Raw genomic sequence first — 121,964 nt, forward strand, 5'->3', positions numbered from 1 at the left:
TTGTAAAGTTTGTTGAAGGATTCATCCATTGCAGGTAAGATCCTGATACACAGAACCCTCTAAAATTGTGTCTCTTGAATGTACATGGTTTTAGTTGATTTACTTAATCTTTTATTTCTGGTTTTCTTTACCATATTCCACATTTTTAGAATATGATAGAAACCAAAGAAATCCTCAAACCTCATGACAGATTGTTTGCTGTCAGTTTGTTTTACAGTCCCCACTGTTGACTTTTAAAATGTGTCTGTCGTCTGCCTGACATCTCCCACTCCTCAGATCTCTATGGCTCTCAGCATAGCTTGAATTCTGTGTTGCCATTTGTGGCTGAATAGTTTGAATTTTATAGAGGAAAATCACTGACTCTCCACTGCTTGTACAATGACTTCTTTCAGTTTCTTGGGGCTGTTTTTTTCTGAGTCACACTCACCAGGAAAACATCATTTTGATGTGTCATTTTTTTCTCTGAGGCCTGTTTTTGCTTCTGAGTTGATAAGAAAAAATTTTCAGATAGAATGCTATTTCACATTTTGAGCTGAGCAGTGGGGGTTTTTGCATGAATGGGACCCCGTGCAAGTCTCTCTTTCTGACAACTCCACACAACACAAGCACACACCAACTACCCCAACAAAGCCCATTTTGCAAAAGAAAAATACTTTTTTTTAAGTAACTCATCAGTGCAAGTTTACCTGGTGACTTTACCCTGCTTCCAAAACAAGTGTTTACATAAGTCAGAGTTTGCATTCACTGGTTATAGTTGGTTTTATAATAGATCAAAATCTTTGCATGGAAAGTGACGTATAACAGTTTGTTCCAGATTTGAATCCGATGATTCAGATCTTGGAATGTGGTGGAACAGAAGATTCACATCATTAATGTGTAGCCATCATTCTGAGTATTTTTGCTTATATATGATCATCTTTTAATGGTTTTTAATTTCATCTTTTGCAAACATGTTTTTGTATTTGCACAAGCTGCTAAATTCTTACTATTGTCATGGCTGTTTTGAGTCATTTATCAACGCTTGATGGTAATTTATTCATTTGGAGTCTGAACCAAAGCCATGTCAGTTTTTAGGAGTCATAGACCTGCTGTCAGTCGACATGCTCTACAATTTATCTTCGATAGATATCTCTAAACAGATAAATACCTAATTTTGTTCCTGGCTGCAGTACAAGCGGGGGTTGATACCGTCTCGACACTTCTGTCTGCTGACAACAGTCTGTCTTTCTGTGACATTTGCGCAATTTCACAAGCATCTATGTATCAGCCTACTGGAACTGGATTTTGCAGCCAAAGCAAAGGCTGCCCCCACCACTGGAGTTCATCCAGATCTGCAGCCGAGCATCATATCGCTGGGAAACTGTTAACCTTTAACAATACAAATGAAATATTTCCTCAACAGACGGAAAGGATAAAAGGGAGAGATCACGTCTCTTGTAGTTTTGCCGATGTTGTTTTATTCTACTAAGGAAAGATTGCAACACGTTCTAAACATAAACTGAACTTGTGGTAACCTTTTAACTCAACCATAAAATCCAGATATGCTGATGCATGAAAGTAAGCAGATTTTATTCTGGAAGAATATATTTTATTTTTCCTTCTCTCTCAGAGATCGTGTTTTCCACATCTCCCGGTTCCAACTTTCTATTCTCCAGCCTTTTTATGAGACAGAAGGTTAGTGTCCCCAGATGGTGAAGGAATGATTGAGAAGAAGAAAAGTAGGAAAGGGAAAAGAAAAATAAAGGTGGGCAGATTTTTATTTTTTTTTTGTCTCTTGTAAAATCAACCCCCACATTATTTTTTTGTCCATTTCTGAGAAGTGATACCTTTGCTGCTTCTTGATGTTCTTTCAGGCTCTCTGAAATAAAAAAAAATACAAACAGATTTTTAAGGTAGCTCTGTCACAAATGTGTAAATGGAAAACAAAAGACAAGCATAAAAATAAACCTGTGCAAGAATAATTATCTGAGGACCTCTTTGTAGTGCAAACTGTGCCACAAAGTGCCTTAAACAAAAACGGACAAAAATAAAAAACAAAGTAGATTTACTTTCCATGAGTAAGCGATGCATTTATATTAACCCTCTCTTTCGGACAAGACTACAATTCCTAAACCAACTTTTTCAGGGGAAAGTTTTTTTTTTTTTTTAATCTGAGGAATATGGAAATTATTGTTAATATTTCATTTCTGCTGCTGGGCTCCTCACAACACCTGTGAAATATTTCCCTAACAGTTTCCAGCTTGAAGAGGTCCAGCAGATGTCCTCTTCCCCGCCTGACGGTTTTGGTTAACACCAGTTCTTCTGGTGAGATGTTTGTTCACTCTTACCGTTGCTTTCTCATGTTTTCCTATGTTGTAGACAGATCTTCCACTGCTTTTCCCTCTGAAGAGCTCAAAAATGAAAAAACAGTGGTGTCAGAGGCACATCATAAACTAAAATGTTGTTGCTTAAAGTGCCAAATTAGATTCTGGTGTTAGAATTTTAGAAGTTTAATTTATTTTGGACGATCTTATTGATTGTATTATCTTGCTGTTGCATTAACAACAAGAGACAACTCAGCAAATATTTGAGAAGTTCTCATTCCTCCATCATAACTCTGCATTAAATCCTGGTGCATTAAAGCTTTCTCTGCCTACTGATTTATAGGAGAGCTCCACATCTGCCCTCTTTGGTTAATATACACTCCCTACTGCTTGACATGGGTTTATGCGGCTCCATCTGCCCGTTTTATGTGTTTTCTTTGGCTTTAAGGTAAGGGGAGCATTCAGGTTGACCGTGTTCCCATTCTTGAGGCCTGGCCGTTATGTGTCAATGGAAACTGTGAGTCAGAGGAAGTAGCCAATGATCAAACTGGCACATGTGCCCATCTTTTACTCAACGTATGTTTGCTTTTGTTATAGTCATGCACTGCACTACTTCTGATATGTTTACACACTCTGACCTAGGAGATTTGTAGTAGTTGAGGTCTGTGTTTGCTTTCAACGTTTCTGAAACTAAACATAATAACTTGTCATTTTTCCACAAAAACCAAAAATGCTCTGGATTTCTTCTGATTTAAGTGGATGTAGTTGTGCTCGAAGAGAATCTGCTTTATTATATTTTCTGACTATAATCTGACTAGAGGTTTTGTGAAGGTTTCATAGTTAAATTTACATGACAAACAGAAATCAGCCTCCATCGGATTTTCTACTGTTATCCCTCGCTGATTGATTTGGGAGAAAACCCAAGATCCTGTTGCACATCATTATCCAAAACAACTTAGTTTAGTTTATGTGTTTTGGTACAATTGTTAATTGGAACAGAATGAGGAATTTATCACAGCTGGTATTGGGATTACATATTTTTGATCCAAATGATTTCTACAGAACAGAGATTAAAACAATAATGTAGTTTAGAGCCGGCAAAGGGCTTGAGTCAAAAGTTCCCTTTCTGTGACTAACTTTTTAAGAATTCAAACTCTTGATAAACTCCAGCTTGTGTTTTTTTGTGTAAAGCTCAGCTTCGTACACGTGTGACTTGTTTATTTGGGGGGAAATGGAAATACTCCGTAATCCAGTAAAGTGACACAAAAGTTCTCACTTTTGGATTAAACATAGGTTTTATATTTGGGCAACAATGACCCGTTACATTGTGAGGAATTATTTTCTGCACTGCAGAGACTTAGGAAAAGCTGAGATGTTCTGAACATAATGTTCAGACAATTAAAGTCTAAAGTTTAAGTCAAAGTTCCAGTTGCAGATTTGCTTCTGGAAACACGGACATATTTATTTTTTGACTGTCTTAGGTACTAGTGACTAGCTTTTTAATTTTGCCCATTAACAAAAAATAAAAGATTAACTGAATTTAAAATGCATGCATTAGTCTTGAAAGTTAAAGACCAAATGATTGAATTTATAAGAAGCTTGTTGGAAAGCTTTCTGTTGTTGAACTTTGGTAATTAATTCATTAATCTGCAGTAACAGGTTGAGGAGGGGTTTGATTAATGCAGCTAAAAAATATGTCTCACAGTAATTCAGAATATAGACTTTAAGATACTTCTGTTTTATAAATCACTGAACAGCTTAGCATCAATATCTGTTGTTGGCGGTCCCCCGGAGGAGCTGGAAGAAGAGGCTGGGGAGAGGGAAGTCTGGGCCTCCCTTCTGAAGCTGCTGCCCCTGTGACCCGACCCCGGATAAGCAGAAGAAAAAATGGATGGATGGATGGATGGATGGATGGATGGATGGATGGATGGATGGATGGATGGATGGATGGATGGATGGATGGATGGATGGATGGATGGATGGATGGATGGATGGATGGATGGATTAACCTTCCAGATCACTCAGATAATCTGGTTCTAGTCTTCTCTGATTCCTAAGTTTTTTATGCTGCACTAATCTGGAGCAAACTTCTAGAAAACTGCAAAACATCCAAAACACAGAGTTCCTTCATTTAAATTTATTAGCAAGTGAGACATTGAGGTTATTTGATGTGTATTTGCTTGATGATTTTGATGATGAGGTTTGACAAAATGTAATATTTATAGCTTGTTTCATTATTGGTGACTTTTTACGATGTAAAGCACTTTCAACTGCCTTGGTGCTGAAATGTGTTGTGTGAATAAACTTGACTTAGCAGCTGTACCTAGTTTATTCCAGGTTTGCACAATGTAAGATTTAGGCTTTATTTGAAGTTGTTTAAAATTCATCAGGTGGAAAGATTAAATTTGTCAAAACGTTTTATGTTTGTATGCATGTAGAACAGATTCTTCCTAAAAGTGAAGTAGATGAGAAGATATGCATGTATGATGCAACAAACTGATTGTAGAGTGGCCCAGGTTAACAAGTCTAAAATCTGCTCTTCTCATTCTTTCCTGCTGTGGTTTGGGTAGAGACACTCATGGTACCATTTAAACCTGAATCGAACTCGCAGCCTCCATTAAACCTTCATTAAGAAAGACAGATCTGGCAGGTACGACAAATGAGTTATAGGTTATTCTTTGTATTGGTCTTACTTCTGTGTTTTTCTTCATGTGCTACATGGTCCTGAAAAGACAGGGGTGCAGCCAGACAGACAAGTCCTGCTGGGCCTGTTGTACACGCTATGAAAATCTGATCCTTACTGATGTAATGCTGAAGTCACTTTGGATTGGAGCGGTGCGGAGAACAGGGAGCGAGCTGGATCCCCTCATCACTAATAGATTCTCATCCCGAAGTCATATTTCACTGCAGCTGGAGAAAGTCAACCTTATGCACAAACATAAAAAATATTGTGGAAGCAATTGTACGTGTTAATGACTGCTTTAGTTGCTTTTCATTTTTTATATATATTAAATCACTGGAAAAGTAAAAGTAACACCTCTGAAATATTTTTCATATTTACTTTAACTCTCATTCACAAAGGATGGTTTGTAAGATTGAAAGTGACGTTCATCAGTCGACTCAGAGATGCCATGTTGTGGGTAAGACGTGAAGCGGTTCATGCAATTTGAGCTTAAAGCCACTGTGGTCTTTGTATCAAGTCTTCCATAGCTGAATCTGTATAATTTATGATTTACTTAATGTAAATGTCATATGGATGAAGCACATCTGGTAATTGGTTTCAATTTTAGTGTAAAATTTGTCTTTGTGTGCAGTGACAGATTTTTTGTCAAAAAAGACTGTGATGAATTTTTAAGTGCTTTATTCTAGTCATTTAAAATGATATTTTGAACTGCAATTTGTATATTTTTTTAATAGTATTTTATGCATTAGATGGACATAAATTGTGTGTACTGTTAGGATACTGGAGTGTTTTAAGCTTAGTCATATATAAAATATGCTGTGGAAAAACAAAATAGAAAGGACTTTGGATGGGAGTGAAAGTTAAGCATGGCCAGATTGGCAGGAGAGATGGTTCTTTTTCACATATGTTCTGTTTTGTTTTTTTAAATGGACAAATAAATTGAACAGGACAACATAAAGTGTAACTGAATATCCTAGAAGGACTTCAGGAAATTTAAAGTACAAGATAAATTCAAAAAGCTGTAAGAGAGGAGGCCTGTAGATTGGACAGCACTGAGCATTTTAGTTTGTCTTAAACAGGCTTTTTTGAAACTGAAACATGTTCTCAATTCTTATAATGAAAAGCTGAAGACAAAAACATAAAAAATGACGCAGGAATGCATATGTTTGACTTAACAAGCCAATTTTCCTTTTTTAATCACTTTCCCCTCTTTGAACCAGATGTTTCTGATGTTTGGTTGTTCTCTTCTGTCACCCTAATGACCCCCTTACTTGGTTCAAACATTTTTGCCATTTCTCTTTCTTAAATTACATATTTTTCCATTCAGTTTCTAAGCATATTGTGTTACCATAATGTTTTTTATAGGTTCACCTGCTTCATCTCAACTAATGTAGGTTGACTCAGTCATGAGAGGAAAAGTAACATGTTTAGATCTGTGCACAGAACAAGCCAACCAGATAAAACACAAGACATTCACATTAAAGAAACTTCAGAGGCAGATATTCTTTTTTGATTCACATAGCCATATGCAAGCGTAGTTGTTTATGATTAATCTCAGTCATAGTTATGTTGTACATGAACCTGATTTCCACAACCATCGTCAGTCATGCAGGATGCAGACAATCCATCATCTAGTCAGCTACATTATAAACACTGTTTGAACCACAACTTAACTGATGTGATAATGAAAACAAAGAAGAAAAAGTTAATGAAAGACTCGATCAGTAAAGAAATCAAAGGAAGATCTTGTGTATTTGTTGGTTTCATTTCTGAATTAACAAGAATGATAAAAACTGTGGATGGAGAGACTAGAGAGGTGGAGGTAGAGATTGAAAAAGACTGAAAATGTCATTTTATATCTACACCAATAGACTCGTTTAAGGAGTAGATCTCACTTCTACTTTAGTGTTGAAATTTGAAATTGCAGAGATTGTAAATGGAACATACAGCTTTAAACACAAAGGATCATATGGGAAACGCTAACATGCTACTGGAAGCTGAATGTAGTGCTTCATCAGACGGCAACATCTCTACAAACATTCTGCAGCCAAAGCTGCCCTTGCACATCTCTCCAAAAATGCTACACCAACGTTTTATGAAATCATCTATATAATCACTAAGTCAGCCACCTTTATTTTCATTGCCACTTCACCATGTAGACACTTTCTAAATCATTTGAACTCGCGGTTTATAGAAAGCATTACTTAACAAATTTATGCATTTCTTTTTGAGCGTGTCATATTTCCCTCTACCCCTAAAAAAATGTTATCCCACTTATGTGACACTTTGTTTAGGAGTATTAAATGTAAATAAATTCAAATGTATTGAATTTTGTAGTTCTAACATGACAAAAGTCTGTGCAAAACCTTCTCAAGGCATGATATGATTGTTTTTAGTCTTCTTTGCAGCCTCCAGACCTGAACAATATTTCCCACTTGTTCTATAACAAATGTATCTCACGCAAGGTATTTCAAGGCTTTTCCTATTATTGACTTACGTTTGCATTTAGCAGTCATTTTTATGCAACAAATATTTATTTTCTACACTTGACATCCATGCATTTTTGGGATTAAATAAAAAAACATCTTTAGGCCTTATATCTCTTTTAGAGTGAATCTACTTGCAGAACATCCAATAGGCCACATGTTCTGCAGCCTTCCATCATGTCTGTTGTTTATATGAGCTCAGACGCAGCACACACTGTGACAAATGTATGTTTATGCAGTGGCTGTGTATACTGTGGCCCACATAACACAAACGACTCTTACTTTGACACCATTTTTGTGCTTACGGAATGTCATCGACTTCATTTCTAATTTTTCACATTGTTCACTTACACTCACGCTTTGGGTAAACAGAAAAGTCTTCAGATCTGGCTCAAACGTAAAACATATTTTCTTCAACTCACAAAAGACTCTTTCATTTTCTTTGTCACCTATTGGAGTACTTCAGGATCTAGAACGAGAGAGCTGAGCAACTTTAAGATACAAGAAGAACAATTGTTCATGAGGATGTGTGTTTATCATTTAACCCCTTTGCATATTTAAAATGTCAACGTGAAGCTTGAAGTTACAACCCAGGACAGAGAGTTTTTATTGTTTTTCCTGTGATGTTTTCTCCCATACTTAATGGTTACCCGACCATAATTGACTGAAAGTTTAATATTTCTAACTTTAATGTTCCTACAAACTAAAATAATATTAGATTATTAAGAAAAAAACAGCTTGGCTTGGCTGGCGATCACAGAAGCAGGATCCAGCTTCTATGCACCACAGACTTACTTACTTTCAAAATGTCTTTCTCTTTCTCACTGTTTCAGTGATTTTAATGTTTTTACCTTTTATTTTTTACATTTTAATTATGTTTTTTTAATCCCTTTCTCTTTCTCACATGCTGTTATGTAAAGCACTTTGAAATGCCTTGTTGCTGAAATGTGCTATACAAATAAAATTTGATTGATTGATTGATTGATTATGGAGGTCACAGTAGACACTTTCAGATCCTGTATTGTTTAGTCTAATCCATTGCTATGGAATCCTTCTTCTCTGTGTAACTGTGAATCTGATGCACAGCCTTGATAGGGGTACCCCATCAGCATAGACTGTAAAGGAAATTTACGTTCATAAATTAAAACTAATCTGCTGGAAGCAGTTGAAGGAATTTGCGTGACGTTACTAGCAGTCAGTGCCTGGTAACACAAAAGGGAAACAAAACAAAAGGCAGAAAAAGGAGGTTTCCAATCTTTAATCGTCTGTAAATTGACCCTTCTTTGGGTAAGTGAGTCACTGTGAACATGAGAGTGGGAAAATGTGCCGCAATTTGAACGTAAGCAATGTCTGTCAGCCAAATCCATTGATAATGGAGCAGGACATGTACCAAGCAGAGCTTTTGTATTTTATTTGACCCCAGAAAAAAAAAGTGAGTTCTTGTGTTGTTTATAACGTCTTTTTGGAATAACAAAAATGAGATCCTTCAGGTAGATCTCATTTCTTATCTCAATTTCAAATGACATTGTGGGGTAACATCACCAACTGGCAACCAGTAAATGACTGTCGTGCAAAACCAACATCCTCAGAACATTGTATTAAACAAAACAGATGGTTAACAAATTGGTGCTGGAGGGCAGCGGGACTCGATCCGCATTTATCATCCCCTTAAATTTTGAAAAAAAAAAATACAAAGGCATGCTGTTCAAAGGAAGCTCACAATTTACTAGTGGTACAATGTGTCCTGTGGAAATATGTTACCTTTTTATTTTGATCGGAAACTGTATTTCTGTTTCAATGTTTAGAATCTGTTGCCAACCCCAGCCATGAATCCCTGAAATGTTTTTTTCTGATTGTTTGGGTTGCTACATCACGTAAGTCATATAATAACCCAATGCTGGAGGGTTACTTCCTGTCAAATTTAGGTAATTGACTCTTTGCCGCTGGCCTACTATCACTGAGCTCTTTCATACAACAAGGCTACTTAAAAACTGGCACAAATAACATCATTGAAAACACTTGATTGGAACAATCATTACATCTGTGCATTAAAGTATGGAACCACTTCGACCCGCCATCATCACTGAAAAATAACCAAAATTACTGTATCCCGCTTCTTAAAGTATCATGACTCAATTTCTGCAATGGCTATGATACTTTTCCTTTGGCACTAGATGTTTTCATGTGAATTAAGAGAAAAAAAATATTCTAAGACATTTACAAACCACTTTATTTGCAAAAGATCACTTGTGGCCACATAAAATCTTCTATGCCAACACCGTCACAAGATTTGTAGATGCAAGCAATACATTTGTGAGTTATTGTAAGAACTCAAGCAATTTGAGCTTAAAGGTTTGTGATAAAGAGATCGTTGCCAGAAGAATGACAGAAAGCAGTGCACTGTGTGCGCTCACGCTCTTTATTTGTCATATAAAGTCAAAAACTGCCAGACAGCTCCGTGGAAGACATACGGAAAAGGCAAAAAGTGGGAAGTGTCTGTTTCCTGGTCATGTATTATCTCACAAACTGTCAGAATCTGTGACAGAATAATCAGCTTTGAGATGTCGGCTTAAATTTGCATTTCCTAGCTTTACAAAATCCACTCTGGTTATTCTGCAGACTCAGAGCGGCTTCGGCAGACCCTGCTGGGCCGGGCCAGCAGCACATGTGGTACAATTAGCTGTGGCCTTATTGTGCACATGTGTGTGGTTTCTGGAGCATTTCGGTTATTTCGGAGCAGAGCCTGCAAAAGCCCCAAACAGGAGTCATAAGGGCAAACTGAAAACTTTAGGAGTTCATGGTTAAAAGATGGAGTTTGAGATGATCCATTCTTGGCATCAGAGGAGTTCTCATTTCCTTTAAATCTAAATCTAAATACATTACATACTCATGTAAACAAAATCTGTTTCCAGATGAGGTGGAGAGAATTATGATCTCATCACAGACTAGGTGGTGGAATCTCCAATCTGATTGTTCTGCAGGATCTGATGTTTCAACTTTTTATAAAAGCTTCAATTAGCAACTCAAAGATGGTTAATACGCCGTTTCGCAAAGGAGGTCCAGACATAACGACATTAATCTCCAGTTTGCTTTTTTATGTTGGTTCTAGTCACTCTTTAAACAAGTCAGATACATGTTTTTCTTCATAAGCCACACATTTACCACAAGAAAGCAGCTACTTGCTTAAATTTGTAATGTCTCCAGCTGGAGCAACAGTTTAAAAGATTCAAACAGCTAGAATAAAAATGGTGGATTGAAACTTATTGTGCAAATGGTGAGGACAGTTTTATGTGATGTTAACCAAATCTCCAAGGCTCACTGAGTCTCCATAACGAAAATGTTTTTACAATGGATGACAATAGTGAAGGGTGTTTTAGTCTTCTGATGTGCAGCCGTTCCTTTTGTTTTCGGTCCTCCATGGTTTTCCTTACTTAGCTTTTCTTGGCTCATGCATGTCATGCTGCAGTGCACTTCACTTTGTGTGGTCTAAGAACCAGCAGTGCTCATTGCTGACTTTTACTTAGAAAAGCAAAGAATCCATTCTAATCACATGGAAAGTGATCCTGTTTTATTTAAAATGGTTGCATGAGACCAAATTGATATGGCTTCAAAGAACCATAAAACTCAGTAAGACACAATAAACAGATGCTCCTCAGAGACTGTGCAGCTTGCAGTCTCAGATTTGAATACAAGTCCTGTCCCCAATGAAGGCAATCTGGTCTGCAGATGAACTGATGGTCCTGATAGATTTCAGATCATTTTAGGCAAAATTGAGTCCAAAGAAATTCTCACACTTGATCCTGATACATTTTCTCACCAAAAAAAAAATCTTGCTTTCATTTCATGCATTAAGAAAAAGTCCCAACCCATCACATGTCATAGTTTAGTTTCACTCCCTTTCTGACCAAAACAACAGTGAATGCAGCCAAATGTCTGTTTGTGATGTCAGATCCTGGAGCTGCTCCACTCACAGAGAGCGGAGGAGCCGGAGCCGCATCCACGGTGGACGGCGATTAGTAAGCAGAGAAAAACAGAGCAGACTGCCTCTTTCTGGGAGTGTCCAGCAGCAGGGGATGGAGACCCCTTAAAAACATTAAGAATTTCAGGCCCTTAAAAACATTTAAAAATTCAGATGTTTTCCATCGGATATCCTCCGCCCAGTGGGGACCTGTGAAGCACATAGAATGACATCAGAAAGGGAAAGAAAGACAGGAGGAGGAGAGGGAGGACAAATTCTTCAAGTATGAGAAAACTTCACTGTTCTCCTCCTTCCCTCCTCTTCATCTTTCTTTCTTTTCTCTCCTTTCTCCTTCTCTCCATCCCCTCCTCCTGCTGGCGAGTCGGAGAGAGAAAGAGGAAACTCTACAGGAACAAGCAGAGAGGCTTCTGGACCACAGGCAGAGGAACTCCTCACATCTCTGAGCAGGCAAGATGCTTATGTTTCCTCTATGACAAAGTCCATTTTTAATATTTATGTGTTCAGTTAAATTAAATAAATAATCTTGGACATTCTCACAAGCATTGTGCATATTATATCAATCTATAGACAGTGTTATTGGTTAATTTGGAAAGAAAAATATTTGAATCAGTTTATTTGATTCTTGCTTATTCCAGTTTTTCTGATTTGTTCTCTTAAGAAGACATGTCAAGTTAACTCAGCATTGACTTCTGCATTTTAAAAATCAGAAACCATCTCTGTTACTAGAAATACTGTCTTACAGTAAGAAAATAGTGATTTATCATAACTGTCAAATTAATCAGTTAAGTCTTATCCAGGGACAGGCTACATACTCTTGAATTATAATCAACTTGTTGTTCATTTTGTTTACAGAAATGACTGAAAATTACTTTTTTATTTTTCACTGAAGCAGTCTGTAGGAAATAAATTAAGTTTCAGTATTGATCCTTTTCATCTCCTGATGACAAAACCTTAATTTAAAAAGATGGTACAAAATAATCCAAGAGTTTGATATGAAATCCTACAAATCCTCTATAAAAACAAGGACTGTTCTCTTTGATTTGGAGGAGATGAGGTGGGAAATACAACTTCATGTTAGGATTTGTGAGTTTTTTATGATTTTATGTGCTGCTCATGAATTTGGTCTGTGGCGGTGTTTTTCCTTCTGCTCTGTGATCGATTTCACAGCGGCTGCCTGTCATGACTTCTGAAACGGTGTTAAATCTCAGTTGTTGAACATGAGAAATGATGGATCAAATCATTGAATTGTACGTTTTTTATCTGATTTCTTTACTATCAGCCTTTTTTTATGTATAGATATGTTTTGAATTTTTTGTGATTTTGTTGTAAAGCTACAATATCATGAGAAGCATGATTTTGTGTTTATGACATCAGTAGGCAATATGAACCTATATGCAGATGGATTGCTAAATATATCTGTTTAACCAATTATTTATGTTTTACCTCAAAATATTTTGCTTTTCCTTTTTAAAAATGAAACAACGACTTTTGGAATGACCTAGTCAAAGTCTAAGACTGATGTTGTGACATGATGGGCTGCTCATGCTTGAAGAATTTTGTTTGTTGCAAAGTAAGAAAAATAGGAAAAAAACAAATCTCCAGAGATTTAAAAGACTGACTTTTACAACTTTTCACACAACCACATTGGTTTGGACAGCTTTTTTTCCTCAAATAAAATCACTATTCTCCCTATTTCTGTTTTGATTTTGAAAGTTTTGAGTCTGAAGAATTTCAGTGTGGAAAGTAAGCCAAAACTTGAAGAAATTAGTAGGGGACAAACATATAAAAAAAAAACTGCAAATAACAAATTCCTATAAATAGGTGGTGTCTCAGTTGCATTGTGGGAACTTGCCTCTCTTAAGTTACAGAAGTCGCTCAAGGTTTATTTATATCAGCTAAAAATAATATTGAGCAAGGTATAAATGAGATGGTGTATTTGCTTCGCAAATTAGAAATAAGTTTGCTTAGCTGACAAAATCTTTATCTCTTATGAATACCTTTGGATTATTAGAATTATATGACAGGTTTATTTTTTTGGCTCCAGATTCCTAAGTGGAGAAAAGAAAAAAAGCATCAACTTACAGAGGGATAAAGTGAAAACAAGGAGCGAGTCAGGAGTTTCGAATGTGTTGCCCTCTTAAACTTAGAGACATAGCAAATGGGACAGCTGCCACACGAGTTCAAGCTAATTGTTCACGCTGGTTTTTGCAGTGCAGGTTCTACGGCTGACTGCGATTCAGACGGATATAAATCAAACCACAGATGTTGAGCCTTTGGGTCGGCTTACAATCAATTAACAGTGGAAGAGAATAAAAATGTTTAAGATGTAGCAAGATGGAAAGTAGTCTCCATAACCTGACATACTGTATATAAATATTCAATCTTAGCAAAATCATTTAGTTTAGTTGTGGTTGTCTGATTGGCTGATTTAAAGGGCTCTCATCCAAGTCATCTTCAGTGTTTCCACTACAGTCAGAGGAATGGTTTTCAAAAACAGAATCCATTCAGTTAACTCCAGCTTTTCAGACTGAAGCGAAAGGTCAGAGGTTAGACAGTTTGGACTCACCTTAAGAATTTTTAAAGGCTAAAGTGAGCGGAAAAGCAGTTTTACACACAGCTCTTCCATTGTTGAGGCCCAGAGGTGAGAACAGCTGCAGGAAATGCCAAGAACAGAAATCTAAGAAGGTGGTGAGCACCAGCTCACCTAAATCTGACCGTCAGAGGCAAATGTAAAGCTTACCTCACTGATTGTGGTAACAGTCCAGCCTGCTGCTGGTTCTGTACTGGTGTGCCTTTGTTTTCTTGGACACTTTAAGTCTCTCGATACCAGGCAGTCATTGTTTGAATTAGAAAACCTGTCCAAAGCCTGCCTCTCTATTTCAAAGCTAAATATCATCATGCAGGGATAAAATTGAAGTGCAGTTGAAACAAAAAAGGCTAAAGCTATAAAGTGAAAATTTGGCTAAAAACTTTGTTCTGAATTCGTGTTAATGTCCCTTAACATACCTTCTGTTATAAAATGTGTAATAACTTTCCATAATACAATACAAAGAAAACCTGCCTTAATAGTTAAGATATTAATAACTATATATATGTTGTCCACTAATTTGACTTTATTGCTCCACCAGCAAGAAGAATGACGTTATATTCCTGTGAACTCTCAGCAGCTGCTTTTGCCATTCAAAGCTGCTGCTGAACGTGGCTTTGAACAGCCAATCTGTCAAATATTAACTAGCTTTGGTTGTTAACCTCACAGGAGATCCAGGCTATTAAAAAATTTAAAGGTCTGACTCATATACGAGAATGTGATCAGCTACTGTTTTTGTGTTGTCGGCCATGTCACAGGAAATTTTATTTGGTGGGATTTACTTGGTTTTCGATTAAAGTAGATCCCTGAGGAGTTTGAGTGAATACGGCTTGCCTGAAGAAAGTGGTTTAAAACTGTCTTAAAGGCTATGTTGCAAAAACTAGAAAATTAACTTCTGAAAGTCTGAAAGATGTCTGAGTGTTTCTGCACTGTCGGCTTGCAGCAAGAAGGTCCAGGGTTTGAATCCAAACCTGGAGTCTTTCTGCATGCAGTTTACATGTTCATGTTTGTTTATCAGTGGTTTCCCTCTGGATATCTCCACATTTATAGTATTTATATGTTACATTTATTTCCCTAAATTGCCCTTATAGTATGAGTACTTTTGTGCATAGTTGTCTGTCCTGTTTGTCTTTTTGTTGCCTGTGATGGGCATGACACGTCAGCAGTCGTATCTCGTCCAATACCTGCAAAAGATGTCCATCCATCATACAAACAGTTTAACCCTAAATAAGAGAAGTGAGCCTAGCTAATTTTGTGAGTGAGAATGACAAAACATCTGCTCAATTTTACGGTTTTGATCAAATTATTCACTTTAACGATCTCTCAACATTAATATAGCCACATTGTATTGCTAAAATTAGCAATTATTATTAAACCATGGCCCTTAGAATGCTGAAATTCTCTAAAACTCACAAAAAGCTGAGATGATATATTCCACAAAGACAGATCATTTTTATGTTAGCTCATTTTGCAACTGAAACGGAAAAGGAAAACATGTTTCTGAACAATAAATGAATGGAGGCACAAATAAAATGTATAAAATATGATCAGTTATAAATGAGAAGCAATGTTACACACCTCTCCAGGATGTTGCACAAAACAAAAACAATGCACAAAGTTACAAAGACGAGTTGAATTTTGAATATATTTTTGAAATTACTTATAATTTTTGATTGCAAGTTTAAATTTGAAGAATTTTCTAATTGAGCTCCTGACATGACTTGTTTTTCTTTCTTTTAATGACTGTAATCGTCATTTTATTTTGATGTGAAAACACAACTTAAGTCAAATGAAACGGCAGATCAGATTTCTTTGGCAGCTTTTCTCAAATATGAACTAATTTTAAATGCCATCTACAATGTCATTAAATTTTTCCTTTGTCAGTTGTGACTAAGGAACAGCAGGTCTATTGTAGAGAAATAAATAGACATTGAATGCATTAAAAAATTTAATAAAATGTTTCCAGTCCACAAATGCATAAACTAATTTTTTTGATGCAACTCAGAAGATGGGAAGATATTATTTGAATCATAAAAGGGGCTAATCTTGTAGCTTGTTTTTCCCCCCACAGGATAGAAAATAACAGTGAGTCAGACCTATATATGCCCAAAAATCTGCTTGGGAAGGAATATATAGGCTCACAAACAAAAGGTGTAAATCTATTCCTAATCCCTTTTCTTTACCTGTTTTCATAAGAGAGAAAAAGTTCAACACAGATTTTTAGTTTTACCCAAAGTTTATTGGCTTAGAGTACAAATGTGTTTCAGCTTGTTAAGGTTTACACATGCAATTCTGTATAATTTTGGTCATTTTAAGGAGAAACATTTCATCCATCTTAAAATGGAAACTTTGTCATCAAATCTTTTAAATAAAATATGTAAATTGACTCAAATAATCAACAGCTGTGGAAAACATCTGCTCATTATGCCAGTCGTCTCCTGCATTCTTCATGTGTGTAAACCAGACATAGGACAACTGAATGGGGTTCATTGGCTGACATGCAACTCTAACAGGCCCATAAACAACTAATGGTCCCCATTTGTGTTAATTAATGTAATGTCTGCTGAGCTAATATGAAATTTAACGTGACCTTTAATCTGTGTTTCTGGTTCTCTTCCAGGTGGAAAGTTCTTGGAGAGAAGAAGACGATAGACGTCATCACCTATGAAGAGCCCGGCTGAGGCAAAGTGACAGCAGCTGAGAGTTCCCTGTCCTGCAGACGATAATAGTCTGAAAGAACCTGAAAAAAGAAGGTCCAGATCAATCAAAGAGCTTGGTTTTCCTGAACTGTCCAACAGCTTTCCTTTCCCTTTTCCTCCCACTAACCATTGGAATGGATTCCAGTCTGTTCCCAGTAATGCTTCCCCTCTTCCCCTCCCTCATCCTGATTCTTCTGGCTGGACCAGCCATCCTGACCCCATCAACCTCCAAGGAGCTACAGGTCAGAGGTGAAAGGACACCGAGGGATGCTGACCAGGACGCCATCAAGGTGATTTAAGTTATTATCGCCAACTCTCAGTGGCCACAGAACAGAAGCACAGAAGTAATTAGATTAAGATTTTAGGATGGATTGAGTTCCTGGACAAACCAGCAGCCCTTACATTTGTGCAGTTGTGTGAAATGCATTTATACAGGGGAAATTCCAACAATAAAATACATCTTCTGATAGTTTAACCAGGTGCTGTTGTTACAGGTGGTGATCTCTGAGGGGTGTTCCTCTCAGGGGGATTCATCTGACGTGAGCCAAGGAGGTAATACTAATTAATTTGGCATCTGCTGTATATCTAACACTATGACAACAGTGCATATAATTGGTTGAAGAACAGATTTTTAATATTCTTCATCACAATATCATGATAAGCTATGTTTTTTTTACCCCTTTATTTTAAGTCATCACAGTTATGTTTGCGTTTCCCAAATGTTTCTCCTCAGGTAAAGAAATTGATCTGGTACCTGGCTCTCCCCTGGTTCTGACCCATAAGATCAAACTGGTTCCATCAGGGTCAGGTTCTGGGTCTTGTGGATGCGATGCAGACTTTACTTCCTTGCGGGAGCGATTAGAAAGTCTGGAGCGGGAAGTGTCTGACCTTCGGGGGAAGTGTGGAGAAACTGGAGGAAACTGCTGCACCTCAGAGAGCAAAGGTCGGCTGGGCTGATTTTTTTCCAAGACTCAAATTTTAATTTTAACATTTTAACAGTCAAATGTTCTGTTTAAGAAAAGTGGGGTTGGATACAAAATAATGTGTTCACAGGTCAAAACTAATTTATTTCTTAATCTTCTCTTGTTATATTGAGCTTATTTTACACAAAACACTAGTTTGTGTTTTTTATCGCTTACCTGTTTGGCTGTAAATTGGCATGACTAAATGTGTTTCTATTGACCTTAAATTTGACATTAGGAAAACAAACTCACTTAATGGGAACAGCTCGTTTTGGCTCTAGGAGAATAGGTGTTTTTTTGGCCTTATTCAAAATTGTCTTGTTTCTCAAAACTGCCATGGAAACACTTGTTTTCCATCATACGAGTCACATGATCAACAAGTGGACAAACTCCTTTTGTTAAACAAACAAGAAAATATGTTTTTATTTCAAAATACTGGCACCCTGCCCAGTGTGTACCCAACCTCACACCTAATGGCTGCTGCAGATGAGATCCAGCATAGATAGAAGGTTATAAACAACGGATAGTTGGAGAGATGTTTCTAATTTTAGATACAGAGTTATAGTTTATTCAGAAACATAACAAGTTATATTGTTGTAGCATCTGAATCTTTGATCCTGGCCTCACATATGAAGTGTATTTTTTATTTGTGAGGCCACCAATGAAGCTAGAACAATTTGGCTTATTGATCCTTCCAGAATACTTTACAGTCTCACGCACAAATGTAAAAAGGCTTAGTAAACCAAGTTGTATTTATTTTATGCAGCTATAAAGTTTAACAATCTCTGAAAAAAAAAGGTCTGGAATGTAAGTGGAGAGCAATGAAATGCTTATGATGAGGTTTCTTTTAATTTTCCTAATCAACCCAACCAGAATTTTTTTCTAACCTAATTAATGCACCAGAATTAGATTTTGTGTTTGACCTTGCAAACTTGGTTGAGCTCTTAACTTAAAAAAATCTGTTAAAATACTTAAGTCAAATGTTAAAGCTACCAAAATAAGTCTTAAAGTAATAACCCTTACTTGGTCATCTATTCTTGTAGATAATTTAGTAATCTAGATTTAAAAACACAGTCATGATTGATCAAAAATGTTTTCTATCCATTTTTTTGTAGAACATTTGTCATCGAAAAGATAAAGTAGACCTCTAAAAACTATAGCTTAATTTATGGCCAAATTCTTGCTGAAGTATTTGACTGAGAACATGATAAACTGCCAGAAATCAAGCGATGAGCTAATACAGTTCAGTTTATTACCCACTTTGCTTGATTTTGGCTTAGAAGCAAACATTTTAATTGGGTTGTAGTTTAGGTTTAAGTTAGTCTTCAGGAAAGGATTTAAGTAAATGTACTGTGAGGTTATGGAAACACAACTTGATCTGCTGCTGCTGTGTGTGAGTGTGTAAGTGTGTTACCCCTCAGTTCGTTGCCCACTGTGATCTCAGTCTCTTCTCACACCAGTGGAGTTCCTCCACCCTCAGCTTCAACAGCAGATACACACACACCCACACACACATCTTCCTTGTACTTCTATACAAACTGAGGACTTTGCATAGACTTCCGTTCATTGTAGTAATTTACCATAAGCATTACTAGTCTATTTCTAAGCCTAACTTTAGCCAAAACTTAATTCACACTGTACCTTTCTAACTAGTAAATTCTAGAAGGCTAGCAAAAAAAAATGAGGAGCAGTGGTCCTCTATATGTAGTATTTATAATTATACACACACAAATGCCTCATCACACAAAACAAGGCGGTTCTATGCAGCTTAATTGCAGAAAATTAGACCTCCACCCCAAGAAAAAAATCCTAATGCACAACATAATGTTTCATGTAACTCATGCAAGACACATTCCAACTCATTTTCATCCGAACTGAATCTAAATAAGTGAAATACGACCACTTACTTTTAATACCCTCCCCAATCGTTGGTAACCTTGATTTAAAAAAGGCTAATGCCTTGACATTTATCAATCATTTCTTGCTTTGTTTTAATCTTTTAAAATGACATTTAAAAGATTAATGCATCCACCTGTTGTCTATAACTGCTTGTCTGGAGAGGTTTAGGAGGGTCAAGAAGTTTAACAGGATGTGTGATTATATGTAACTGTTAAATCAACTGGCATATCAAGTCAGCTAAATCACATTTAATGGTCATCATCGGAGTGGATATCTCCTAGTTTGCTGAATCCCAGTCATGAAGTGCACAGCACACTTGTAGGTTATACAGGACATAAAATTATATATAAATACATTTGTACATATATATTCATATATTTTTGCATTTGTTCAACTTTATTCGACAAATCTAACAGAAACCTTTGCCTGGGTCTATCCATTTTCTTTAGGTGCTGGCTGCTCCATAAAACCAGAAAAGGAGGAATGTCCCAATGAGTGCAGTGATCAGGGTCGCTGTGTGGATGGCAAGTGCGTCTGCTTTCCAGGCTACAGCGGGCCGGACTGCAGTGAGTCCGGCTGTCCCAGGAGCTGTAAAGACCACGGGAGGTGCGTGAATGGAGAGTGTGTGTGTGACCCTGGTTTCTCTGGTCCCGACTGCTCCCAGAAAGCCTGCCCAGACAACTGCAGCAATCGTGGGAAGTGTGTGAACGGCAAGTGTGTATGCAACGCTGGTTCCACAGGTCCGAGTTGTTCTGAAGAATCTTGTCCTAAAAACTGCAACAGAAGAGGACGCTGCGTTAATGGCCAGTGCGTGTGTAACACTGGATTCACAGGTCCAGATTGTTCCAAAAGGGGCTGTCCTGGAAACTGCAACAACAGGGGGCGCTGTGTTAATGGCAAATGCATCTGTGACTCCGGTTCCACTGGACCTGACTGCTCTGAGGTCACTTGTCCTGGAAACTGCAACAACAGGGGGCGCTGTGTCGATGGCAAATGCATTTGTGACTCCGGTTCCACTGGACCTGACTGCTCTGAGGTCACTTGTCCTGGAAACTGCAACAACAGGGGGCGCTGTGTCGATGGCAAATGCATTTGTGACTCCGGTTCCACTGGACCTGACTGCTCTGAGGTCACTTGTCCTGGAAACTGCAACAACAGGGGGCGCTGTGTCGATGGCAAATGCGTTTGTCATGATGGTTTCACTGGCAAGGACTGCCAGGAAAGAGCATGCCCTAATGACTGTAACGACCGTGGGAGATGTGTAGATGGAAAATGTGTCTGTGACAACGGGTTCACTGGTACTGACTGCACTGAGATCGCCTGTCCTGGAAACTGCAACAACAGGGGGCGCTGTGTTAATGGCCAGTGTGTTTGTGACAATGGTTTCACAGGTGCAGACTGCTCTGAAAAAACCTGCCCCGATAACTGCAGCAATCGTGGAACATGTGTTGATGGCCAATGCGTCTGTGAGAGCGGCTTCTCTGGCGATGATTGTTCCGAGTATGCTTGCCCCGAGAACTGCAACAACAGGGGGCGCTGCATCGATGGACAATGTGTTTGTAATGAGGGATTCACTGGTGAAGACTGCTCTGAAAAAGGTTGCCCCAACAACTGCAACAACCGTGGGAGATGTGTGAATGGGAAGTGTATTTGTGATGTCCCGTTCACCGGACCGGACTGTTCTATTAGAGGTTGTCCCAATGACTGCAGCAACAAAGGGCGATGCATCAAAGGACAGTGTGTTTGCCGGCGAGGATTTACTGGACCGGACTGCAGCCAGTGCAAAGAGGGCATGACTGGGCCAAACTGTAACATTGGTAAGTCAGAGTCACTGTAATCTATAAATATAAGTCTTCCTTAATGTCTTTTTAAGAAAGACATTAAAGAGCAGGTTTTGGTGTGGGAAAACAAGGAACAGTACAAGGTTTTTTTTCTCCTTCATGGAAATGACCAGTAAAAAAGAGGGATTCTCCCCAATATTGAGCCAAGTCTTTTTAGATTAGGCATTTAGTGATAAAAGGTCTCATTACTACAATTCTTTAAAATAGTGTGAAGAGGCCTTAGTATGGCTGCACTTTTCTTTGCTACTATATCTGATTCCTCACCCTTCTCATGATCAACCTGATGTCAGGAGACATAGAGCTTTAGCCCAAGGGCAATTAAGGGAAAAGTTAGAACCCCTCACCATTACAATCAATCTTTCATCATGTTCTTTATGCACATGGCAAGTTACACTCAATGGAAAGACTGTTTTACTTGGCACACAACTCATCTATGTGGTTGCACTGAAAGGGATCAAGTCCAAATTAAATCACTGACAGGCAAATGTATATATTTTGTTTCCTGCATTCTTTCTGAAATTGCATGTTAATATTCCTTGTGTAAAGACGAAACTAACCAAAAGGTTTAACGTTTTAATTCTTTTGTATCCAAAGTGAGAAACCTTACCTCTAGGCAAAGGAGCAAACATCAACAAACAGACATTGTTTTCCCTCAAAATTTCTCTACAACAAATTTTGCAATTCCTAATTCCTTCTGCTCCAGAATAAATTTGTATCATCATCAGCCAGGTTACTTTGATCCCGTGCCGTTGCACTTTCTTGCTGTTGTTGTTTTCGAGGGATGTTGCCAGGGTGTGTTAGCACCTAAGCGCTCATGGAGCTGGTTAAAGCTGCAATCATTCCACTGACGGAACTGTTTCATTAACAGTGGAGCAGAACCAAGACCCACTGCCCATAAAAATGCCTCATACTCCTGTGTAATGGGTGTTTGCAATGCTCAAGTCTGACACAAGACATGAGTGTGTTCCAGTGTGTAATGTGCTTCTCCAAATGTGTGCAAGCATTTACAGGACTTAATGGAGGGATCCCCCACAATCTAGAGTCCTCTGGTGGAAAAACTAAGTGGGTAGCATAAACTTTCCATGTAATTTGTTGTTGTAATTTGTGCAAAAGTACTTCGGTCTCAAAGAAAAGAAAATCAGCACTTGGCCAACTGCATAAAACATGGGAAAGAATACTGAAGAAGAAGCTTACATTTTAAGACAAAACTATACACTGGCCTTTGATAGTTGTTCAAGATAAAGTTTCACATTTACACAAAAAATGTCCAGCCTGTCACACTTATTTTTAGGTATTTGAGTGTAATGTAGTGTTTGAATGTAATCCTAACTATATGCAAATACACAAGCATATTTACTAAATAACAAGACAAGCAGACAAAGTTTAGCTAAATATGCAGTAGAGCGTTTTGAAAGATCAGTTACAGGTTTGGTTTAAATCAGTAACCAGGTGGCAAAAACATTTATAAATGGTGTAAAAAAGCAAAAAAGAACAAACGGAAACAAAATACTAAATAAAGAGTTGCTAAGCTACAAAAAACTGCATTTAAATTCAAACATACTGTTCAGTAGATGATGAAACGATTCAGACTATAGGTCTAATAAAAGTCACAACCAGAGAATAAATGGCTGTCATTTTCTAACAGACATTCACATTTGTTTGACCTGATGTAAAAGAAAAAAACAAGTTCCTGCCTTTGAAAGCTTCATGGTTGTTGAGCTGCACAAGCAAAGCCCTTTTACGAAGCTCATTTGGTGCGATGGTTAGATGCATTAAAAATTAAACATTTTTAAAAATGTGTCTCAGATAAATTCAAGTGTGGATCTCAGAGTTTTACTTGTGCTGAGCAGAAGAAGGCTTAAAGTGTATGAAGAGAGTCAGATTTTCAGCCTGAACTTGTTATGCTGATTGCAGCCTAATAACTATGGGATAGTATCTAGAGTTAAAGAGCAAAAAACCCTTTCAAAATCCCAAGCAATGTCCAAGGCTTGGTCCTCCCTTATAAAAACGTTTTATTCTCACAAGAAAGAAAACAACTAGGCTGTCCTGAATGTTTCCAATAAAATTGGCATGACAAAAAGATCTTGCTGGAGATGTTTATTTTATGCAGCATGGTGAATAGGATTCTGGAGATCTTCAACTTAAGTAAACAATAGCGCTCCAGGCTGTGACTACATCGTATTATGTGGAGACGTTGCATCAGGCCTCCCTATTTGTCAGAGGGCCTCATCTGTATGACAGTGACTGGGTCTTTCAATAAGATAACATTGCAGTTAACAACCCCTTCTTTTTGTTCTGGACTATATTGGACATTGGTGGTTCTTGCCTGGATGTTTCCATGGTTGAGCAGCTCTTTCTGCTTTTCACCACCTTCCCTAAAGACATAGAGAGACTTATTAGGTCACATCCACTTTTTTACACAATCCTAACTGTAGACAACAAACTTGTTCACATACACAGCTGATAGATAAATTCTAAATATATTTTTCTTTATTTATTTAGTGCATGTTCAACAGTTCCAAATCAATTTTGTAAATTTTTTGAGGAAGGATTTCAGCTCCAGACATTAGACTCTTTCGTGGAGCCATCTTCATCACATGGAGAGTTTATCCCACCAGCCCTCTGGAAACACATGAAGCATTTCTAACCAAATCTTTGAAAATGGATAATGAGAGCAGTGATGCCACTCACAACCGAATCCTAGTTCACAAGATTTTTTTCATTCGTTTTTGGATTTTTGTTAGGACTTTAAAAAGTTAGAGAAATTCTGGATTTTATTGGTTTATGAAAATGTCACATTTTTTATTGATTCACTCTTGATTGAACCCTTTTAGAACATCGGAATTATTTCATATGTTCACTCAAAAATATTTACATATACATTTCATTCATTCAATATTTACCAAAACGGGAAGAGACAATAAATAGATTGACGTCTCTGTTTTCCCACTTGTTTCCCTGCGGAAACTTGGTGTAAATGTATATCTGGTTGCTTTTTAACCAGAATTTCACATATTTAAAGTAATGAAGACACTGGAGAATGATAAAAAAAAAAACTGCTTCAGATTTCAGTGCAATGCTTTTGTGATCTTCATGTTGGATTTGGATAATTGCTTAGGGGAATATTACATCATACTCTGTTAGTGGTGAGTTTTCAGTTCTTTTTTATGAGGGCCTTGCTGCAGTAAAACAAGTCTGTGAATTATTATCTCAGTAAGCCATCGTTTTGTTCAGTTATTCATCAGTGGGGGGCTCCACCGTTTAGAGATCCTAAACTTTTAGAATGCACTAAAGTTGTGAAAGGAACTAAATTAGTGCAATAAACAGTTGATGGCACTTTGGGTGAAGTTATTCTTCACAGATGTTGAATCTGTCCTCTGTAGGTGTGGAGAGCTGAAGAATTTGTGGAAATATGAGCAAAATAAATAGCCAGCATGAGGGTGCTGCACTCTTGATTTCTAACTAAAGGTTACTGGTATTATGTCTCTGCTGGAATGCCTCTTTACAATCTGAAACGTTTCTCCATATAAGGGAGTATCTGCAGCTCCAAACGTTTCTGACTAGCTGTGGAAGAAGAAGCAGAGTTTGATCAGCAGCTCCACGGCTTCTCAGCTTGATAAATGCATTTTACATTTGATGTGCAGTCTGCAGCTTAAACTTACATGTGCAATTTGGAGGTGTGTGTACTCCTCTCCGTAAAGAAGCCTGGTTGTGGCACTACATTTACAGGTATGGAGATAAAAGATTGTTTATTTCCTCTTCTTGCCAATATTCACACCCAGCAGTGTTGCAATAATTAGTTGGGGTTCTACCAGCTCAGTGTTGACATCAGGAGGTTGCAGCTTTAGCATGAAGTTAGCATTGCTAGTCCATCCATTATTCTGGTAGATCAGTCCAGTGTGATGGGGTACAGTCTATATTTTTTGCCTCAGCCACATGACTGGAGATGTTTATTGCACACCTGATTATTCATTTTTTTACATTCGCTCTATTCTGGGTTTGGATTCAACCAACTCCTGGTAAAAGTATCTCCGTATTTCCAGTTTTATTTAAAATACTAAGACGGAATGTCAGCCACATGATCCAAAACCCGGCCCTGGTGAGTTTTAAATCATAACCCTGGATGTGACTCTTAATGACAAAACCACTCTGTATCATCTGAGCTGTATCCCTTTCAAACAGGTCAGATTTGACTGTTTTGTATTCAATGTGCTGAGAAGCAGATGATTTAGGATTTAGTTGAAGATTAATGCAAATACATACATTTACTGACACATGTGTTCGGTAAAGATAGACATCTAAGTACATTTTTAGAGGGGACTAATTAATGTCTATAGGTCAGTTTGTTCCATGGTGGTGTTTACAGAGGGAATATGTTTCCTGATTCTCATTTATTGCTGTTTAAAACAGTACTCTGCTTTTCACTCAATTACAAAACAAATGTTCATCTAATGCATAAACAGAATTTGTTGATTAAAATACAATTACAATTGCAATATCTGATTTTATAACTTTAATGGTTATAAGAGGGATAATACATACTAAAGAGAAACTGAATCATGGACCCAGAAGTGCTTTCTGTGTTAAAAAAAAGTATAAAGTTAAAGGATGGAGAAGAGGATCATTAAGAAGTAACAGCAAATAATGCAGGCTGGAGAGATACTGAAACTTTAGTGTGTTTCCTTTTTGTTGCAGTTTGGTTTTTCACCAGCAGTGTAGAAAAGAAAGTCTCCATGTTAAACTGATTGTTCACCAGTTTTTAATTTCCATTTTTGCTTCTCCTTCGTTCTTTGTCATTTTGTACCAGTAAAATTATTAATCCTTTGCCAATGCAATCAACTGGTGCCAGTCATTTCACTTGGTTGAAGAATAGTGAAGAAGAATGATGAAAAAATGCTCACATCCAGTATAATTATAATTTTTTTGACTAGTTTGCATTTCTCCCATGGATTGTTGTTCTGATCCCAACTATGGCAGTCAGTCATTACTTTATTTCATTTCCCATATGTCAAAGTAGGAAATGTCCCAAAGACAGGTATTGATTGACCAATAGAGGGTCTGATGGAAAGAGACTTAATAAGGTAAGTACAAAACTACTACAACTGATAAAGTACTAAGTGGCGAATTAGCTAAATGACCAGAACCCTAAATAGGACACATTATGATAAGCAAAGTGGCACAACAAAACAAAATGACGGGATAATTGATTTCTGAACTAAATCAATGCGGATACCTAATTTAGCTAAGTCCTGTTTTTGAATCCCTTTTATTTAGAGCCACAGAGGAATGAATATAAACTGCTCTGAACAAGTTATTGTTGTTTTCTCTTTAAGCCATGGTGGGTGTGTCTCAGCTGGGTGTTCAGGACATCACAGATTCTTCTGCCACTTTGATTTGGACTCAACCTGCTGTTCAGTATGAGACTTATCATATCACGTTTACCAGCCAGGTAAGTTCTCAACCTATTTTTACATTTCTCTCTGTCTGTCTATGATCCAAAAGTGTTTTTTTGTGCATAATTCTTCTATTTTTCTAAGAAATTCACAGAATTACTCCATCAGATCTCATACTGCTCATTCCTTTGACTAAGCATGCCTTAGGAAAAAAAAATTAAAAACAAAAACCTTAAAGCTGTATATCTGAATATCGTTAAAGTTTCTTTCCCTACATTTAACATTCTTATATCATTCTGAGAAATAATTCAGACTTATTAGAGCCAAATCAAGGATTATTATTATTTTTTTTATCTGGTGTCTCTTTAGGGTCCGTCAGGGAAAAGAAAAAAACTGAAATAATCTGAAACTTGAGACAGATGAAAATAATAATGCTAATAATAATAGAAAAACTTTTGGATTCACAATAGAAGTTGCTGGATGTGTTTACTGTGAAGAGTTAGTATGGGAAGAAGAGAACCTGGTCTTGTTTTTTGTCTTTTGTTGCATCAAACTTGTGTCCGCTTTTTGTTTTAGCCAACAACAGACTGGTCTTTCTTCCAGGAGGAATAGCTCAGCAGTCAGATCACCTGTTTCCAAATACTAGCCCCTCATCTATCTTCAGAACACATGTTGCATTTCCTGAGCGATTTTAGGATTTTAGGACATTTCCCGTCACTCAGAGAAGCTGTCTACGATTTAGCATGCTGAAAGGGTGTCTTTACTGATAATGCTGGCAGCTTAAACTGTATCAAACCATCTGCAGCTCTGGTTGTAACGGGAAACATAAAAGTAAACATAGCAATAGAATCTGGACGAAGCAGCTCAGTCTGATGCTGAAGTTCACTGAGGAGAAAGCTCCTCTTTTCCCGTTGTATTGCTCCCATAGCCAAAGCAGTAGCATTTCTATATGCTTTGTTTAGCTGTAATTGATTAAATATGTTATCATTGTAAAAACTGCTGTTTACTGCACATGTGGTAAACAAAATATGTGAATATAACTTACTTAATTTTGACTTTCAACATGTAATGATTGTTTGGAGTATTTCAGAAATGAGCGGTCCACTGAGATTTTATAGCACGACTATCTCTATTTCAGTTTTACAGAAAAAGGTTGAGTCAGAAAAAAGTATCCACGAAGCAGAATTTATGTGGATGAAAATGATAAATTGATGTCAGAGGAAAATGGGAATTGCTATGAAAGAGAGGCAAGAGCAGCTCACTTGTTACAGTCATCAACTCTGAAATGCATCAGATTGAAACTTGAAGCAGAATGGCCAGAATAGGGTCAACATTTTGCAGAAGAAACATGAAAACAATGTTTCACACTGTGAGATGTCTTGCATGTAACTACCAATGCATCATTGTTTTAATATTATAATCTGTCTAGTAGTGTTGGATTATGGTCACTTCTAGGAGGATAATCCATATAATTTAGCTCAAGACATGGAAGTCGTGTTTTCTGACATGAAAATGAATTCACCGTGTTATAACAGTCGCCTAAATCACCACACCACAGTCCACCAGAACACATCTGAGATCTGATGAAAGAGGAGATTACCATTACAGATGCAGCCGAAACCTCTCCAATATTTCAGGCTGATGGTGGCAGGAGTTGATTTTTTTTTCTTTGTGTTTTTGATCATGATCTCTGCACAACAGACTTAGATTCTGTCTCTTTTCAACTTCACGGTCACCAGCAGTAAACCCAAATTAATGCTTTGAAATTTTCCATTCAGCAAGTTTTCAAAGATTCCCACACATGTTCTTCCCTGAACAGCCAGACATTTTTTGTGCTTCATCATCTGGACTCCTAAATTCCCAAGGACAATAAGTGTGGAGGTGAACATTTCTGAAACTGTCACCTCAATTTCTTTTATAGAGTCAGGTTGTCTTTTGTAGAGACAACCTGACAAACATCTTGATAGTACGCCATTTTTTATGCAGCTGTTAAAGATCAGCTTGTGTATTAGGTACATTACAATTAGTTGTTGACCAGCATGATTTGTTCATAAACATGTGTGATGAATCCATTCCAGAGGACATTAAAAAAGTGGAAAATTACTACATAGTGACTGAAACGGAAAAGGCAACTGAACAAAGAAAACGCTTCTTAACCTCACTTTTCTAAATTATTTAAATTAAAAACTGTCACCAAGATGAAAGGGAAGCCACTCACTGTTTTAGATTACTGCACAAGGTCTGGACATTTTACCACCAAACAGCACATGTTATTTCCTTTTGAACATTTTCTTCCCATGCAAACCGTATCATAGTGATTGTCACATATGGTGATTACTTTCAAGAGGTATTCGATCCAGCAGTGACTTTATGGAGGACTTAAGACTCCAAATAGGTTTAGAAAAAAAATACACCAGAAAATGGATGGGTGGATGGCCCAAATACAACCTTTATATAAATAAATAAACTTTAACTAAAGTTAAGCCTAAAATTATTCATACCGCTGGTAGATTTTGATTTAAAATTATTTCCAATCAACAGACATTTTATTCTATATAAATAACATGTAATATAAAAGGAGTATCAACTGTACAAAATATATAATTTTTATTTAACATTTTGATTCCTTAGTATCTTGACAGGAAGGGCAAAGAGGGAGAGGGGATGATATGCAGAAAATGACAGGAAGTTGGGAATCAAACTTTGCTTAACTGTTAAACATAAATCTGTCACGTTTTGTCATTTATGCATAATCTATGGTACAAAAATGTGGTCATTATTAGCCTGGTTCTAGTATCCTGGGACTGTGTCAATGTGTCTAACAGTGTTTAAACTATTAGTCAATGACTGCCCTTTTTTTGCTTTCATCATCTCTAAATTGATCCTAAAATTATCATTCAAGACAGGAGGACAAGAACTCTGAACTCAGAGGTTACGTCCAGCGCAATTTAGTCAAAAACAAGAGTAATGAATGACGTGAACTGCTCCAGAGGGGGAAAAAAAAAAATATGCAGATGTGAGATGCTTGTTGTTATGGAAATATGTAAACACTGTCAAAAACAAGGTGGCTGCCAGAGAGATGACATCACAGCCGAGGCACAGCTGTGACACAGGACAGGACCCACGGATAGAAAGAAGTAGAAAGACAACATTCTTCAACCCGTCGGCGTTTACAGATAAATGTCGAGGAAAAATTCAGCTTCAGTCTGGAAGCTCTCTGCAGACTCATGCAAACAACAGATCAGCTTTTAGCAACATGAGAAGTTGTGTTTACTGCTGTTCTGTGTCCTGGTTACAGCGTTAATCTTCCTTTGTTTTATTTTACCTATCAGACCTTAATGCAAACAGCAACAAAATGACGTCACAGTGTAGTTTTTGTTTTATTTTTAAGGTTTTATTGGCTTTAGAGACCTTTATTTGAGAGGGGTCAGACAGGTCATCAGAAAGGTCATTAGGCCAGAACTTGAACCTGTGGCAGCCGCATCGAGGACTAGGACCTCCACTCATGTTTGTTCTCTACCCCTGTGTCACCACAGCACTCCATAGATTTTTTTTTTTTTTTTTTTTTGATTATTTAAAGGTTTTCTTGGGGACGGGACTGTTATAGAAACACTAATGTTTCTATAACATTAGTCCCAGATGGCTTTGTTTCTCCGAGTAAATAATCTGGGGAACTTAAAGAGCAATGCAATATGCTCCATTTTCTGCAAATATGTTGCACATGTTTCACAGCAGTGGCTGCTTCACACCTGCATATATTTATGTGACAGATTGTGCTAAGTTCATGAATTTACAAGCCAAGAGTAACTGATGCAAGTAGTTTACACCTAATTTTACACCAACCACACATACAACAGGTGGAAAAACAGCTAAAGAGATGAAGAGGTGGTTCTTTTTGCATTTCATAAGCATCTCCTGTCTTTCCGACTGCAGAGTTACATGCTTGTGCTGTGATTTATATGAATACATGGAACGATAGCTTATCTCCCTCCAAATTTATGCACAATACTGGACTGAAATACTAGAGAACTTTTTAGCACAAGAAATTTGCTGATCTAATTTTGAATGCAGTTAAGAATTAGACAAAAATTTGAATTGCAATGATTTCTGATGCACAAACAGCTTTGTTATAGAACATCTTTAGACTAAGCCTCATTGAATCAGTAGTTTTGCAAAAGACCTTGACTTAAACTAAATAAATAACCCCATCACATTACTGAAGAGACTAATCAGTTCAATATTTTTTATGCATCACAACAATATTAAAGTCTTGTACATATACAAAAACATTTATCTTTTTCATTTGTCAACATCTGATCAGTTTTCCACTAAAAACATAGACACTTTACTGTGTTGGTTACAAAGTAAGGCAGCGATGTTGCAGTATCATGACCTTAAAATTAATCAAACCTTTTATATTCTATCAAATGTAATAAGCATAATTACATTTGATTGTTATTTCTGGATCAAATATTATTCACAATAAAACACACTCAAAAGTTAAAGTTGGACTAGAAATCAATATGTTTAGGGTCAAGAAATAAATATTCTTTAAAAGTTTCCAATATGAATGTAGAAAAACCAAGACAACAGTGCAGCATTATATTTAGTGTATTTGATCTAGTGATGTTTTATTCACATATTTTTTTGAAAATCAAGAAATTTGTTAAACTATTATTGCTTCCTGGAAGATATTTTGAAGTTGTTCCTCGATGTAGTGCAACAGCCGGCCTTTAAAAAAGAGAAACGTCTCATCTTCCATGTCTGATCTCATCCCGTTTTTGGGTGTAACCACCACATTCCCCCTTCAAAATCTTCTCGGAGGGTGTTTTTAGATAGGCCTTCTGAGCCTATAATTTGTAACAGCTGTAACTGTTAGCTGTTTTTAAATTTTACTAGTTTGCTCTTTAAAATAACAATGTGTTTTTTGTTGCAAACCCATAGACAGTTCAAGACAGTTCAGTAGTAAGGCACTGCAGAACGATTCAGAAACTCCTGCTCTTTTAGGGTGAAATGTATATATTTTTGCCATTAATTTGGAATAGATGTATGGAATGACCAATGAATAATAACTTCCAAGCCTTTCATGTAATCAAAAAATATCAATGTATATATGTATTCATGTGATGAAGAGTCATCAGCTTCCTCAATGGAACAAGGTAATGCCAAAGGAAAGGAATAGTTACAATTTGGTTTTCTGAATGAAATAAAGTTAATTCGAATCAAATTACAGGCTAAATTTCAAGTTTTATGTGGATGAATCACAAAAAGCTAAATTTAGCAAAAACAGATCATGGGTCTTGCATTAGAAGCGGGTCATTCAGTTTTGTTTAACTATAGTTAACTCGGTGCCAGTTTCCACTGGTGGTCACCAGTGGAAAATTTTATAGGAATCCTTTTTTATTTTCAAAGACCCTAAAACGAAAAGTGGGAAAACTATTGGCAGTTTGAGCAGAAAAAAATTCAAGCATCATCAATAAGTTTAAATAAAAAATATATTTACCACTGAGCAAACTATATCTTACAACCTAGCGTGAACTGCAGTAATGCAAATGCATTCAAACAAAGAAAAAGCCTGACTTGTGGAGTTTCTCTGTGACTGAGCCAACACTTTAACACCACAGGGCTGATTCTGTTTTAATGCATGTCTTGATTTTATTAGAAGCCTCAATTTAAGTGATGTCACCCTCATGATTATGGGCATTAATGGAATTGCTTTGACACGAGGACACTGATCTGGGCAACCAGCATAGTGGCCAACCTAACAACCAGATGGTGTCCATTTAGAGTACAGCTCGGTATCCATTCATTAGAAAGCCATTTGCACTCAGCTTAGCAACTATTTAATATTGCAGCTTCGGATTCATGGAAAGTGTTACGGTTTTGAGATGCAAGAACAGATCATCATCTTTTCATATCACTGCTTAAAGATTTTTGAAAGAGATGTTTGAAAACGTGTAATGTCCAACAGGGAACGCGTGAGTCATGGATGTTTTAAGCTCAACATATCAGACATCGTGGATAAGCTGCCGCTGCTACATACTCCTCTGTCTTACGCAGCATAATAATAAAACACGAGGGTGTCCCGGAGGAGGTTTTCTGCTTAATCTTCATGGATCTCTTACGGATTTTCAGGAAACTCTGATGGTCAGTCATGTTTAATGGGGAGTGGTCTGCTCTCCTCATTTGCACAAGAAGAACTTATCCAGACCCTGCAAATACATCCATATTATGATTAAAAAAAAAAAAAAAACGTTGTAGTGTAATCTTAACTAGATGAAAATAGATTTATTGTCATTGCAAAGCCCTATGCAATTCAGCATAAGGCTTTTTTTTCCCAACAAATAATCAAAACAAAAAAGTGGCTGTTTAAAACATCGTGGAAAGATTAATTGTTTTGCTAATAAAGCAAAACAATCCCCCAAAAATATGAACCGTGTTTCCTGCATAGCCCTGGATGGCCGTGCAACAAAGTGAGTACAATCTGACTTCTTGATAAGCACCTAATTAGTAATAATAATAATAACTGTGAAGTACACAAATAATTTAAGGTCATTAAACTTCTAAGAGGTAGATTCAAACAAGGGGATATCTGTGGTTTTTACTTACTCCATTCTCTTTTTGTCTTGATCGCACAGAAAGAGAAGGATCAGCAGATCACTGTACAGGTGGATGGAAGTCAGACCACCTTCACTCAAACGGGGCTGGCAGCCGGTCAGGAGTACATCGTGACCATTGTTGGAGAGATTAATGGTAGAAGGGGAGTTGAGAGCACAGCTGAATTTATGACCCGTAAGATTCCTGCTGTTTGTTTGCAGTTTTATTGAGGATGTCAGCCACTTTGACTCCCAACTTTAAATGTTTTCTTAGTTCTTTTAAACTCTATTTTGGACATGTTTCAGGTTGATGTCAATGTTTGTTTTATAGTTCCACTCAATGAAAATTGTGTCACAAAGTGGAATTTGAAATAAAATACATTTTACTGTAATTTTTGCAAAGGCAAAATGTCCTATGTTTTGCAAATGTCCCATCTGTAAAACATGAAGCTTTGAGCATACAAGCTGAGAAAGAAACCTCTTTCTAACTTACTGCCTCTTGTGATCAGCTCAAATTGCAAAATTTAGAGAAAAAGTTTGTGCAATTTCCTCCTGCTTCCCCATCTCTGAAGAGGGAGAGTGAGGCTGCAGAAGTTCAGGAATGTATTAAGGTTAAATTATAAAACTCTAAGTGCTGTACTACACTGCAGTTAGACATGCAGCAATATTTTGACAAGTTAGAAACTATAACTTGTGTCTCTATCTTTTCCTTCAACATCTTCAGTTATCTCTGGTCCAACGAATCTCCAAGTTGTTAAGACCACCTCCACTTCAGCAGTAGTCCAATGGGAGGAGTCGCAGGCAGACATTGACAGGTACCGTTTGACCATCACACCCAAAGACGGAGCAGGGAGGTCTCAGGAAATGACCATAGAAGCTGGCCAAAACTCTGCCCATATTCAGCAGCTGGAGGCAGGGCGTTTGTACGACATCTTATTGGTGGCGGAGAAGGGAGTGGTCCGTAGCCAGCCAGCAACTACCCAGGTAGTTCCCGGTGAGTAAAAGAACTTACTGGGTTGAAGACCGCAAAAGGCATCTGGTCAAGGTTTTCTCCTTAATCAATGTATAAACTGCCAATAGCTTCAAATAGCCAAGTAAAATATTTGTTTCCCAGGCAAGTGAAGACAGCTGTGGTGTTGAGAAGTGAACCTATATGTGTTCAGACACCTCATTATTCCAAGCATCACAGCATATAAAACACATTACAGGAAAGTCTGTAAAAGTTAATAGAGCAATGCTCTAACCTCTCCATCTGTTCCTGAGCTCAGTGTGGATATTTTCTTCTCACCAGATGAACAAACGCCAAGTCTGTCCAGGGAAAACATTGTTTATGTCTTAATTTTCTCTTTGCAGGTTCTTCCTCAACATGCCTTCATTTCTTGTTTGTGTAAAACCGGCAAACGTCTTGCATATTTCTTAAATATGTCTTTACAATTTTATAATTTCTACTAAAACATGGTTTTCTTCCTTTATTAGATATGAGATCTTCTGGATTACTGCAACATGTGATGACCTTAACACTTAATCCAAATGATCACTGCTCTCACATCTTTAGGCACCACTTTCCCAAGGGCTACCACTGAGGACTTGACCATGCAGGTTACTCAAGCACCAGGACAAGACCTTGGCAGCAAAAGCAGAGACTCTAAACCTGTGGTCAGCAAAGTGGTAGCAAGGAATGACACCAGACCCAAAACTAGAAGACCTATGGTGACAAAGCCAGGGATGTTCCGTCCCAATGCAACCAGAGTTTTGCCTGGAGGAAGACGTTTCTTACCTGATTCTAAACACAAAAACCCAGTGGTGTTGAAAAAAAGTGAATCAAAAGAAATTGATGAAACTAAAGCAGATGTTCAGATCATCCGGGAGTCTGTGACAGACCAGAGTGAAGAGACATTAAACTCTGAGAGGAGTGGGAACCAAAGTCCAGCTGTTATCCCTGGGAATGACTTTGAATCTCCGTCGCCCCCGTCTGAACCAAATAGTGAAAGTAGCTCAGAGGAACTGCTCTACACTGACTCAAAAAGACAACCAGATGCTGACATGGCTAAGGCTGAAAATAATACTAATTCAGTGTCTTCCGAGCCAGCTGGGAATATCAGAAGCCAGGAGAAGAAATGTATGAATAAAATTAAAGTAACTCACTTCAGATTGCCTTTAAAGAACAGAGGCAATGGGTGTGGAGAGGATGGGATAGGTTTGAGAGAAAATGCACTAAGTTCTAGTAAAGAGGAAATGCCTCCTAATCAAGAGAAGGGCCTTGATTTGCCACAAGACCCCTTGCACAAACTAATAACTGAAACTTTTGATGAGCTTAATATCACAACAATTTCAGTTCACCTAGCAAGACCTCTAAACCTTTCTTCTGATGCAGAAATGGTAAGGAAACAGATTTTAAAGGGGTTTCCGTCACTCTTAACGACTTCATCATTAACTGCAAAATCATCCTACTTATCACCCACCAAGACATCATCACCTGATGCAAAACCAATTTCCTCACCAACAGATTTGACGTCATCATCACACCTGTCAGTACTATCGCCTTCCTCAAAAGAACCATCTGTGTCACTCCCCTCACCATCAGCCCCCTCAACCAACCTGGATGATTTAGGTTTAAATGGAAGGAATGAATTGGATTCCACTTCCGACTCTGCTTCTACTGAGGATAGTGAACTATCAAGTTCAGAAGAAAGTGAAAGTTCCCCTTTCCACCATGGTGATCCAAAACGAGGGTCCATACGTCGCCTTTACCCCAACTTTGACTTGCTTCGAAACAAAAGCCATCAAAACGTGAAAGCTCCCACCCATTCTCCTCCTCATTTCAGCCACAGCTTAATAAAGGAAACAAACAATGTATCATCTTCACCATCTTTGTCTGCTTCAAGAAAAACACCCTTATTGGAAAGAAATCGTCCTGTGAAGGATGGAAACAGAGAGCGAGATGGAATATCCAGAAATGTAACCACTGAGGTGGGAGAAAGCCAGAAAAAGACGCTGGCAGAACGTAGACTTTTTCCTGTCCGTCGTCTCCCTGTGAAGGGTACATACCCACGTCGGATGCTTTCAAATCTTCAGAACAGAACCAGACTAATGTCAAAGATTTTGACTCGACCCTCCCAGTCTATAAATCCTGACACAGATACCTTGAAAAAACAGATGCTTCCCACTGAGCTGTTAAAAAATTCCACATCCCATTCTGGAGAATCTGTACCATCTGATCCTGTGCCTGAAACTGAAGGAAAGGAAGGAGTCGGGATAAGGTTCCCCAAAACCAGCATCTCAAATGAGTTCAATCACACACCAAGGGAAAGGGTTGCACCTTCCTCCCTTCAGCCAAACCTTCGTCACCCACACCAACATGGTGAATCTGTGCAAAATAAAACATTTATGAACTTCAGACGTCGCCAAAATCCTATCCGAGGTCCAATACGCAGACCTTTCTTGGGGAAAAAGCAAAATGGAGGCCCTCTTACTTTTGGGGTCAAAACTAAGGAACTGGGAAAAGACAGTACCAGTGAGAATCCTGAATCACAATCAGAAAACCTAAATACCCAGAGGTTTACCCATGGCCTCCAAACTAATCAACCACATGAACAAGTAAATGGCATATTAAGGCAAAATGTCCTTATGCATGAGCAGAAAACCAGTGAAGACAAACAAACAAAGGAGTCAGATAATGGAGACGATATCCCGATCAAACTGGAAGCGCCAATAGATTCTGACGTTGAAGAGAGACATGATACCGACAGGGATATTGGTGTCACAAATCAAAGTAGCATATCTGTCAAACCTGTCACACTTCCAAAGAGACAACCCACATCCAGAACTGTTGTAGATCAGCATCATGGTTCCCAAAGTATTGATGGAATACAAAAGAAAGAGTTTCCAAAAACAAATCCCAGTGTAAACACTGTTTTTGACACTGAAACTGAAGGGACAAAAGGTCTTGCTTCTGAGGTTTCTTCTTCTGGGGGCGAAAGAGAACCCCTGAACTTTGTTGATGTGACAAACCAGACTTCCGATGGATTCACAGTGATTTGGGATTCGCCTGAAGGGAAGTACAAAAACTTTGTTATAAGTAGAACAGAGGTTGACAAAGATGAAAGCCAAAAGCAGGAGGCAAATAAACAAGAAGAAGATAAAGATCAAGACATCAAAGAATTCTCACCAGAAAATGGAGGTGACGAGGACAATAACAAAGTACCTAAAGATATTCAAGTCCCACTTACCCACAAAGGTGCAGTGGGCAGACCAACAGGGAGGGACAAAACCTTCAGACAAGTGCTGCCTGGTTCTGCTCGCTCCCACCAGTTTGAACATCTACCTCCTCAGACGGAGTACACCATAACCTTGCTTGGAAAAGGTCCCGGCATTCTGTCCAGTCTGCACAAGCTTGTCATCAGTACAGGTACTAATAATGGTGACGGGTAGAAGAACCACATCACTGTTATTATTGTCGAGTCTTGATCCAAAGAGTCACTCTTGCTCTTACAATCTAGAACCTTCCATGAGTTTCAGCCTGTTAAATGTTATTTGTGTCATGTCTTCACAGTGTATCTCGTCAGTTGTCACTTTGCTTCACCACCACTGGATATATCTGCTTGCAGTCAAATGCTCCCTACATTTCTGTTTCATAAGTGTGTTGTACTCTTGTACACTGTGTCTGGTTTGCCTTCCTGTGTCCGTCATGTGAACATATGTTCACTCTTACATAACCAGTTTTTTTTTTTTTGTTCCTGTTGTTTTTTGAACACATTGGTGTTAAATAGTCTGTTTAATGTGTTGTGTAAGTGTTGCTGTTGTACACTAATTTTCCAGCTTCCATGAATATGTGAGATATGCATATTCATGAATGATTACACCATAATAACTACCCATCTTACAATAAAATCTGAGTTATTTGATGTCAACCTTAAGAGGTCATTGCTATAAAGTGTCATTTAACACTCTAAAGTCCAGAAATTGCAAGATTGATTTTTCCCCCTGAAACTACAAATTGTCAAATGTTTACTTTTTGATGATCTATTTGATTATCTTTGAAACATTTAGATCAAATATATCTATTTAATTGACACCAAATCTCTTGCAGCAAACATTTTATTTTGCTTTGAAAGCAAATTCAATTCTTTCAATGTATTTCTAGATTGATCTGTTTTCATAACAGTTTAATAAAAGAGTAACTGTAAACCTTCAAAGATCTAGTACTAAGCTTTGAGGAACACCTGTACACATTCTGTATTTCTGCCTAGATATCCGAATCTTAGTAAATAGTTTCTGTCCTGACTGACACATTTTTCAACCTGACTGATTTTATGCGACCATCAGCTGAGCTGACATCAAAAACAGTCACCCCATTACTCCATTTATTCACTGCTGCTCTGGTCTTCTCTCATTTAGGGTAAACTAACAGCCAGCTTCACTGACACCCCCTCATCTCCCACCCAAACCAGGGTAAGACCACAGCTGGTCGTTGCAAATTTGGTCTATATCTTTAACATTTGTATTTAAATGCAAGAAAACCAAAGGAGTTAAGTTACTCTGAGGTTAAACCATTTTGGGTGTCAAAAGGTAAAAACTGTTCAGGTCCAGGTTATGTCTGTCATAAATGGATGATTTTACTTGGTAGAGTAGTGTTGTTTTAAAATATTTTAAATATGGGCCTCAGTAAGTTTAAAAAAAGTCCAGTCCCAGCATTTAATTGTCTTCTAAATAAAATAGAAATATTACAATGGCTCCAAATTACCTCTAACACTTTTTACATGATCCTTCATTTCAAGCTTGTTATTGTGTTCATCTAATATGCAAATGTTTTTGTTCCCTTTTAAATAACATAAAAATAATTTATTTTTTCCTGTGTGTCTATCATTCATTCCTGCAATGCTTCTGTTTTCAGGAATTGACTGACCTGCTAATTACTGTTTGTAAAGATTCATAAAGTTGTCATTCTCTCCTTTTCTGCTGCCCAGGAGCCATGATCTGCCTGAATTTGTTACTGTCTCTGTGTGTATAACTTGTATACTGTATATATGTTTGTGCTGTACATATATACACACAAACTTACTGGAGCACCAAAAGAAAATGTGTGAATGGATAAATATGATTGAGAAAAGAGTTTTGCACATGATCCATTTATCCGTTTTCCCCTTTTTCTTTGTTAAATCCTCTTTTTCTTTGCATTCCTTTATTGATGTCTTTAAATGATCTTATATGTGTTTCTCAATTCGTCTTACTGCGTCATATTTTCTACTGTTTGTCCCAACTTCCTTGCTGTAATGTGCCTTTACTCTTGCCGGTTTTTGTCCTCCAGGACCAGAGCCTCCATCCAACATAATGTTCAGCAAGGTGACTGAAAACTCCCTGACAGTGTCTTGGACAAAACCAAAAAGTTCTGTTGATGGTTTCAAAGTCACCTACACCCATGCAGATGAGGGTAAGACACAAAAAACGACTAAAAACAACCTGGAATATGACTTTTCCTCATTTCACCACATGATGTCTTACCTGAAAAAACAAAAAAACATTGCTAATAATTTTGTCTCGTAGGAGAGCCAGTGTCGGTGGGGGTGGGCTCCCGGGACTCCACCCTCGATCTAGCTCAACTGTCTCCAGGATCCTCTTATGAAGTCACCGTCATCTCCACCCTCGGACTGGATGAGAGCGATCCAATTAAAGATACTGTCATGACACGTGAGTTTTACGAGTTAAAAAAAAGGGGGTGGCAATAATTCATTTCAAATATATAAGAACATTGAAATGATGATCTGTGGGACATGATGGTTTCATTAATGCTGTTGCAACATATGTTCCAATTTAACATTTTTGACAATAAATGGACCGTGTAAAACTGTCTGCACGAGTCGGTACTCTTACGAGTTTCATTCCGGATCCATTTCAGTTTTCTGCTGGGCTAGTTTAATGCTTTCTAACAGCTGGTGTGATCGATTAAATCCAGACTGTGTCCTCTGTGTGGAATTTTGTATCTTTAGGAAAATACTGCATTTTCTTGTTTATAATTCTGCTATTATTTCCACTTTTGTCACTCTCAGTGCCTGACCCACCCACTGACCTACAAGCAGTCAATGTGACCGACTCCACAGCATTGTTACTGTGGCGTCCAGCTCTTGCCACTGTTGATAAGTACACCATTGTATATGGCTCAGGTACAGGTAAGTCCTGCTGGTGTCAGGCTGAAACATTTTGATGTTTTCTTCCTTATTTGGCAACTGTAGCTTGAGTTTCAAGTTCTCTTGCATTCATGTTTTGTTTTAAAAGACATTGATCATAATTTCATCTGCTTTTCAACTAATGATTTTATGACTTTGACCCCATTACAAAGTCATCAGTTGTAAGTTGTTGCTGTATGTTCTGGAAAGCTGAGTTCAAATTCATCAGATACACTCAAGCCTGATTAGTAACTTAAACATTAAAAGTACTTAAAAGCAGGCTAAAATTTCTCAAAAACAACTGTAGTCCATCAGAGAATGAGAATGCAGATTTCATGTTGACATCCACAGGTGGCACAAACTTTCTTTTGTGAAGAGAGGCATGGTTGCAAATGGCTTTTTTTTTTTGACAGTTTTGATGTATTTATTTATTGTTTTTTAAATAAAATACATGCTTTAAACTAGTATGGTTGTGCTTTTTTCCCTGTGCAGGGTCAGAAGTGAGGGTTACAATTTCAGGAAATGCAGCTGAGCAGCAGCTGAGCGGCCTTGAAGGATCCACCACCTACACTGTCACTGTAAGAAGTCAGCTGGGCAACCTGGAGAGTTCACCAGCTACAACCAGCTTTACCACCAAAAGCGGTCAGTAGCCAGTCACACCATGCAGACACATGCACAAAATATGTTTCTAAGCCAGAGCTTATATGCTATTTTCTTAATTATAAAATACTTCATTTAGAAGACAATAATCAATCATGACAATGAAAATTACTCGGGCTCTGCAGGCTCAGGGCGAGATCAAAATGAACCTCAAGATCTAAAGGTCAACAGTGTGACCCCTCGGAGTGCTGTTGTGTCATGGATACCTTTGTCAAAGCCTGTGGATAAATACATACTGGTTTATAGGATCAAAGGTGAAAGCCCGCAGGTATGAAAACTGACAGTGTACAAGTGCCTTTTTGTGTTTTATTTTGTTATATTTTAATTTCTGTAGACTGAGATTTACTGTACTTTACTATGTTGTTATATGGCATACCCTTCTATCTCAGTTTTGTACAAAATGTCAAACTTGGCCTGGAGTTTGAATTTGTAGCTTTAAAAACATAATTTCACAGTTTCTTCTTTACGACAGGCCTGTGCATCCTTTTGCTCATAACTCTTGACTTTTTACATTCTGACAGGAAATAATTGTAGGCTCAGATCTAACACAGTACAAGCTGACCAGACTGCATCCAGGGTCTCTGTACACTGTGGAGCTACGGCCTATAAGGGGAGGACAACTGGTAGCCGGCAGCAACACTGAATTCACTACTGGTACCTCCGGTTATTTTAAGAGTCCTGATTAGTAACTGATAAAGAGTTTGTCTCATTACAGAGCCCCCTTTTTCTTTCTCTGAAGGCACACTGAAGTTCCCGTTCCCAGCTGACTGCTCTCAGGAACTGTTGAACGGTGTCGTCACTTCAGACGTGGTGGAGATCTTCCCTCAGGGGAAACTTGGCAAGTCGATGAACGTTTCCTGTGACATGGAGACGGACGGCGGCGGTTGGACGGTACAGTCAGAACTGTAAACTTGTCAATCGGGAAGATGTCCTTACATTCTGTTATGTTTAGTTTCCCCTTCTTTGTGTTTCCGATCCATGTCCAGGTCTTCCAGAGGAGGAAGGACGGCTCGGTGGAATTCTACAATGGTTGGAAGGATTACGTTTCTGGCTTTGGAAATCTGAGTGGAGAGTTCTGGCTTGGTGAGAGAAACTCTTCACAGTAATGAAATGTTTATTAGGTCAGAGTGCATGACGGCTTATTACAGACAATCCTAAAAACTATCTGTCATCTACAGTAATAATTTTTCTTTAACTCAAGCTGGAGATCACTTTTCAGTGACAAATGTACACAATTTTTTAAATATTTGTGGTAGGATGCAATTAGAAATCAATTAAATAGGAGCTTTGATTAATAACATTTTTATTAAGTAGTGATATTTGATGCAAAAAGCTACTTTTTTTCAATTCCAATTTTATTAGTAACTGAATCAATTAAAAGACGTATAATTTGTATCATGATGGTGAATAGTGGTATCTGCCTATGACTTTTTTGCTGTGATTCAACCATGAAGATTCACCTGCAGTTAGATTTAAAATATTTTAACATTTTACCTTTCGTGCTCCTCATAATTATGCATGTTTTATTCAAGGGAAAAAGTTCAATGTTTCCATATTTTATATGGTTTCTCTTAATTAGATCTATGTTCAGAAATGTTCAACCATTCTCCGTGTCACTCTTTGCATCACTGCATTGTGATGTAAATGTAATTTTTATTTTCGCTTAATGAAATGCATTGTTTGAAAAAATCTTGAATGTCTCAAGCAAGCCAAATTTCATTCTTTTAGGCCTTGAAAAAATTCACAACTTGACCAAGATGACGAAGATGAATCTACGGGTCGACCTACGAGACGGAAGTGAGCAGGTGTTCGCCAAGTATTCAACATTTGAGGTGTCCAACAGGAACTACAAACTGAGTGTGGGTGGATACAGCGGCACTGCAGGTGAGATGGAAATTCAAAAGCTTTCCTGGGCGTACTGGCTCCCAAAACCTGACTGAATGATCTGCATGAAAGGAAACCTATTCAATTTCTCATGTTCCCTGGTTTCAGGTGACTCCCTTAGTTACCACAACAACTGCGTCTTCTCCACCAAAGACCGGGATCCGGCCCCGTGGCTCACCCGCTGTGCCATTTCTTATCAAGCTGGCTGGTGGTACAAAAACTGCCATGAAGCAAATCTGAATGGCCGTTATGGAATTGACTACAAACATCAGGTAGCAAGATCAGACAAATTGTACAATAAATAGAATATGGATAACTCTGTAAACGGGACTGGAATATTTATAGGATGTCACATCAAATGTGAATTCACAGGTTAAAATCTAAACAAGACTTCCCATTAATTCAACTCAATACATGAACGGATGTCTGGTACTACATGCTAAAACAAAAGCACTGTATGTTAGATGAGCATACTGTACTTTTGCATCTGTTACATTCTGGAGACTTATTTGTGCAGCTATAGCTACAGACAAGTTTTCCCTTTTTTACATGGAAGATTAATTCTTTGAACCATTTTGCATACAATATGAAATGTAAACAATTAAATAGGAAAGGTAGGATTGTAGGGCGGCATGTGACTATTTCTCTGTTTGTGTCTTAGGGTGTGATCTGGAAGTCATGGAAAGGAGAATACCATTCCATCCAGTTTACAGAGATGAAGATGAGACCAGCATCCTTCAGGCCTCCAGCCAGCAGAACAAAGTGAGAAAGAGGAACTGATAAAGAAACAGTGTCAACATATGTACACACATATTTTAACAAATGCCTTGCTCTCTTTTGGAAATAGAGATATTTTTTCATGTGTACAAAGCAAGTTATCAGTGTGTAACTGTATATTGTGAAGTTTTTATCTTTTCAGAAACAGTTGATCAAAGTTATTAGCTGGTATCTTAATAAGCAGCCATTTGTGACCTCAAAATGCTAAAGGTTTCAGAAATGCAAAACCCAAATTTAGTGTTTTTAATTGATACGATCTAAAGCTAACCCAGGTAAAATATTTCCAAACCCTAAAAACTACAAACGGCTTGGCTGTGCAGTTTCTAAACTTTCCATCTTAATCAAAAACAAGAAAACAAAAAGAAACAGAAAGTTCAATGAATTCCATAACATAAAAGGATGTAAAAAAATCTTTAATTGATGAAACTGATAGCTAGAAAAGGTGCTTATATGCTTAAAAATATAAAGATGCTTCTCATTAAACCCTTACAGTCACACACAAAAACCAGATGAGTCTGACTTTATGAAGTTTAAGGACTTCGTCAATACAAACAATGCGGTATGGTTATCTCTCAGCAGCTTTTAGAATAGAATGCTCTCTTTATTGTCAAAGTAAAGAAACTTTTGAGCAACATTAAAAATGTTTCCACAATTCAATAAAAAAAAAAAATCTAAGTGGATTCTACTACAATGTCAGAAGATTATTATCAGTCGAAATATTTTTGAAAGGGCTTTCTCATGTATAACTTGGCATTTCCTTCAAAATTTTACGTTTTTTGTACTTTTTCCAGTGTATGTAACAGAGTCAATTGAGTATTATAAGCTTTATATAATAAAAAAAACCTAGAAATTATATCATGGACTGTCTGGCTGCACAGAAATTCTGATAAATGTGTAAAATGAATGCAGTAAAAAGTGAGTAAAAAATGGAAAGGTCACAGGCAAATCCAACAAAAAGAATCCACTTAGAGCAAATTGAATGGTTTGCATGCTGCTGCAGGTCTGAAGACCTTACAGTAAATAGCCTAGCTAAAATAGGAATGTAAGACATTACAAATAAACTAAGCTGGAATCAGGAGCATTATTGAACTTATTAGCATAATTGGTATTTGATGTAGAAATATGAAGTGGAAAGCTGGTAATGAGTGGAATATTGTGTGTTATTTCAAATGGCTGCAGTTCTGTGTTGACAGTTCTGTTCATATACTGTTTTGTTTGCAGCATTTTAAGCTAGTTTATGTTCTTTGGCTTCCTCTCCGTCTTCTGTAAATAAACTTACTGGTTGCTCAGAGTTCAGTATGTCTGTGCATGTTTTTTTTTGTGCTTCTGCTTCTGACGGTACTGAAAATATAAATGCATGTATCATTTCTTGTTGACAGCCAATCTGAAAATATATTTTTTCTTTTTTCAAATTGGATATCAAGCCAGAAACAGGATCTGATTGTCTCCTTACTCTACTCTGTAACTTTTATCCTCTGATCATCCCTGCTTTAAAGCTCAGCAGTGCCCCCTACTGTTCAGTTTTCCACTTCAGCTGGGCTCCTCAGTGTGTACAGCGAAAGAAGAGAAAAGCACCTGCTGTGGTTCAGCTGCCATGACAGGTGCATCACTGTCCTCACTGTGTTTGTCTTTTCTGTTTTACTTTGTCTTTTTGTAAACAAATCAATGTTTTATGTTTGTTCTACCTGTGGTGCCTTGTAAGAAAATACAACAATAAAATTATTTGAGTTTGAAACTTTGGAATTTGGACCTAAAGTGTGTTTCAGTTTTTATTGTTTTTTTTTTTTTTATAAATACATATTTATTTCTTATGAAACACTTATGAAATGATACAAATTACTTATGAAAGAAACACTTCAGGTGAGTCCAACAGAAAATGAAGAATTAATTTATAGTACCTGTTGGGTATGTTGGAGGATCTCCGATGTTGTTGATCGGCTTCTGAAAATGTTGCAGAGCATATCGTGAACCAGGATATTTAGGTTAAAGACTGTCCTGAAACATCCCACAGAACAGAACAGCAGTAAGAACCCTGGAACCTGGACAAAAAACTGCAATATCATTGCAGTTTTTTATAGATATTAACACCCACAAAGTAATGGATCGCCAGCAATTTAAACATCCCATCTTTGAGTCAATCAGTGTCGTACACTTCAACTTGACAATATTTGCTCACTCTACCTCCGAAAGATTCTCTAACCCTATCGGTCTGTGAGTAAATCTCTTGTCCACATCCCTCTTTGGATGATGCTGCAGATTTTCTGTTAGATTTAGTTCTGGACTCTGCCTGGGGCAGTCCAGATCTTTCATGAAGTCAGTCTATTGGTGACTTGCCAGTCATGCAAGAAAGAATTTGGAAGCACAAAAGACAGTTTGTTTCTCTTAGTGTTGCATTCTTGGGGAAGTCACACGTGTATTTTATTATATTTCTATTGGTCATCCTCTCACTGTTGACACAATGAGTTTAATTTTCTCAAACAAAAACACCAAAGGAAGAGAAGAGCTGGATGTCAAAGACAAGTGTAAAAAGTGTCTTTTCATCTTTCAGCACATATCCCAGATGTCCTCTTAAGCGCCTTTTGTTTTTTTAATTGGCCCCTTGTGTAAAGCCCTCTACCCCACCCTTTCACCTGCTCACCAGGCAGCCAATCACAGTGCTTCCTTGTTGCCCTCTGAGCCAGCTGGGCTTCTTGTTTACAGGTGCTTGTCACCTGGGACTGCCGACAGATCGGATGCTGGGAAAGAGGTTGGACAACGCTAAGGTGAAGAGGCAGACCTCAGGTGAGGTGGGTTCATCCCAAAACCACAAAACAGGAGGCTACAAGGACACCTGCAACAGGGGAAGCACTGTGGTTTGCAGTTGAAAGGAAAGGGATGAGATTTTTTTTTTATAAAGCAGGAATGTTTTCAACATAAAAGGTGAAGTTTGGAACCGGAAAGCTGGATCTAACACCTTTTGTTATTCCTTGGAGAGAAGTTTTTCATGATTAGAACTGGACACACTCAGCAGGAACCAAATAATAATCAAATCAATAAACAAAACAGGTAAGTTCTCTGTTCTATCTATACGTCCCTCAAGTATTGTTTCAGTTTGTTGATAACATGCTGTTTAGTTCACATAAAAACAGCTACGTCACCTAAACATTTTAGCTGTTTTTCTCTTTGCTCATCAAATAGATTTGTGAAAAATAACACTGTAAACATTTAAAACAGCCGGAAATCGTTGTGTGCTTATCAATAGAAACATAGACCTGTGGTTACAGAGAAGACTGCTAATTACCCCCTGCTTTCTCAGAATTCTTAATCATGATGTCTCCAGACGACCAAGCCCTCGAGGACCTTTTGTATGGCAGCGACCTCGGTGACAAGCCGGAGGTGGTACAGCTGGCCGGTGGCCCAGCAGCAGTGGAGGAGAACACTGCTTCAGAAAATGTAATTATGATTCTCATAATCACTGAATTTTATGAAGCTTTAACAGATTTCAGATGGTTGACAGCAGAAAAACCTCAAGGTTAGTTTCTGCACAGCTTGGCAGATCAATAACATTAACTTGGCCAAAACAGGCAACATGAGCTTCATGCTAACAAGCAGATCTCACAAGATTGATGTCATTCTATAAATTACTAATTTATACTTTAAGTTTTTGAGTCTAAAACATAAAATTTTTACATTAGCAAACACATGCAAGTCATCCTGAAAACTAATCAAAGTTAAATGCTAACTTTTTAGTTTAACTTAGGCACTTGCTATGTAAACATTATTCAAATTCACAAAATAAAATAAAAATGAAAAAACAAATCTTAATTTTAATCTCACGATTCTGACAAAGTCCAATTTTTTTTCGTAATTTTCTGTAAAAATCCCATTGCAAACTCAGATTTTTTGTATTTAGCAAGTAGTTCGATTCTAACATATAATTAGACAGGTATCTTTAAAAAATAAATAAATAAAAAGCAATGTCTGAAGCAGTCTTAATTTGAAAAAAAAAGTGTTTTTTTGTAATTTTTTTTAAAGGTATGCATAGCATTCGCAATAATAAATTGAATTATATTTTACAATTTGGTACTATTTGTTTTTAAGGAATTATTTTTGCTGATGAGCTCCAAATTTTTGAGATTGGATGCCCTCTGTGCCATAAACCTAATGTTTAGTTCCCCTCTTTATCTTTAATTTTGATCATGTCAAACATCTTTCAGGTTCCAACAAGTGTGTCCCTTCCAGAGCCAATCGTATGTGCCGGATGTGGCGAGCAGGTATGTGATCGCTTCTTCCTATTGGCTGCAGGGAGGGTATGGCACAGCATCTGCCTCCGCTGCAGCCAGTGCCACTGTGAGCTACAGACTCACCCTTCCCTCTTCTGGAGAGATGGAAACATTTACTGCCAGCAGGACTACAGCAGGTATAAGTGATTCTGCATGCTGAACCAGTTCACTTCCTAACATCTGCATTGAGTTAACAGGGGACTTCAGCTTCTGACATCTGGTTTCCTTCTCTCATCAGAACTTTTGGAGGCGGCCAATGTGCTCGCTGCCTCCAGCCAATCCCACCCACTGATTTGGTCATGAGGTCTGGTGAGCTGACCTTCCATCCCCACTGTTTTTCCTGCCAGGTTAGTTAACAGACTAGCTACTAGTTTAATTACAAATTAACAAATGAATGCATGCCTTTTACATTTGTATTTTGCAGGAATGTGATGTAAAATTAATGCCAGGGAACCTCTACTGCATGCAGGGCCCAAACCTGTATTGTGAGTCACATTATAATGGTGATGGAGGCAATCTGCCACTGCAAGACCCCTCACAATCACATCTAAAAGAAGGTCAGTGTGTTTGTGAGTATTTTCAAAAATGACTTGGGATGATAAACGTTAAAATCGCTTTGAAACCTTTTCCTGAAATTTAGGTACAGTTTTACAGTTGTGTGTTAGCTAGTTCCAAAACTCCACCTTTATTCGCCTTTGCAGGGCAAATAAAGTTGATTCATCTAGTTGTCTTCTGACCAGAACCCAAGTACTTCAAGGCAGCAAGAATGACTAAACATCACTTTATCCTTCATGCTTCAAGATAAAGGAGTAGTGTCGTAAACAAGTCTCAATAATTCATCGGGTGCCATGTCTAATTTTGCAAATATCTCCAGTAGAGGGCACAAAACAACATTGTGTTGAGAGTAATTTTTGTTGTTCAGTTATGGTTAAAACTTTGAAAATTAAAACACAAACAATGATAAATTTCATCACTAAGTTGCCAGAATTAACAATTATTGCATTACTAGCCTATCATGAGGTATCTATAGGTGTGGTACTGGTGAGGTCACTATCCATGTTCAGCTTCATGTAACCATTACTTATGAAAAATATCTAAAATAATTCTTCTTTTGAGGCTTTGCAACATAAGCCAGTCCAGTGAGATGATGTAGCTACAACATGCAGCTGGATAACAGGCTCAAAGGGGCATGATGTAAAACTCAGCCAAAATGCCATGAGTACATGCACAAAATATTTTTCCATATTTTCCCCTATTCCCAACAACATCTGACTGAGCTCTGAGTTACTGCTCAGTCTCTGGCTTTCCAAATGCAAATAGTGCTTCAAATACAAATGAAGTTGAGTTTTATCCTCAGCATGCAATGGTGTGTAAATTATATGATTGGCTAAATCTGGCACATTTGCAGCAATCTAAACATGTCACATGATGCAATACTGTCCCTAAAAAAACAACAAGTAAATAAAATAAATAAATAAAATTCTGCAAAAAAAAATATTTTAGAGATTAGACAAAGACTAGAGGATCATCTGGTGGTTACACTTGCAAGTTTAATTTGTGCTACAACTATGTGTTTGATTTTTTTTTAATCATATCTCTATATGCAGTATTTCAGGTGTAACAACTTTAACTCTCCCTTCCATGTCGACATCTCTTGGGCGATTGTGAAGCAAGAAGAACAAAAGTAGATTTAAATGGAGTTAGAGGTTTATAAAATAAGACATTTCTCTGGGTTGTTTGGAGCTTTTATTTGACTTGAGCTGAACCTGAAAATATCAAGTCAGAAATGTGGCGTTTAGCTTTTTCAGCTCATTGACTTTGTGTCTAAGGAGGATATCTAACTAACACCATCACTATGATCGTTGTCTGATGTCAGAGTCGGGTCAAAACCAGGTGTCCGGTGAAGGGGAGGAGTCTGTCAGCAGTCCAGAACCACGAGTGGACGACAGAGAGGTGGGAGGGCGGACGCGGAGACGGACCAAGCGAATCAGGACATGTTTCCGCAGTGAGCAGCTCAGAGCACTTGAGTCATACTTTGCCCAGAAGCACAACCCTGACGGCAAAGACTGGACTTGCCTCGCTCATAAGACTGGCCTGCCTAAGAGAGTCCTGCAGGTACGCATCACTCAGTCCTCCACCTAATATTACGTGAAAATAATGCATTTCCCGTACTTATGGTGCAGTAAAGGTCACAGACATTTAATAATAATTTGAAGTGAGCATTTAGGAAAGTACGAGAAAAGTATAGTTAAATCTGGAGTTTGTGTTTGTGGCAGGTGATCAGACAGGTTTTTAAAAAGGTAAATGGATATAGCTCCATAAAAGCTCGAACAATCTTCCATTACTGAATGAAAGAAGAAAGGTCTTCTTCTAGCGTGATCCAAAATTCACATTCAATAGATGTTTGGACTTTCCAGTGATCTCTTTTTTAACCTGTTTCGCAGCTGTTTTCAGTCTCTGTTATCATCCTCCGTACGCTTTCCTTCCTTCCATAATATTCCCTCAGGTGTGGTTTCAGAACGCTCGGGCCAAGCTGAGACGTTCCCTCAACTCTGAAGACTCCCAGGCCAACTCCCCCTCTGCTCCCCCTGGAGCTGTTGCCCAGGCAACCACCCCCTCATCACTTTCCTGCTCTTCGCTAGACCAATCGCAGCCTTTCCCCGCCAGCACCATCGACCAGCTGCAGCTGTCCTTGCTCACTGGTTCAGCCGTTGAATCCTCTGTAAGCCCAATCCTCAATCAGTCATGCCAGATGTTGCAAAGCCCCAACATTTTTCTGGACTACGATCCCCAGAGTGCATTTGGCTGCATCCCTTCTCTCGAGCCCCTTCGTGAGTTTGAGGAGGAAGAAGGAAGAGTGGAGAGAGAAATTGATGCTGAGACTTTTGGACCAAATTACAGTTAACTGATGGTTCTGCAGTGACAGTTTTTTTCCAGTCCTAAATGACAGCTAGAGAAACAACCTCAGCCTTAACTTAATAAGGTTCTAGATACAAGAAGACAAAGTGGAGTTGACATTTAAGAAGTGGTTCAGCTCAAAAATGGTTTTGATTGCTTTGTGATTGCTAGATATTAGTATAGTTTAGTTAACTGTGTGAATAAACTGCTGTTTTATTACATTTTCTTCAGTAACGTTTGGTGTCCTTCTCTTCACTGAATCACCACATGGAGGTGATTCAGTAAAATGCCTTTTCATGCAGAAACTTTGGTCATTTCATGACCAAATAATCGTAAGATTACTTGGTCATGAAATGCAGCAACATGCAATCTGAAGGAACATGAACGTCCCTGACAGTTTTTTTTTTCTTTCAGGACAACTCAATCATTTTGAAAACAATCAAAAGACTAAATTTATTTCAGTAGTTTGATTCAAATAGTGAATCAAAAGAAGGGGGGGTAATTTAGTCCTGCTTTGGAGTCACTTGCATGACCCTTACAATCATTGAGTCAGTGATCTTATTCCAGAGTCAGAAACTATGTGATATGCCAAATGTCAAAGAGTGGGCCGAGATTGGGAGAGGGAAAAAAATGTGTTTAGAAAACAGCTGCTTCAAGTTCCTCTGTGCTAATGATGGTAAAACAAGCTCTGAATTATTGGGTGTACGCAGCTTTTCAGCCACATTTTCATTCTGGTTTTGTTTTTGTTTCATAAATAATGACTCTGTGAAATATGTTTGGCACAAAACTCAGTGCCTTTATTAGCAGCCTGGCTACATCCAACCCTGTTTGTGATTTGTATATTTCAATTACATGCTCAACTTGCTGGTACCACGGAAACATTTCCTCTGTAACAATGTGGTTTTAGATTTTAAAAAAGGCCTTTTTTTCCAATCAGTCTTGAAGCTACCTCCTGATTCACAGTTAAATTAGGCTTGTGGGTCCGTAAATATTTTGGAACATAATTGATGTTATTTTCATTCAAGCAAAGGCCTCATTTGGTTTGCGGTTTGGATTTGTCACGGGATTACTATGACATTTTTTAGGTATGTTTGTGCTGTCCTATCGAAACAATGCTAATTACAAGCACAGCCATAAAAGAAATCCCGGAAACTCTCTCTAATCAGAAACATCTTAATTAATCTTTTGCATCCATTTCACCTCTTGCCAAACAAGCAGTCATAATTGGCCTCAGTGCTAACACAGGCAAATGTTGCTGAGCTAATAAGAATGAAGTTTAAGGTATTTTGTGAAAATGTTAGTGCGTCAGAGGGCGGAGCAACCAATGTGTGATGGCAGAACGGAGGACACAAGTTGGCGGTTTTTAAAAAGGTCCGAAGCAACAAATGTTACAGAAGACACAAGGTGCCTGACAGGAAACAAGGTAAGAAATATCTGATATGAGGAGAGCTTCTTGTATGTTTTGGAAATTATTTTAGTTTTTTGTATTAATAGAAAATGTGTATGTCCAGAGAAGCTACGACGTACAGCCAGAAGGTATGAGAGTTTAAATGACAAAACCTCAAATTAAGATAAAAAAAAAATAATTGGTTTCTACTAAGTTAAGAGTATCTTCTGGAATAAACAGTAAAAACTTAAGTCTGTTTGATGAACTATTTAAACCAAGTCAAACTTTTATTAGCGCTTTCTTAAAGAATCACACTGATCTTTAAAGTTTTATGTGAAGTGTTTTGTTATTTCAAAAGTGTACATGTCAGTTTTAAATTGAAAGACTGACTGAAATTAATGTTTACATTTAGACCAGCATCTGCAACCTTTAAACATTTTTACTCAGTTAAGCAAAATAAAATTTATCAGCCACAAATGCTACCTGACCTTTTGAAAAAATACAATTTATAACTTTTGATAAATATCAAGTACAAGAAATGCCACTTTTGAATAATCACAATTGTGTTTTTACTTTTAGGTTTTAAAATAAAGAACTTTTTACAAAAAGAAGTTAGACACATTTTCTTGTATGGGATGTAAATAGTGGCAGAAAAACTGTTTCCAACCTATTGGCAAAAACGTTTATGTAAAAAAATATGTTACAGATACTTTTAGTGTCATTCTGTTGTGGAAATTCAATGTATTTCCATGAAAGTCAGAAAAGTATCTAGAACTTGCATTTCTTACTTTAATATTTAGAGAGAGGCATTGTTTTACCTGATAGTTTTGTTTATAGTAACAACTATAAATTCATATTAATGATGGTTGAAAACCTTCAACACTGGCTACATACAGCTTTTATTTTTATCCATCTCAAAATTAATTAAGGAATAAAAATAATCCAATTTTGTTTTAAGTTTTCTACAATCTGATCGAACGCTTTCTATTTTTTCCATCTTATGAATGCTCTAAATATCTTATCATAATTGAATATGTTGAAAGCAAATGAAATCTAATAAAGGATTTTAAACTCCCTGTAACATGATCATTGCTGCTCTTTTTGTCCAGATGAGACTGCCTTTCCATATCAGTGCCTCACAGGTAACCCTCCTCTTCCTCAACCTCCTCTGCCCAATCCTACACACAGTTTCCACGCATCCCCCATCATCTGCTGCTTTCTATCCCAGACAAGAGCTGGAGTCCAGCCTGTATGACCTCAGTGCTCCACTGCAGGACCCCAAAGTCCCTAAAATGTGGTCTGACTGGCTTCAAGACTCTCTGCAAACTCTTCTAGAGCCCGAGGAAGTGGGTGGTGTCTGGGAGGAAGAGCAGCTGCTGAGAGACCAGAGAGGGGACGTTATGGATCTGCCACTCTCCCCATTCGCTGCTGATAACTCTCTCGAGGCCGTGAACTATCAGGAGGGAGGAGAAGGCGAAGAAGGCTGGAAAAGAAACGACGCTCTTACATCTATGGCCGGAGGGCTTCAAGCCGTCAGCCGAGAGAAAGGAGGATTTGGTTTCCGCTTTGGGAGGAAGAGACGACTGGAAAAGAGAAGGAAGGATGGAGTGGTAATTGAAGGAGTTGGAAAACAGAGGAGGACAAGAGAAAGCAGGAAGAGAGGTTTCATAACTGAAGTGTGGGGTTAAACAGGATTTCTTTTTTTTATCTTTACTTTATTGTCAACAGAAAGCAACCAGTAGCATCTAATGCATTTACACAGTGAGAAGCTGCAGGAAGCTGCTCTGTGCATTACTGCCTATAGTTGTAAGAAACGAGGCAATAATGGAGATTTTTGTTTAATAAATAAACTTTTAACATTACATAATTTACATGCCTTAAAATTCATATTAACTCTTCATGAAATTGCACAAATGAAAACAAACTGTTAAGTTAACTTCCATCAGTTGTATCTGTCTCTCAAGCCTTTGACCTTTTTTATTTTACACAGGGAGAATGTACAGCAGTTCATCGACCCTTTCAAATGAAATATGAATGGTACCAGGTCAAAGCAAAAATGGCTAATTTCCACCTGTAGTACAAGTACAATTTAACAAAGGTTGTGAACTGATGATAAACAAGAATAAAAATAACTACATATTGTTGCATTCTATACATATACATCATGATTCACATCTCATTAAAACCAGTTAAACTACTGCTTTACTCACTACCATCATTAAAAAGTGTAAATCTGCTTGGATGAACCAATTTAAGACGAGTGCAGCATGCTAAACTTTAGGACGCTGCACTCACCTCTTGATGGCGCCCTAGTGACTAATCATTTTAGATCTCTGTGTGACAAACCTTCCCAGACTTCTTGGATCAGCAATATCTTGAAGAATTTTGTAAAGTAAACATTTACCATTTTGAAGAGCTGACCATTAAACTCCTCAGAGCCATTACTTTGAGAAATAATGAGATTTGGTTAAGAATAAAAATGGGTTTAATGCCGAAAATGATCAAATGTTACGTCATACAAACGGAACAGGGTGACATTCATTACAATTATCTGAAAAAATATTGCAACTGTCTTTCCTGCATTTAAGAATATAATTTTGAAATCATTCACCAACTTCTTCTATTTCCCTGTTGTTCTCATGGCCACTTCTGCAGCATTTTTCCATGAGTGAAGAGGACATTTTTTATGTGCATACATGATAATATTATATCGTAAAAAAGCAATATTTTGACTTTTAGTCTGCTTCAATATGTCCAACAGATATATTAAACATCAGAAGCTTCCAGTAATTCGGCGAAAGAGTGTTAAAAAGGCAATGAATGGATGAGTAAATAAATAGAAATAAATTTGCCTTTGTCGGTTACCGCAATATCTTATTTGCTTTTCGGTTTTACATTTCCAAAACCGTCGTTACTACTTGCTTTCAGTCTTTCAGCCAAACCCATAATACTGTTATCTGCCTAGCGACTGACTACGATTTATCTGATTGGCTGAACATGAAGCCAGACACTGAGGCTGACGCAGGTCGGTTTATGGGTTTAGGTGTGTTTACTGTACCTTAACTAGTCACTGCCAGCCCTAAAAACCGATGAGAGTAGAAAGAGATCCTGAACAAAAGCAGCTCATATCTACAGACTCGAAATTTTAATACTTTACAATTAAAGGAGCAAAACAAAAGCTACCGCACATTACTCTACACGAAGTGCAGATATTTAATTCTGCATATAATAAAAAGCAAAAACATGATGGTTTATTTGCATTGTCAACTTCGTTGTCATTCAAAATGAATTTGAAACTCCACAAAACGTTTGAACAAAAGAGGAAGTGCCTCACATGAAAAAAAAAAAACACACAAAAAAAGCCTGATGACATACAAGAAATCCGGAATGTCGCGTTCACGGATCCTTGTAAATTTACAAGTCTGCTTGTCTCACACGGGTTATTATAGAATAACCAACATTCAATCACAGAAAGCAGGGAGAAACCATGATTACAGCATAGCTCAACAGACATTCATTTCGGAAAGAGCAAAAAACTGTGAAAAAGTCATAAAAAATAATTATCAAATCTGTTTCCTACAATATTTTCACCCATTAAAATGTTAATGCACTACTTTAAAAACAATTAAAAAGTCCAGATTCAACTTTGTAGTGTTTGTTCCTTACAGTGTTGTTTATTTAAAAAAATTATATTTAAGAAAATTTCATGAGCTGGCACCGACTGATGGATAGGAGGTTTATGATGAAGATAAATTTAATCGAAACCGGCACACAAAGAAAAATAATTCTAAAAAGGAAACAAATACCATTTCAAATTTTGTTTGAATTTTTTAATATTGAATTATATTTAAGAAAATTGAATGTGTAACTTTGGTAAAATAAACACATCACACAGATTAAAAACAAAGGTTTGAGTGTGCTGCTGAGAAATCACTGCACCCTTAAGACGGCACTACAAAGAGTAAACACAGCAATAAAAAGAAAATGAAGTAGAGTGAAATCTGATGTCTGTTTCTTCCAGATTATTCCAAATATAACATTACAAAAACATTAAAAACAAATAACTCATTAATTAAATTATTTTAATATTCCAAAATAGTCTACGTATTTGATTAGACTTTCTAAGGATCTTCTAAAGTTTTAACAAGCAAAACAAAAGTAGCTTATCTTAAAATGGTCATGGACTTCAGGAAATCTCTGAAAGACTTCAGTTAAGTTTAGGAAGACCAACAGAACATAAGCTTTATTTAACTATATGGCTTTTCCCCCCCTGCCTTTCTCGCTCTCTTTTATTTATTATTTTTTTTATTTTTAATTTTTTTATTTTTTGCTTGTTTTGAAAATAAGGCATTTGACTACTTTTATTTTATTTTTTGCGATCAATTGCACCACGATTGGAAGTAAAAACTAAAATGTCTAAAGTCCGAGGAACCCTAAAAGCATCTCAACAGAGGAAGAAAGCCTTTCGAAGCTGAGTACAACGAGGCATCCCGGGCAAAAGAAATAACAAAAAAATCCAAAAGAAATACATTTCAGCTGAAGAACTTAACCTGATTCTGGTTCGGAATGCATCTTCTACCGTTTGTTGTCCTTTTGGGGACAGCAGTCACGGTGTACAGCGGTAATATTCTTGTTTTTTTTTTTTTCTGACATGTTGACGCTGTTGTTAAAAGTGAAACTAAAAACAGATGTGACGTCGTAAAAAAATAAAGTATTCTGTCGACAAATTTGTGTTATTTACCGAATAACTAGACCCGTTTGCTAATATTAAGTAAAGTCCAATTGTTCTGTGTCGACCCAGTTTAAAATAAACCGACACCAGAACTTTTAAGGTGAATTTTGTCGCGGTAAGTCTGGCGCATATTCATTAGCACACAAAGCCGCTGCGTTCGCCGTCCTGTCCTTTTATAAGCTCTTCCCAACATATCTCAGGTATTTTTTTTTCTGGTTCAGCACTACTGTTTTCACACTGAGGTCATTTATAACCAGTAAATCAAGTGTTCAAAGATCAATTTGAAGTATGCGGAAGACACAAGGTTAGAAAACACGTATGCGTCACTGGGGTATGTTAGCTGCTTTCAAGTTATAAATATGCCAAAACAATTTAATCTGCAAGTGCATTTAAAGAACCTTGAATAGATTTTAATGTAATATGTAGAATGTGAATAAAACCATAAGTCTGGGGGCAATTTATGTTCTTCAATTCACATTGAAATCAGTGGGAAGCTATTATCCAAAAAGTCGAAAAGTGTGAGTCTCTGAACAAGGAGCCACTATGATCAGTGGTGAAAATAAATATCTACCCATCGGTTTGTAATGGTTCAAAATCCTGAATATTCTGCTTTGGAACAAGAAGACATCAAACAATAATAGAAAAATGCTGTTTTGAGGGGGTTGTGCAGCCAGTTGTGTAATTATAGCACTAGCGGCAAATTAAGTAACTGATAGCACCTTATCTACAACCCCTGGCAAAAAGTATGGAATCACCAGTCTTGGATGAGCACTCATTCAGACATTTCATGCTGTAAAACAAACTCAGATCAAAAACATGATACAATATTAAGGTCGTTCCAAAGTGCAACTTGTTGGCTTTCAGGAACACTCAAAGAAATGAAGAGAAAATATTGTGGAAGTCAGTGAATGATACTTTTATTGACCAAACACAGGGAAATAAATATGGAATCACTCAATTCTGAGGAAAAAAGTATGGAATCATGAAAAACGCATAAACAAAAGACCATTCAAAATACATCACTAGTATTTAGTTGCACCACCTTTGGCTTTTATAACAGCTTTCAGTCTTTGAGGCATGGACTTGATGAGTGACAAACAGTATTCTGCATCAATTTGGTGCCAACTCTCTTTGATAGCAGTTGCCAGATCAGCTTTGCTGGTTGGACCCTTCTTGTGGACCATTTTTTTCAATCTCCACCACAGGTTTTCAATTGGGTTGAGATCTGGACTATTTGCAGGCCATGACATCGACTGAATGTGTCTTTCTTCAAGGAATGCCTTCACTGTTTTTGCCCGATGGCACGATGCATTGTCATCTTGGAAAATTATTTCATCATCACCAAACATCTGTTCAATTGAAGGGATGAGAAAACTGTCCAAAATGTCAATGTAAACTTGTGCATTGATAGAAGAATTAACCACAGTCATCTCCCCAGTGCCTTTGCCTGACATGCAGCCCCATATCATCAAGGACTGTGGAAATTTGGTTGTTTTCTTCAGGCAGGCCTCTTCATAAATCTCACTGGAACGGCACCAAACAAAAGTTCCAGCATCATCACCTTGTCCAATGCAGATTCTTGACTCATCACTGAAGACAACTTTCATCCAGTCATCCACAGTCCATGATTGCCTCTCCTTAGCCCATTAGAGTCTCGTTCTTTTATGTTTAGGTGTCAATGCTGGTTTTCGTTTAGCTTTCCTGTATTGAAATCCCATCTCCTTTAGGCGATTTCTTACGGTTCGGTCACATACATTGACTCCAACTTCCTCCCATTTATGCTTCATCTGTTTAGTTGTACTTTTTCGGTTTTCAAGACAAATGGCCTTAAGTTGTTTGTCTTGACGCTTTGATGTCTTTCTTGGTCTACCAGTACGCTTGGCTTTAACATCCATTCCATGCTGTTTGTATTTGGTCCATATCTTGGATACAGCTGACTGTGAACAGCCCACATCTTTAGCAACCATGCGTGACGGGTTACCTTCTTCAAGAAGTTTCACAATCCTCTCTTTTGTTTCAAGGGACATTTCTCTTGTTGGAGCCATGGTTCTCACCACTCCACTTCGTCCAGCAGCCCTCCAAGGTGTCATGACTGCAGGTGTTTTGAACTGCACACTAACGGGCACATCTAATCTGGGGCAGGTGTCCATTTAGGGAAAGGAAATAGACTGGGTGTGTCCTTTTTTTTCTACCTCCAATTTGAGTGATTCCACACTTTTTTCCTCAGAATTGAGTGATTCCATATTTATTTCCCTGTGCTTGGTCAATAAAAGTATCATTCACTGACTTCCACAATATTTTCTCTTCATTTCTTTGAGTGTTCCTGAAAGCCAACAAGTTGCACTTTGGAACGACCTTAATATTGTATCATGTTTTTGATCTGAGTTTGTTTTACAGCATGAAATGTCTGAATGAGTGCTCATCCAAGACTGGTGATTCCATACTTTTTGCCAGGGGTTGTACTTCAACACACAACAAAAGGGATTTTACTAATTAAATACTTTAGTGATATACTGTTAAAAGTGTTTCACCCTAACTAAATAGCATTCTGTATTTAGGAGATTAATGTCAAAAGGTTAACTTCCAGTCCAAAGGAATCAGTTGTAATTAGCAACTTCATAAAGTTACCAGGGTTTATATCTGGGAAATTTAATATAATTTATCAAAACGCCTTAAAGTTAAGACAGTTGATGCTATGATCCACATTATAGAGTGAGATTAAATTATAAAAGCATGTTCTAGAACTTGGTAAGTAACTAGTTTGTGAAAGGGCCATGTAGACAAACAACATTGCTTAGATAACTTTGACATGAGGTATGACTGTAGAACTTCCTCATTGGAACCGCATACGAAAGCTGAAACAAAGTAAAGAGAAAACTGTAGCATTTCATGTTATAATTAATATTTTTTCACGTTATAATGTGACAAAGTATTTATTTTACGTTCTAGTGAATACTTTTTAACATAGATGCGTTTGCTACTAAGCCTATTGCCATAAGCGATTAATTAATTAATCCATCAATTTTACGATCAATTAAAATGAGCTCAGTAATTCCAACTCTGATTATTTATATTTTATGAAGGGAAATTTTGTTTAGAGCGACATCATAATCCATTTTATTTATGGTTTCAGTTGTATGTTTTTTTTCATTTATTTCCGTTTTATTTATTGTTTTTAGTTTATTTATTTTGAATATATAAAATACCTTCTAGTTTCAGTATGTAGTATTCTTTACAAGGTTAAAGTAACCTGGCCTTTGAGAGGGGGAACTTGCATTATGCTTGGCACTTTAAATTTTAGCACCATAACCGGTAATATTTCCAAATGATTGAATTTTGTCTGTCATTTGAGAGAAAACTGTAGAAGGTTTCTTAAACTCCAGTCACTTTTGCACTTTATTTAATTTGCAGCTCGTTTATGGTGTGCCATAAATACTTAGCAGCTTTGATACCAGTAATCGGTCCATGCCATGTCCTAAGTGACTTTGACCAAAACATCTATACAATAAGACAATTTTCCATTAAATGACTAGTTCAGAGCATAACTACTTTCAGTTTTTCACAAGCCTTTTTTTTAAATTAAAACCTGTTCTTCTATTTATATGTATTTTAGAAAAGCACTCCCTTTCTTACATCTACACGGCCTTCTCCAAACCTGTGGATCTGCCGGGGCTGCATGAGTTCACTGCCATGGGTTTACTGGACAACCGGATGATTGACTACTATGACAGTGACCACCAAGTTAAAGTTCCCAAGGAGGACTGGATGGCAAAGCATCTTGAAAAGGAGTACTGGGATAAAGGCACCCAGTCCAGAAAGAGCAAGCAGCAATGGTTCAAGGTCAACATCGACATATTGATGAAACGAATGAGACAGAATGACACAGGTAGATAGATGCATCCTGTTCTCAGAATATTTATTTGTCTAAAAACCGAAGAAATAAAATCTTTTATTTCTTAGTTTTTAATTTTTTTCTCCTATGTTTTCTTACAGACACCCATATTCTTCAGTGGATGCACGGCTGTGAGGGTGAAACTCAGCCTGATGGCACGATGAAGTTTGTCCGTGGGATGGACATGTACAACTATGACGGAAACGACTTTCTGTCCTTTGACGACAACAGGCAGGTTTGGGTTGCTCCAATTCATGCAGCAGAAGAAACCAAGAGGAAATGGGATGAGGTCCAGGTGCTGAAGGAATACACCAAGGGCTACCTGGAGAAGGAGTGCATGGAATGGATGAGCAAGTTTAGAGGCTTTGGGAAAGAGCAGCTTGAAAAAGCCTGTATGTATAACTTTTAAACATTTTTGGGCTTTGATGCTTTTGTTTTATTTTTCAAAATCTCTGTACCAATGATACACTTCGCTTAACTTTACTAAAAAAAGAAATTACAGAAAAAAATCTAACAAAAATTCAGCTGTTTACAAAGACCTTCATATTCTGCTACAAGAACATTTAAAAGAAATTATCAGGTGAATGCTTTACAGGGACATCTCTGTGTGATTGCTATTAGAAATTTACAAAATGAAACTATTTTGCTTTCAATTAAAACTATTATGTACAAATTAGGGTGCATAAAGGGTATACCTCTGTGTTGTTGAAGAGAAGCTTAAATTGTAAAAGAGACATGTCTGTTTTTATTTAAAATGTCCAAATTATCTCATGGATGAATACTGCTATGAAAAATATAAGTGTTTGAAATTTTTGCCATATGTGTTTTGACATTGTTCCATTATTACCATCTTACCAACACAAGTTTCTAATATCCTCTCCAGCTCCACCTGAAGTGCATGTGTTCGCTCGTAAGGCCAAAATCGAGAAGAACACGATTTTTACCTGTCTGGCTACGGGCTTCTATCCAAAAGAAATCACTCTGCAGATCAAAAGAAATGGCCGGGTCCTTACTAAAGAGGACGGGGTTCACTCCGACGGAGTTCTCCCAAATCATGATGGCACCTTTCAGAGAAGAGATTATGTGGAGATTTTGAAGTCTGATGTTGCCGCCTACAGATGTGAAGTCTTTCATGAAGCCAGTAATGAGTGGCTTGAAAAGGAATGGGGTGAGAAACTTTTTGTTGCACTTTTGATATGTCAGTTTGTTTATTTAAAATCAAAGCAGTGTTGTTGGGTGGTTGACCAAATCATAGTCTCATCCAACAACTCTGTCATACTAAATGCATTTCTACTGCGTTAATTGCTAGCCCATCTATTCATGTTCTGGTTGTTTAAATATATATTATCTGATATATATTTAGTCAGCCACTGAGAGCAGCTGTGAGCTAGGAGATGACAGAAACTTTTATGCTATTGAGAAGCTGTGGTTGACCTCATTGTTAGATGTGATTTTGCTTTTTGGGGGCTGTGATTGGTTGACAGGAGAAACAAAATACGACACAAAAAACAAACATGCCCCCAGTAATCAGTTGGTAGAAATTAACCCATTATTGAATCAAAACTGAGTTAAGTAAAGTGTATCATGATGATGACACGGCTACATTTAGCTAAGCATCAACATGTTTGATTGCTCCTTACTTACATCCTCATTATCATTCTGATTTGTCATGACTTCATGCCAGTCATCTATTTGAAATTACTTGCTGTCAGCAATTCACTCATGACCTGCTCATAAGCTTTTTTGATCTGGTGAAATAACCAACATAAAGGATTCATAAACCAAACAGGAAAGAAACACTGCCTGCTGAACGCTCTATCCTTTTTATCTCTATCTTTTCTCTGTCGGTTTTCCACCATCTTCTCACCTTAAGACACTATTAGGCTCACTAAAAGTCATCTTCACTACTTCTAACATTTTGTCAAGTTAAGAACTCTCAAGGTTCTTTGTGAATAACCTACATAGGTAAGACATATCTCAGAAAAATCTTAGAAATGAAGAAATTCTAGTGTTGAATTTCTTTAGAGTGGGAAATTATGGTTTTATGTTTTCTTTTTTTTTATCTTTTAGCCTACTTCATGTTATCTGGCAGGTTCTGTTTAAGTTATTACTTAATTGTGCAGGTTTGACAGTAAAGTGTATCCAAGGAAACTGAATCCTGTTATCCAGAGCAGAGGATTAAGTCATGACTTTACTAATGAAAATTGCATTTTATATTTACTGTGGCTATCTTTGAAAATGAAATTGGTTTGATCTGAAATACTGACATCTGAGAGAAAACAATGATCAAAATATATCTGTACAGAGGAAAGTAGTTTTTGCAACAATATGAGTTGTTTTTTTCTAATTAATTTGTCTGTAGTTAAAATGGCCGCACATTAAAACTACTGTGACATTTGTTCTATTTTAGATCCAGCTGGTGTTGAAGAGAAAGGAAATACATCCATCCTCATTGCTGCTACTCTCTCTCTGCTGGTTGTGGTTATAGTCACTGGTTTGGTTCTTCTTTTCCTTAAGTTGAAGACAAATCGACTTGGTAAGATTTTTTCCCCCTCTATCTATTGAAATGAGTTCTAACTAAAGAGGATGGATTGGTTTCCTCAGTGGATGATAACTGATTCATTTTTAAGAAAAAAAAATTAAAACATAATTGTTAAATTGTTCTGAAAGTAACATTTACACTATTTTAAAAAACACCTGTATAGTCTTTTAGTTACACAGATAAAAAAAGATACTTTAAATATCTCTTTCAGGAACAGAAGTCTATTAGTTTTATTACTTATTTTACAAGATATCATAAGTCATACTGAGTGGCTAAACAGTCCATCATTACATACCAGACTAGTTTCCATTTCCATTCTTCATGTGACTTTAAGTTCATACTGAGGTTTTTGATCCATTGAAGCTTCACTCCCAACAAAAATTGTGGGGGTGAAGCACTTACACAAAAAGGTTAATGAAGAAATCGAGATTTAATTTCTGGTTTTCACAAGGAAAACTCTGGAAGCCTTCAGATCATATTCATACCCATATTCAAACATTCAATTTCATGAATTATATGCAGAGATAATGTAGTTCTTGATAATTGGTTAAATAACATAAAATATCTGCATAATATATTGATTTCATATTTGTTTTGGTTTTATATCTTCTAACGTCAATATAAAAAATATTCTTTATCATTATTGTGTTTCAAGGAAACACAACATATTATTGTTAATATATATAATATTATTAATTTAAAAAGAATCAATGCTCATAAAGAATTGTTTAATTTTTCTCTAAAATAGCACATATTTATTTTAAAGAATTATTTAAAACCATTAACTTCTTTTCTACTTCCTATCAGGTTATGATTATTAAGTTGTGGATTTAGGATACTAATAATTTCTTAAATGTTTTAATAAATGTTTCTGTATTAATAGATTGCCCTGATGACCAATCCTCTAATTCAAGTAAGTGCTTTATTTCTTTGCGATGCATTTGTCAATCACCTTTGCACTCTGTTTAAATACAAATGTCATGTATGCTAAAATGTTTGTTTAGTCTACTGAGCTGTTTATGAGTAAGGAGATATACTAACGTATATCTTTATTTTTAGGTCTCGAGTCTGTGACCACCCACAGTAAGACACATCCATTAATTTCGTACAGTGAAAAATGTTTTGTATGCAATCTCTTACAAATTCTGTAGTGTAAACCTTAAAGTCTCATACACTTAACTTAAAATAAGTTTAGTCACCATGCCTGTAAATGTGTGCATCTCTGTTTCTGCAGAAACCAATGGTAACCAAAACAAGCCAAGCAATGGTATGTGGGATATTTTTTAATTGCTTGGTTTATTTCTGTATGATTCTGCAATAGTGCATTGTCTGTGGAAATTGTAGCTATGGGAAAGTTTTCCCCATTTGTGTTCAACATAGTATTGACATCAATTTTCTCAATCACAACCAAAATTTCTAATTTGGGTAGAGATATCAATTCACAGCTCTTGCTAGTAAATAAACCATAAATCATTAAATAAATGTCAGCTGACTAGTACATTAAAATTGAAAATCTATTTTTTTTAGTAGTACATAGCAATACATTATTACCTAGCCGGCATGTTTATTTAGTTGGGAAATGTTCCTAGTTTATGCTAATGACCGCTGGAGATAAGCACCAGTAACCCTTAAAGGATAATTGAAAGTAAACAATAGATGGATGGAAATAAAGAAAAGAACTGATTTTCAAGCAGTTTGATCTTCTTACACCTTATATGTACTCCTCTGTGCAGGAACAATTGATGATGGAGCTGGAAAACCCCTCTTGAATGGAAATAAAGGTATATTTTTACTCTTTTTTTCAGGGTTTCCCCCAGAAAACTTGATAAGCCTGATTGTCGGGACACCGAATGAATATCAATTATTTGCACTTCTGTTTAATCCAAATTAAGTCAGCGGCTCCATAAGGCCCCCCTCAGGGCTTCAGAGGCCCCATAAATGAAATAATTATTTTACACACCACAGATACATAAATGTAACATTTGTCTGTTGAGATTATCAATGCTGTTAAATTTGATTTAATGGTTTCAGCATACATAAATTTAAATATTTTTAATTGTTTAACATTTAGATGCAAGATTTTAAGGAACTGGAAAGTTTACTTTGTAAATGTTCAAAGAACAATCTTCATAGATTGTGTTACCACAGCTACAATCTGAAGCTCTGAGTTTGAGCTCTGGTTTTTCACAAATACAAATCAATAAACTGCAATTATAAGTGATTGCTTTTTAGGCTGGTCAATTAAACTACTCCACCTCTCCCAGATTTGACTAAATTTAACACAAGCTGTTAGAAGTCCTGATGTTTTTAGCAGCAAGAGGGGCCCCAAAGTCAAATTCTGCTCAAGGCCTCATAAAGCCTTGGACTGACCCTGCATGATGAGCTAAATCCACTGCACTACATGTAAACATGTGCAACAAACAGGTGATTTAATTTTATACTGGTAATGTGGCTTTAGTAGCTCTTCCATTTTGTGTTTGTTGAGTTGTTAATAAATGGCACAGAAACTGTTTTGGTTGCTTGAGCTTTATGGGACGAGGTTTTTCAGATCTCTGTGCTGCCGTGCGCACTAACTCTGGTGGACAAAGTGGACAAAGCATTTGCTATGATTTGATGGATAGTGTAACCGGAAAAATAATACTAAAATAATATAAATTAGCTTGATGTGTGATTACGTGACGAGCGCGAAAGCTCCTCTCTGGGCTGAACCTGCATGATTAGTGGACAGCGGTGGTTTGTTAACCACTAACGCACCAGCCAACCAGGACCACATAGGTCCACTTTATTGCTGCAGACAGAGAGCCATGCGCTGGGCTGCATGTTGAGATGCAGAAGCAGCACATACTTCTTTTTTTCCACAAGGATAAATCATTCTCACCTCTCCCTCAACCCGCACCTCCACACTGGAGGAAACCCTGTATTTGAAATAATATGTTCATATAACATCAGCTCTTCTCAGTAAAAGTAATTTAAGTGTATATTACAGGTAAAATATCAACACGTCCATTTCAAATGAACTTACTTTGAATTCAGCTCAGCTGAACTAAACTCAGTGCAGTTTTTCTGATCATCATAAAATGGCAATTTGTAAAAGCTAAAAAACACATTAATTGATAAACATTTCCAGAAGCTTTTGATTTAGGTTTTTCTTTGAGGATTATAATAATGCCAACTTCTTAAAATGTTTTTCTTGTTGTTTACCACCCTGTTTTAAAGATCATTAATATTATCTGTCCTACCTATATTGAAATCACTCATGATTGCAAACAATTTCTTTACAGATGCCACTGGTGGAGATGGAGACAACGGCAGCCAAGGTTGAATATTACTTATGTCAATTCAATAAAGATTCATTTTTTGTGACACTCTTTCCTATTTGTTTCAAATATAAAGCTGCTATATCTAAATGAGACACCAAAAACAAATAACATTAAAAAAACCAAAAAATTTTTAGCATCTTTTTACCTTTAAGGTATATGTATTTAGAGAAAAGTGCATCTGCATCTGACTTATAAAGTTATTTTGGTTTTATACTTATTTTGTGGAAAAAAAGTCTAACTTTTCAAGCCTGCCAAACTCCTGCAACAACATTTTAACTGTTATTTTATTTTAATCTGTAATGTAATAATAAATGATAAAATAAAAGGGAAAACTGACTTTTTTGTAAGATCACAAACATTTAAATATGACATTTTCTTTCAACATTTCTCTCTGTGCTTGCAGAAAGTGGGATTTCATCTGGACAATCGGATAAAAAGAGTAAGTACCACTAAGATCCATATTAAGTATTTACAGAAAATAACTGAACCAGCAAACCTTGATGAGAGCAAATTACTTCAAGAGTGCTCTTGCATATATAATGGCTTATGGTGTATCTGTAAGACACAGAGAGATTATGTCAAAGTTTTTATACAAACCAGTAAAACCAGAATTTTATTCTGACTGCTTGTTTTCAGGCTCAGACGGATCTCTTAACACGAATGACTCTGGAGCTGGTTGTAAGTACTGCACAATGCTGACAGGCATAGCATAACTTGTGCTGCATGAACTTTAATTTCTGAAAGAACAGAAAACCTTCCTGTCTTTTTTCATGGTGTAATCCAAAAGTAAAAGGGGAGTCTGTTGGTATTCATGCTTAAATGCAGTTCTGTTAGTTTGGTAGCTGAAAACCTAAAAAATTCAATCCATGTATTTATGTAAATCAGGGAAATTCACATTTACTGAACAAAGATTTATTATTTTGTCCCAACAGCCAAAGAATCCAGCGATTAAAGGCAGACTCCTCAGTCAAGTAATTCAGCGTTCAGTGGAAAGTGATGATCATCTGAACCCTGGTTAGATGACTGCAAACGTCGCTGCAGCCTGAATAACCAGTTTGGCGCATATTTTTAACCCATGACATGGAAACTTGGAGCACTTTTATTCTGCTGGTTTGCCTCTGAGGCTCTTTGTAGTTAGGGAAGCTGCAGTTCGATAGATTTTTCTTACGTGTGTTTAAAAAACATGCTTTTTATTCTTTAAGCTGCTTTGTCATGTAGGCCAATAATCATGCTGTTAATTTGATGCTTGAAATGTTACTTGGATACCTTAGCAGGTGGATTTGTTGTTCAACTTCAGTTTAGCAGAGCGTCATTTCAGCAACTACCAAATTTCGAGTGGGCTGTTGCATTCAAATCTATAAGACTATAGAGCTTTTCCTGTGAAAAACTTTCCTTAAAGCTGTAACAGCATTTTAAAAATGGGAAGCTTACTAAATTCCATATGTGTTACTCATTAGGAGCTGTCTCAAAGTGAAAATGTTACAAAAATCAACTGAAACTTACAAAACACAAACCATTTCTTTTAAAAACTTAATGAATAAGATAAAATTATGAATTTAGATTAAAATGCTCTCTCAAGCTGACCAGCAAATGAAAATAAACGCAAAATATTTGTTCATAATAATTCAAAGTAACTGACTGAAGAGTAGTAGAATGTAGAAAGTAGACAAATCATGCCTAGACTTGAAATGATACCAGAACTTGTTCTAGACAGTAATTTTTCATTTGTTTCTAAGATCAGTAGGAGAACCTCTGAGGTGTTGGTATTTTTCATAGCAGATATTTCTAAACAGCAGGGGAAGCACAAGCTTATAGGGTTACATTTCACTTCTTTATGGGGCTACATTTCACTTTATTGGGCTACATTTCACTTCTTTATGGGGCTACATTTCACTTTATTGGGCTACATTTCACTTCTTTATGGGGCTACATTTCACTTCTTTATTGGGCTACATTTCACTTTATTGGGCTACATTTCACTTCTTTATGGGGCTACATTTCATTTCTACATGTACCGTATTTTCTGCACTACGAGGCGCACTGGATTACAAGGCGCATCTTCAATGAATGGCCTATTTTAAAACTTTTTTCATATATAAGGCGCACCGCATTATAAGCCACATAGAATAGACGCTACAGTAGTGGCTGGAGTTGCGTTATGCATCCACTAGATGGAGCTGCACTAACGGGAATGTCAACAAAACAGTCCGACTCAGGTCGGCGAGGAGACCCTTCCGCAACTGGGCCGGGGAGTGGCCGGACGATGGTCACCCTTCTTCGTTCACCCACAGCATGTTCATGGAGAACGTGGTGCCAAATGACCTGCAGACGACCTGATTATAGACGGTCGGTAGGTAGATAGGTCAGTCAAACTTTATTAATAGATTACAAACCAGCATTCTGACAACTATCCCAGCATGCACCGCGCACTTCTTCTACAGACGAAAATGAAGTCGGCGTCTGCTTACCGTAGTTGTTAGACCTGTTGTGGCTCAATATTGGTCCATATATAAGGCGCACCGGATTATAAGGCGCACTGTTGGCTTTTGAGAAAATTGAAGGTTTTTAGGTGTGCCTTATAGTGCAGAAAATACGGTATATATGCTTCAAACATATTCAAATGCAGAACCACTAACAGGAATGCATCCTTCATTATGGTTGTGGTTTTTCTACTATCGAGTGAAAATTCAGAACATTACTCTGTGATGGTAGCTCAGAAAGGCTTTAGATCACTTTATAATGTACAGTAAATGTGTTACGGATATATAAAGATATTCAAGGTCAATCACATAATTGAATAACCTATGTTTCCATAGGCTGAGGGTTGTTACATTAGATAAGTAACTTGGTCAATACATGCTAATGTAACTGGAATGTATTTACAATTGAGGAAACTAAAACTCAAGGAAAGAAGCAGTTTATGTTGAATACGGTAATGCTAAATATTCAAATGGGCTCCTGGAAACTTTAAAGTACTAAAATTTGAATATGCTTATTAATTATATATTTTTTAACGAGGTCATGCATTTCAGATGTAAAATATGATAAATGTAGCAAACAATGACACAATTTGGCTAACTGAATTGATGACTAATGACTGATATTAGCAGCCAGATTAGGGGAGTAAAATCCGATTTGGTTTAGATGGGTGGAACGTTTCAAATAAACTCTTTAGTTTCTAGGAACATTTAAAGTTCTCCACAAAAACAGAGAAATTAAACGTGCGCCATGAGCTTATTATTGCTACACAATACAAGGAAGTAGGTAACTGTAAAAACAACCCCATCTTCAAAGACATGGTGGAGCGTTCACTGCTCTCTGTAAATCGGAACATTTCTTCTGAGCCTGAACTCTGTCGACTTAAACTGCTTCTGATATAAAAGCAAATGAGCCACATTTTACAATTTTTATGTTTTCATATCCAATCATAATGATATTTAAGTACCAAAGAAAGCTAATTGTAGTTATTGTTATTGGGGCTGGACAATAAATCAATGTGATCAAGTAATCCGATTTTCTATTTTTGGATCTGGATTTTTTTTGTGTGTAATCGATGTACTCTTTGGGTTTCTGTAATTCTGAAAAATCAGCCCACCGAGTGCCAAACATCTTGTTTTACAAGCATGATTTACCGCTTGTATTTTAGTCAGTCCAGGTCCACTCCCAGAAAGGATGATTGAAATAAAAGCAAGTTTTTGAAAATACTTAGCTTAATTTGTAATGCCTTTTTAATAAAAGAAATGAGAAAAATACATTAAAATCGGATGGTGTATGAAAAAAATCTGAGGTCCCATTTTTAAGTCATATTGCCTTAATTATCACAAAACATTTTTGCTTTTTATCCATTTTAATAAGTTTCTCTCTTGTTATTTTTGTACATATCAAGATGAATCTGGTTCCAAAATGGCTATAAAATGAAAGTGCATCAAATATATGTGAACTTGTAAAGAAATAAATACAAACCTGTTTTGGATACACTTTAATAAGACAACAATTAGAAAAGGATTTTGAAAAATAGTTGTCAAACTCAAATGTATCTGTATTTGTTTGGATATATTTGAAAATGTTTTTAATTGACTATAAATTTAATTTTGTGTGTTTTTCAATTACTTGTGTCTTACTGTAGATTACTTGGGTGTTTGGGGTTCTTTGTCTTTTTAATTGTTTTTATGTTAATAAATTAGGAAAAATATCCACAGATTGATAATTGGTTGCAATACAATTTTGGAGAACTGAAATATTGTAGGAGTTAAACCCAAAACATTTTGCAAACTGCCATTTTTTGTTTAATAATTATTTATTGATTCTAATTTTGTTTATAATTTTGCTAAATTAGGCTTAAAATTGAGCTTTGAATCTGAATGTTTTAAGATTTGCAGTTTTATGATTTTTGTCATCCATGAATTATCTTTTTTTGATTGTGGTTTAGTTGACTTCTACGAAAACAGAAGTTTCCATGTTGCTAGAAAAATGTATACAGTTTGGAGTGACTTATGGTTGTATATCTTCAATAAAATATATTTTAATGCAAAATCTTGAAGTCTTTGATCAAAGTGGCATGTGTTGAAAAGCAGCTGCTCTACTGTGTTTAATTTCTATTGCTGTTTATTTTTGTGGTAGATGTGTAAGTGGTTGAACATTATGTTTATTTTAAAGGAAGTAAGAAAGTTCTCTGATTTACGACGGTCCCTAAAGGCACAGAGCTGAAGGAGTAACGCAACATCAAGAAACAGAACCAGTCTAACAGGTGAGCTTTTGGGACAAACACTGAGAGGAGAAACGTCCTACAGCCGGACATAAGTAGTTCACCCCGAGGAGAGGAACCTAATTTGGGTTCAGAATGTCGCTCCTGGCTGTTTTTGTCCTTTTGGGGACGGGAACAATGGTCAACTGCGGTAAGTGTATTTTTTTTTTTTGTTTTTTTTTTTCCTTTTTTTATTTTAACTGACAAATTCAAGTGCATTTGTTAAAAGTGAAAATAAAACTGCTTGTAACATTTGTCTTAGTAACTCATTGTATTCTATTAAACTTAAAATATGTTTGTTGAGATTTAGCTATGTGTTTAGTTCATAATTTAGAAACCTGAATCCTGTGTTTAGAAAGGAATACCAGGTAATCAGACAATTCACCTAAGCTCCTTCTTTTGTTATTGTTAAATACCAAATATTAAGAATGCATGATAGATGGCTAATAAAGTTAATCTAAAATTCTAAAAGGTGAAAACTTAAAAGGAAATTAGTTAATGAACTCTAATCTTTGACTTATCTAAGCTTTTGGAATATGAGGAGAACATTAAGACAAGTAGAATGGTTATGGCAGATTTGTTATGTACAAGACCAAAAATATATACTTAAAACTTAAACCCAACAAACATTGTTCACCATTATATAAAATGTTCCAGGAAGGTATCTGTCCTTTCAAATAGTTTCAGTTAAACAGCTTAAAGGTGGGGCAGTCTGGCTGAATGTGGTCAGACAGCATTACTGGGATGGTTTTGACATGAGTGCCATCAAAACTTTTTTTATTTTTCTTTTGTCCCAGCAATATACATATGTTAGTTTTACTTTTTTTCTCTCTGAAAAAGTCAACAAATGTTTTTTTTTTTTTTTAACAAACATTTCATACAAAATAGTAAGTATGTAGTGGGAAAAAGTAACGGCACTTATTAACTTAATTAGGACTCAAATGTAGCTTTTTATCTTCCAGAAACACATGGGCCAACTTTTATTTGACCTTACTTAATCTTTGTAAAGTTTTGATAATTCTAGTTTGGGAACATTGTTTTTAACCCAGTTAAAGGCTTCCTTTTTCTTTCTCAGCATGACCTTTGTGTAAAGAAAACTTGTCATGTCCTCGGATAAAATGTTTATAGATAACATGTTTCTGCCCTAACATGAAGATAATTTTCAAAAATCCGTACGTGTCATGAAGACAAAACCCAAAATTATGTAATCACATTGAAAATCCCCTTAACCAGTACAACAGGAACTGACCGTAAAAGGGTTACTTAAGTTTATTCAAAGTTGCATGAGTGGACAAGATTTCTGTTAAACTGAGATCTATTGCAGCTAAAAATCTCAATCTTTGTGGCATCACTTGTTTTTGTCTTCTTATAAGATGGCTCTATTGTCTATCTCTCACAAGGGTTCAGGAGGCAGATTATTCTAAACTGCTATTTTAAATTTTAAGGAATAGGTTTCCCTCTCGTGAAATCAGGCAAACAATTCAAGAGCATAGGTTTCCACCAAAGATAGTTTTGGCTCGTGACTTTCCAATTCTACCTACTCCATACCTAAGAATTGCCATTTAATCCCTGCTTACTTCATTTTTGAGTTTTAGGGTTAACTAAGCATTTTTATGAATTATGGACAAAAGCAATAATACAATTCTAAGATCTCAAATATATTTACATTAAGCTATGTATGATTATTTTTTAAGATTCTAAAATAAAACTTATTTCCAGTGATTGATAGCTAATTTCAATGTTTGTACCGGTTGACAATTACAAAATATCACAGGTGCTGATTCTGTATCAAACCAAAAAAACTGTTCATGTATTATTTATTGGAGTCACATAGGGGAGACTGGGGTAAGTTTAGCCACCCCTTGTTGCTATGAAACGGTAAAAAACACTGATCATGTGACCAAATAGTTAGGAGGAAGGCATCATTTAATGAAGTTTGTGAAGGCAAGAACCTATGAGTAAAGTGATTAGACTTCTATTTCCTAAAAAAACATTTTCACTGTTGAAAGTGACTAGTCTATCACAGGTTTAATAAGAATTGTGTTTCGATCAAAGTAGATATTGTAAAACTTGTTTTGTATATCAATTGTGCTATGTATGAGATACAACATGAGGTCATAAACCAACAATAAAAGTGTATATTTTATGTGTGGGGGAAAAATGAAGTCAAAATGGCAGCCACTGATGTTCTTGAAAGAATCACCAGTGAAATTATCGAAGGGAAGTATTGGAACAACAGCAAAGAATGCAAAAGTAGACAGAATAACACTGAAGAGGTACATCGACAAAACAGAAAGTGTACTGTACTTTTCAAAAAGACAAACTACATTTTTAGTAGCACACGTTGAAAGTATTTTCTCAGGTGCCATAGAGCTTCAACTTTCCAAACTTATTGAGAAATAAGCTATTATTCTGCAACAAGGATTCAGTTCTATTGGTTTCTTTCCAGATGTTAATGTTAGCTTCCCATGACCATGTGTGTGAGGGTCTGAATCTGATAGATAAAGTTTATGGGAGTCTTGAGAAAGCATGTGAAAGCATGACCATTCAGAAAAGAATAATTATGCAAAAAATTTCTTGATTGTCCCCAAGTCAAACTAATATCAGTTCAAGTGTGTGTGAGTGATTATTTAACAAACCTTTATAAAATTTGACTGTTTAAACTTGAATTGAAAAAATGGCTAAATACCAAAAGCATTTTGATCCAAAGATCTTGACCCATGTTCTACTTAAATACTAATTTGAGGGTTTGCACAATTTATCTTTCTATTTTTTTGTCTTACAGAAAAGCACTCCCTCACTTACATCTATACAGCTTTCTCCAAGCCAGTGAATCTCCCAGGGCTGCATGAATTCACTGCCATGGGTTTACTGGACAACCGGATGATTGACTACTATGACAGTGAGCACCAAGTTAAAGTTCCCAAAGAGGACTGGATGGAACAGCATCTTGAACCAGAGTACTGGGAGAAAGGCACCCAGTCCAGAAAGAGCAAGCAGCAATGGTTCAAGGTCAACATCGACATATTGATGAAACGAATGAGACAGAATAACACAGGTGAGATCCAAGGAGTTTAGGATACCTAAAGTCAGTAATAAAAACATTAAAGTTGCGACTACTGCAAACACGTCCAATCTAAATGTCAAGATTCTTACAACAGCAACAAGATATAACAGTTTATTAATTTTCTAAATCTTTTTATGACTGTAAAATAATTTTTTATTGATGTATAATTCATTTTTTATCTCGTGTTTTCTTACAGACACTCATATTCTTCAGTGGATGCATGGCTGTGAGGGTGAAACTCAGCCTGATGGCACGATGAAGTTTGTCCGTGGGATGGACATGTACAACTATGACGGAAGCGACTTTCTGTCCTTTGATGATGACAAACAGGTTTGGGTTGCTCCCATTCATGCAGCAGAAGAAACCAAGAGGAAGTGGGATGAGGTCCAGGTGCTGAAGGAATACACCAAGGGCTACCTGGAGAAGGAGTGCATGGAATGGATGAGCAAGTTTAGAGACTTTGGGAAAGAGCAGCTTGAAAAAGCCTGTGTGTATATATTTTTTTTCATAAGCTCTGTGCCAACAGTATGCTTTGCTTAGATTTACTTAAAAAGAATCCTGACCAAAGTCAAGCAAAGACATCAGCTGTTTCAAAACTTAAATAGTTTGCTTCATGATCTTGTAGCAATTGGATTTATTCTGTGTATAATTTGTAAGGACATCTTTGTATTAATTCACCTAAATATATATATTTAAAAAATCATGTCATTTAAACCGATGTACACTGTACACACAAATTAGGTGTACAAAAGTGTGTAACTTTCTGCTATTGAAGAGAAGCTTTAAATAAGAAAAGGCCTTTTATATTTTAGGTGTCTAAATGACAGAATATTACTATGAAAAATATTAGCGATTAATATTTTTGCTATATGTGTTAAATATCGACTACCCTATCAACACACATTTACATTTTTGTCTCACCAGCTAAACCTAAAGTGCATGTGTTCACTCGTAAGGCCAAAGTGGAGACGAACACAATTTTGACGTGTCTGACTACGGGCTTCTATCCAAAAGAAATCATTCTGCGGATCAGAAGAAACAACAGAATCCTTACTAAAGACGACGGGGTTCAGACCGATGGAGTTCGCCCAAATAATGACAACACCTTCCAGAGAAGAGATTATGTAGAGGTTTTGAAGTCTGATGTTGCTGCCTACACCTGTGAAGTCATTCATGAAGCCACTGATGTTCACATTGAGAGGGAATGGGGTGAGAAACTTTTTGTTGCACTTTTGAATGCAATTTTTATTTGTAAAGTCATGACTTTACAAATAAAAATTGCATTTTATATTTACTGTGGTTATTTTTGAGAATACAATTTGTTTGATTTGAAAGAAATAAATCTAAGATAAAACAACTATTGAATATGTAAAGTGGAAAATAGTTTTTAACGCCAATGTAAGTTATTTTTTCCTAATATGTTTTTCTATAGTGGAAATGGTCACACATTTATTTCCACAGATATGCTGAAAGTGAATTAAAACTAATATGAAATTTGTTTTGTTTTAGATCACATCATTGATGAAGACAATGGAAATCCAGGCATTGTCATTGCTGCTGTTGTCTCTATTCTGGTCGTGCTTGCAGCCGTTGGTGGGACACTTATTTACCTGAAGTTGAGGACAAACCGACTTGGTAAGAATTTGCCCTTTCCATTGAAGATATATCCCTTTTGTTTCCTAACTGGATGTTTCATATATATTCTTTAAGATAACTGATTAACTTTTAATGAAAAAGTAAATTGCTAAATTGTACTGAAAGTCACATACAGTAATTTAAACACCACAGTTTAGTTACACAAATAAAAAAAAAGTTAAGTTGCTGTGCCTATGGTAGAGCAGCTAAAACAGAACATGTCACTGGTGCCTCAACGACTCTGAAATACCCAGAGGAGAAAATCACATACGAAAATACAGACCTGACATACAAACGATCTACCACAGGTTCACAATAGTCAACTCAAAATGGATTCACCCAGTTACCACTCGCAAAAGCAAAAACCAGTAATCCAACCAAATCTGAACTGTTAGTAACCAACAAATGGTCACAGCAACTAGTGGTCCACTACCACAAAACGTTACCACATGAGTCAGGTAAGCAATAAGTGACTAACACCAAAAGTGAGCCAACATCGCCACAACACCAAAAGGTCACATCCCTGCTTTGCAATTTCTCCTCATCACATATCGCCAACAAAACAAGGAGAGCCACACCCACAACACAACCCCAGCACCATACTCTTAAAGGGATCCAAACTAATATGGGCTAACTCCTCCACCAGAAAGGTCATTTCACAGGCACAAACAAGCTCAAAGCACACTTTTTCCACTCAACTTGAAGCTTGAACAAGTCTGTTTGCTGCCCACCGGACAAACCAATGACCCTCACCATTAAAGATGGAGACGTGTTCAGACATGAAGTTTAAACACATCAACCAAACACCTGCAACCCACTTAAGGCCCAGACCTTAAGTGGGTTAAGGTATATTGTTGGATATAACGATGTATATATCCAACAATATATTCACTTCACAGTCCTTACTTTATAAAATCACAGGTAGACATAAAGGTGATTGACTCTGATAGAAAACTCTTTTCCACTTAATGATCACTGTTCCCAGCACTTACTCATTTTTAAGAATGAAATGAAATATTTAATTTATTTCATTTCAGAAAATCAGCATGATCAGGCCATTAGTTTATAGGCTTGAGTTCTTCAAAGAAAACATTTATTTAAATCATGTTTAAAGGAATAAACTGTAGATTTTCTTTTGATTATTTAAAACACTGCTAATTTAAAATAAACCATGTCCTTTTGTCGTAAAGGATATCTATTTATATCAAAGCATTATTTAAAACTATTAACTTCTCAGGACACTTCTTATCAGGTTGTGATTATTAAGTTGGGGGATTTATTGTACAAATAGCTGTATGTTGCTGTATGATTTAATAAAAGTTTCTGTATTAATAGATTGCCCTGAAGACAAATCACCTAATTCAAGTAAGTGCTTTATTTCTTTTGCAATTTATATATCAATCACCTTCACACTCTGTTTAAAGTAAAAGTATCAGGTATACTAAAATGTTTTAATTTACTGAGCTGTTGAGGAAGAAGATATACTAACATATGTCTTTATTTTTAGGTCTAGAGTCCGTGAACAACTTCAGTAAGTCAAACCCATAAATTTTTTTAAACTGAAAAAATCATGCAATGTAAATTTGTAGTCTCATATACACTTAGATGTATTAAGACAACTGATTAACTTTTAATAAAAGGGTTTTAAGGAAACATAATTACAAATTTTTATGAGAATGGTTTTAAGATGAGATATTCAATTATCCCCAGTCCCAGTTCTGATTAGTTTTGAGTAATAAACTTAATCTGTTTGGTCTAACTAATGTCTTAAGTTCATTGCAATATAGATATCTACTTGTCATGTCACAGGATATTGCTAGAAAAAGAAGCTCATAGTTAGACGAGATAGAAATGGAAAATGTTGCCCTTTTGTAAAATTGAACAGAATCAAGAGAAAATGTTTCAGTATTTTCAAAATAAAAATGGCTACCTATATAAGTGTGACAAAGAAAGAAAACCTTGTCTTGCTGTCATGTGTATATCTGTGGGTGCAGACAGTAACTCTGACAAACTCTTTCAAGAATGTTGTTTTTATGCAGCTTAGATGTAGAAAACTGTTGGTACTTCAAAAGTCTTGTTTATAATTGATATTTATTTGTAGGTGTACATGTACAACAGGCAGAGCAAGTTAATCTGCTGGCGGACAGTAAGTGGTATTTTCTGTTCAATTAAAAAAAAAAAAAGATTTTATTTATAACAGTATAACTTCACAACCAAATGTTGTAGAGTTAATTCTGTAAAATATTTTCCAAATAATATTGGTTCAGTTGCATTTCTATTCATTTAATCAATTTAGTAATTTTTAAACACCAAGTTGTAACAAAAGATATCAAAAATAGGAAGCCAGCAAACTTAAATAAGCACTTGAGCTGGTACTTGTAGCATGGTGAGCAACTCACTGCTAAGAATTACTTAAGTGGTAAAACATTTCTAGTATGAAGAAAATGAGTAACAAATATTTTTTTGTTGAATGTTTTATTAAATATGTTTTTGTATTAATAGATTCCTTTGAATACGCAAATGCTCATTCAAGTAAGTTCTTCTTGTATGTGCAATGCATTTGTTGATCACAGACACAACAGTACTCTGTGTCAGACATTGTAAGGTTTCTTTGGTTGTTATGATTACCGAAATATTCATTGTTTCAAAAATATACCATTACATGTTTTTATTTGTAGGTTCAAATTCTGTGGCCACCTCTGGATCTAGTAAGTCACACACAATGTTCTGTCTGAAATCTTCTGTAAAGCCTTAAGTGTAAACCATAGAGTGTCATAAACGTTGATGTAAATAAGTGACTCATATAAAATGGTTTTCATGAAGTACAGTGACATTTTTTTTAGATCAGAGTTGTTTTAACATGACAAACATTCATTTATTCCTTCGCTCCATTCTGGATAATCTTAAGTGCTGAAACTGAAGTCTTTGGTCAAACTAATCATTTTGATATATTCCATTATAGGATAGCTAATTAGTTTACTCATCACTACCAAAAGAAGACAGGGTAGAAATAGCAAAATATGTTTTTTTAAAGTATTAAGTTATATAAAGGTCAAAAGTATTTTAAAGCATATCAAAATAGGTCAAGTAGAAATGTTCATCAGTATGTTCAGAATAAAAACAACTCCTTGTAAGAAGTCTGACAAAATGAACTGTTTTATTTTTCATGTGTTGCTTATCTGTGGGTACAGATAATTCTGGCAAACAAATGGCATCTTTCAACATTGTTAATTCTTTGATGCTGTCACAATAAGAATATATGAAACAGATTTTCATAGGTTTTCATTTATATGAAAATCTTAGGTTTTCATATATCCGATTTATGTTGTTTCATAAACAACATGGATCATGTTGTTTATAATCGATATTTGTTATAGATGAAAGTGCCGAAGATCCAAACCCAGCTGAGAAAGATAATCTCCTGAGACAAAGTAAGTGATATTTCTGGTCATTTTCACTAAGTTGTGTTGATTTATACTGTGAAAATTCACAGTAAGTCATTGTAGAGTTAATTCTGTGAAATATTTTCCAATTTAGTGGGGTCTAGTTATATTTCCATTTAATTCAGTAAAGTAGTTTGTAATTCTAATTGCAGAGAAATATCCTAATATTTACAGAATTCAACCAAACCTGTAATGGGAGATGGAGGTGGAAGGCCCGTCTCTTCACCCACCCCACCCTGTTGGGAAATTATTGAACGAAATTGGATCAAATAACTAGAAAAGAGATGGCACAATGGGAATGCACCCAGAATTATAGATTAAAAATAAATGTTTCTGTTTTGAAGATATACAAGTACATATATTCAAAAACATTTAGCAGTAGTGAGTTCTGTATTTACTGTCTGTGCTTGACTCTTTCTGTGTAGATCAGCCAGCCTCTGATGCAAGCACACCTGAGGAGAACCAGCACCTCCTGGACAGAGGTAAGTTTCTGTTTTGTTTGTTTTAATGGAAAGGAATTGCAAACATTTTGTTGCTGAATGTTTGAATAACTGTTTTTTGCATTAATAGATTCCACTGAAAATAAAACCTCCAATGAAAGTAAGTGCTTCTTTTCTCTGCTATTCATTAGGAAATTATTTTAGTACCAGTGCCAGAAATACTAATATTTTTTTTTTCAATTACTGAACTTTTTATAAGTATAAAGACATACCAATGTATGTTTTTATTTGTAGGTCTAGATTCTGGGGTCACCACTGGGTCTGGTAAGTCACACCCCCTGATTTTCTGCAACTTTTTATAACACTTCAAGTGTAAAAAATATTTACAGAGACTTTTCATATAAATTGCGGTTTATAATATAACAGGGATTATTTTTATCAGATCTTTTAAAAGGTAAAGTAAATGTATTTTATAGCATATTTATAGCAAGTGCTTTACATGATCAGAATGAAAATTGACTGAGATTGACATTTTTTTTGTGCTCTGATTAGTCTTGAATGCTGAACCTCTGTTGGGTCTAACTGATTATTCTAATAGAGTCCATAGCAGAATAGATAATTTCTTGACTTGGAACAGAGCATCATGGTAAAACATAGAAGCTCACAGTTAGATGAAGTATAAATTATTATTATTATTTTTTTTTTGGAGCATTGAACAGAATCAATGGAAATGTTTGTCAGTATGCTTAACATAAAAAACAGCACACAATAAGAAGTGGAACAACAATAAAAAAATGACCACTGTTTTATCTTCATGTCTTGTGTATCTGTGGGTGTAACTCTGGCAAACAAACGCTTTGAAAAATGTTGGTTTTCATGCTGGAAACATACAAATATAGAAAACAGATACTAGAACATAAGTCCTGTCTTTTAATTGATGTTTGTTTACAGAGGAAAACGCAAAACCAGCTGAGGAGCAAAGTATGTGGTTTTTTTTTTGTTCAATTTCATTTTATCATGTTTATTTATTCAATAAAATGCTGTGGAGCAAATTATGTAAAAAATTATTTTCAATTCAGCTTGGTCCTCTTATATTTTAATTCAGATCAGTAAATACATTTTAAAATGGCAGTTTGTAAAAGAAGATTTTTAAATTAGAAAGTAAACAAACTGTTTTAAAGGGGCAGTATTATGTAAAATTTACTTTTTTGAGCTTTACATTGTGTTACAATGTTATTCCCTTATCAAAAACATACCTAGAGTATTGCCTTGATTCTTTCACGCATATTTGAGAAATCCTTTATTTTCCATGGGAACCATTCACCTTCTCAGCATTGCATTTTCCAAGCTTCTGAGCTTCCGCCTCACTGAACAGTTGTTTGATATTAGAACACAACATTTTTGTTTTGTAATTTTATTTTATTTTTTCAAGAATCTTTTTTTCCTTCAAATTCAGAAATTTACACAAAGTGCCTTTAGTTTTGACTGCAAATTTTAATATTTTAGACATAGTATTTACACTAAAAATTACATTTAAGTCTGAAGTAAGTCATCTCTTTTCTTTTTTGTTTCAGTATAGTTTTAGTCAACCAAATGTTACTGCATGTTGGTCAATGCTGGGACCCTTTAACAATTATGTATAGGTTGTTTTAAAGTTGCAACTCTTGTTCAAAGCAATTTGTGTAATCCTTTACCAACACTTTGTCAGCTGTCGTAACTTTACTAAACAAATGTAACTAATTAAATCAAATCAAATACAATAATAAAAATAGATTTCACGATGTTAATACACCTAAAATAAGACATTTAAAAAAAATGCTTCTATTGTTTAGTATGGTACATATGTTTAAAAACAGTTAGTAGGTCGATCTGTATTTACTGTTTGTGCTTGAATCTTTATATGTAGGTCAACCAGTCACTGATGCAAGCACTGATGAGAACAAGCCCCTCATTGATGATGGTAAGTTTTCTGTTCATTAACCTTTTTAAATTCAGAACCGTCATACAGTACTATTCCATAACACATTCAAAACCCTTTTCTGTCAGACAGGGGACACTTACGGTTCTTAACACATGTGATTTTCAAACAAATTTACTTTTCCCTTAAATACCTATCGCTAGGTTTCATAACTTTGCTAAAATTTGCAAGATAAATATATAGATCCATATTATGAGGGTAATAATTTCAGTAAGAATGATGTTTATTTGCAAGGTTTGACACATATAACAATGTCAGATTTTTTTGCCACATTCCCTCTGCTTTACAAATATAAGACCTACATTTCCACTAAAAAATGGAAATTATAAATATTTCTGTGTTGAATGTTTTAAATGTTTTTTTATATTTATAGATTCCTCTGCAGACAGAGCTTCTAATCCAAGTAAGTAACTTATTTCTTTGCCAATCCTTTTGTGAATCACCTTAGTTCTCTGTAGAAAATACAAGTGTCAGGCAGATTAAGATGTTTTTTAGGCTACTGAGCTCTTTATTGCTACAAAGATGTACTAACATATATCTTTATTTTTAGGTCTAAATTCTGAGAACTCCTCTGGATCAGGCAAGTCACACCCCATGATTTTCTACACTTTTGAATTTTATTTTTATATGAAATTTCTTTTAAATCCCAAAGTGTAAAGCCCAGATTTTCATTGTGTAAATTACTGTTTCACCTGAGAGGGTTTTCAGGACCCACAGTAAGAATTAGTTTTATTTTTTTATTCAGAGTTGTTTTTATCATGACAGACGTCCACTTTTTTCCCTGCTTGGATTACTTGAGTATTAAAACTATGTGCCACTAAGACGTTCTCATAATAAAGTCCAGTATAGAATAGATAATCACTTTTGTCATCACAGAGCAAGAAAACGAAGCTCATAGTTAGATGAAGTAGACATGGAAAATATGTCTTATTGAGTTGAAGAAGTTGATTTAACATGAACATATTCTGTGTATTCTTTAGAACAAACCACTCCATCCCAAGATTCTGGTGCTGATGGTAAGTAACTTTACACAAATTGAAACTTTTGCTGCGCACATTTTGTAAAAAATAAATAAATAAATAAATAAATAAATAATAATTATTATTATTATTATTATTAATAATAATAATAATAATAATAATAATAATAATAATAATAATAATAATAATAAAACAATCACCTTTTTTTCCTGCAGATTCATCTCCTAGTTCCAACAATCAGAGTGATGAAGAAACGAGTCTGACTAATTAGCCATCTCAGTCGTTTGGAGCCAGATTATAATATGACAAAAATAATGAGAAATAAGTCATGTTCCCAAGCAGATCTATAAAATCTAACATATAAAGTTATCTGAGGAATAAAAAAATAGGTTTTCTCATAAATATATTTACTAAATGTTTGGGAACGTGTAGTAAACACTAGAGACAAAGTAGTCAGTAAAGATGCCAGTAGCTAATTACAAATAAGAAGTTGAGGACGTTACACTGTGATGCATTAATGTAAAAATTATCTTTTTCCTTCTGACAAATCTGCTAAAATCCCCCCAACAAAAGACAACAAATTATTTAAAAAAAAGTTTGAAGTGAAAAAAAGACTGTAAGACTTCAAAATAAGAACAAATACTGCAGTGTGAGGTTTTTTTTTGTAGATCAATAATAAATCAAACTCACAATTTAAAAGTACTTTGAGTTAGCCAAGCAGGTCAAGTTTGTTACAAGATTGCATAAGCTATTTGTACTCTTCTATGAATAAGGGAAGTTTAGTTATTCTCTTTTGGATCTTTACAATGCTTCATGAATGTGTTTAATTACTTTTTGAAGTCTGTATTACATTATTGCTTTAAAAGTTTTTACTCTAGTTTTTAAGGGGTTTTTATTTGTATTTTGGGACTTGGAGGGCTTTTAATGACTAAATATTTTCTACTGTATTTGCACTGGTGGTACAAAGATTGATTTTATTTTCTTTGTCTAATTGTGACATTGTGAACAAAGGATAAGTATTTCCAACTTTTTTCTAATGATTAAATCATCAAGTGATGTATGCAACTAGATGTTTACGTAGAATCTTTGCAGTATCTTTTAGATCACCGTATTGTTACGTTTGCTACTCATTGGTCTGTTGAGATTTTTTTCAAAAAATGTACCTTCATGTAACTGTATTTTCTATCTGAATAAAACAAAGAATTATTGAAGTTGTTTCTCTTTTATGATGCAAATTTATTTTTACCCAATGAACTGTCACTGAGATATATTTCTTTAATAATTTTCTTGATCCCATCCAGATTATTTACAAATGAGAAGGTTTGTAGTTTATGTGAAGATGTTTAGAAATATTTTTTAACAGGGCATAGATATATCAAGAAAAGTTTTACATTGCACAAATATTCCCAGAGTTCTCTCAGAGCGCTCCCATCTCAGAATAAAAATGTCTGCCAATGTGTCCTAGCTTGAGATCGGTTCTGTCAGCTGCTGAGAACGTCTGAATTGAGCTGAAATGGAGAGATGACAGAAATTCTCATCTTAGTGGTTTGACCCTGTTGCTAGGTGTGTTGCTGTCTTTTGGTTCCTCTTCTTCTATTTTTATTTACTGCCACCAACTGGTCAGAAGTATGTATCAAATATCCTCCAAAAAATCTTGTCATCCTGTAGTCGTCTGTTAAAAAAATTAATATGGCCTGGTAACTTTTACTTTTTGAGACTGGAATAAATCAATAAGGTCAACTTTGGCAGTGACTGGTTGATACACAAAACACAGTAGGAGACAAAAAAAAAAAAAACAAAGAAACATACACCCCAGAAATCAGTTGAGAAAAATATAGCAATGAGACTGGATTAAGAAAAGAGTGATGATGGGATATTGAAACTGCAAAAGTGCATTAATTGCACAGATTCAACATTTGATTTTAACTTGATTAAATATAGGCTATAAGCATAGCCTTAAATCTAAATCTGTTTTATTTGAGTTGAATTAGCTTTTGATGTTATTTTGTTTTTGCAGTTTGGCTTTTTTGTGGTCCCATCTAATTATATTTTTATGATTAAGTAATTCAGCTGAGCTTCCTCTCTCTCTCTCTCTCTCTCTCTCTATATATATATATATATATATATATATATATATATATATATATATATATATACTGCTAAAAAAAAAGGGAACATTTCACTTTAATTTTGTGTGTGGCTCCAAATCCAGGCCTCCATTGGTTAATAAATTTGATTTCCATTGATGATTTTTGTGTGATTTTGTTGTCAGCACATTCAACTTTGTACAGAACAAAGTATTGAATGAGAATATTTCATTCATTCAGATCTAGGATGTGTTATTTGAGTGTTCCCTTTATTTTTTTTAGCAGTGTATATCAGTGGCGGGCCGTGCATTTCACACCTAGGCCTTCAGTAGTGCCCGGTCTGAATCAATCCAACCCTCAATAACTATTTTATGGCTAGAAACTTCTACTGCAGGTACAGCTGCGACACACATAAAAAAGCATCAAAAATAACCTGATAAAATTGCAATATTATTTAGGAATATAGCAACATTCTACTCACCAAAAATCCTGATTATTTGTACACAAAATCCATCCTCCTTTCTTTCCTCAAGAAGATTTCAATTACTCTGTTGTGCAGATTATCCGTGCGTTTCAGTTCCATCAAGAAGTCCTTTACAATCGCCATCGAAGCTAATGCTGAAAGTCGAGCCTGCCCTGTCGTATTTCTGGCATAAGTTTTAATTCGTTTGGCGGACAAATCCTTTTCCCGGTTGTGACAGGCTTGCTAGCTTCGGAGTTGCCCGACCTTGCTTAACAATGTCCAACTTTTCTTGAAAAGTCCGTCTAGAAAATGACTTTGACAGTAAATCTCCAACCAAATCCATTTCTTCTCTTCCCTCAGCCATTGTGGGTTGACAAAACAGCTATTAAATCAACACAACAATATCTTTGCTTGTGCAGCTCGCTACAGATGCCGTTTGCTAGCTCTGGCCAATCACAGCGTGTGAATACGCTGACGTTTCCGTACGCCTGCTAGAGTCGCCTTGGTGTCGCCAACTCAAAATCTGATTGGTTGAAGCAACAGTTTGATCGACATTTATTTTATGCTACATGGCCCACAGAACTGATTGTGAAGGCCTCCAGGCAGATTTCTTTGACCCTGGCAACAAATAGTGGCTGAAATGTGATTGGTTCAATGTTTAAATATGAAAATACACGTCTGGAAGCAGCGCAGCCAGGGGGCGACCAATGAAAGGAAGCGGATAGACCATTTGGAATTATTTAATACGTATTTATGGACAAAATATAATTAACATCAGTCTGTGATTCAGATATTTTTAGGCCAGCAGAGAAGGCCTTGCAGGCCCTGACGGCCCACCACTGGTATATATATATAAAAAAAAATAAATTCCCCTCTCACCCTCCGTGGGTGGTCTCTTTCATCCTCTGAGCTCGGGTCCTCTACCAGAGGCCTGGGAGCTTGAGGGTTCTGCGCAGTATCTTGGCTGTGCCTAGAACTGCACATTTCTGGACTGAGATGTCTGATGTTGTTCCTGGGATCTGTTTGAGCCACTGCTCCAGTTTGGGGGTGACTGCCCCGAGGGCCCCGATGACCACAGGCACCACTGTGGTCTTCACCTTCCAGGCCTTCTCCAGTTCCTCTCTGAGGCCCTGGTATTTCTCCAGTTTCTCATGCTCCTTTTTCCTGATGTTGTGGTCACTTGGTATTGCTACATCCACCACAACGGCTTTCCTCTGTTCTTTATCCACCACCACAATGTCCGGTTGGTTCGACATTACCATCTTGTCTGTCTGGATCTGGAAGTCCCACAGGATCTTAGCTCGGTCATTCTCCACCACCTTTGGGGGTGTCCCCCATTTTGACCTCGGGGCTTCCAGTCCATATTCTGCACAGATGTTCCTGTACACTATGCCCGCCACTTGGTTATGTCGTTCCATGTACGCTTTCCCTGCCAGCATCTTGCACCCTGCTGTTATGTGCTGGACTGTCTCAGAGGCCTCCTTGCACAACCTACACCTTGGGTCTTGTCTGGTGTGGTAGATCTGAGCTTCTATTGCTCTGGTATTTAGGGCCTGTTCCTGGGCGGCCAGGATGAGGGCCTCCGTGCTGTCCTTGAGTCCAGCTTTCTCCAGCCATTGGTAGGATTTCCTGATATCAGCCACTTCAGTTATTTGTCGGTGGTACATCCCATGTAGGGGCTTGTCTTCCCATGATGGTTCCTCCAGCACCTCGTCCTCTGTTCCCCATTGCCTGAGACATTCGCTGAGCACATCGTCCGTTGAGGCTTTGTCCTTGATGTATTTATGGATCTTAGATGTTTCATCCTGGACAGTGGCTCTCACACTCACTAGTCCTCTGCCTCCTTCCTTACGGCTCGTGTACAGTCTCAGGGTGCTGGATTTGGGGTGGAACCCTCCATGCATGGTTAGTAGCTTCCGAGTCTTAACATCCGTGGCCTTCATCTCTTCCATTGGCCAGCTAATTATTCCGGCAGGGTATCTGATTACTGGTAAGGCATAGCTGTTTATTGCACGGATCTTGTTCTTGCCATTGAGCTGGCTTCTCAGGACTTGCCTTATTCGTTGGAGGTATTTGGCTGTGGCTCCTTTCCTTGTGACCTCATCGAGGTTGCCATTTGCTTGTGGTATTCCCAGGTACTTGTAGCTGTGCTCTATGTCTGCTATCGTTCCCTCTGGGAGTGAGACCCCTTCTGTGCAGACGACCTTCCCTCTCTTTGTAACCATCCGGCCACACTTCTCTAGTCCGAATGACATCCCAATGTCAGTGCTGTAGATCCTGGTGGTGTGGATCAGTGAGTCGATGTCTCGCTCGCTCTTGGCGTACAGCTTGATGTCATCCATGTAGAGGAGGTGACTGATTGTGGCCCCATTCTTAAGTCGGTATCCGTAGCCAGTCTTGTTGATGATTTGGCTGAGGGGGTTCAGGCCTATGCAGAACAGCAGTGGGGACAGAGCATCTCCTTGGTATATGCCACATTTGATGGACACTTGTGCAAGCGGTTTGCAGTTGGCTTCAAGGGTGGTTTTCCACATCCCCATCGAGTTTGCAATGAAGGCTCTTAGAGTCCTATTGATGTTGTACATCTCTAAGCATTCAATGATCCAGGTGTGTGGCATTGAGTCATAGGCTTTCTTGTAATCAATCCAAGCGGTGCACAGGTTGGTGTGTCGGGTTTTGCAGTCTCGGGCGACTGTGTGGTCTACAAGGAGTTGGTGTTTGGCTCCTCTACTATTTATGCCGATGCCCTTCTGTGCCGTGCTCATGTATTTATCCATGTGTCCGCTTATCTTAGCCGCTATGATGCCTGACATGAGCTTCCATGTTGTAGAGAGACAGGTTATTGGCCGATAGTTGGATGGGACTGAACCCTTTGAGGGATCCTTCTGGATCAGGAAGGATCCCTCAAAGGGTTCAGTCCCATCCAACTATCGGCCAATAGTTGGATGGGACTGAACCCTTTGAGGGATCCTTCCTGATCCAGAAGGATCCCTCAAATATATATATATATATATATATATATATATATATATATATATATATATATATATATATATATATATTTCCACCATGGAAAAGACGGTTAGAGGCTAAGATCAAGATAACAAGGTAACAAGGAGGGAAGTGAGCCAACTGTCAGAGCTCCAAAGAGGTGCAATGAAAAGATCAGTACCTAAGAAGTACAGCCAGATGCCCATACCTGAAGCACTCGAAACTGCCAAACAAAGGCTCCAAGCCTTGGCCAGCCGCCTAAAGAGATACACAAGAGAGAATGAAGCCAGGAGGATTAACCGGCTCTTCTCCACCCAACCAGCGAAAGTGTACTCTCAATGGCAGGGTAATAACAACAGAGCAGATCCACCAAGGCTGGAGACTGAACAATACTGGAAAGGCATATGGGAAAGGGAGGCGTCCACAACAGCAATGCACAGTGGCTAACCTCTCTACGAGAGGACCACAGCAACCTCCCTGAACAAGCCTCGGTAACCATCACTGTGGCAGATGTCCAAGAAAGAGTCTCGGGTATGAAAAACTGGACAGCACCAGGGCCTGACATGATCCATGCCTACTGGCTAAAGAAACTCACTGCCCTCCATGAGCGACTGGCAGCTCAACTGAACCAGCTGCTACAGAATGGGTCTCACCCTGAATGGCTAACTGAAGGGCGCACAATCCTGATCCAGAAGGATCCCTCAAAGGGTTCAGTCCCATCCAACTATCGGCCGATAACCTGTCTCTCTACAACATGGAAGCAGAGGAGCCAAACACCAACTCCTTGTAGACCACACAGTCGCCCGAGACTGCAAAACCCGACACACCAACCTGTGTACCTCTTGGATTGATTACAAGAAAGCCTATGACTCAATGCCACATACCTGGATCATTGAATGCTTAGAGATGTACAACATCAATAGGACTCTAAGAGCCTTCATTGCAAACTTGATGGGGCTGTGGAGAACCACCCTTGAAGCCAACTGCAAACCACTTGCACAAGTGTCCATCAAATGTGGCATATACCAAGGAGATGCTCTGTCCCCACTGCTGTTCTGCATAGGCCTGAACCCCCTTAGCCAAATCATCAACAAGACTGGCTACGGATACCGACTCAAGAATGGGGCCACAATCAGTCACCTCCTCTACATGGATGACATCAAGCTGTACGCCAAGAGCGAGCGAGACATTGACTCACTGATCCACACCACCAGGATCTACAGCACTGACATTGGGATGTCATTCGGACTAGAGAAGTGTAGCCGGATGGTTACAAAGAGAGGGAAGGTCGTCTGCACAGAAGGGGTCTCACTCCCAGACGAAACAATAGCAGACATAGAGCACAGCTACAAGTACCTGGGAATACCACAAGCAAATGGCAACCTCGATGAGGTCACAAGGAAAGGAGCCACAGCCAAATACCTCCAACGAATAAGGCAAGTCCTGAGAAGCCAGCTCAATGGCAAGAACAAGATCCGTGCAATAAACAGCTATGCCTTACCAGTAATCAGATACCCTGCCGGAATAATTAGCTGGCCACTGGAAGAGATGAAGGCCACGGATGTTAAGACTCGGAAGCTACTAACCATGCATGGAGGATTTCACCCCAAATACAGCACCCTGAGACTGTACACAAGCCGTAAGGAAGGAGGCAGAGGACTAGTGAGTGTGAGAGCCACTGTCCAGGATGAAACATCCAAGATCCATAAATACATCAAGGACAAAGCCTCAATGGACGATGTGCTCAGCGAATGTCTCAGACAATGGGGAACAGAGGACGAGGTGCTGGAGGAACCATCGTGGGAAGACAAGCCCCTACATGGGATGTACCACCGACAAATAACTGAAGTGGCTGATATCAGGAAATCCTACCAATGGCTGGGAAAAGCTGGACTCAAGGACAGTACAGAGGCCCTCATCCTGGCCGCCCAGGAACAGGCCCTAAACACCAAAGCAATAGAGGCTCAGATCTACCACACCAGACAAGACCCAAGGTGTAGGTTGTGCAAGGAGGCCTCTGAGACAGTCCAGCACATAACAGCAGGGTGCAAGATGCTGGCAGGGAAAGCGTACATGGAACGACATAACCAAGTGGCGGGCATAGTGTACAGGAACATCTGTGCAGAATATGGACTGGAAGCCCTGGGATCGAAGTGGAGAACACCCCCAAAGGTGGTGGAGAATGACCGAGCTAAGATCCTGTGGGACTTCCAGATCCAGACAGACAAGATGGTAATGGCGAACCAACCGGACATTGTGGTGGTGGATAAAGAACAGAGGAAAGCCGTTGTGGTGGATGTAGCAATACCAAGTGACCACAACATCAGGAAAAAGGAGCATGAGAAACTGGAGAAATACAGGGCCTCAGAGAGGAACTGGAGAAGGCCTGGAAGGTGAAGACCACAGTGGTGCCTGTGGTCATCGGGGCCCTCGGGGCAGTCACCCCCAAACTGGAGCAGTGGCTAAAACAGATCCCAGGAACAACATCAGACATCTCAGTCCAGAAATGTGCAGTTCTAGGCACAGCCAAGATACTGCGCAGAACCCTCAAGCTCCCAGGCCTCTGGTAGAGGACCCGAGCTCAGAGGATGAAAGAGACCACCCGCGGAGGGTGAGAAGGGAATTTATATATATATATATAAATATATATATATATATATATATATATATATATATATATATATATATATATATATATATATATACACACACACACACACACTGATAACTCTCACTGTTGCTGTCTGCAGCAAGGATTACTTTAACGTCCATGGATGGAGTCCTGTCTTTGTCTTGGCGGAATCCTTTTAGAATAGATCCACAGTTGAACTGGTGAGAATCCTCAATAAACTCAGTTCTTTATCCATATACGATCTTTGTCTATTCCCCATGTCCACTGCAGTATCGTTAAAATCCTTTGGGTTGAGTGTGGAGCCGCAGTCGAATAAGAATCCCGGGTTGTGGGTATACGGATCTTGTTCCTTTCTTGTGCAGCGAGCAGTCGTCCCGGGGTATCATCACGCAGCCCTCGGTTGATTCTGCATCTCCTTGTGTTCTGCTCGAACGCTGCGGAACAAAGAACCTCGAACCTTCTGTCTGGTGTCTTTTTATTTTCTCGGCAACCGCTCGACTCTGATTTCTGCTTTTTCCGTCTCGTACGTGTCAATAACCCATGTCACACACAACTTTCCTCACGTACTTGACCCACGGCCCACACAACTTTCCTCACGTACTTGACCCACGGCCCACACAACTTTCCTCACGTCAGCTGTTCCTTGGTTAACCTCAAACTGCAGATGAACTCTTATATATATATATTTTTTTCACATTAAATTTTATGAAAATAAAATTATATATAAATTATAAATTTCATAAATGTTATTTTCATAAAATTTAATGAAAATAAATATTAAAATTATTAATGAAATATGTTTATTTGTTTCGTGATTTTATTTTCTGTGGTAAATGTGAAAGTGGTTAGAAAGTGTGTGTTTTTTAAAAAGGAAGTCAAAAGTTCTCTAATTTATGAGAACTTTTGACTAAAGCCACAATAGCAAATGATTAACAGGAACAGACCATAAAACACAGAGAACATTCTAACAAATCAGTTTTTGTAACAGACATGGAAAGGAGCGCCGTCAAACAGCCGAACATAAGTGGTTCTCTACAAAGAGCAGAACCTACTTTGTGTTCAGAATGTCGCTCCTGGCTGGTTTGGTCCTTTTTGGGACTTCAATGACGGTGAACAGCAGTAAATTATAGGGCTTTCTTTGTTTTATTTATTTATTTATTTATTTATTTATTTATTTATTTATTTATGTATTTATTTATTTATTTATTTATTTATTTATTTTTTGACAATTTTAAGTTTATTTTTAAAAGTGAAAGCAAAATTGTGACATTTGTCTTAGTAACTGATTTTATGTGCTGTTACACTTCTAAGATGTTTGTTGAGATTTACCAGTGTAGATTTAGTTAATAAAATAGAAACCTGATACAGAAAGGTGGAGCATCTCAGGTAACCAAGAAATTCACCTAAATTCCACCTTTTGTGCTTGTTAAATACTTAAGTGTTAAGAATGTGGATGATTAAACTAGTGTACACTGTATAAACGTATTAGAGTGTAAAAGGTGTGTACCTTTGTGGTGTTGAAGAGAAGCCTCAAATAAAAGAGGCCTTTTATGTTTTAAGTGTTTAAATAAGAGAATATTACTTTGGAAAATATTAGTGTTTACAATTTCTTTTGCCATATATGTTTAGATTTTGACTACACTACGAACATCCATGTCCATTTTTCTGTCTTCAACTCCACCTGTAGTGCATTTGTTCACTCGTAAGGCCACAGTCGAGAGAAACATGATTTTGACGTGTCTGGCTACGGGACTCTATCCAAAAGACATAATTCTGCATATCTGAAGAAATGACCTGGTCCTTAATAAAGAGGACGGGGTTCAGACCAATGGAGTTCTCCCAAATAATGATAACATCTTCCAGAGAAGAGATTATGTGGAGATTCTTAAGTCTGATGTTGCCGCCTACACATGTGAAGTCAAACATACTGCCACTAAATTGGATGTTGAGAGGGAATGGGGTGAGAAAAGAAACAAACAAAAGATACAAAAAACAAATATGCCCCCCGTAAGATCCAACTACATAAGTCTCATTTATAATTGATGTATTTAGATGGAAGTGTGAGATCAGCTGAGCAAGCTAGTCTGCTGCAGGACGGTAAGTACCGTATTTTCTGCACTATAAGTCGCACCTAAAAACCTTCAATTTCCTCAAAAGCCGACAGTGCGCCTTATAATCCGGTGCGCCTTATATATGGACCAATATTGAGCCACAACAGGTCTAACAACTACGGTAAGCAGCCGCCGACTTCATTTTTGCCCGTAGAAGAAGAAGCGAGCAGTGCATGCTGGGACAGTTGTCAGAATGCTGGTTTGTTAATAAAGTTTGACTGACCTATCTACCTACCGACCATCTAGAATCAGGTCGTCTGCAGGTCATTTAGCACCACGTTCTCCACGAACATGCTGTGGGCGAATGGAGAAGGGTGACCATCGTCCGGCCACGCCCCGGCCCAGTCGCGGAAGGCTCTCCTCGCCGACCGGTGTCGGACTGTTTTGTTGATACTCACTTTAGTGCAGCTCCATCTAGTGGATGCGTAACGTAACTCCAGCCTCTACTGTAGCGTCTATTCTATGCTGCTTATAATGCGGTGTGCCTTATATATGAAAAAAGTTTTAAAATAGGCCATTCATTTAAGTTGCGCCTTATAATCCAGTGCGCCTTATAGTGCAGAAAATACTGTATTTTCTGTTCAATTTCACTAAATTTACCTCCTATATAGTGTATATTCATGAAAAAGTTGTAGAGTTTATTTTGTAAAAATACTTTCCAATTCAACTTGGTCCAGCTATATTTTCATTCTTGGGGGGCTTTTAATGACTAAATATTTTCTACTGTATTTGCACTGGTGGTACAAATACAGTCTAATTGTGACATTGTGAACAAAGGATAAGTATTTACAACTTTTCTCTAATGATTAAATCATCAAGTTATGTATGCAACTAGATGTTTACGTAGAATCTTTGCAATATCTTTTAGATCACCGTATTGTTACGTTTGCTACTCATTGGTCTGTTGAGATTTTTTTCATGTAACAGTTCATGTAACTGTATTTTCTATCTGAATAAAACAAAGAATTATTGAAGTTGTTTCTCTTTTATGATGCAAATTTATTTTTACCCAATGAACTGTCACTGAGATATATTTCTTGAATAGTTTTCTTGATCCCGTCCAGATTATTTACAAATGAGAAGGTTTGTAGTTTAAGTGAAGATGTTTAGAAATATTTTTTAACAGGGCATAGATATATCAAGAAGTTTTACATTGCACAAATATTCCCAGAGTTCTCTCAGAGCGCTCCCGTCTCAGAATAAAAATGTCTGCCAATGTGTCCTAGCTTGAGATCGGTTCTGTCAGCTGCTGAGAACGTCTGAATTGAGCTGAAATGGAGAGATGACAGAAATTCTCATCTTAGTGGTTTGACCCTGTTGCTAGGTGTGTTGCTGTCTTTTGGTTCCTCTTCTTCTATTTTTATTTACTGCCACCAACTGGTCAGGAGTATGTGTCAAATATCATCCTCCAAAAAGTCTTGCCATCCTGTCTGAAAAAAAAAATATGACCTGGTAACTTTTACTTTATGAGACTGGAATAAATCAATAAGGTCCACTTTGGCAGTGATTGGTTGATACACAAAACAAAGTAGGAGACAAAAAATCCAATGTACCCCAGAAATCAGATGATAAAAATTTACCAGTGAGTCTCGATTAAGAAAAGAGTCATGATGGGATATTGAAACTATGCAAGAATGCATTAATTGCACAGACTCAACATTTGATTTTAACTTGATTAAATATAGGCTATAAGTATAGTTTTGAATCTAAATCTTTTTTGTTTGAGTTGGATTAGCTTTTTATGTTTTTTGATTTTTTTTTCTTTGCAATTTGGCTTTTCTGTGGTCTCATCTAATTATATTTTTATGATTATTTGTTTAAATAATTCATCTGAGCTCCATCTATATAAAAAAAACTATTTTTCATGCTACAGTTTGGCTTGATTATTGTTTGTAAAATATGTTTTAACACAAAACCTTGAAGTTTTAATATATATTATTTATGATAATAAATATTAAAATTATCAATGAAATATAGTTATTTGTTTCATAACTTTATTTTCCGTGGCAGATGTGAAAGTGGTTGGAAAGTGTGTGCCTTTTAAAAAGGAAGTCAAAAGTTCTCTAATTTATAATGTTCCCTGAAGGCGAATTGGTAAATCATTAACAAGAACCTACCATAAAACACAGAGAACATTCTAACAAATCAGCTTTTGTAACAGACACGGAAAGGAGCGCAATCGAACAGCCGAACATAAGTGGTTCTCTACAAAGAGCAGAACCTACTTTGGGTTCAGAATGTCGCTTCTTGCTGTTTTGGTCCTTTTGGGGACAGGAATTACAGTGAACAGCGGTAAGTTTCAGTTTTTCTCTCTTTTTTTTGACAAATTTAAGTTTATTTTTAAAAGTGAAAGCAAAACTGTGACATTTGTGTTAGTAACTGATTTTATGTGCTATTACACTTCTAAGAATGGTTAAGATTTACCAATGTAGACTTTGTTAATAAAATAGAAACATGATACTGTAGACAAAGGTGGAGCATCTCAGGTAACCCAAAAGATCACCTAAATTCCACCTTTTGTGCTTGTTAAATACTGAAGTGTTAAGAATGCTGATGATTAATAAAACAAATCTAGAATTTATAAAAAGGTGAAAACCTAAAAGAAAAATCATTGAGCCCTCACCTGTGATTGGCTCAGAACGTAATAGACTGAGTGGTAAACAAGGGTGCAAAGTACAAAAGATAACTGCCCTCATAAAGTTATTGTGGCTTTGGCATGTTGTTTCTATACTTTATGTCCTTGCCTTTTATAAAAAAAAGCCCACATCCCTCCATTATGGAGCCCTGTGCAATATAAAGGGTATTTTACTTCCCAACAAGTTAGATAACACAACAAAGGTTGAGAGGAGAAAACAATTACTAAATGATGTTTGTCAGTTGTGACAGCGTGACACTCATATAGTTGCAATAGCTTAGAATAAATATGATAAGACGTCATAAGTGAACTTTGTTACTCTTGTCCTCCAGTCTCCTGTGTTTTATTGTCTCAAGTAGGAAGATAAGTTTAATAAATCTGTAAGGTGTATCCAAATGCTAAATCGAAAGTACATCATCGAAAATTTCCTTAAACCAGTATCATAGGATCTGACCTTGGAGGGTTGATTAAAGTTGATTTACAGCTGTAGAGTGGACAAGTTTTCTGCCAAAGTGAGATCTCTTGAAGCTTAAAGATCTTAGTAATTTATGATGTCTCTCGCCTTTTTCTTACTGTTGCATTGGTGACTCTATTGTTTATCTCTTACAAGGGTTCAGAGGAAAAATGAATTTTATAAAGTATTTGAAATTCTTGTAGGTTTATTTATTTTCTTAGAAAAAGACTTCCCTCATGACACCAGGGCCCCATTTCAGAATGCAGGGTTAACAGGAAAAGAAGGCAGATATTCTGAATAAACCTGCTAGGCTCTGAGATACTAAGAATTTTGGGTTTCAGAACAGTGGATATGAACAAGGTGACCCAATTCTGAGTCAAGTAACCCTAAGTTAAACCTGACTGTAGAAGAAGGCCTCAACATTGGAACGAAGATAATGCAGTTCACTATGGCGAAGGAAGAAAAAACAAGCCTGAAAGTGCGCATTTCTCACTAATTGAATTTGAAATGGGCATAAGGAGAATACCAAAACATATTTAACAATAAAAAAAAAAAAAAAAAAAAAAAACTTGCTTCTGCAAAATAGCAACAGTTGTGATTCACTTATCCCACTTTCTGAAACGAGGTTCACGTAAACAATGCATCAGCAATGGTTAAATTTAGCTTTTTGTATGCGGCAGTTTTACATTATGTCTAGTTGTTTAGGGTTGCATTTTCATAAAGTATAGACATAAATGTGAATAACATGCTTAAATCTCAAAAATCAGTCTATAATTTGTGTGATTTGTTTTTTGTTGCTCTAAATGACATAATATCTGTTTCCAGTGATTGTATAGTTGACCTCTGTTTTGACCAGTTTACAACTATGAAGCAGCCATGAAATGATCTATACTGGGAACAAAACAGTGTCAAACAACCAACACAGCAAAATGTGATGTTAAAGGAAACTAAACAAGAAAAGCCCAATATTTGTCAGAACATATGTAAAATAAGATGTGATGAGACTTATGATCTCCCCTGATTTAAGAACATTTCTACGATAAAGCAACTGCTTAATGACAACAGAAATGACCTTAAGAAACTCTTGCTAGTGTGTGTACAGATGAGGGTTGAACACACAGCCTTGAAGTGCTCCATTGTTTGTGATATTTGTCATAGAATCTGTTTTAAGATTCTGTTTCTATATTAAATTAATGGCCACGCCTGATTCAAGATGTTCTGAACCTTATAGATGATAAACTGTGTGGAAATTTTGAGATCAGTTTTTTGGTTGATTTATTTTTTTTCCAACTTAAGACGTTCCATTTATGTGAAAGCATTCTTCCCAATTCTCTGTTTCAGATTTGGCCTTAAGACAGATTAATGTGTCAGTATGTTAGAAAATATTTTTTGAAGTGTTGACCTAACTTATTTAGAAATTCAATTTGTCTAAAACAGACTTGAATATAATAAAATGGCAAGAGCATTTTTTTTACAAAGGTTTTAGCCTAAATATTGTCATTTCAAGAAGGCTTGCGCAGTAATAAATAGTCACTGATATTATAAAAGTAATTCCCATCTTCATTTTTCTGTCTTTTGTTCTTACAGAAAAACATTCCCTCACCTACATCTACACGGCTTTCTCCAAACCAGTGAATCTCCCGGGGTTGCATGAGTTCACTGCCATGGGTTTACTGGATAACAATATGATTGACTACTATGACAGTGAGAACCAAGTTAAAGTTCCCAAACAGGACTGGATGGAAAAGCATCTTGAACCAGAGTACTGGGAGAAAGGCACCCAGTCCAGAAAGAGCAAGCAGCAATGGTTCAAGGTCAACATCGACATATTGATGAAACGAATGAGACAGAATGACACAGGTGAGATCCAAGGAGTTTAGCCTATAATAAAAATACTAAAATAATAATAATCTACAAATGATGCATGTTAAATCTAAACAGCAGGATTGCAGTTAATTTATTCTCTAAATATTTTCTTGCATGTGAAATCTTTTATGTTTTGGTTTTTAATTTTTTCAAATTTTGTTCTTACAGACACTCATATTCTTCAATGGATGCATGGCTGTGAGGGTGAAACTCAGCCTGATGGCACGATGAAGTTTGTCCGTGGGATGGACATGTACAACTATGATGGAAGCGATTTTCTGTCCTTTGATGATGACAATCAGGTTTGGGTTGCTCCCATTCATGCAGCAGAAGAAACCAAGAGGAAGTGGGATGAGGTCCAGGTGCTGAAGGAATACACCAAGGGCTACCTGGAGAAGGAGTGCATGGAATGGATGAGCAAGTTTAGAGACTTTGGGAAAGAGAAGATTGAAAAAGCCTGTATGTATAACATAATCAGACTTTTTCGCTATTCTACATATAGTTTCATCAAAAATAGTGAATTCATTCAGTTTTTGAGAAACAAAACATAGTTTTTTTCTTTTCTACTAAATCAAAGCATTTGTCTAAAGATCTGAAGGTGTATATCTAAAGTAGAAAGATTTTTGTAAAATAAGGTAATACTTTGTCTAAGAAATGTAGCATTTATTTCTCTTCTGTGAGGTTTTGCTTTTCTATATAGTTAAATTGATAAAATAGAAAAGTTAAAATGATCTAAACATTGAATTGCTTCCCTGCTAATGCCACATTTCATTTTGTTTTTCAAGCTCCACCTGAAGTCCACCTGTTCACACGAAAGGCTAACATTGAACAAAATATTATCTTGACGTGTCTGGCAACCGGCTTCTATCCAGGAGAAATAATCTTGGAGATCAAAAGAAATGGGCGTGTCCTGACTATAGAGGACGGGTTGGTGACCTCTGGAAATCGCCCAAATCATGACCACACCTTCCAGAGGAGAGATCACGTAGAGATTTTGAAGTCTGATTTTTCCGCCTACATCTGTGAAGTCGAGCATCTTGCCTCTAAAAACCATGTTAATAAGACATGGGGTGAGAAACTTTTTGTTGTACTTCTATATCTAAGCTTACTTATTTAGTTCAGTTCAGTTCAGTTCACTTTACTTAGGTAAATTATCAACATTAAACAGAAAACAATACTAATCAACAAACCCATAATTTACCAAAGAAGGAATAGACTGAAGCCAAAGCTTATACTTGCCTACCCTGTTCATATGCTTTGCAGCCTTAGCAGTTATAAGCTAAATTCAAATGAGAATTGTTGGCTGGTTGGTCAAGTTTAGTTCTCATTCAACACCCAGCATACTAAAAGGATTGCTACTGTGTTAGCTTACAGTGAATAAGTGAAATAAAAAAGATAAATGAACATTTAAAACGTATTGTAATTCATAAAATATGAGTATATGTATATGCTATAAGTAAAATTACTTTAATGTTAATATGTTTGTTTGTTTTTTAAAATACATTTTTCCAAAAGTCTTTGGGATCATGAATATGTTTACTTATTTATTTTCTTTAGGGCTTTTTTCAAGCTACAATTTTGCCATGTCTCTTTCTTTTTGTTGAACGTTGAACACTGACTATATGAAACCTTCAGTGCTTTACAAGTTTGGGGTTTGTTTGTGTCCTGGTAGACGAGTTGTTGCTTTTAGAGCAATTTTGGCAGACACTCCTGAGAAGGTTAATCCCTGTTTCATAGCTTACTGTAGTTAAGAGTCCAAAAGTCTTAGAACTGATTTGTAGCTTTTTCCTGACTGATTGTCAGAAAATGTTTTTACTGTTTGATTTCTTTAGATCAGCATGATAGGTTGATTTTTAAAAAAAATGCCTAGTTTGTTTTGTCTGACGGGTTCTACTTCAGATTGTGCAGGTTTGAGGGTGAAGTGTGGCTAAAAAAATGATTTCTGTTTTCCAGAACAAGTGGTCAGGTCATGATTTTGCCAATGAAAACTGCTTTCTGTATTTATTGTGATTATCTCTGAAAACAACATTTGTTTGATGATCTGAAACATTTAAATGTGAGAGAAGACAATGGTAGAATAAGGGGAGAATATACTTTCTTTTTTACAGCACTGTAAGTTAAGTTATTTCATATACAGCTAAAGTTCAAGTGGTCCCATATGAAATTCCACACATTATGTATTGAAAGCGAACTAAATCTAATATGAAATTTGTTTTGTTGTAGAAAACCCTTTTGTAGAACACAAAGGAAATACCAACGTCATCATTGCTGCTTCTGCTTCTATCGTGATTGTGGTTGTGGCTGTTGCTGTGACACTTGTCTGCCTTAAGCTGAAGACAAGTCGACTTGGTAAGATTGTTTTACACGTCTCTTGGAAATATACAATTGATGCCTCCTTACATCCCTTTTGTTAACTTTGTTTCATCTGCATACATTAGAATAAAATACCTGATGAAAATGTTAATCAAAAAATGTAAAAAGTCATTGTTAAATTGTACTAAAACTCACATTTACACCAATGTACACACTAACTATATAGTCTTTTCATTATGCAAATAAATAGGTCTATTAAATTTGCTCTTGTCAGGTACAGAGGTCTCTATTGTTTTATTATGAACTAAATGAGGTATCAAAGTAAATGGTTGAACAGTCTATCATTACACTGAAAAGTAATCAATCTGTTTCCTTTCTTCATGATAGCATATCATGAGGTTTTAAATCCATTGAAGTGTTGCCCCCAACCAAAAGCAAGATACAAGATTTATCAAGAAATCAAGCCTTGTATTCATTTATTTCTTCGACCAGAAAAACCCTGAAAGTCTTCTAATCATTTTCATTTTCATGTGTACAGTTCAGATATATTTTCATTTATTTTGATTATTTTAAAATGTAACCCTGAGTCTTGCTTTGGGACAGCCATAAACACTGAGCTGGAGCTTGTAACAAAAGTGTTAAAACATTTCTAGTATTGAAGAAAATGTAATAGAAATATTTTGTTATTGAATGTTTTAATAAATATGTGTCTTCATTAATAGATTGTGATGAAGAAAATTCTCCTCATTCAAGTAAGTACTTAATTTCAATGCATTTGTAAATCACCTTAATACTCTGTGTCAGGCATATTAGAATGATTTTTGCAATTACTGGACTGTTCATTGTTTCAAAGATATACCAATATATGTCTTTATTTATAGGTTTAAGTTCTGTGGCCACCTCTGGATCTGGTAAGTCACACCCATTGATTTTTTACACTGAAAAATGTTCTATTTCCTATAAATCCTTAGGGGTAAACCATACTCTCATATAGTTTGATGTAACTTTCAGCCTGAAGTTCCTACCATCGGGGGGGGGGGCGCCGATTTATGCTTTCGCATCCACCTGAATAATGTGCAGTTGCGCCACTGAGTACGATAAGTCTTCATGAATATTTATGACTGTTGTCATAAAGTGTCATGATTAGGTAAATCATGACAGTTTTAATACAAAGTTGACATTACTCAAAATGTCTTTGTTATGACAACTTGACATTAACCAATAAATCATGATCTGACATAAATTTGTTAAAGTATTACTAATCATACTTTAAAATTATGTAGATTTATGTTGTTAAAGATAAAGTTTAATTGAGTAATTCTAAAATGCCAAATGTCAAAATTAGGATGCAATTTTGACTTTAAATATGTATTTAATTTACATATTTTAAGTAAATTTAAATATGCATTTTAAATTAAGTGCATTTCTAGAGCCATAATTTTGTTTTAGCCATAGAATTTAAACTAAAATATTGTTATCTTGAAGTCTCAGTTTGTATTCTTTTTTTTTATTATTTAGTTTAATTTTAGTCACCTAATGTTTACTAAATGTTAGTTAAAATGTGCTTCAGCAATCAAGGAGAGTAAATCATCATCTTTGTGACAGAGACTTTGCATGGTGCACCATGAGCTCTGAGTCTGGTTGTTACTGTGACATTTGTGTAGCATTTATGCAAATTTCTTATATACGTAATTATTCGTAAAGTTGCAAAAAGTTTTCCTAAGAAATTTGTCAACAACCTTAAAATCTTGCCGCCTCCTTTCAATCACATTATACATGCCACAGTTTTAGATGCATAGAAACATATTTTATTTTATATTTGAGCTCTCCATTACCAATATTTATATTTAATTTCTTGCTTTTAAACATAAATTAAAGAATATTTTTGTAATGCAATTAATTTCTCATTATATGTGGGTAGATGTCCTAGCCTTCTTCCCCTTGCATCGCACTTAAGTGTTATAGCATTTTCAGGCTAACAAGAATTTTTCCTAATGTTTTGTCTGGTGTAATAAAGATTTAACTATTTAGCTTAAAGTGTGAAAGTGATCTTATCCAAAAAACAAAAAAAAAGTGCCTTGTTGTGAAATTATTGAACAAATTGGATCAAATTACTGTTAAACTGATTGCACAATTGGAATATACACTGTAAAAAAAATTCTGTTGTTTTTACAAAAAAAATCTGGCAGCTGTGGTTGCCAGAATAATTCTGTAGAAAACACAGTGAACATGTAAACTGTTTTACTGACCAAACAGTAATTATAACAGTGTTAAATTGTGAAATAAACAGATTATCCCATAGTTTTGCACAAATTTTAACTGTGATTTGAAAAGGTTTATTTTTGTAATAAAACAGTTTTATCAAGTAATTTTAACCAACTTTTTCTGATGAATTATCATAATAATGCTGTTATTTTACACTTTTTTTCCAGTAAGATTTACTCAGTTTTTGTTTGTTGTACAAAAAAAACTTCATTTAGTCCTACTGATAAATTACCTTTAAATAACGGATTAGAACTGTTAAAATGTCAATTTAAAACATTTTATTAATACTTTCTGAAAAACTGAAATTTGCTTTAATTTTTTACTTTTTACTAATAATTATATCTTTAAATATCTATAAGCATGAAATTTCAACAAACATTTCTCACTTAAAGGAAACTTTAAAACACAAGGAAGCCCAATATAAATTGTATCTATGATAACCTTAAAAAAATAAACATACACTTGCATGCCTTTGAAATATTTATTTTCAATGAAGTTCTCATTTGTCTTTTCTGAACATCATGAAGCACTTGCACCTGCTGAATACATATAAATTTCTTCAACGTTTTTAACTTTATCAGAAACAGTATGAGAGCCAACTTTCACCCCCTTTTTTTTGGAGGGGGGGGGCTTGAAGATTATAACATACAATAAATTTCTATTTCCAGTATACATTTTAATAATAATGTTTGTTTGCTTCAAAAGTTTTCCTTTTTTAGAAGCAATTCTATTTTCAAATATCTATAAATAATCAAATTTCAACAAACATTTACCAGTTAAATGCAAATTTAAAACACAAGGAAGCCCAATATAAACTGTATCTATAATGATAATTCAATATATATTTTTTTAGAAACAAATAAACATTTTAATTGAAAAACATATTTTCAATGAAATTCTCATTTGCCCTTTCTGACATGGAACAAAATTCAGCCACTGAACAAATATAAATATGTCTTTTCAACTTTTTTAACTTCAGAAGACACTGTGTGAGATGCAACATACATTTAGAAATCTATTCAGCTCTGTTAAGATTAAACACTGTCTTGATAACTCACTGACTTTAGTCCTTTCTCAAACATCACGCCACTCATGATCCGCAAGTTCCTGGATCAAGGTGAGGACACGGGGGTTCACACGCAGTCTGGGTTTACGGGTTTCTTCCACCTTACTGCCCTTGTCTGGGTTGATTGAGAAGAAACACCTTAAGATAAAGAGGACAAACAGAAAACTACATCAAAATGTGCTTCACAAAGGCATAAACATTTTATTCAAGATATAAAAGTTGTCAAAAGTCAAATTTAACTGCCTACAATTAAAAAAAAAAAAAAAAAAAAAGAACTCATACCTCTGCAGAAACTCCAGTGTAGACGCCAGCCCCGATGGATAATGTATGTTAAAACAATAATAGCTCCCAAACATCATGCAGAGGGCAGAAATAAAACAGGAGATGTTGTTGTTTCCAATCTGTTGATCCACACTCAGCATGAATTGTTTGGCATGGAAGCAGGATTGACCTAAGGAGAAAGAACAAATACATTTAGACTCCTGATACAACAAAACAATGACATTTATATGAAAAATAACAAATTAAGTAAAAAGTACGAAAAATAATATTAGTATAGTAAAAGCATAAGAAAATAATTTGAAAAAAAAAAACTATTAAAGAAAATGCCAGATGGACAAAAGTGCAAAGAAAGGGGACAAGACAACAAAAAAGACAACAGGTCAAAGAAACTGGAAAAACAAAAATGAACTCACCACACACAATGATAGTGGGAGTCAAGGAGACATTCTCCATCTGTACTTCTTCAGCTAGGCATGTGTCCTCCACACAGAAGAACACTGCTTCTTCATTTTCATTGAAGTAGCAGAGAAGTAAGAGCATCATCTCTTTAACATCTTCAGAGTAACCGTCCAGTTCTCCCCTTAACATCTTCAACTTTGTCTGAGCCTGGAAAAACCTTTTGTTTTTGTTCACACAAACAGTGTTCATGTAGTTCAGCAGTCTTTTTCCCTTCATATCCATGTTCCTCATGAAGGTTTCCTTCAATCCAAGTCCAGTAAGTTCCTTGTAGTGTACAGCCATCCCAATGTCATGAAATAAAACAGGCCAGGCTTCCAAGACATCTTGAATGCTTTTCCCCTGGTTAATATCTTTGCGCTGAGTAGAAAGTTGCCCTCAGTAATTGTTTCATCTCCTCAGGATTGGCCTCCTTCTGCAGAGACATCATCTTGAGCTGATGGAGGAGTATCTTGTGATGCATTACTTGAGGACCTGCTGGTTTCAGGGGTCCTGCCTTCAAAAACACAAAACAAAAAATAAGTTATCAGAACTGAATATGAATATCAGTGTTTAATGGTTGATTTTCTAGAATTTTACTTACATCTGAATTTCCAAGCAGCAAGTGCCTTTCTGGCTTGAATTGGTCTTAATGCTGACAGCAAGTCTTTCTCAACAATGAACTGGAAGTCATCATACGTTTCTACTCCAATTGACTGTAAAGTCTCCTCGAGAATGTCTTTTGAAGCCTCTGCAAGATCGGGCAACACTTCATTGATAGCACTACGTAAAAATGTTTGCTCAGCCATTTCTGGAATAAAATCAGACAAAATAATGGTAAAAACACAAGATCACCGTAATATAACATGTATTCAACTATGTACAAATTAAAGAGAGTCATACTTAGTGTCAAACAAAATATCGTGCCTGATTCACACTTTTTATTCATGTACATCCTTAAATTTTTAGTCAAACTTCTCTCCCTGTTTTTTCCTTATTTTTGTTCTCATCAACATATCTGTTTTAAGTGGACTTTCCATCATGGTATATAAAGACATTTTTATTTTGAAAACACACTGTGTTTCAGAGGAACAACTTGTTGTCCATTTACCTGATAACAGGTCAAAGGGTAAAAGTCAACCAAGTCATTTATGTTAATACACAAAGTGCTTGAAGTCTGTTTTGTCACTGAATACAGATGGTAATCAGGATGATAGACAGCTGTTTGTACATCCATAACACAATACACATCAGTGTCATTTTGAATCAGAATTAAAACCAGCTCTCCAAACTCCATATACTCATCATTCTTTGAAACCAAGAAATGCCCCTTTTTATACACGGTTCCCTTATATTGCATCTCTGTGGAAATACTTGTGTCTTTTTCAGAAAATCCCAGGTCTTTTACTGCATGTTTTATTTCATCACTGTAGAGGCTTGAGTAAAAAACACAACTGTCCTTGACCAGCAGCAGCTGATTGCATCTAGGGCCAGCTGAGATGTAAGCCTGAAACATCTGGTGTCTTTCTGATAGTGTCAAGCATATGTTTTTAAAATTTTTTAAATGCCTTGCACATCTTTTAAAGTAGACATGTTTACTCTCAAAACGCATTGTCCACAACCTAATCAAAGGTCCAAATTTCAAAATTAGGGCTGGATAGTGCCGCAAGAAATGATGTTTTGGTTTAAGTGAAGTTTCAGGAAATAAAGATTTTCTTGATTCCAAATATTCTTGGATTATTATTTCAAGAAAGGCAACCTGTGGCAAAGAAATTTGTTGTGCACAAATCAAATCCACAATATCTTTGAGCTGGAGAGTTGTCTGCCAGACATCATCTTGTGGATTTTGTATCTTGTCACCAATAATTACTGGCAACAATCTCAGCAAGTTCCAGTTTTGAACAGCTTGACCTGAAAGCCTGATTGCCTCAGAGTTGACAGGGCATGGCTTTGTGAGAGCATCTGATCCTTTGTACTTGAATTGCTTGATTCTACGGTTGAACTGGGAATATGTAAACCATTTCTTTGTTTTAACGAAATATTTCAAGTATAGTGCAAGATCATAGGATACGACACCCTCAAATAAGTCATGGCCTAAGCAAGGTGGAAGACCAGGTTGGCAAACATGAAAAGACTTTAGTGAGTTGAAGTCAGAGTTTACCTTGACACCTTTGATGTCTTGAATGCTTCCAGTCTCTCGATGATGGACTGCCAAATTGTAAGCTTCAGGGGTTCGCTGTGGACCACAAGCATTTGGATCATTAAGAAAGTCTTTTCTTGTGATTTCACAGTACCTACAAAAGTACTGAGAAGTACTAAAGTTTTCAGTAAACCCACCAATGCTGTGTGATCCTAAATTGTCACCAGCAATACAGAACAGTGCCCCTTTGACTGTTTCTTCACCTGCAATAATGACATGTTCCTCTAAATCTTTCAAATCCATGAGAAGTTCAGAGCAAACCTTTGCAGTTCCAAACTGTTTTAAATCGTTCTCGGAACACAATGAAACTAGAGACATGTGATCAGTGCTTGACCGCACATGAGCAGGTAAGTTAGCCACAGATAGATAAATAGCGACAACTTTGTGTTTCTTCTTTGCTGAACCAAGGGGGTTAACAATTTCAAAGGCATCTTGGTAGAGAATAAGCTTCAGGCACCCAGGATTTTCAATGAAGAACTGGTTGCACTTGAAGTTTTGGCCATCACTTATGTCACAGAAAACATCCGGGTGTGAGTCATTGGACTGTTCCAACACTGAATTCTTCCATAAATCTGATTCTAAAAGTGCACTTAGTGTCTGTTTAATGGGTATGTAGTAAGAAAATCTCTGGGTCATGTTTTCATCACTTCCTAAAGATATTTGCTTTGGTTCTGTGTATTTTAACATTTTTTTGAAAGTCTGAGTTCTTGAATATGTTGTTCTCAGTGGCCCATGATGACAAACAGAAAATAAATCAGAATCTCTTACACAATCACAGATTTTAGCAACAGCATAATCTGCAAGACATGTCATCTTTTAAAAGCGACTTTAGTTTAGTCAAAGTGTAATCCATTCCCAGCTCATGCACATTTTGCATCTCTTCAACGATGTTCTGTATTGTGGAAGCTGGAAGAAGCAGCTGTCCTTGAAGTTTCAGGTAGAAAAGACACAAGTTTCTGAGATAATCCTTGTTGAAATTTGGAGATAATTTGTGACTTTCATTAGTCAGAGCATCGTTAAAGCTCTCAGAAGGCCCATCGTTTTCTGACAGACTAACAATCTTACTTGTAGTTTCCTTGTACAAAACATCAATGTTATCCACAAAAATACCTCTATGTTTACGGGACATATGAGCTGTGAATGATGATTTGACGCTGAAAACTTTTTTGCAGGCTTTTACTGGACATGCTACCGGCCGTCCCTCCATTATATGCTCCTTTAAATGAGCAACGACTTCTTTCACAGTTTGGCTTTGGTGCCCACACAATGAAATGGTGCATTTCAATTTAGCAGCAATGACTTTGGCTAATTCGGGTTGTGAAGCCACGTTGTGAACTCGGTAAAAATGAGTTTTAAACGCTGCATATGTACAAAATGTCCGCTTACATTCTGTGCCGAGGCATTTGAATACACAACTGGGCTCGTTTCTGTGCACTCTACAATGCAACACATAGCCCCTCAATGATTCTAGTGTTTTACAGCAAAATGTACATATAATCATGTTTAAACAATTTCAACCTACCCAACAAGTTACACGTGTTGCAGGTGTAGCAAAAAATGATTCTACTGCATATTGCTCCAAGAAGCAATATGACGCCTTAAAAACAAAATGTAATCTCCCCAGAAACACAAATTACCGTTACGTTTGAAGAAAACAAAGCTTAACTTACATTTGCTGAAAGCTGACGAGGTCCAAACAGCGCTCTTTTCTTTGTCAAGGTTTGAGCACAATTCAGCTTCTTCTGAGATGAGAACCGTTGTACGAACTTGTTCAAAACAGCTTTCAGGCGCCAGGTAAGCGAACCAATCAGAGAGCAGAACAGACCGGAAGTTGAGCACAAAGCGGTGTTCTCTGTCTTTCTCGCAGTAGCCGAACTTTGAGCTTATAATGGCAACGGTGAAGGTAAAAAATCCAGTGTTAGCAAAAATAATAAATAAAAATAAAATACATGTACCAATAAGCAAGTACATGACTTCCTTGTTGATTCAGATGTTTCCTCCACGTTAGACGTGAAATATGAAGAAATGATCCAATCAAAATTGACAGAGAATAAGTAAATGAATTAAAGAGGAAATGACAATCTAAAGAAGTGGGAAAATACAAGTGAATATAAATAGATAACTAGTGAACAAAATTGGAAGTAAACAATGTGGAATCATAATTACTTAATTCCAAATTAATTTCCAAATCTATTAATTTATTCATTTATTTCATTCTCCATCCATCCGTCCATCTTCTACTTATCTGGAGTTGGGTCTCAGGGGCAACAGCTTAAACAGGGAAGCCCAAACTTACTTCTCCCTAGCAAAAAAATGGTAAGCTAGCTTCCAATTCATTTGGATTTAATCATCACAGAATGTAAATGTTAGTTTTACACTGCTGAAATGTTGTGAAGGATCCAACTTTTTTCATTAACAATACAAAATGTGTGTTTTCTACAACTAAATACAATATTATTTACAATTTTACATTTTAAAATTTACAATAATTTTCTGTTCTACGTTATACAACATCATACTGGTAAATGAACAAAATATAATTGTGTTTTTCTTTACAAAATTTTTCTGTCATGATTTCACAGATTTTTACTGTTGATTTTACGGACTTTTTTTACAGTGTACCTAAAAAACACAGAATAAAAAGATATGTTTCTGTTGTTAAGATGTTATGTTACAAATATTCAAAAACACCTAACAGTAGTGAGTTTTGTATTTACTGTCTGTGTTTGAATATTTTGTGTAGATAAAAAGAAACCTATTGAGAACAAGCCCCTCCTTGATACTGGTAAGATTTTTTTCCAGTACTCTTTTCAACATTCATACAGTCGTAGCATTAAAGCGGTAAATGCAAACGTATTCTCTGTCAGACAGGTGACATGTGTCAGTGTTTCTTAAGCAATATGCTTTTCATGCAAATGTATCTTTTTCCCCAGACATGTCTGTGACTAGACTTGTCACATTCCATCATGTGCTCCTTTTTTTCTTCACAGAAAAAAGGTTTAAATATATGTTAAAGCATATCAGATGAAAATGTTCAAAATAAATATAGCACTTTGCAAGAAGTTTGACAATGAAATACATTTTTAATTTAATGTCCTGTGTATGACTGTCAGTGCAGACAGTAACTCTGGCAAGCAAACTTAGTTTTTCAACAGTTTTATGTTTTATGCTGTTAAGATAAAAATGTATAAAACAGATTTAAGGACATGAATCCTGCTGCTTATTATTGATATTTGTTGTAGATGAAAATGCCAAAGATGCAAAACCACCTGAAGAAGTTGAAGAATCAGTTTCTGTATTGAACAGAAACTGATTATTTCTGTTCAACACATTTTGTTTATTTATACATAATACATTCACAATAATCGCTGCAGAGTTAATTTAGTAAAATATTTTGATTGGTCCAGTTGTGTTTCCTTTAAATTAATAAAAGTAATTTAGTAATTCTAAAATGCCAAATGTCAAAATTAGGTTGCAGTTTTGATTTTAAATCTGTATTTAAAGTACATATTTTAAGTACATTTAATATGCATTTTAAACTAAATGCATTTCTAGAGCCATAATTTTGTTTTAGCCATAGAATTTAAACTAAAATATTGTTATCTTAATGTCTCAGTTTATATTTAATTTTTTTTATTTAGTTTAATTTTAGTCACCTAATGTTTACTCAATGTTAGTTAAAATGTGCTTCAGCATATTAAGGAGAATAAATCATCATCTTTGTGACAGAGACTTTGCATGTTGCACCATGAGCTCTGAGTCTGGTTGTAACTGTGACATTTGTGTAGCATTTATGCAAATGTCTTATATACGTAGCTTGTCTTTAAATTGCAAAAATAAAAAAATAAAAAATTCCCAAGAAATTTGTCAACAACAACTTTAAAATCTTGCAGCCTCCTTTCAATCACATTATACATGCCACAGTTTTAGATGCATAGAAACATTTCATTTTATATTTGAGGTCTCCATTACCAACACACAATAACAACTTTTATCAAAGTACATTAGATCTCAACATTTATATTTAATTTCTTGCTTTTAAACATAGATTAAAGAATGTTTTTGTAATGTAATTGTTTTGCAGAATGAACCCATTTCTCATTATATGTGGGTAGATGTCGTAGTTTTGTCCGCCTTGCATCGCACTTAAGTGTTATAGCATTTTCAGGCTAACATGAATTGTTCCTAATGTTTTATCTGGTGTAATAAAGTTTTAACTATTTAACTCATAGTGTGACAGCGATCTTATCCAAAAAACAAAAAAAACGTGCCTTGTTGTGAAATTATTGAACAAATTGGATCAAATTACTGTTAAACTGATTGCACAATTGGAATTACACTGAAAATAACAGATTAAAGAGATATGTTTCTGTTAAGATATTACGTTACAAATATTCAAAAATAGGTAACAATAGTGAGTTCTGTATTTACTGTCTGTGTTTGAATCAGTTTGTGTAGATAAACCAGTCTGTGATATAGAGAAACCTGATGAGAAAAAGCCCCTCCTTGATACTGGTAAGATTTTTTTCCAGTACTCTTTTCAACATTCATACAGTCGTAGCATTAAAGCGGTAAATGCAAACGTATTCTCTGTCAGACAGGTGACATGTGTCAGTGTTTCTTAAGCAATATGCTTTTCCTGCAAATGTATCTTTTTCCCCAGACATGTCTGTGACTATGTTTCAAAACTTTCCTAAAATTTGAGCAATACATATTTTTCATCTGTGTTAAAGGTGTAATAAAACTGATTTATTAGTAATTTTAATAAAAATATTTTTGCAAGGTTTTGCCACTTATTGTAAAATTACATTTTTATTATTTTATCCCACATTCCTTCTGCTTTGCAACTATTAAGCCTACATTTACTAAGTATTAGTCTGACAAAATTAACAATAGTTTGTAGTTGAATCTTTTAAAAACTGTTTTTTGTTGGGGGTTTTTGCCCTGAAGATAAATCCTCCAATCTAATTATTTTTTTATCTTTGCTAAAGATAACTCGCAAATTTACCTTACTACTACGTCAAAACAAGAAGCAAACTATATATTTTTTGTTTTATATACATATATAAGCCTTTATATGTATAAAGATACACCATCATATGTCTTTATTTGTAGATGGAGATTCATTGATCACTTCTGAGTCGGGTAAGTCACACTCATTGCTTTTCTAAACTTTCAAATATTGTTTATCTCAAAATTTCCTATAAATCATATGGTGTAAAAAAAAACAAAAAAACAAAACCCCGTCTGGAGGGCGCGACACGCCGATGATGTGTTCGCATTCACTTCAGCGCCCTACGGTCCCATAACGGGGTAAATGTAGTGAGTTGTACCTTTCACCTACCTTCGTGTCGGGGAGGGGAGGAGGGTACTGCGAGCGTATGCTGTGTACGCATCATCCACCTGAGAAATGTGTTCCTTCGGTGGGGGCGGGGCACCGACTTACGTGTTCGCATCCACCTGAATAATATGTAGTTGCGACCCTGAAAGTGATGAAATGCCTGATAGAAAACTCGTATCCACTTCCTGAGCACATTTTTCCCAGCATTTACTCAAATTACATGTTGATCTGTAATGTGACCAAAAATGTTAGTTAATGAGAAGTTATCTTTAAATGTCTGTGATTAGGCTTGAACACTTTGATAAAATGTGATATATAATTATTATTTAATCTGTGGCTCTGCTAAATATTCATGGAAAGTTTCATTGTTGTGAACCTACTATAGTATAACAGAGAAAAAAGAGGAAGAGGTGAGCAATGCTTACACAAGGGTGATTTACAGCGCGAAGGCCATCCTCCTGGATTTGACTGATTGTTTGATGGAGCAGTGTGTTTGTGTAGATAATAGTAGGACCAAAGGGAGGAGGCAGAGGAGCTTGATTTTTTTTTCTCACAGATTATTTGTCTCATTTTACATTGTCACAACATAGTTATAGTTATAGCTATTTTTTATGTAAAAACATATGTTTTACATACTGCAGTTTTAATAGTGTTATGAAATTGATTATTCAGTAATTTTAGTGAATAGAATATTTATTTGCAAGGATTTGCTGCAGATCATAACTTTGTTTTTTTATTAATAGATTTCACTGAAGATAGAGCCTCTAATCCAAGTAAGTACTTCATTTATTTGTGATTCATCACCTTCGTACTCTGTTGAAAGTACATGTCATGCACTCTAAGATGGACTTTTTTTTTAGAATACTGAACTGTTTATTGGTTCAAAGATATGTAAACATATGTCTTTCTTTGTAGGTCTAAATTCTGAGGACTCCTCTGAATCAGGTAAGTCACACACATTGATTTTTTAAACTTTGAAATTGTTTCAACGTTGAATTAGGGAGCGTGGCCAGCAGCAACTTATTTAGATTTAAAGTTACAAGCGGCCCTAAAACAGCTCATTCAGAAAGGAGCTCAAACTAGTCAGAACTGACCAGACCGAAACCTCATTATCTAAGAATGACGTTATAAAAAGAAAAAAAAAAAACAAAACATGTTTTGTATAGCTCACAAACCTATCCTAAGCTGTCCAAGGAAGCATAATAAGTTACATTTACATTTGTGGCTTGTGCAAATGAAAGGGCAGAAATAATTAACTTGTAAAACTTTAATCATTATTCAGGAAACTCTGAGTTGACTGAGTGACAAGCTTTCAGTTATGCCCTCTGTGCTTGTAGACATCTATATGGCTCATTTCCTGTGCAAGGATCAATAATATATTGGGTAGCATATGAGGCAGCTTTGGATTGAAATATGCCACAAAAAGCACATCTAAAACATTTCTGCATATAGCTTGGCAATTATGTATGCATTCTGTTAATAAACTTTATACAACATCAGCTGTGTGCACATTTCTAAGTCATGAATATGAACACATTTTCTGTATCTTTTAGGAGAAACCAATCCATCCAGCGATTCTGGTGCTGAACGTAAGTAACTTCACACTCAAAATGTTTGCTGTGTGTTTCAATAGAAGCACAGAAAGAACATAACTAGCACAACAACAACAAAAAAAACTTCTTGTGTTACTTATGTTCACTGTTTTGTAAAAAATAATGTAACCCAATTTTTATTTACTTCTGCAGCGGGCTCACCTCCTAGTACCAGCAGTGACAGTGAGTGACACAAGTCTGATTAATTCGCTTTCTGAACTGTTTGGAACCAGATTTACCAGAATACATAAAATAATCATGGCAAGACATTATGTAGAAACTTTAAAAACATACTGATCTCTACATAAAAAAAAAAAAAATGAATTTGGGCTAATTCAGTCTCTGCTTTATGTGTAACCCTGATTGTCTCCAGTATCCCATAGTCCAATTTAAAAGAAACAAACTAATGAAAACCTTGTAGAAATTGTTTACTGAGACAAGTTTTCTTTTTGTTATCAGGTACAGAGTTCTCTATTGTTTTATTATGAACTAAGGTCAAACTAAATGCTTGAACAGTCCATTATGACATTGAAAAGTAGTCAGTCTGTCTTTCTTCATGTTAGCATATCATGAGGTTTTAGATCCACTGAAGTGTTTCTTCCAACAAACAACAATATACAAAATTTATGAAGAAATCAACTGTAATATTCCTTTTTTGTTTTTCTTTTGACCAAAAATACCCTGAAAGCTTTCCAATTAATTCCAGTTCAGATATATTTTCATTTATTTTGACTATTTTACTTAAATAATATAACCCTGAAACTATAGTGTTAGCTCTTGCTTTCGGAACACCATAAATACTGAGCTGGAGCTTACTGCATGATGAGCAGTGATCACAATTTCTAATCAAAAGTGTTAAAACATTTTTAGTATTTAAGAAAATGAATTACAAATATTCTGTTATTGAATGTTTTAATAAATAATAAATATGAGTCTGCATTAATAGATTGTGATGAAGAAAATTCTTCTCATTCAATTCAGTACTTCATTTCAATGCATTCGTCAATCACCTTAATACTCTGTGTCAGGCATATTAGGATGTCTTTTGCAATCCTGGGCTGTTCATTGTTCCAAAGATATACCAATATATGTCTTTATTTGTAGGTTTAAGTTCTGTGGCCTCCTCTGGATCTAGTAAGTCACACCCATTGATTTTCTACACTGAAAAATGTTCTGTCTGCAATTTCCTATAAAGATGTAGGGGTAAACCATAGTCTAATGTAGTTTGATGTAAATGACTGTCTCATATAAAAAGGTGCCCAGGAAATCAAGTTACTTTTCTTAATCAGTCGTTTTAACATAACATTCATTTATTCCTTGGCTCTGCTCTGATTAATCTTAAGTGCTGAAACAAATTTCTCTTTGGTCAAACTTATTCTAAGAGTTTATTGCAAGATAGATAATGACTAGACTTATCACATAGCATCATAAGCTCCTTTTTTCATAAAAGATAAAATATATATTAAGGATATGTTAAAGCATATCAGATGAAAATGTTCAAAATAAATATAGCACTTTGCAAGAAGTCTGACAATGAAATACATTTTTAATTAAATGTCCTGTGTATGACTGTCAGTGCAGACAGTAACTCTGGCAAGCAAACTTAGTTTTTCAACAGTGTTATTTTTTATGCTGTTAAGATAAAATTATATAAAACAGATTTAAGGACATGAATCCTGCTGTTTATAATTGATATTTGTTGCAGATGAAAATGCCAAAAATGCAAAACCAGCTGAGAAAGATAATCTGCCGCAAAGTAAGTGATATTTTCTGTTCAATAAATTTTGTTTATTTATACAGAATAAATTCACAATAATCACTGCAGAGTTAATTGTGTAAAATACTTTGATTGGTCCAGTTATGTTTCCTCTAAATTAAGAAAAGTAATTTAGTAATTATAAGATGCCAAATGTCAAAATTAGGATGAAATTTTGACTTTAAATCTGTATTTAAAGTACATATTTTAGGTAAATTTAAATATCCATTTCAAATTAAATGCATTTCTAGAGCCATAATTTTGTTTTATTCAAAGAATTTAAACTAAAATATTGTTATCTTAATGTCTCAATTTGTATTCTTTTCTTGATATAGTTTAATTTTAGTCACCTAATGTTTACTAAATGTTAGTTAAAATGTGCTTCAGCATATTAAGGAGAGTAAATCATCATCTTTGTGACAGAGACTTTGCATGGTGCACCATGAGCTCTGAGTCTGGTTGTTACTGTGACATTTGTGTAGCATTTATGCAAATTTCTTAAATATGTAGTTTGTCATTAAGTTGCAAAAAAATTTCCTAAGAAATTTGTCAATATCAGTGAATCATATTTTTTCTATCTGTGTTAAATATCAACTACCCTATAAAGACAAATTTCCATTTTTCTCTCACCAGCTAAACCTAAAGTGCATGTGTTCACTCGTGAGGCCAAAGTCGAGACAAACACGATTTTGATGTGTCAGGCTACGGGCTTTTATCCAAAAGACATCATTCTGCATATCAAAAGAAATGGCAGAATCCTTACTGAAGACGACGGGGTTCAGACCGATGGAGTTCGCCCAAATAATGACAACACCTTCCAGAGAACAGATTATGTAGAGGTTTTGAAGTCTGATGTTGCTAAATACTCCTGTGAAGTCATTCATGAAGCCACTGATGTTCACATTCAGAGGGAATGGGGTGAGTAACTTTTATTTCTACTCTATATCAGGGCATGATATTATGATTTTACAACATATATATTTTTGCAATGTTTTGTTTGAAAGGTTCTACCTCAGTGAAAAGGAATATTAAGAATATGTTAAAGCATATCAGATGAAAATGTTCATCTGTATGTTCAATCCAATCCAACTTTACTTATAAAGCACTTTAAAACAACCACAGCTGATACAAAGTGCTGTACATTAATACACAACATAACAATTAAAAAATAACTCTTACAGTGTAAAAATAAACAAACAAACATATAATTTAGTACCAGATCCCGCTGGAGTTGAAAGCCAAGTAAAATAGATGGGTTTTAAGATTAGCTTTAAAGTGGACAGTAAAGGGGTCTCTCTAAACCCTTCACAGATTAATTTATTTAATATCAATCCTGTAATCTGAAATCTGGATTTTGTGTCTTAGCCAATCTTCCTTATTGACTCGTCTGTTTTTGTTTCTGGGGAGATTTTTCATGCATTGTAGTTGCCTTTTGTTGCAACAAAAAGGAAACATTTAACTATTGCTAAGGTAGGAATTGCTTAGCAAGTCATTCCTAAGTTATGGAATGACTTGCAAAAGCAAGTCATTCCATAACTTAGGACCCATGGCAGAAAAAGCCCTGTCCCCTCTGAGCTTCCTTCTTGATCTCAGTACCTCCAAGAACAGCTGATCTGCTGACCTGAGATACTGATAGGGCATGTAGGGTGAAGAAGCTCAGAGAGGTAATCTGGGGCAAGATTAAGCAGTGATTTAAAAACAAACATAAGAATTTTAAAATGAATCCTAAAATATACAGGCAGCCAGTGAAGTGAGGCCAGGACAGAGGTCACATGCTCTCTCTTTCGAGTTTCTGTCAAAAGTCGTGCAGCAGCATTCTGAACCAGCTGCAGACGTGAGACCAGCGACTGACTGACTCCCAGATATAGTGAGTTACAGTAATTTAATCGAGTCAAAGTAAAAGAGTGGCTCACCGTTTCAAAATGCTGCCTGGAAAGAAAAGATTTCACTGATTCAAATCGCCTTAAATGATTAAAACTGGACTTAACCACAGCTCTGATTTGGCTGTCCAATTTGAAATCACTGTCCACCTTAAAACCAAGATCTGAAATAACAAGTTTAAGATATACCTCCAAAGGTCCCAGGTGAACAGAGGAGGACTCACATGAGCCACTGGGTCCAACCACCATCACCTTTGTTTTCTTTTCATTTAAATGTAAAAAAGTTCTAGGCCAACCAAGCTTTAATATCACCTACACATGCTAGGAGATGTTTGACGGAACGGACATCCTTCTGCCTCAGGGGCAAATAAATCTGTCAATCGTCAGCATAACAATGAAATGAAATCCCATGTTTCCTGAGGATAGAACCCAGAGGCAGTAGATACAGAGAGAAAAGCAGTGGGCCCAGAATTGAGCCCTGTTATGTTCCGTGTTTCTGTATGTTTATTTTTGAGTTTTCTGTGTTCAGTCCTGTTTTCCTGTGAGTCTCTGTCCTGTCCTCCCCGTTGATTGCTCCCCAGGTGTGTCTCGTTCCCTTGATTACCCCGTGTGTATTTAAACCCACTTGTTGTCTGTGTTCCTCGTCGGGTCCTTGTCTATGTCTATTGTATGTCTGTTGCATGTTGTCTACACTCTCCAGTGGAACTGCTAAGTCCTGGTTTGCGTTCGCTCGCACGAAGTCCAGTCGTTCAGTGCTACCGGTATTGAGCTGTGTGCTTGTTCTGTCTGCCGTGCCGCCTGTTCTTGGACTGTTTGAGCATCCTCATCATTAAATATCATCATCATCACCATAACCTGGGTCTCGGCGTCTCTCCTCACCACCAACAACCACACCTCATGACAAGCCCTATAAAATAAATACAGCACTTTGCAAGAAGTCTGACAAATGAAAGTTTTAATTTAATGTCCTGTGTATATCTGTCCCTGGTTGTTACTGTGACATTTGTGTAGCATTTATGCAAATGTCTTATATACATAGTTTGTCTTTAAGTTGCAAAAAAAAATAAAATAAAAAATCCCAAGAAATTTGTCAACAACAACCTTAAAATCTTGCAGCCTCCTTTCAATCACATTATACATGCCACAGTTTTAGATGCATAGAAACGTATTTTATTTTATATTTGAATTCGTTATGTGGGTAGATGTCGTAGTTTTCTCCCCCTTGTATTGCACTTAAGAGTTATGCAAGTGTTATATTACTATGAAAAATATCAGTGAATCATATTTTTGCTATCTGTGTTAAATATCAACTACCCTATAAATGCACATTTCCATTTTTCTCTCGCCAGCTAAACTTAAAGTGCAAGTGTTCACTCGTAAGGCCAAAGTCGAGACAAACACGATTTTGATGTGTCAGGCTACGGGCTTTTATCCGAAACACATCATTCTGCAGATCAAAAGAAATGGCAGAATCCTTACTAAAGATGACGGGGTTCAGACCGATGGAGTTCGCCAAAATAATGACAACACCTTCCAGAGAACAGATTATGTAGAGGTTTTGAAGTCTGATGTTGCTGAATACTCCTGTGAAGTCATTCATGAAGCCACTGATGTTCACATTCAGATGGAATGGGGTGAGAAACTTTTATTTCTACTCTATATCAGGGCATGATATTTTGATTTTAAAACATATGTATTTTTGCAGTGCTTTATTTGGAAGGTTCTACCTCAGTGACAAGGAATATTAAGAATATGTTAAAGCATATCAGATGAAAATGTTCATCTGTATGTTCAATCCAATCCAATCCAACTTAATTTATAAAGCACTTTAAAACAACCACAGCGGATACAAAGTGCTGTACATTAAAACACAGGATAACAATTAAAAAATAACTCTTACAGTGTAAAAACAAACAAACATTTTCAGAAATCACTGTCCACCTTAAAACCAAGATCTGAAATAACAAGTTTAAGATATACCTCCAAAGGTCACAGGTCAACAGAGGAGGACTCACAGGAGCCACTGGGTCCAACCACCATCACCTTTGTTTTCTTTTCATTTAAATTTAAAAAAGTTCAAGGCCAACCAAGCTTTAATATCACCTACACATGCTAGGAGATGTTTGACGGAACGGACATCCTTCTGCCACAGGGGCAAATAAATCTGTCAATCGTCAGCATAACAATGAAATGAAATCCCATGTTTCCTGAGGATAGAACCCAGAGGCAGTAGATACAGAGAGAAAAGCAGTGGGCCCAGAATTGAGCCCTATAAAATAAATACAGCACTTTGCAAGAAGTCTGACAAATGAAAGTTTTAATTTAATGTCCTGTGTATATCTGTCTGAGCAGACATTAACCCTGGCAAGCAAACTTTGTTTTTCAACAGTGTTATTTTTTTATGCTGTTAAGAAAAAAATATATAATTATAATTGATAATTGTTGCAGATGAAAATGACAAAAATGCAAAACCAGCGGGGAAAGATAATCTGCCGCAAAGTAAGTGATACTTTCTGTTCAATAAATTTTGTTTATTTACACAGAATAAATTCACAATAATCATTGCAGAGTTAATTCTGTAAAATATTTTTGATTGGTCCAGTTGTGTTTCCTCTAAATTAAGAAAAGTAATTTAGTGATTCTAAAATGCCGAACGTCAAAATTAATATGCAATTTTGACTTGAAATCTTTTTTTAAAGTACATATTTTAGGTGAATTTAAATATCCATTTCAAATTTAATGCTTTTCTAGAGCCATAATTTTGTTATAGCCATAGAATTTAACCTAAAATATTATCTTGAAGTCTCAGTTTGTATTCATTTTTTATTTAGTTTAATTTTAGTCACCTAATGTTTATGAACTGTTAGTCAGTTAAAATGTGCTCCAGCATATTAAGGAGAGTAAATCATCATCTTTGTGACAGAGACTTTGCATAGTGCACCATGAGCAAATATGTAGTTTGTCTTTAAGTTGCAAGAAAAAAATTCCCAAGAACTCTGTCAACAACAACCTTAAAATCTTGCAGCCTCCTTTCAATCACATTATACATGCCACAGTTTTAGATGCATAGAAACTTTTCATTTTATATTTGAGCTCTCCATTAACAACACACAATGACAAATTTCATTAAAGTACATTAGATCTCAACATTTATATTTAATTTCTTGCTTTTAAACATAGATTAAATTATATCTTTGTAATGCAATTCATTTCTCATTGTATCATTAGATGTGGGTACATGTCATAGTTTTCTACCCCTTGTATTGCACTTAAGAGTTATGCAAGTGTTATATTACTATGAAAAATATCAGTGAATCATATTTTTGCTATCTGTGTTAAATATCAACTACCCTATAAAGACAAATTTCCATTTTTCTCTCACCAGCTAAACCTAAAGTGCATGTGTTCACTCGTGAGGCCAAAGTCGAGACAAACACGATTTTGATGTGTCAGGCTACGGGCTTTTATCCAAAAGACATCATTCTGCATATCAAAAGAAATGGCAGAATCCTTATTAAAGACGATGGGGTTCAGACCGATGGAGTTCGCCCAAATAATGACAACACCTTCCAGAGAACAGATCATGTAGAGGTTTTGAAGTCTGATGTTGCTGAATACTCCTGTGAAGTCATTCATAAAGCCACTGATGTTCACATTCAGAGGGAATGGGGTGAGAAACTTTTATTTCTACAGTATATCAGGGCATGATATTATGATTTTACAACATATATATTTTTGCAGTGCTTTGTTTAGAAGGTTCTACCTCAGTGACAAGGAATATTAAGAATATGTTAAAGCATATCAGATGAAAATGTTCATCTGTATGTTCAATCCAATCCAACTTTACTTATAAAGCACTTTAAAACAACCACAGCTGATACAAAGTGCTGTACATTAATACACAACATAACAATTAAAAAATAACTCTTACAGTGTAAAAATAAACAAACAAACATATAATTTAGTACCAGATCCCGCTGGAGTTGAAAGCCAAGTAAAATAGATGGGTTTTAAGACGAGCTTTAAAAGTGGACAGTGAAGGAGCCTCTCTAACCTGCAAGTGCAAGTCATTCCTAAGTTATGGAATGACTTGCAAAAGCAAGTCATTCCATAACTTAGGACCCATGGCAGAAAAAGCCCTGTCCCCTCTGAGCTTCCTTCTTGATCTCAGTACCTCCAAGAACAGCTGATCTGCTGACCTGAGTGACCGATAGGGCATGTAGGTTGAAGAAGCTCAGAGAGGTAATCTGGGGCAAGATTAAGCAGTGATTTAAAAACAAACATAAGAATTTTAAAATGAATCCTAAAATATACAGGCAGCCAGTGAAGTGAGGCCAGGACAGGGGTCACATGCTCTCTCTTT

General features: G+C 36.3%; 7 protein-coding genes and 1 long non-coding RNA gene across 12 annotated transcripts in view; 7 read left to right on the forward strand and 1 right to left on the reverse strand.

The window, feature by feature from the left end:
- Positions 1-16,661: 16,661 nt before the first annotated feature.
- Positions 16,662-45,655, forward strand: tnxbb (tenascin XBb). Of its 2 annotated transcripts, XM_015007262.2 has the most exons (19): positions 16,662-17,027; positions 17,232-17,289; positions 17,471-17,680; positions 20,048-21,415; positions 26,773-26,888; positions 33,471-33,624; positions 34,153-34,422; positions 34,984-37,836; positions 39,736-39,858; positions 39,972-40,115; positions 40,475-40,594; positions 41,084-41,233; positions 41,377-41,519; positions 41,773-41,905; positions 41,991-42,142; positions 42,238-42,334; positions 42,980-43,135; positions 43,244-43,407; positions 43,797-45,655. In XM_015007262.2, exons 1-19 carry the CDS (start codon positions 16,872-16,874, stop codon positions 43,899-43,901), a joined length of 6,672 nt encoding a protein of 2,223 aa, XP_014862748.2. In that variant the 5' UTR covers positions 16,662-16,871; the 3' UTR covers positions 43,902-45,655. The 2 variants fall into 2 exon arrangements, with proteins under 2 accessions (XP_014862748.2, XP_014862750.2); XM_015007264.2 differs by lacking the exon at positions 34,984-37,836.
- Positions 45,656-46,463: 808 nt separating this feature from the next.
- LOC106929986 (LIM/homeobox protein Lhx9-like) lies at positions 46,464-51,293 on the forward strand. Its single transcript, XM_088009913.1, has 6 exons — positions 46,464-47,344; positions 48,109-48,311; positions 48,413-48,521; positions 48,599-48,730; positions 50,035-50,289; positions 50,681-51,293. Exons 1-6 carry the CDS (start codon positions 47,219-47,221, stop codon positions 51,077-51,079), a joined length of 1,224 nt encoding a protein of 407 aa, XP_087866039.1. The 5' UTR covers positions 46,464-47,218; the 3' UTR covers positions 51,080-51,293.
- A 941-nt stretch (positions 51,294-52,234) lies between these two features.
- On the forward strand, positions 52,235-54,326 carry qrfp (pyroglutamylated RFamide peptide). Its single transcript, XM_015007266.2, has 2 exons — positions 52,235-52,495; positions 53,569-54,326. The coding sequence occupies exons 1-2, from the start codon at positions 52,367-52,369 to the stop codon at positions 54,145-54,147; spliced, it is 708 nt and encodes a 235-aa protein (XP_014862752.2). The 5' UTR covers positions 52,235-52,366; the 3' UTR covers positions 54,148-54,326.
- A 2,565-nt stretch (positions 54,327-56,891) lies between these two features.
- LOC106929973 (H-2 class I histocompatibility antigen, Q10 alpha chain-like) lies at positions 56,892-84,443 on the forward strand. Of its 4 annotated transcripts, none has more exons than XM_088010417.1 (20): positions 56,895-57,080; positions 74,475-74,747; positions 74,953-75,243; positions 75,681-75,965; positions 76,266-76,391; positions 77,727-77,756; positions 77,899-77,922; positions 78,493-78,537; positions 78,894-78,923; positions 79,070-79,099; positions 79,769-79,822; positions 80,260-80,316; positions 80,405-80,434; positions 80,569-80,598; positions 81,226-81,255; positions 82,181-82,234; positions 82,626-82,655; positions 82,803-82,832; positions 83,233-83,268; positions 83,448-84,443. In XM_088010417.1, exons 1-20 carry the CDS (start codon positions 57,026-57,028, stop codon positions 83,501-83,503), a joined length of 1,596 nt encoding a protein of 531 aa, XP_087866543.1. In that variant the 5' UTR covers positions 56,895-57,025; the 3' UTR covers positions 83,504-84,443. The 4 variants fall into 4 exon arrangements, with proteins under 4 accessions (XP_087866545.1, XP_087866543.1, XP_087866544.1 ...); XM_088010416.1 differs by lacking the exon at positions 56,895-57,080 and adding an exon at positions 71,668-71,840; XM_088010418.1 differs by lacking the exons at positions 56,895-57,080; positions 79,769-79,822 and adding an exon at positions 71,667-71,840.
- An 11,310-nt stretch (positions 84,444-95,753) lies between these two features.
- Positions 95,754-99,740, forward strand: LOC106912079 (H-2 class I histocompatibility antigen, Q10 alpha chain-like). The gene is made up of 5 exons (XM_088009979.1): positions 95,754-95,808; positions 98,193-98,465; positions 98,640-98,930; positions 99,257-99,456; positions 99,735-99,740. Exons 1-5 carry the CDS (start codon positions 95,754-95,756, stop codon positions 99,738-99,740), a joined length of 825 nt encoding a protein of 274 aa, XP_087866105.1.
- Positions 99,741-100,701: 961 nt separating this feature from the next.
- On the forward strand, positions 100,702-101,699 carry LOC106913259 (uncharacterized). Its single transcript, XR_015764671.1, has 3 exons — positions 100,702-100,820; positions 101,507-101,536; positions 101,666-101,699. It is a non-coding gene; the product is annotated as an uncharacterized LOC106913259 (long non-coding RNA).
- Positions 101,700-104,123: 2,424 nt separating this feature from the next.
- Positions 104,124-105,229, reverse strand: LOC148156546 (uncharacterized). The gene is made up of 3 exons (XM_088009980.1): positions 104,811-105,229; positions 104,398-104,566; positions 104,124-104,253 (listed from the first exon to the last, which is right to left on the reverse strand). The coding sequence occupies exons 1-3, from the start codon at positions 105,136-105,138 to the stop codon at positions 104,124-104,126; spliced, it is 627 nt and encodes a 208-aa protein (XP_087866106.1). The 5' UTR covers positions 105,139-105,229.
- An 8,043-nt stretch (positions 105,230-113,272) lies between these two features.
- The window catches only part of LOC148156547 (uncharacterized), a 10,318-nt gene continuing 1,626 nt past the window's right edge, over positions 113,273-121,964 (forward strand). The window contains exons 1-7 of the mRNA XM_088009981.1: positions 113,273-113,318; positions 113,927-113,962; positions 115,671-115,721; positions 116,355-116,639; positions 118,951-119,235; positions 120,050-120,100; positions 120,987-121,271. Coding sequence (XP_087866107.1) covers positions 113,273-113,318; positions 113,927-113,962; positions 115,671-115,721; positions 116,355-116,639; positions 118,951-119,235; positions 120,050-120,100; positions 120,987-121,271 — 1,039 coding nt within the window. The remainder of the gene's footprint in view (positions 113,319-113,926; positions 113,963-115,670; positions 115,722-116,354; positions 116,640-118,950; positions 119,236-120,049; positions 120,101-120,986; positions 121,272-121,964) is intronic.

The sequence above is a fragment of the Poecilia mexicana genome, unplaced genomic scaffold (assembly GCF_051168715.1).
Source record: "Poecilia mexicana isolate PSO_F unplaced genomic scaffold, ASM5116871v1 scaffold_11, whole genome shotgun sequence".
Classification (NCBI taxonomy): Eukaryota; Metazoa; Chordata; class Actinopteri; order Cyprinodontiformes; family Poeciliidae; genus Poecilia; species Poecilia mexicana.

What these genes read in the sequence shown, in the direction of transcription:
- qrfp (XM_015007266.2), top strand. Translation starts at nt 52,367, where the DNA reads ATGTTAGTGCGTCAGAGGGCGGAGCAACCAATGTGTGATGGCAGAACG. An exon ending in GGTGCCTGACAGGAAACAAG is followed by an intron (nt 52,496 to 53,568) that starts GTAAGAAATATC and finishes CTTTTTGTCCAG; the next exon opens with ATGAGACTGCCTTTCCATAT.
- tnxbb (XM_015007262.2), top strand. Translation starts at nt 16,872, where the DNA reads ATGGATTCCAGTCTGTTCCCAGTAATGCTTCCCCTCTTCCCCTCCCTC. An exon ending in AACTACCCAGGTAGTTCCCG is followed by an intron (nt 34,423 to 34,983) that starts GTGAGTAAAAGA and finishes TCACATCTTTAG; the next exon opens with GCACCACTTTCCCAAGGGCT. An exon ending in GAATTGACTACAAACATCAG is followed by an intron (nt 43,408 to 43,796) that starts GTAGCAAGATCA and finishes TTTGTGTCTTAG; the next exon opens with GGTGTGATCTGGAAGTCATG.
- LOC106929973 (XM_088010417.1), top strand. Translation starts at nt 57,026, where the DNA reads ATGCATCTTCTACCGTTTGTTGTCCTTTTGGGGACAGCAGTCACGGTG. An exon ending in AGAGCAGCTTGAAAAAGCCT is followed by an intron (nt 75,244 to 75,680) that starts GTGTGTATATAT and finishes TTGTCTCACCAG; the next exon opens with CTAAACCTAAAGTGCATGTG. An exon ending in AAAACCAGCTGAGGAGCAAA is followed by an intron (nt 81,256 to 82,180) that starts GTATGTGGTTTT and finishes CTTTATATGTAG; the next exon opens with GTCAACCAGTCACTGATGCA.
- LOC106912079 (XM_088009979.1), top strand. Translation starts at nt 95,754, where the DNA reads ATGTCGCTTCTTGCTGTTTTGGTCCTTTTGGGGACAGGAATTACAGTG. An exon ending in AGGAATTACAGTGAACAGCG is followed by an intron (nt 95,809 to 98,192) that starts GTAAGTTTCAGT and finishes TTGTTCTTACAG; the next exon opens with AAAAACATTCCCTCACCTAC. An exon ending in AGAGAAGATTGAAAAAGCCT is followed by an intron (nt 98,931 to 99,256) that starts GTATGTATAACA and finishes TTGTTTTTCAAG; the next exon opens with CTCCACCTGAAGTCCACCTG.
- LOC148156546 (XM_088009980.1), bottom strand. Translation starts at nt 105,138, where the DNA reads ATGGCTGTACACTACAAGGAACTTACTGGACTTGGATTGAAGGAAACC. An exon ending in TCCCACTATCATTGTGTGTG is followed by an intron (nt 104,567 to 104,810) that starts GTGAGTTCATTT and finishes CTTTCTCCTTAG; the next exon opens with GTCAATCCTGCTTCCATGCC. An exon ending in ACACTGGAGTTTCTGCAGAG is followed by an intron (nt 104,254 to 104,397) that starts GTATGAGTTCTT and finishes CTTTATCTTAAG; the next exon opens with GTGTTTCTTCTCAATCAACC.
- LOC106929986 (XM_088009913.1), top strand. Translation starts at nt 47,219, where the DNA reads ATGATGTCTCCAGACGACCAAGCCCTCGAGGACCTTTTGTATGGCAGC. An exon ending in TGCCAGCAGGACTACAGCAG is followed by an intron (nt 48,312 to 48,412) that starts GTATAAGTGATT and finishes TTCTCTCATCAG; the next exon opens with AACTTTTGGAGGCGGCCAAT. An exon ending in CCCACTGTTTTTCCTGCCAG is followed by an intron (nt 48,522 to 48,598) that starts GTTAGTTAACAG and finishes TGTATTTTGCAG; the next exon opens with GAATGTGATGTAAAATTAAT.